The 144,179-nt window shown below is 38.6% G+C and overlaps 3 protein-coding genes across 3 annotated transcripts; 2 read left to right on the forward strand and 1 right to left on the reverse strand.

Moving 5' to 3' along the window:
- Positions 1 to 5,340: 5,340 nt before the first annotated feature.
- LOC140244479 (monocarboxylate transporter 3-like) lies at positions 5,341 to 17,579 on the reverse strand. The gene is made up of 4 exons (XM_072324112.1): positions 17,360 to 17,579; positions 9,437 to 9,577; positions 6,289 to 7,152; positions 5,341 to 5,462 (listed from the first exon to the last, which is right to left on the reverse strand). The coding sequence occupies exons 1-4, from the start codon at positions 17,577 to 17,579 to the stop codon at positions 5,341 to 5,343; spliced, it is 1,347 nt and encodes a 448-aa protein (XP_072180213.1).
- Positions 17,580 to 31,656: 14,077 nt separating this feature from the next.
- Positions 31,657 to 107,971, forward strand: LOC140244693 (serine/threonine-protein kinase PAK 1-like). The gene is made up of 14 exons (XM_072324309.1): positions 31,657 to 31,715; positions 83,213 to 83,428; positions 85,346 to 85,434; positions 91,578 to 91,749; positions 94,927 to 94,979; positions 96,179 to 96,280; positions 96,705 to 96,870; positions 98,139 to 98,251; positions 99,756 to 99,893; positions 100,429 to 100,521; positions 101,262 to 101,361; positions 103,622 to 103,818; positions 106,071 to 106,208; positions 107,225 to 107,971. The coding sequence occupies exons 2-14, from the start codon at positions 83,224 to 83,226 to the stop codon at positions 107,303 to 107,305; spliced, it is 1,647 nt and encodes a 548-aa protein (XP_072180410.1). The 5' UTR covers positions 31,657 to 31,715; positions 83,213 to 83,223; the 3' UTR covers positions 107,306 to 107,971.
- Positions 107,972 to 138,270: 30,299 nt separating this feature from the next.
- Positions 138,271 to 142,704, forward strand: LOC140244480 (2-Hydroxyacid oxidase 1-like). The gene is made up of 5 exons (XM_072324113.1): positions 138,271 to 138,433; positions 139,593 to 139,684; positions 140,502 to 140,663; positions 141,751 to 141,820; positions 142,628 to 142,704. Exons 1-5 carry the CDS (start codon positions 138,271 to 138,273, stop codon positions 142,696 to 142,698), a joined length of 558 nt encoding a protein of 185 aa, XP_072180214.1. The 3' UTR covers positions 142,699 to 142,704.
- The last annotated feature ends 1,475 nt before the right edge of the window (positions 142,705 to 144,179 follow it).

Below are 144,179 nucleotides of genomic sequence, written 5' to 3' on the forward strand. Positions count from 1 at the left end.
CAAACCATTAGCGTACAATAAAATATGAGCTTACAAACTCTTCCAGCAGAAACTTGAATTCATAATCCCGCAATAATGATAAAAACACAAATATAGATGCCTATAATTCAAGAGTCTACAATGGATAGCATACAGTACATACAGTCATGCCCATTAAACTCCAACGATAAAAAAAAAAAAACTTGTATGCCCATACCACACATTCAAGCACTCCCGCACAAAAGTGCCACGCAAGATAAGCTCAGGTAATGCAGTGCATGTGACAAAAATAAAGTAATTATAATACATATTTATATACAGGGGGCGTTAAACATATCTGTACAGGGCCCTGTTTTATGAAGAGTTAAAATTGATTATATAGTTGATTTCAACTGTAAGTCTATGGCAGCCTGTGTGGTAAGGAAATCTAAAATCGATTTTATCTTTTGATAAAACGGGGCCCAGATATTATATTCTCGTATATAATGCTTTAAAAGCTGATCGTGACTATAATTTCTTTAAAAGACTTGGTAGTGAGTTCCGTACCTTCCACCTGTAAAGCAGCTTTGGAAACACTCTGCATTCGGTTTAGGTGGTACCACATTAAAAGAATCAGCACATATCAGCCCTGTCAAAAATCATCTCAATATTATTGCACATTCGGGTTTGGGCAAGTCCGTGGAGGTATTTATGCACGAGCGTTGACAAAAATGATAATTCCTTCTGTTTTCAGATGCTTGTAAGGTCGAAACCTTGAAAATCTTATTCCAATTTACAACTTCGTAAGCAAAATCTTATGTAATAATTCGTACAGCCCTCTTTTGTAACCGATAAAGAATGTCTCTATTTTTCAAATATGAGCAAAAAAAAAAAAAAAAGAGAAAGAAAACAACCAAAAAAAAAAAAATAGTACCGCAATGTGACGAACATAATATGTAGTAAAGACACAGGTAAATTATTAACATAAATACAAACAAATGTTGTAGCATTATGGTTACCTATCTTCTAAATGCTCAACAGCACAAGTTGTCTTTAAGTGTGGTCTCATTTTTCCATTACATTCACTTTCAAGCCGAACTTGCGTAGAGGTGTGTACCCAGCAAACACATAACATTTTCAGAACGTTTCCTGAACGTTTTTGTTTTTTTGAGGTGCCGTACGTCTTCGTATAAAAATGGACGTTTTAAGAACGTACATATCCATAACGTCAAAGTTTGAACTTACAATTTACCGCAAAGAACAGGTTTTGTTTTTGTTTTTGTTTTTTGAAAACGTTTTAAGAACGTCAATGGACGTTACAAAACGTTCGTGTCATGTCTGCTGCCTCTTCGTCATTTATAAACGTGCACAAAACGTTTTTATTACGTCTGCTATGTCGACTTCGTCTGTAATGGACGTTTAAAAACGTTTTTATTTGGTTCGCTACGTCTTCGTCATTGATTTCTTTATCATGAATATTCGTGCATATGTAGTAAACCTCGCTTAAGTCGACATCGTATAAGTCGACAACTCGCTTAAGTCGACACGATAAAAAAGTTCCGATTTTTGCCTTTCTTATTCCTTGAAAATTTCTTCGTCTTAGTCGACATTTATGAGTCGACAGCTTGCGTAAGTCGACCTGATTTTTGAGTGCCAACTGAGCTAAAATACGTGTTAATTCCCTCGTCTAAGTCGACATAATTTTTTCGCTCAAAATCTTATCGCCATTCTCTGAAAAAGAATTGTTTTCCCGCTCCGATTCGCAGCATTTCACTCGGTAATTCGCTACTGACGGCGCGGTAGCATTCACGCTATGCGTCCATTGTCTTGCACGCAAGAATAGAAAGGGCACACACTCATTCACACTGGAATATTACATGTAGTACCCAAAGCAGTTCACTTTCCCCCTTTCTCCTTCTCGTTATTCTCAAAACGCACAAATTTTGTACACCTATAGGTCCTCATAGTAGAGAATCATTATCAGAACATGAAATAGGTGTTTCCGTTTATCCGAATATTCTAACGTTAATTATTCCGAGGCCCGTTTTTAGAAAATTAATTAAAATGCAACTATACATGTAATTAAGTGCAACTAAAAATCAAATGCAGGTGTGTCGAATCACGAGCAACTTTGTACATAAACGCAAGTGCGTTGCTGAAAAGGCTTGCGTTTGATTATGAAACTAGAAAATATTGTACGAACCTGAAACTCAATTGCGTTTAAAGACAACTCTAAAAATCAAATGAAGTCCATCAAATCACGCGCAACGCTGTATTCAAACGCAAGAGCGTTGCACAGAAGACTTGCAATTTTTGTACGAAACTATAAGAAACTACGTTTAAACGCACTAAACATCTACGGAAGTGCGTAATTGTTGAAAAGACTTGCATCATTTTTTATTTCGTACGCAAAATTAAAAATCAAACGCAACCCCGAAAATCAACTGCAAGTCCATCAAATCACACGGAACGCTGAAAAGACTTGCGTTTGATAATCATACGAAACTAGAAAATTGTAGGGAACTTTTTTAAAAACTCAATTGCGTTTAAACGCAACTCTGAAAATCAAATGCAAGTCCATCGAATCACACGCAACGCTGTATTTAAACGCAAGAGCGTTGCAGAGAAGACTTGCGGTTTTTTGTACGAAACTAATAAGAAACTGCGTTTAAACGCATCTCTAAACATCTACGGAAGTGCGTTATTGTTGAAAGACTTGTATTATTTCTCATTTCGTACGCAAAATTAAAAATCAAACGCAACCCCGAAAATCAAATGCAAGCCCATCAAATCACACGGAACGCTGAAAAAACTTGCGTTTGATAATCATCGGAAACTAGAAAATTGTAAAAAACTTAAACTCAATTGCGTTTAACGCAATTCTAAAAATCAAATGCAAGTCCATCAAATCACAAGCAACGCTGTATTAAAACGCAAGAGCGTTGCAGAAAAGACTTGCGGTTTTTGTAGGAAACTAGAAACTGCGTTTAAACGCATAAAAATCTATATGGAAGTGTGTTATTGATGAAAAGACTTGCATTATTTTTCATTTCGTAACGGAACTTTTGCCGTAACCGAACTTAGTCTGCACTAGCAGGGGAAAGACATCGCAACATTTACACGTTCAAACTACCGAAACGCATGCTGTTTCACGAAATGTCAATGAAAAAGAATAGTAGCAAATTATTGTTACAGTTCGCTATGCCGAGGGTTTAGATCGCAGTCCAAAGTTTAATTAGTCCGACGATGGAAAGAGATTTGTTTTTACGAAGGTTAGTAATCCGAAAGATGTTGTTTTCGCATCAACAAACTTTTCTTCTTCTTTTCATTTCAAACTGGCCCGCGCCGTACAGAGCGGTAATGTTGCGAATCAGAGCGCGAGAACAATTCATTTCAGAGTATGGCAATAGAAATTTAAGCAAAACAAATATGGCGACTTAGGGAAGGAAAATCACACATCCTATTTCGACTCAGTCGGCACTGAAAAATCATCTCGACAGAATCATACGAATTCACACGCATATCTTCGCAGCAACGCACTTAGATTTAAATCGCAAAGTTGCATGCAATTTGGGGAATATGCGTTTGATTTTTTAAATCAAATCTAAAACGTACAGTGTCTAGAAATGGACCCAGGTTTCCGATCCCGCTCTCTAAAAATCTCTCTAGAGATTTGGGAATTGTGCGTTGTCGTTACTAATCCACGCGAGATGTATGCATGAACTAAAACATAATTGTTGCTAATGTCAGTAAGTATGTTTTGGCAGCAGGAGTAAGATTTGGGTAGCGATCCGCATCGCGATCTTACTCTGTATAGGGGAAATTAGTTTTCATTTCTAAGTCGACAAAATGTCGACTTACGCGTAAGTCGACTTTCGCGTAAGTCGACGTGTTTTTCTCAGTCCCGATTATGTCGACTTACGCGAGGTTGTATTTATGATATTCAAATAATAAAATCTAAAATTAAAAAAAAAACTAGATAAAAGGCATTGAAATCTGAAGCATATGTGCTGGGTTCAAACTTTCTGTGTTAAGAATAAATTTACCTCAGTTATTGTTCAGTTATTCAAAATTTCAAGTTGTGCTATGAAGAGGTATTTTTCATATTATGTTAATAGGCCTATTATGTGATTTAATATAAAAAACCATGCCTTCATGTATTACAACATTTTTGCCGGTATATATGAGAATGTTACACAAATTCATATGTACTGGGTATAGGTGGTAGGACTTTAGGAACAGGTTAGGATACGATAATATAGGATTAGGATCAGGGTACATATATCCCAGATTGTGCCTGTATGATATTTCATAATCATAATTTTTTAATGCCCCATAAAAGATAGACGTTCTTAAAAGGTTTTCTGGACATTTTACCCGGATATGAAAGGATCTCTAAATGTTCTGGAAAGGGTCACAAGACTTTTTAGACGTTGTTTTTTTTTTTTGAAAGTTCTAGACGGTTTTGAGAGGTTTTCTGGACGTCAGCAGAACGTAAACAGAACATTTTGAATATTCTTAAAAGGTTTTCTGACGTCTTTAACGTCCAAAAAGTTTTCTGCAGGTCCTTAAAAAGTCTGAAAAATTTTGTATTTGTCTTTTAGACGTTTAAAAAACGATTTTATAACGTCCATTTGAAACGTTTTAAATACGTCGAAAACCTTCCACAAAAAGACGTTCTGAAAACGTTTTGACAAAACGTCCAAATAACGAACTTAGATCGTTTCAAGAACGTTCACAAAACGTCCAAATAACGAACTTAGATCGTTTCAAGAACGTTCACAAAACGTCCAAATGTTATCTGGGTAGTGTTGCGTCGACTACACCAAGCTTGCGTTACTAACCCTACGCAATTACGCCGGCCTACGTAACAATTTAGGCCTACGGGTCAAAGTGGGTACGTGGGTTACAAAAAAAAAAAAAACAAACAAACAAACAAACAAACAAATATACAAACAAACAAAACTCTTTTTCACCGTTTACTAGTTGTTGTTGCTTTTTTCCCGGGTATATTCGGAGTAGAACATGGACGCAGTTTATATGCAAGTCTACGCGACACTACGCTATTGTACGTCATTCATGCCTACGACATAACACGCAACACTTTTCACGCCAATGCTTACGCATTAGTATGCTACACTGCGCCAGTCCAACGAAAAATCCTTTCAGGCTCGATCCCAGGATATTTCATAGACACCTTAATCTTTTCTAATTCTTGCGATTGCGTGCTTCTGTCAAAGTTTGTTTGTTTGTTTGTTTGTTTGTTTTTTAATGAGTATGGGCCAGGCCTACGCGGTACGTGACTAACGCAACTATAAGCAGGTCACAGTGTGAAAGTTGTGATCGGCTCATTCTACATTTAAGGTGGGACAGCTCAATCTACTACTGTGACAGACGTCGGTGGATGATGTAGGTCGCCAAGAAGTTGATGAAAGCGAAGACGAGGATGAAACCGAGTGAGAAGAAGACTATCGAAAATGAGTTCGTGACGTCATACAGGCGACCTGAAAGGAACAATTGATTTTAGGGAAGAAAGGTCAATATGAATTAACTTTAATTTCAAATTCAAATTTCAAATTTCAAATCTATTTCACATGCTAAAGAGAAAACATCACGTTCACAATAAAACAGAAGAGAAAAATATACAAACAAACACAGCACGTGAGGGATCAGTAAAGGCCGTATGAAGCCTATCGAGGCCGATTCCCTTACAAACAATAAATAGTACGCAATTTCCATCAAATATACATCAAGAAACAAAAACAACAGAGAAACATCACAGCAATAAAAAAGAAAAGAAATAAAAGTGGCAAAATTATTACAATAATTACTCTATATAGGCCCTACTCTTAAACTACTATTAAAATGGTCTCTCTTGTCTTTTGATGCAACTGCACTGGATATGTATTACCTGTTAAGTTTACCCACTTTGTGCAAAGGTTTGGATTTTTTAAAACTATTGTGTTTAATACAGATAAGCCTCACTCTGGTCACAGTAAAGTAGAATTGACCTCCACTGAAGCAGCACATTAGTAAATGATGTAAGGCTTTTCACTTTTTGTTTCTAGGTTTTAGTGCTATCGTGATGAAAATCGTGTGGATCACGTGACAATTTGATCTCATCTTGGTCTCAGATTGGAATGACATGCAACATATTTTCTGATCTGCACCCTTTTTTCAGAGGATGATTTCTTATTGATTTTTTAGTTGTTGTTGCTGTTACTTGATGACAGGGTGATTTTTCCTCCGTCTGTTCATATCATCTTTCTCATTGTCTGAAGATGGCTCATAAATACTACTTTTTACTGTAATCAATTCAATTAACAATACCTGATGACGTGTCGCCTGCAATAGCTCCAGCTCCTATAAGGAAAGAAGACACAGCTAGAGCTGTGGGAATGTTTGCTTCATTGCGAACTGTCATGTTCATCGTCGTTATGACGGAGGCGTCGAGGATAAATATCACGAGGCCTTGAATGAAGGCAAGCAGCGCTTGGAACGCGTACGCGTCCGTCAGGGAGTTGGCAAAGAATGACATGGCGCCTAGAACGCAACAGCTCATGAAGAGGATGAAATTACAGTCGAAGCGGAGAAGAATAAGGAAGGCGAGTCTACCGAAGGTTCCTCCAAAGCCGGCGATACTTGACAGAAATACGGCGTTTGAGATGTCGATACCTAACTCCGTGGCATGGGGGACGAGAAGAAGCATCCAGGCATACAAAACGTAGCAGCAGAGAAATAAGGCTGGTGATACGAAGATGAAGAGGGGCTCAGCGTTACTTACTGCCAACTCAAGTCTCGTCAAGAGTGATGAGTGCTTAGTTCTTCCATTTGATGATTGGGTATCAGAAACATCGGACGAGCTAGAATCGACCGTTTCTTCCTCAGAGTGGGAATGCCACTCTAGGTTATTCGAGTCTTCTGAGGGAGAAGGCTCTCCAGTTATGGAGTTGTAGTCCATGGGAGGTCTGAGCGTAGCCGCGCATACTATGGCATTCAGGTAGATGGCGCCGAGGATCGTGAAAGCACCGCCGTATCCATACGCCTCCATACTCCTTTCTATAATCACCGGCACACACACGGCGCCGAGTGTGGTTCCGTACTGACTCACCGCGTTGTAGAAGACGAACGTCTCTGGGCAGTGTTCTTGGAGCGCCACGAAAGCAGGGTAACACGTTAGCGCCAGTCCCAAACCTTTCAAAAATTATAATGTAGAATTATAAATACAGAATGTACCTTTGAAACAACATCATAAATACGAAAAAAAAATGTTATGCTTCCATTTCTCAATATTTCATATAGACTAGTTACTCATGAGCGTTTCTTTTGGTAAATTATTGGTCGGTTGTTTCTTTTGTTTGTTTGGTGTGTTTTTTTTTTTTTTTTTTTTTTGGTTAAAAAATAATCTTTACATTTCGTCAGAAGAGAGAAATATGATCATGTTTCTTTTCGATTTATTTGGGCTGACTAACATCAAAGTCAAGCGCTTCCTCTTTAGTTTTCGTATTATTTTCTACAATTTGCACTGTGAGCATATGTTAGGACTGCATGGCTTTGTACTTTTGCTTTATTAGAAAGTAAAATGATCAGTAACATCATCGTGAGTAATTCCATTTTACTGTCTGAATGCTTTTAGAGTTTAAGTACACACACACACACATACACACGCACATGCACGCACATAAAGGCTTGAGTTTGTTTTGGTCTGTATGTGGGCAAGTTCTATACTTTAAAATCCTCTCTGGTAAATATTCCGGTAACGATTCGCGTTACCGCCAAAATACAAAGCACCAATGCAGAGCCTGTCACAGGTGGATGAATTGTGGGATAGATCGGTAGCTTTCGATTCCCTAGCTCGCATCTTCATCCACGCAATGTAATACAATCAGTGCAAGCATTTCTTTCATTTTTTTTTATTGTTCCATATTCCACATTTCAACAAATACATAAAACATAAACATCACAATACAAAAGGCCGGATGAATTGTCAATTACAGCTTATAAGACAATGAAACATGTGAAATATGAGGAATCTACATAGAAGCATTGCTTGTAGGGTGTAGATTCCCAGATGCGGATGTGAGATTATTTCTTACTTGGTATATGTAATTAAAGGAATGACAATTTGTGAATTGGAGAAATATAAACGCCAAAAAGTAAAAAGAAAAAGAAAAAACAAAGAGAACAATGTCCGCGTCACAAGACTTCTTGAGAGTTGCGTGATCACCCGAGCGAGGTACAAGTCAGATGCAGTGTACAATAGCAGAGATACCAAATGTGTACAAAGGAAGTTCAGGAGATAATACAGAAATCACGAGCGAGGCACATGTTACATAATCGATAATGTCAGTAATGTGAAGTATGAACAGAGAATGTCGAGGAGGATTGAAGAATAGCTATAGATATGAATTCAGAAAAAAACTAGTTTAAGTTTATGCTTAAATGAATAAAAAAACTGAGATTGGATTCATTACTCTGCTCTTTTCGTGGATTTGAATGTGTCATAAAAGGAGTTCAACGGTTTCTATATTTGACTTTTTTTTTTCGTCAAACGAGGATTGCAAACAATGATTTGATTTTCAAAAATACTTCTGCAGTGGCGGATCCAGTTTGTTAAGACAAACGATATAAAAAGGGAGTGCGTGCGCCCCCTATAATTTTGTAAAGGCGACCCTCTTTTACGGAATTCCTGGATCCGCCCCTGCCCTGGATGACAAAGATTAATATCAATGGTTTGATTGGTTGACAAGCTCTCGGAGTAGGCCCTGCACGTACACGCGCCGTGCTTCTTCCCAGACTCATTCCGGTCACAATTAAAGGAAACCAAAACCCAAAGAGAAATGTGGATTGAGTGAAAGCAGCAACACTGAGTAGAAGACATTAATGAAAGTTAGAGGAAAATCGGACAACCGATGCAAAAGTTATGCATTTTAAAGTTTTGGTATTGGAACCACTGGATAAGGAGACTACTTGAGTTTATGACATCATTGTATGGACAACACCAAAACTTTAAAAATTTATAACTTTTGCATCGATTGTTCGATTTTCCTCAAACTTCCACTGATGTTTTAGAACTACTAATGTTGCTGCTTTCACTCAATCCACATTTCTCTTTGGGTTTTTGTTTCTTTTAAACGAAATCTGTTGGCGCATCGGTCTGGCGAGCGAGATATACATGTACATGTAATAAAGCCCAGCCCGGTTCCAGGGCTATTGAGTATTGACTATTTAGTATTGGCACCCCGAATTATGGTTGGACTTAGACGAAGCAGTATTATTCATTTCCCTCTTCATTTGCCCTATAGTATAATTATGACCATAGGTAGGGGTACCTATGTATAATTGACAATGATTTTCACTATTGTAAATATAAATCTTATTCATCTTCTCATTATTATTCCATCATTATTCTCTTCATTATCATCATCATCATTATCATCGCCACCACGATCATGCATACCATCTTTTTGATACTTACCCGTGACAGTCAACAGTGCAGCAAGAAGGTATACTTCGTCAACCAGCGGAACTAACAGCAGCGATACACCGCACAGAAGCCCGCCAAGCACCGCCAGGACTCTCCTTTGTATCACGCGTAACAGAACCATGACTGCAGGTGCTGGAGAACATAACATTAATAAACAAGATTACCTGAGATGTCAGTGTAGATCCGTCTGCATAATTCGGGGGAAATGTTCGTTTGTGTGTGTGTGTGTGTGTGTGTGTGTGTGTGTGTGTGTGTGTGTGTGTGTGTGTGTGTGCAAACCCAACGCCGTCAGCTTGCAAGTGTTGTGATGCAAAACAAAAGTCTTGACACACAGGACTGGATTGAAAAAGGTCTAAACTGCATGTAAATCTATATTTTCATAATCATGGCCATGGAGTATTAATACAGCGTATTAAAAATCCATCCTGTCTCTCTCATCCCAAAATTGGCGAATCCCCCTCAAAACACACATTTAGCATCTCATCAAATTATCTTATTAACATTTTATATAAATAGGTCTAAAAAACCAACAATGACAATAACATAATTTCAACAATTAACTCCCTAAAACATATGATTACCATTATGTTGTGCCAAATTATAAAGCAGTGGGTGGTGGTGATAGTGAAAGACCAAGGATTACTAGTATTAATGATGATAAGGCAGTTGTATTCATAATTATGAGTATTGATATTGTGATCAGGTGCTGGAAGCTGAAGACGTAATTTAAAATCAGTAATTGCACTGCAAGTACAAGTTGAAGTACAAATGTAGTTGATGATGACAATGATCATGAGTTTTTAATGATTAATTTGCTATGGTTAATCTGATACCTGACATAGTACTAGGGCCCATTGGTAATTACAAGATTCAAATATTGGCAGTCAATAGTCTACCGTACATTTAATAATATATTGAGTGTAATGTTCAACCCTTCCCCCTAGCGTTTAGCCTTTTTTCACCCTAACAAAATCCAACGGCTAATCATTGCTATTCGTTTCTCCATTGTATTATTTAGGATTCCATGAAACGTGCTACAAGAGATTTATAGATAGCAAACGCCTGAATCTCGCTAGGAAACGAAAGCTGAAGAAGGAGCCTGGTCCGTCAGCAGGAGCATCTGTTTCCTCCCCTAAGGCGCTCACATCAAGATCAAGATTTTCTTCTGGAAGCTCTTCAGGTTCTGCTGTGTTGCCTGTAAAATGCATCATTTGCAACAGAGTCAACCTGCTCATTACTTGCCAAGGGAAATAGGTCAATATGATAAATATTGAAGCATGAAAACATTGTCATGTTACTATAAGTTGTCCATGATAAAATGGAGCAATATATATATATATATATATATATATATATATATATATATATATATATACACCACTGAAACATTCACACACATAATACACAAAGAACGTTAGTGCAAAGTTCAGAAACAACAGAATGTACTGTACTCTGACCAATGCTTTGGTCAATGTGATTAATATTCAAGAATTGACATCTTACCAAAGTTGCGCATGATAAAATGTCTTTGTAATACAGATTGTTTCCTGTATTTTGAATGTCAATGCTTATGCAACATGTTTTGACTCCCTGCCTCAGTATGTGATTGTTCGCTCTGGATAGCAAACATTTCTGCCCACTATTATGATTTGATTAGGGTTAAATTATTCTAAGAACAAAGATGTTTTCCTAAATGTGTTTTTATGCCTCCGCAACGAAGTGGCCGGAGGCATTATGTTTTCGGGTCGTCCGTCCGTACGTCCGTACGTCCGTCCGTACGTCCGTCCGTCCCGTTTTGTTTTTGTCGATATCTCAAGAACCGTGTGGTGGTTTTACATCAAACTTGGTATGAGGGTATATCCTTGGGGGATAATACTTTGTGTGGATTTTAGGGTCACAGGGTCAAAGGTCAAAGGTCACAGGTTATTTTGTGAAAAAAACATTGAAATTTCATGTTTTTCTCCATATCTCGCAAATGGTTCAAGGTATCTCCATGGAACTTAGTATATATGCTTGTACCGATGGGCAGTGATTATCTAGGGAAGTTGGGGGTCATGGGTCAAAGGTCAGGGGGTCAAAGGTCAAGGTCAACTCCTCAAAATATCACTACTTTCCTTAGAATGCAATATGCCTGAAGGTTTTTTTTTTTTAACTTGATGTATGGAATGTATTACCCAATATATATTTTTGGGGAAGTTTCTTGCCAAAAGGTCAAAGGTCAAAAGGTAAAAGGTCAAGTGAAAGTGCTAAATTGCACTTTTTCCTCCATATCTCGAAAGTAACTCAAGGTATCATCATGAAACTTACATATTTATGCATGTTCAACCTAACAGTGATTCTCTTTGGAACTGTGAGGTCAAAGGTCAAAGGCCAGGTTTAGATAATGCTATTTTCCCATTTGATACTGAAATTATACTTTTTCTCAATACCTTGAAAATTACTCAATGCATAAACTTATAAAAGGGTCAAAAGTCAAGTAAAAATCATCAGTTTCCAAAATACCCGCACTCTGACATTTTAATCATTCATCCAATTGAACCTAGTTCTAGGAAGTGAACATTCAGCACATTTGTGTCAAACCTGTCATTTTAATATTTTGCCAATTGTGTGAAACTGTCATCACACATTGTCAAGACATTGTACTATAGACCTATTAGGAGAACCATGCATTATGGCGGAGGCATATTAGTAGCCGTAGCGATATATCTAGTTTTTTTCATAAAACTGAATGACTACAATTAAAATTTGTTTCTCCCACTCTGGAAAAAAAAAAACTATTATTGATACTGAAACAGAATGTTCATGTAGAAAGGTCAGTACAATGTAGGTGTGAGTACAAAATCAGTTCGCTAAAACTAGTACATGTACCAGCCAAATGAAAATTGTGCATAAGTTGAGTCACGTTTGTACAGATCCTCTGATATTGGAAGTTAATTACAATGTTATCATAATTTCTAATGACAAACCTGTTTTATTCTCTCCAAGATTTTCAGGTACACATTGCCTCCAATACAGAATCCAACAGTTTTCATTCATGAATGGGTAAACTATAATTTTGCCTTTATTTTATATATTGGCATTTTTCAAAACTTTTACACCCTTTCAAGGATATTTGGATCATGGAATGTTCCAGGAAATTTATTAAAACCAGAAAATTTGACTGATTATCATTTTGAGCTATCTTACATGAGAGGAGGTAGTGTCCCACCATCTTGTAACCTAATGATAGCAATGAAAACTTCAGGAAATTTGATGAAGATTAAATTTTCTAAAGTATTGTATAATATTTCATGAACAACGTGATTGCTATGTGATCTAAATATATTAAAGCTTCTTAAGAAGAAGAAGAAGAAGAAAAGAAAAACATGTTTACTGATAAACAATATGATCTGTTTAATAGTAATGTCTCATGTGTGTAAATGAGTTTGTATGTGTGCGTGTGAGTGTATATAAATTATGTCAGTGTTTGGTATGCACCTGTGTATGTGTAATGCACTGATCAATACATGTATTATATCATTGTATGTGTTCATGTTTATGATAATCTTTTTTATGATGCTGATGTGATAAATGGACAAGGCATGTAGAATAATATTTTAATACACTTGGGTATATTGAATCTTCATAACTATGTGTGTGCGTATGTGTGTGTGCATGTGAGGTTTTGTGTGTGTGTACAATAAGATTCTCCCACATGCACGCGGACACACACACAAACAAACACACTGAATTTTTTTCTTCTTTTTTTGCCTTGAATGATTAGTCATTTGATTAGTAACATGTCTTTGAACTGAATATAAGGCATTTGCCTTGACCTCTGACGGTCAGTCAGTGCTCTCTCTCATGGTCTCGAACCACTTTGCTCTTGTCCTCCTTTGCATAGCCAGCATCAGGAAAAGCTGAAACATGAGATATAATGCAACTATTAAACCAAAACTTCACCTTTTTTCTAGGTATATGGCTAAAAGCAGTGCTTTACAAATGTGTATAATTTCAGCTTAGAAACACTAGGATGGGAACTTAATAACTGCGGCTAGCAGCCCCATACGCATAACTGCGGCCAGCAGCCCCATACGCATAGCGTCATGGGGCTGTGAACTATAGCATACAGGATCATGACGGAGTAATATCGCGGACAAATATCAACTTAAAATCGGAAAAAATTATTCAATTTGAAGACTTATTAATTAATTTGAAGTATTGATAACAGAGTTCGTGCAAGGTTTGCTTCTGCAAATAGTTCCTTTCTGTTCAAATTGATGACTAAATGTGACTCGGTCGAGAGGAAAGTGGGAGAGCTACACTGAATTCACGGCCAGCGCATGCGCACACAGACATCTTATCCAGTCAATGGATTCGAAATTTGTGCGCAGTGATGAGTGCGCATGCGCTGACCGTCAATTCATCGTAGCTCTCCCAGATTCCTCTCGACCTAGTCATATTAAGTCATCAATTCGAACAGAAAATGACTATTTGTAGAGCCAAACCTTGCACGAACCCTGTTGTCAATACTTCAACCTTACTTGTAAGTCTTCAAATTGAAGAATTTTCTTTCGATTTAAGGTTGACATTTGTCCGTGATACTACCCTGTCATGATCCTAAATGATACAATCCGCAGCCCCATTACGATATGTGTATTGGGCTGCCGGTCGCAGTTTATATGGATTTTCGCAAAAACTACAGGATATTTCGAGGAGAACTTTTTACAGTATATTTAGGATGTACAAAACATCACATATCCGCATTCAGAAAGTAGTGCCAGTGTTGCTGGAACGAAACCCATTTTCTAAGCCTCTTTTTAGCTTCACCCCATGGCCTACTGTGGAACTGTTTTGTACAGCAACAGAAAACTGACGACTATTTGAATAATTACAGCCAGTTGGAACTTCATCTGTTAAACCTCCTGGGTTATGCATACAATGTGATTGGTCAATACCAGACAAGCAATCAGGTATTCTACTTTAGTTTTATCGTAGACCCTTTTCATCATGGACTCAACTTAAATTGAAAAATACTTTCGATGAATGATTATAAGATATGAAAGAAAATTAAGTTTCCTGATATCAAAAAATATATTTTCATAATGCCAGCACGATGATATGTAATGTTGCATTTAGTGTCGAGCAACACCATAGGAGGTCTTTGTTTGCTATGAGACTAGTTGGGGGCGCAATATTGGGCCGGATGCATAAACGCTAGCAATTGCTTGTGCTAGCCTTTTACTCGAATCCGTATGCATAAAAACAAGCAATTGCTTGGGAGCAGAAGCTTTTGCTAGCAAGCACAAGCAATTGCTTGCTGTCCGCCAGCAATTGCTTGGAGACCAAGCATTTGCTTAAAAACGTATGCATGAAACAAGACTTTTGCTAGTACTTGCTAGCAATTGCTCACGATTTTCCAAGCTCTGTAAAATGAGCTTGAGCTTTTGCTTAACTGGGATGTTCCCTTTTAAGTATTATTTTCATACATTAATGAAAGAAAGACCACACTTGTACAGGAGTGGTATAAATCTACAAGAAATTTCTCCTAAGTAGTGTAAGATTTTTTTTTTTTTTAATTTCAACAACGGGAATGTCCTGTGGTTAGCACGCAAAATGTGATGAAAAACAGATAGGATGTCTGACTTCGGTGGAGAGCAAGGAGACGTCTCTCCTCGTGCGATCTGGCAGATCTGGGCTACTGTAAGCAGTGATGGGAATCAGCATGTAATACTCAGTACGTGTGTATGATTAGATGTGTGTGTGCGTCCGTGTGTGCATTTATGAATGTCATTTCATAGCTCTTCTGCTACGTCAGGAAATGTTTCCGCACACACACGCCCTTTCAAATACATGTACATGCTTCCACACTCGCCTTTGTTCTTAAGTTCGCACAGGCGTGACGTCCCTTTTGTTGAAAACGCAAGCAATTGACAACCAAAAGGTATAAGCACAAGCAAAAGGTTATGCATATGGATTTATCTTCCTGGACTTCTCCAAGGCCTTCGATACAATTAATCATGAAATATGACTTTATAAACTGTTTCATTATGGAATACGCGGGAAGGCCTTGGAGTGCATGGTTCAGGAGTTACCTACAAAAGCGAAAACAATATGTTTCTCTGAACGAGTACAGCTCGAGTTTAGAATTCATTAAATGTGGCGTCCCACAGGGTAGTTTATTAGGACCTTTACTTTTTATCATTTATATTAATGACTTTTGCAGATCATCTGACATACTCTCATTTATACTTTTTGCTGACGATTCAAATATTTTCTTTTCTCACTAAAATCCAGTGGATAAGAGCTAATAAATTATCTCTTTATCTTCAGAAAACTAAGTAGATCTTTATGCTTTTTAGTAATTCTTTAGAACATTTAGGCACAGGAATTGCTTTTGATGACACTTTGTTAGAACTAGCTTCTCATATAAAATTCCTTCGTATCACAGTGGATGATAAACTCTCGTGGAGGCCGCATAATACAAACATTAGTACAATAATTTCACGCAATATTGGTGTTATTGATAGACTCAAGTTTCATATTCCATTGTCCTCTCTGTTGACGCTGTATTTTTCTCTAATTTTACCTTATCTTAATTACGGACTCCAGCGTGGGGTAGTGCCCATCAAAACTTATTAGATAAATTACTTTTATTGCAAAAAAAGGTTATTCGTATTATTTGTGGCGTCCCGCCACGTTCCCATACAGAGCCATTATTTACTATTTACTAAACATAAGATTTTGAAAATTAAAGATTTGTATTTTTTTTCAACTTGGTCAGTTTATGTTTAATTACAATGTAAATGCACTTCCCAGTATTTTCAATTCAATGTTCCCACGGAACCAGTCTTTTCATGATTATCCCACTGGACAATCTAATGAGTTTCATGTACCCCTCCTGAGAACTTTATTGGCTCAGAATACATTTATGTACACCGGTCCTAGATTTTGGAACTCACTGAGCTGTGAAATAAAAAATTCCCCATGTTTGTATTCTTTTAAGCGCAAGTTGAAATCCTTTTTATCAAATCCTCCCTGATATGTTTTCTTTTTCCCTTAGCTATAGGTTTCGTTAACCCAGGGTTCATCATCCACCCACCAATCATTCAATCACTGAATTCATTATTACGTAAAGAAGTAGCCATCACAATCCTTGCTCAGCAGCATGCACCACCAGGTCTATGAAGCACATTCTCTACCATCCCCTGTTCCATTTCCTTAGTTAAGCGTGTGGGCATTCTCTCATTCTCTCTTTTTCTTTCTTTCCTTCCATACTTTTCATTTATTTTGGCACGTTATGTCATGTTGTTGTGCTCCATCTGTTTTGTCCCGTCCTGTCGTTTATCATATTTGTCACAAGTGTTTGTAAATAAGTAATTCATAAGTTTTATGAGTGGTTCACAATCTACAAGCTTTGCTTTTTAGTGGACCTCTCTATTCTTTCTTCCTTTTTTTTTCAACTGAAGCATGACTTTGTATTAATATCTCTCTTTTTTGCCAGTATGCGCTCTTATGTTTATTGATACCATTTATTAATTGCAAAGGCAAATGTTCTTTGTTTATGATGTCAAACCTGATTTATCTTGTGTTATGTTTTTTTTGAAAAAAGAAGAAGAAGAAGAATGAAAATAAATGATTTGAAATTGAAATTGAAAATTGAAACAATTGCTTGAGCTAGACCTTTTGCTATACGAGCTTGTGCTTTTGCTTGAAGCAATTGCTTCGCAGCTTGTTTTATGCATTCGGCCCATTGCACCGTCAATGACAGTGGCAAGATCGAACCCCAAATGTACCTTATAAGAAGCAAAGTTCCACCATTTTCGCAAATCGTGTAGTTTGCACCCATTTCCTCGACTCCGAACCCTTCTAGCTCCCTTATTGAACCTTCTTTTCTCAGTGTGTATATTATGGAGCTCTTGAATCTGAACTCACCAAGAAGAAACATTAGGGAAGATGGCAAACTGCAAATGAATCCCATCGTTCGATGATCACTGTTAAAGCGAGCCACCATCTCCGGCAGGAGAACCCCGAAGGATTTTGCAAGACCAGCGTCAAGGAAGAGCAGTGTGAATTTGCTGAGAATGACGACGTATCTCCAACGATGTCTACTATCTCTCCCGAAGCGGTTCGCTCCTGCGTTGTTGGTGGCCATTCTTGTTTCTCCTCTTTTAGTTATGACACTCCCCCGGCCACCCCGTACAATCAAGGAGGCGACCTCTCTGGTACAGTGGTGTTCGTTTCGCCAACGTCAAGCGAGCTTCGTGACGACTTGACAGAAAGATCTGTCTGTATCTGGTCATCGGGGATATGTTTCGCGGCGACTGCGTCTGGCTTCGCGGCATCCCCTTCTACACAGAGTAGAGCCGATAAAGGTAATAAAATATAAGACTCCTCCGGACAGACGGATTTTTCTTTCTACTTAACGACTAGCATTGCACCGGGAGACGACAAGGCCTATGTTTGGGCTTTGAGTAGTATAGAACACAGACTGTCACGGTCTGTGTTATAAGGTATTGTGTTCTATACTATTCAAAGCCCAAACATATGTCTTAAGTGCTTTCTGTATCACTTTTGGCAATCAAAGAGCTGCGTATCTCGCCCTCGTTGTCAGCCTTGGGCAAACCAATTCATGCGCAGCTCATGCTCACACTCGTTAGAAAAGATTATGCCCGGTCTATACAGTGTTCTTTGTTAAAAACCTTGCAATTATGATGATACTATATAGTAGACTGCAGACAGAACCCCCCCCCCCCCCTCCCCGCCTTCTCAAAGTGTGGTCCAAAGAAAATCCCTGGCGTCTGTGAATGAAGGACCATCAATGCCATCCCTCATGCCTAAGCAAAATACTATAGTAGACTGCAGACAGAACCCCCCCCCCCCCGCCTTCTCAAAATGTGGTCCAAAGAAAATCCCTGGCGTCTGTGAATGAAGGACCATCAATGTAATGCCATCCCTCATGCCTAAGCAAAATACTATAGTAGACTGCAGACAGAACCCCCCCCCCCCCCCCCCCCGCCTTCTCAAAATGTGGTCCAAAGAAAATCCCTGGCGTCTGTGAATGAAGGACCATCAATGCCATCCCTCATGCCTAAGCAAAGGGGAGCACGTCACGAGTTCGACACCTACGAGTCATGCAGCCCACGAGTCATGCAGCCCATGAGTCATACAGTGCACGAGTTATTCAGCCCACAATAATACAGCCCATGTGTTTTCAACAATTTTAAAAAGCAGACTCTCAAGAGACTGACACATTAAACTCCGTGTTGTAGTGTCAGTCTTGTGGGCCGTTTTTGCGTAGCGTCAAACTCTTGGGCTGTTTGACTCATGGACCTTCTTTAATGTCGAACTCGTGGGCCGTATGACTCGTGAGAGTCAGTCTAGTGGGACGACCCCAAGCAAAGCGCCTTAACGACTTTTATCCAAAATATACATTGTGTCATTTATATTCAGCGCTATTCAGCATAGTACACCTATCAGTGCCTATGTATAGCATGACCGGCTGATCTTCATGATTACCAAATATGAACGAAACCAAAATATGGACCTGAAAGTACGTTGCATACTCATACTCTTACTCCCAAAGGTTTCAAAGGTTTAAATCAACAAGGATGTAAGAACGATAATACTTCCAGATTTTCTCTATAAATAATTATGCATGATTGAAACCATTAACAGAACATGAAACTATGAATAATTTCTGTCCGTATAGTACGGCAGCTATATAAAACAATGATCATACATTTTTTGTTAGTTACAGAAACATAACTTTCAGTCACTGACAGTAGACCTACTAGCCAATGACCAGAACTGAATTGAATTGAATTTATTTGTACAGCATTAACCATCAAAGAATGACAATGATAAACAGTCATGACAGAGCACGGAGTAAAGACGAATATGCAGAATACATTATGATAAGCTGAAGGGAAGCAGCCAACGAGCTATTAAAAGTTTCCTTGAAATATATGGCCGACCCAGGTAAGCAATGATATGAAATAATGCATTAGCTATAATCATTTTCATATCTTTTAAACAAAGAGATGAACAAATTTACAGATAAAAGAACAGAACACACACCCAAACAAATCTACAGCAATGTTACACGAGCACTATTATATTTACATTTCAGAGACATTACAAAAAACAAAGTGAATTATAATCATTAGATGAAATAATGCCAGTCAAGCATGTCGACAAGTTTTGAACACAGTTGAATAATAATTTGGTATAAAGTTTTCCTTAAGGTGTTGTTGAGTGAGCGTTTGAATACATTGAAAGAGGTAGCTTTACGAATATCGTCTGGCATTGAATTCCATATAAGCGGGCCTTGATAAAACACGGATTTCTGAAATAATAATGTTCTAAACTTTGGGCATGTGAAAATTCTCAGCGTTTCTGGTACGGTATAGGGATAAATATGGCAATTTAAAGTGAAATAATGCAGCAGAGAATTGGGTAAAAATTGTCTGTGCCATAAAAGCATGAGATTACCTGATAAATACTTATATCTATCATACAGCGTTAAAATCTTTTGAGTATAAAAAATTTCATGAAGTGTGAGTTAAGTGAGTTGAATGGTTGATTACTATCATTGCACGCTTTTAGTATATTTAAAAAAAGTCTGTCTAAATATAATATTTGCGACACATCCCAAAACAGAAAGACCATAGCATTATTTCGAAAAGGGCGCAGTAATTCAGTTCAATTCAATTTGATTAAATTAAATTCAATTCGATACATTTATTTCATTCTCATTTTTCTTCCAACAAAAACATATATCACAACGTAAATCAGGAATTCTGTCATATTCAAGCATGTATGGTATGAAAAATAAACGATATTCAACAAACTAATAAAGATGAATTATGTATACATACCGGAAAATACAAAGTTATGTTTAGAGCAGAAGAAGAGAACTGAGAGGTCCACTAAAAAGCAATGCTTGTAGATTGTGGACCACTCAAGAACTTCTTCAAAATACAATTGTATTGTATATCATTTAAAGAACAACTGTGGGTAGAGATTCAATTTGAAGAAGTATCCCAGTATTTTTTTTTTTTATTTTTATTGCATTTGATATTCATGTGATCTTTCCAAATCAATCTATTACCAATTGTGATCCCTAAGTATTTCAGACACCTCATGTTTAATCAGATCCTGCTAATTATAATCTATAGTTACATCATTACATAAACATTTCTGTTGGTGAATATCATAAAAAATATTAATGTGCTTTACTTATATTTACTGATAATAACCATTCAAAAATTACATTAAGTTCGTTATTAACCCCTGTTATCATTTGTAATGTTTGGGGATCATTATGAAACATAAAAATGGAAAAAAAAATTACGACCATCTATCTATGAAATCTATGAAAGTCTTACACTCGATCTTCGACATACACTCGGACTCAAAATTTTAAAGTTAGTGAAGAATGGGGAATATTGCATTACCATTGTGCATTACACATGGAAAATATATGAAGAGTTTGTTCGCAAAAAAACAAAAAGTCCATTTTTGAAGATTTTGAAGTACGGTCTCTGTCATAAAGTACAAAATAATACCTTTTAAATGATTAGTCCATGGGCCAAGACCCGAAAAATTGGTTGTTGGTACCATCTGAGGTGGCACAACCTTTTTGGTGTCAGTTTGTTTGTCTGGCATAGACATGCTTATCAAGCTATGATAGCATTTCCAAATGAGTAGCTTAGTCATAATAAATGAATTTTTAACCAATTTGGTCTCGTTTTTATATCCCTATACTTCTGAATCGAAACTAAACCGCTATACAAAGAAGAGCACTGCCTTCTGTATGTCCACAGGTGTTCTGTTGTAAACGCGGTGCGCTTAGTCTTTATTTCAAGGCAGCGAAGGGAATATCCAAAGGGTTATGATGTCCACAGCTGTCACGCGGTGCGCTTAGTCTTTATCTAGACCAATGTACCGTTATCATATCTAAAGTTCCTCTTAAAAGGGATTATCTATACTGTTTTTATACTACCCTATCTACAAATACATCAGTTTTAAACAAAAATCACTCTGTTCATTTACAATATCATTCATTATAATGTATCGTAGTGTATCGGTACATTGTTTTTGCATTATCTTATATTGTTGGAGGGAAATAAAGCGACATTGGCGTGGTATCAGCGTTTTCACCGTAGCGTTTTCGCCGGAAAATGATAAATAATTGAAAGATACGGTAACATTCACGAGGAATTGCTTTTGTTGTTGTTGTTGTTTTTAGATAAAAGGATATACACTGTATCATACGCTTTGGATATTCCCTTCGCCGTCTAGAATAAAGACTAAGCGCTGTGGACATCATAATCTTTGGATATTCCCTTCGCTGCCTTGAATAAAGACTAAGCGCACCGCGTTTACAACAGAACACCTGTGAACATACCATAGAGCTGCATTTTACAGCTCTATGGAACATACAGAAGACAGTGATCTTCTTTGTATAGCGGTTAGTTTCGATTCAGAAGTATAGGGATATAACAACGAGACCAAATTGGTTAAAAATTCATTTACTATGACTAAGCTACTCATTTGGAAATGCTATCATAGCTTGATAAGCATATTTATGCCCGACAAACAAAATGACACCAAAAAGGTTTTGCCACCTCAGATGGTACCAATATCTGGCCTGGCCCATGGACTAGATATATTGGTCACTACATAGGTACATTTTTGAAGTTATGGTCAAAAGAAGCAAATATTTTCTTACCATTCTCTTTATTTTTCTTGACCTTTAATCGCAAATATCTTCATTTGGCAAATATGGACTTATCGCTTTTTGCGAACGGAGAAGTCAAGTGAACCAACGCCATTAACGCTAAAGAAAGGAGTTCGAGCCGTCATAATGGGTGCTCTTCGTTATTTCGAAGGTTCGTTATTCCGAAGGTTCGTTATTCCGAAGGTTCGTTAATCCGAAACACACAAATTCCCTATACCTAGATGTTCGTTAATCCGAAAATGAAAAAGGGCTCGTTAATCCGAACATCAATTGTGGCCTTATTCCGAAGGTTCGTTATTCCGAATGTTCGTTAATCTGAAAATGAAGTAGGGTTCGCTATTCCGAAGGCTCGTTTATCTGAAAATGAAAAAGGGTTTGTTATTCCGAAGGGTCGTTAACCCGAAAATTCAATTCAATTCAATTTATTTTCATACTTCTCAATGAAGGAATGTACATCAAATATAATAAAAACATAGTGAATCATAATATCTGGCTTGGATGTACAGTAGATTAATAGCATGTAAAACATATAGCGGTCAATCATCGTACGTTTGGTTCTATGTACAACGCTAAAGAAATATGATGGAACCTACGCTTAACAAGCGAGCTTGTTAAGCGTAGGTCCCAAATTCTGAACAGAGTGTAAAGATGAGGAGCACGGATGCATTGTAGGACCAAAATAAAGAGAAACAAAAATAAAAGGCAAAAATACCTGGGGCACTAACAGAATCTTCTCAATACATTAATAGTGATAATACAGACAACCACATTCTGCAGATGTATATGATTTAACAATGTTGACAATAGTGTAATAATAAGATTTGAATAATGGTGAAAAGAGAGCAACTCGACATGCGAGTCCTCGGAGGAGAGACGGGAAACCTAAAGAGTGAACATACAAGTACTAACATTCAAAGAAGAATTGGAATTAGAATTAGAATTACCAGCCAGTATAGCACTGAGGGGAATACAACAAGCCAGCTGTTCACGCGTTCCGAAGTCTTAGGGTACGAAAAGGGGTACTGGTGTGAAGGAATTTAAGAGCGCAAACATAGAGGCTTAACTGATTTGAATGACAACAACCAACACAGCAGGAAAAGGCACATAAACAAGAAAGAAGGAAATTTCAATGGACTTACGCAATGTAATTATTCAATAAATTCTGTCTTAATTTGTATTTGAAGGTCGACAAAGACAAACAACCTGCGACTTCTATGGGGAGATCGTTCCAGTATTTCGGCCCTGTATACATAATTTATTTTTTTTTCGCAAAAATGGTTCGGGTACGTGGTAGGTGATAATCGTCACGTTGGCGGGTTACTCCATGGGCCAGGCCAGATATTTCATTTCATTTCATTTCATTTTTTATTTCATTTCCGGCCAAACCATATAATATGACATTGCATATACACAAAGTCAGTACAAAGTAACTTTTACATGTCCAAATGAAATTTAAATACACGTCATTTGTTTACATGAAACAAAAAACATATTTTGGTAGAAGAAGTACAACGACAAAATGTGACTGAATCATAACAAAGAAAAGGTCGGAAATGGAGGGGACTGCTAAAAAGCCAAGCTTGTAGAATGCAGTCCCCTCGGAGTCGCTTTATAATAGTAATACACGAGACATTTTAACATAATCCACGGGAACCAGAACACAAAACGAGTACGCACTCAAACGCACACACATATAACACAGTAACAAAGCAGCTCTCTTAAGCCCCCGTTCCACTATCACGATTTGGACCCCGATCTGTCCCGATCTAGCAGATCGGGAGACAGCGGCAAAAGCGTACGGGGATCGGAAGCATCGTAGCAGCAGCGTGTGGAGGTCGGGGTTTGAGCGGGCATTTTTTCAGATCGGGAAGAAATTTTGAACCGGTTCAAAATTTCTTCCCGATCTCCCCGATCAAATCGACATATTTCTAATCGTACGGCAAGCGGGGAGAGCGTAGTGACAGCGTAAACGCAGCGGGGAGAGCGTAGTGACGGCGTAAACGCAGCGGGATGAGCGTAACAAGGTCTTTCTGAGCGTAGTAACATCGGCACAAGAACGGGAAGTGATTTTAGCTGTAATTTTCGAAGAAGAAGAAGAGATGAAGAGATGAAGAAAAAGAAGAGAAGAAAGTAGCGAAGCAGCTACCCAAAAGGCAAAGAAAGAGAGACTGCACGTGATGATGAAAGAGGAGGAAGAGGACATAGCAGAATTTTGAAGAATATGAAATCATCTACAACTGGAGGAAGACGGACTATAAAAGCAACGACATCAAGAAAAAGCCTTGGAAAATCAGCACGTCTTTGTTTATACAATGCATTGCTGCAAAAGAACCGTGAGTTGAGGAGCCTCTTCGAGGTCCACAGTATATTTCTTCGGTTCTGCATGCCAATAAGTTGACTGACTGCAGACCGACAGTCGAATCGGGGTACATCGGGGCACATCGGGCACTTTTCAGCTCTCTGATCGGGGTAACAGCGTGATAAGATCGTATAGATCGTTCAGAGCGTAGATCCTTCCCCGACCTGAGAAAATTGTCAAATCGTAGCGAGAACGGCATAGTGGAACGGGGGCTTTACATACACGTGGAAAGGATAAAAAGGAGATAGAAAGGGACAGGAAGACAGAGGGAAGGGCAAAGGAGAAGAGTATTGGGGGTCGATGCAGGACACAGGAAGTTGTTTTCATATGAATGATATAACATAGTGGTTATGAAATAAAGTAAACAAAATAAAGGCGTTAGCAGCAAGAGAAATCAGTTAGGAGCTTTCAGAATGCAAATCCCCAGTAATATAAGAATTAATAAGCATTTTCTTTAATTTTAAAGTAAAAGTGTTGAAACTTAGAGATTCTTTTATACTGCTGTCAAGGGAATTCCAGAGTTTAGGTCCAGCGAAGGAGAATATAGACTTTGCAAAAATTGTCCTAAACAGTGGTAAATGGAATTCATTGGTTTGTCTAGTGGGGTATGAATGTACAGTTTTATTTTGGATAAACATAGAGTCAAACACCAAAGGAAGGGAGTGATTTATCAATTTGTACATAAACTGACCTAAATTCAAACAATATAAATCCTTAATTTTTAAAATATTATTTTGATGAAACAAGTCATTAGTATGACATCTCCACGATTCTCTACAAATGATACGAAGAGCTTTTTTCTGCAGTAATAATATTCTTTCTAAATATGAGGAGTAAGTGTTGCCCCAGGCGAGAATGCCATAGTTCAGATAGGGTAAGATCAAAGATGAATATAACATTAACAAAACATTTTTCGGAAAATAGAATTTAACTTTATTGATAACACCCACATTTCTAGAAATTGTGCGGCAGATTGAATCGATATGCAAATTCCAGGTGAGCTTATCATCAAGAGTCAAACCTAAAAATCTAATTGAGGAAACTTCTTCTATGGCTATATTGTCTAAATAAATATTCTGAGATAACTTTTCTAAAGAATTACTGAAAAGCATACATTTAGTTTTTTGAAGATTAATTGACAATTTGTTATTGGTACCACCTGAGGTGGCAAAACCTTTTTGGTGTCATTTTGTTTGTCGGGCATATGCTTATCAAGCTATGATAGCATTTCCAAATGAGTAGCTTAGTCATAATAAATGAATTTTTAACCAATTGGTCTCGTTGTTATATCCCTATACTTCTGAATCGAAACTAACCGCTATACAAAGAAGAGCACACTCTTCTGTATGTCTACAGGTGTTCTGTTGTAAACGCGGTGCGCTTAGTCTTTATTCAAGGCAGCGAAAGGAATATCCAAAGGTTATGATGTCCACAGCGCTTAGTCTTTATTCAAGACGGCGAAGGGAATATCCAAAGCTTACGATGCAGTGTATATCCTTTTATCTAAAAACAACAACAACAAAAAAAGCAATTCCTCGTGAATTTTATCGTATTTTTCAATTATTGATCATTTTCCGGCGAAAACGCTACGGGGAAAACGCTAACACCACGCCAATGTCGCTTTATTTCCATCCAACAATAAAAGATAATGCAAAAACAATGTACCGGTACACTACAATACATTATAATGAATAATATAGTATATATCCGGGGTATTTTTTGTTTAAAACTGATGTATTTGTTGAGAGGGTAGTATAAAAACAGTATAGATAATCCCTTTTATGAGGAACTTTAGATATGATAACGATACATTGGTCTAGGTAAAGACTACACTGCAAAAAGTCCGGTGTTAAATAATGAACACCGAGCTGGTGTTAAATTTTCGGTGCTCATTTATGGTGTTAAATTAACACCTCCGGGTGTCATTTCCAAATATAAAACTGTTTTTTGAAGAGTTTCTTAGTAACTGCACTTCTTGTTGATTTTTAATTTAAACAAGACGATCAAGAATTTTACATTAAAATACTAGATTTTTGAAAAAATTTGAAAATAAATTTACACCACAGTAACAACAGCTGGTGTGGTCTCTAATTGAAGCTGGACGGGTGTTAAACCATTGATATTAACACCAACAAATATCAAATCAACACCATGTGGTGTTATTTTTGAATTAAAACCAATACAGTGTCAAATTAACATCACGAAGTGTCAGGTGAACACTTTTCAACACCATCACAGTGCATTTTTTACACCTGTGGGTGTGGTCCTCTATTGAAGTTTGATCGGTGTTAGATTTAACACCCATGGTGTTAAATCTAACACCGATGTTTTTACAGTGTAAGCTCACCTCGTGACAGCTGTGGACATCATAACCCTTTGGATAATCCCTTCGCTGCCTTGAATAAAGACTAAGCGCACCGCATTTACAACAGAACACCTGTGGACATACGGAAGACAGTGCGTCTTCTTTGTATAGCGGTTAGTTTCGATTCAGAAGTATAGGGATATAAAAACGAGACCAAATTGGTTAAAAATTCATTTATTGTGACTAAGCTACTCATTTGGAAATGCTATCATAGCTTGATAAGCATGTCTATGCCCGACAAACAAAATGACACCAAAAAGGTTTTACCACCTCAGGTGGTACCAACAACCCATTTTTCGGGTCTTGGCCCATGGACTAGGTGGGATAGTTATGAATAGAGTAATCTCTTTTAAACATATGCAAAAAAAAAAAAATATATATATATATATATATCAGGAAGATCATTTTAGGATAATTTATACATGAATATCCCTAAATTGTAATAAAACAAATCTGACAATTTCAAAATTTTGCTCTTATGGAAAAATTCATCTGTATGAGATAAATACCCAGTCTTATTAATTATTGTAATAGCGCGCTTTTGTAAGAGAAAGAGCGAGTCAAGCAAATACTGGGACGTGTTACCCCATGCCAGTATTCCGTAGTTGAGGTAAGGGGAAAACATAGTCGAGTATATAAATTTGCAATATATTGGTAGGGAAGTAATCTTTCAGTTTGTTTAGAATTCCTGCATTCCTAGATAAAACCTTGGTTAAAAAGTTGATGTGAGACTTCCAAGATAAATCGCTATCAATATACAGTCCTAAAAACGTTATACTATCAACCTTCGTTAAATTAATGCCATTAATTTGGACATGACCAGGAATAAATTGCAAAGAGTTACTGAACAGCATATAATATGTTTTATCAATGTTTAGTGATAACTTGGTGGCATGAATCCAGGACTGAACAAGTTTAACATATGAATAAGCGTATTAGATTGAAATAGGGTTCGCTATTCCGAAGGTTCGTTTAACCGAAATGATATAGGGTTCGTAATGAACCTTCGGAATAAGGAGCTTTGTTTCATTTTCGGATTAACGAACCTTCGGAATAACGAACCTTATTTCATTTTCGGATTAATGAACCTTCGGAATAACGAACCTCATCACATTTTCGGATTAACGCACCTTCGGAATAACGAATCTTCGGAATAACGAACCTCCGGACTTAAGAACCTTCGGAATAACGAGCTGTAACCGTCATAATATTATGCCGTCACACTTATGGCAACGCCATTACCATAATCATATACTGAAAACAAATATCTTATATAGATATGAGTATATGAGTATAAGAACGACCCAAGTCCAATTTTTGGCCAAATTCAGTTTGACATGGGAAATTGTAGCTTATGCATGGACTCATCTTGTGTATAAATGATAAATCATAATCACCCCCGGAAGTGCCTGAAATAAATGAGTTAAATCTTATATGAATGTAAGAATGAAGGACTTGGGTCATTCTTACATTCATATTATAGCGCCCTCTCTCGTCCTTCTCTCATCTCTATAGCAGAATATCATGTATATGAATCAAAGAACGACCCAAGTCCATATGAATCAAAGAACGACCCAAGTCCATCACACAAAATGGCCTCTCCACAATTAATGTTAATGTTAATTGTCATTATAATATAATATATGTTCTAATTTGTATAATACAATGATGCCTTCCCATCACAGTTCAATAGAATATTATTAGACAAACAAAAAAGATATGAAGTTTTTTTTAGTTTACTCGAAATGGTCTTCCATGGACTTGGGTCGTTCTTATATTCATATACTCATATGGCAATTCCCTACAAAATAATGTTAAATCCATCCTGATAGGGGATGATTGAGTGTGGAATGAAGGTAGACAGGAAAGTACACAATACAATTCGAATTAAAAGATTAAATTAAACTTTGAAATGGAAATGAAACAATATAATCCAGTATATTACAGGGGGAAAAGGACCGATGAAAATGCGTTTATATGTGAATTGAATTTGAACGTTCAAAGTCCGAAGTTGTGTTCCTCTAAATGAAATTGAAATTCGTACTTCGGACAAAATTTAATATACATTTTGCAGATGAAACAAAAACCCAGCATTAGTGCTTAAAATAGTTCTCAAATGTGAGTTAGGGATAGAAACCACTGTAAAAACTTGAATCGGTAAAATCGATGTTAAAAATTATAAGTATTGTTATAGAAAATTTTAACAATAGTTATAATAAGAATGTTTTAAGACTAAACCGTCTACAGTTACGGTTTATTGAGAAAAATACGAATATATCTTCATATTCTAGGCTTTATCGCGGAAATTTCATATTATAGGATATTTTGTGGTACAACAAACCTACACATATGCATTAAATGGCATATCTTTAAAAAAAAAGAAATTAAATCACTGTTCCCAAAGGTAGACAGTACCTCTCACGTCTATCCAGCAGCCATGAAATTGAATGGCAACTTTGAGTCGTTAAATTGAATGAACTTCCCTCTGAAATAGAATCTAAAAGGATGAAACGACTTTGAATGTTCACATGAACCGTGGTATCAGATAAGTGACCCAAATTGCATGAATACAAACGCCTTTTTATTGATTCGAATGTGAATCTGATGAAATTGAGAGGGAAAACCTAAAATGATATCAAGGAAGTATATAGAACCGAGCTGGAGATGACAGAAATAAAACATGACTAAATAGATAAGTGAAATGAATGAATGATAAGAAAAATCAGTTGAATTGAATAGCAGAAAAAGAAAAATCAGTTGAATTGAATAGCAGAAAAAGTGAAATAAAAACAGGCAGAAAGCGGTAAATTCTCATTATCAAGTAACGTAGGTCGGAACGGGAAAAAAACAAACAAACAAACCCCCAAAATAAAACAAAACAAAACACACACACACAAATATGCCCAAATCGAAGCGTTTGACTCAGTTGGTAGAATGTGCACACGAAATCTGAAGAGGGCGTCCTATAAAGAACTGAAACAGTGCCGTATATTATACGGCACTGGACTGAAACAGTGCCGTGACTGAAAGACAGTACTCTGGTACTGGAAAGTACCGCAGAGTCGCTACACACGTTTTGTGTAATCCAGGGGTTGACATCCATTCTTAATGTTGTTGTCTTGAGAGCCAAAAATTAGTTGTATCAGTAAAGAGATGGAAATTTCCTGAATAATCATCTTATCAATTAAAGAGAGTCCTTAGAGCAACGCAGCGGAGTAAGTCTTTCCTATCACTAAAGTGCATCTGGCTGTGAATTTCAGGTTGTCATTAGAATTTGAAAATCTCCTCAAATAATATAGAAAAATAATCTTGCATTTCTGACTTTAGGTGGGAAAGTTGTTAAAGTTGTCCTCTTGTCTCTTTCTGTTTCTTCTTTCAAAATAATTTCCTCTTTTCCTCTTTTTCCTTTACTGTGTTTTGTTTTTCTCTCTCTATCTTTCTCTTTACAAGAGAGGTTGCTTGTGTTTGTTTGTCCGTCTGTTTGTTTGTTTGTTTATATGTATAGGTCTGTATGTGTTGTACACCTGTTATATCATGTCTAGCTAATTGCTTTTTGATGTTATTTAGTCTTTTTGTCCACGAGGAGACTGCAAAATACAAGCTTAGCTTTTTAGCATGTCTCCTCCATTTCCTGCAACTTTAGTTTCAGTTCAATTTTCATTGTTTACTTTGCTTTTGTGATGCGTAGTATTGTCAACTTCACGTATTTTTCTTTGTTACTACATTGCATTGATGTTGTGTTATTTTGTGTATGAAAATGTTGTTGGAAATGAAATAAATGAAATGAAATGAAATGAAATGAAATGAAAGAAATGTACCTTTTTGACCATGTTTACATTGGCTTTATCATATCCGAAGTTCATTTATTTAGTTTTCTTTTTATGTACAAAAAAAAAAATACTGTTTTAGGGGACTGAAATATTTCTCGTTTATTTTTCACTATAGGCCTAGTGAAATATAAAGGAGAAAATAATATTTGATCATGGGACGTCCACCGGGTAGAATGATTGCTCCAGTGCGATCTACCTGTCACACAAATGTTGTTGTTGTTGGTTTTTTTTTCATCTGGCTACATTCATCATGATTCGCCTACGAAATTGATGGACTATTGATGACTTTTTGGAACGATTCTTGTCGAAAAAGAAATAAAAAGTAGGAATTGAAATAAATTGAGTTGAATTGGACTGAGGGCAGTGCACAAATGTCCGAAATTGAATTTTTATGCCGGTCTATATAAAGATAGGTCTAAGATGTATCTTTTTGACAATAAGTATCTTTCGCATTACAAATCACAATCAGTTTGTTATCAACCCGCTTGGTAGTCTTGTTTGAAAATTCAAATAGGACATAACCCCTCCCACCCTCACCCCCACCCTCCCCCCCGCAAAAAAAAAAAAAAAAAAAAAAAAAAAAGGACAAACTGCTGGGCCCCGTCTTATAAAGCCTTCAAATCAATCACAAGTCCCCAAATCAATCGCAACTTGCATTGCAGCACACACAAAACTTGTGATTGATTTCTATCACAAGTCTTTATAAGACAGGCCCCAGAACTCCCAAGTTCATCTCGCTGCTCATTACCTGTGCTGTATATAAAATAATGTGCTGTTGTGGTCATTGTCAAACGTCAGTGTATCCGAGGCACGGCACTTTAATAGCAGAAATCCACGTGGGCACGGATAACGATGTGGCGAAGTAAGTAGGTTATTTACCGCCATCTACGTTCACATTGCTGAAACTTACTTCTCAGATCAGGGCAACTTCCGGAAACTGAACTTCCTTCTTGTCAGAGTTGGAAAGTTTTTAGTTGGATTTTCACCTGAAGGTAAGTGTGAGTTGATATTTTAAGTAGCTGCCATGTTGTTTTACGTGTGATGATGTCGAAGAATGCTGCAGAATGAAGTGTGTGACGGATTTTTTTTCGTAAAGCGAAAGCATGTCGTGCAAATGGTCCGAGTGTCTTGATACTTCTGTATCTCGTGTGTGTGGTATGCGTGATATGAAGCTGACTTTCTCGCAACACGGAAGTAACCAGGCCCCGTAAATTTGGCCACAGAGAAGTTACTAGACTCGATGTTCGATGTGGTGCTGCAGCTGCAATACTACACACTGACATCGACAACTCGCCCAACAAAGCGGCGATTAAAAACGAACGGCCACCCACCCACCGTTCTGGCTTTACGTTCCGTGCCCTTTGACTCGCTGTCTGAAGCTACGTCGTACACGCCTCCTGCTGGCTGTATCATAAGAGTTTATGTTTTTGTTAGAAAAAAAAAAATGCTCTCTTATCTTACGCCGTACCCGGGTTATCTTCCTCTGCTACAGTGCTACATGTCAACAATGTCATAGAGCTCTGTAACACTAACAGAAATGTAGCGGTATTAATACGATTAATAAGACTGGAACAAACAAAAATTGGTACTGTAACAATACAGAACAATTCATTACAATTCATTACAAAGAACCAGCAACTCTAGTCTCTACAGCCTGACTGGACGCTGTGCATGACACAAGTTGTGTACAGCGGCAGGGCTGTGTATAGTTACACTATTATTATAGTAACAGCAACTCGTGTGTTGCAATGTACTGTAAAAGTGGACATTTTCACGGTGTTGAAATTTTCGCGCATTTGGCACAATTAGAGGCTAGTGCGAAAATAAAAGCATGCAAATATTTTTGCATGCCATAGAGTCTATGATGTTCCAGTATAGTTTTGATATCATGAATGTTTGCACACCATCTTAATTGTGTGACATATTCACATTGTCCATCCGCACTCATGAATATAGAACACGAAGTTCCAAGAATTTTGGTGTTGTCATTCCAAAACAGAGTGAAAACAGAATGTGGTAAACGTGCCCTTTCAGTTGATGGTGCTTTACTGTGGAATAGCCTGCCACCCCCAGTGCAATATACCCAGTGTATAAGAACGCTTTTAGTTCACAGTATTTGAAATGGTGTTCTGGGTAATAAGTTTTATCATTTTTTTTCCTGGATGCTGATTTATTTTGTAGTGAAGGGCATTAAAAGAAGCAGATTGTATGTTGTTGAATATTGTATAATGATTAATGTTGTTTATAATGTATTACAACTTGAATTTTGAAGTATAGAATAGAATAATGTACGTGTATAAGTGAATTAGGAGTTTAGTATCAATAATTACGGATTTTGGATAGAAAAAATTGTAATGGTTGTGTGTTTTTTTTTTTTCAGGCACGTATATTTTGATACATGTATATGATATATTCATACTATGGGGGGTTCCATTTTTTATAAACTCAGTAAGTTGGATTTTATTTTTTTTTTCATCCTGGTTGCATGTGATACGGTTATTTTTAGTCTCATTCCTCATTTTCTCATTTTCATTTGTTGTGACATCTTGCATATAGGTGTGTACAGGGCCCCCTGGAAAACAGTTACTTGATTACTCACGGGGCCACCCTGTGTAAATAAACCGAAATAATAATAGTTGGCGTCCTGATTCCACAGAATTAAAACCATGTGAAATTCATCTTACCCAGCCAAGTGCAAAAAATAACTCGCACAAAAACATCCACTTTTGTTACAGTAATTAAGTAATTTAAGCTACATTGTACTTGGAGCTCACACCATACCTTGTAGTATAGATACATACCTATCTTTATGCAGAGTCTCTGTAGCTGTCTCACCTCCACCCTTTTGAGTGACAGTGTGCAAAATCTGATGGTAGTTCAGTGGAAGCACAATGTATGGTGGTATTTCAGATATGTACAGTTGTACTGAACGCAGACTTCATCAGCGAAACCGGAACAGACAACTTGATGGTGATATCAAGCATTGCAGTATAACTACAACATGGCCAAAGTCACAAAATCTATGAGTATGACTATGACTTGAGTCTTGTGATTGACAACAAATTCTGCTGAATGTTCATACAACAAAATTGTCAGCATGAATATTCATTCAGTAATACCCAGTCTACAATGTATTACCCAGTATTACCACTTAGCCATTGTCCTGTAAACTTGCATCATGTATATGATACATAGTATCTCATACAATTGTATTTTAACAATGAAGACAGAATAAACTGACCAGAAAGAATACAATTTACATATTTAGTGGAAAAATGAGCAAAGAAAATGGGATTCCATCAGGAATCTCGGGTTCGAAACTACTGCGTACCGGAACTACGATAAATTTAGTATGAAGGTTTTTATTGTACAAGAGTTTTGAGTTTTGTTTTGTTTTGTTTTGTTTTGTTTTGTTTTGTTTTGTTTTGTTTTTGTTTGTTTGTTTGTTTGTTTGTTGTTGTTTTTTTTTGGGGGGGGTGGATATTTTGTTCTTCATCTTTTTCCCCCACTGAAAATCTCTCTTTACTGTCAACACAATGTGTAGCTCTACGGGTTTGTAGGTTCTGGTGCAGTTCTGTTTGTGAGTAGATAGAGGATGATATTATTCAATAATAATTATGATAGACATAACAGACTCAGATGCCACTCACAGGAACAAGAATGAATTTTAATTTGATTTGATTGATTTGCCTTTTTTTTCTTTTTGCTTGATGGTGCTGCTCAGGAAGCGCTGAATGTATTTGAGCAAACAATCATGTGACCGATGAAGTTAGCGTGTTCCTAAGAATACTCTGCAGTTGTCTAGAGCAATGGGAGTTACAGCAAAATCAGTTGTCACGTATTCTCCAAGAAATGAAGGGAAGAGAAACCCGTGCTGGGCCACTGACCAGGCAGCAGCTGCAGAATCTACTCAGCCACTGCAGATGCATCGATTGCTGGATGAGGTGATACCGATACTCACGATAGGCAGTATTCGATATAGGTGTATGCAGATGGAGGCGAATGAAGGAAACGTACGCACACCGATGGTCTACGCGCGGCTAGTATTTTCAGATCTGGCTACTATCGCAGTGCGCACCAGTGCATGCTGATTTGAAATCAGTATTTCACAGTTTTGGGCATCTTTTGTGATGGGATAGAATTTTCTCTATAGTTCTTAGGACATGCTCTCACACCTCTCAAATTTATATTTTAGGGGAGAGATTCCCTTTAAGTCTCTGGATACTCAATTCCAATTGGCTGATACCTGACTTACATGTATGTTTGATTTTCTGACTTAATGCTTGATTGCAACTTTTTATGCAACAGGACCCAAGTTCACTTTCTTGCATGTTTTTAGACGGTACTTTGCTATATTTACTTCATTTTCTGATTCATGATTATTGCTCAATATTCGAAGAGTCAGCCTTGAAAAAAAAAAAACCTTGAAAAAAAAAACCTTTGGAAAAAAAAAAATGCTGTCAAAGTACATAAAAAGACATGAAAGGTGAACAAGACCTACAAAATTATCACCAGGAAAGGCTCTGTAAAATACATGCACTGTCATAAATATTAGTTTTGATTTGTTGTGTAGCTTGGGTGATGCTGACATTATACAGTGTACTAAACCAGGGGCTGATCCAGGAATTACATGAGGGAAAAAAAAAAAAAAAGGCGCCTTTACAAAATTAAAGGGGGGGGGGGGGCGCAAGAGCCCCCGGCCCTTTTTTTCTTTCTTTTGTTTTAAAAAAAGATAAAGAGGGGGGCGTGTGCCCCGTGCGCCCCCTCTGGATCCGCCACTGTATAAAGTAGAGTGTGGTCAGCTGCATCATTGCTGCGTTTCATTAGTGAAGTCTTCCGGATGCTCAATGATTCATTTTGAAATTTGTGTGAATTGTCACCACGGAGGATCAATATTGAGTCATTACACTCAGGTTTGTAGTGATTTTGTCACAGGCCTTAAAGGGGAATTCCATTTCAGTTGAAAGTTTGTCTGAAAAGGAGTAAAATTTTCCATCAAAAAACAATGAAGATTGGATCAAAATTGGATGAAAAATAAGGAGGTTATGCCATTTTGAAGTTTTGCAAGGAATTCAGGAAACAATTATGCAACTAACCTACATGTACGTGCACACACACTGTTCATCAAATGTGATTTAACTCAAACACTTGTAAAAATCACTGCTCCCAATGGTAAACTGTACCTTTAATAGCAAGCCCTGGAGTGCAGTGCTATCACAGACACGTGACCAACACTTGAGGTCATCTTCGGATGGGAAGGTCAAGAGTGAGTGTCCAGCCTTGAGAAAGTGATTGGTCATAAAGCTGTTCTCCCCCACCCCTCCCACCTTCCATAGTTTCCTCCTTTTGTTGTTTTAAGGTCTAGACCCTGAGTGCACCCACACAGTATTTTCTATCCATTTTTCTTCCATCCATTTGTTTTGCTATGACTACAACCATGGAGAGGTTGACTGATTCGTACCATGGTATTCAATACAGTGTTCATATTTGTGTGTCGTGTGTCGTGTGTGTGCATTTGTGTTCTTATGGTACTCATGTAGATGATAGAAATTGACACACAAATGCACAAGGCTTGTACAATCGTACGTATGTTGTATACACGTGGTATAAATAACAGGTGGCCCACTGTGTAAATCAGATCAAGATTTGATTTCAACTAAATATGTATGTACACGTATAACTACAATATCAGATATAAAGCTCATTTTAAACATTAACATATGTTTGTGTTAGAATTCTATTTAAGTCATTGTCTCTCTTTACAATTTTGTGTGAAAATATCAATTTCTGTTTACGCCATATATTCAATGAGTCTAGATTTTTGCTAATCGGGACTTCCCGACGATTTCACGAGTGGTTAATTTCGCGATCGTGGAGTACCGTACTGAACATACAATACGTAGAACATGTAGTATACACTGGTGTAGGCCCTAAACATGTGTACGTGTGCATCACATACATATTGGGATCAGAGTCAATTGTGCATGTCTTTAATTTCCTGAATAGCACCTGACTCGCAAAATTTGTGAAGATTAAAACCTCGTGAAATATTTGGCGTATACAGTACACTGTTACACTGCTACACTGTAGTTTGCTTTTCAATCGAAATTTGTTTTGATAAATAATTTGCCAAGACTTCGCAGTTTCTGATCCAGAGAGAGTCTCCTGAGAGCTGACACAATCAGTTGTACCCTGCTGTGTAGCAAGAATTTTTCATAAAACTTCGGAAGGGAACCAAGAGGATATCATTAGCCCTGCCACACAATGGAGAATTGAGGCAGAAGTGTACTTTCCTGCAAGGCGAGACACAACATAGTATAACGCTGTACACATACATTGCGTCCTGCTGAGAAGTGAATTCATACAGAATGTGGAGGTTTATTACTACTGAAGGTCAGGAAGTCAAGTGCATTTACACTTGTATACATTGTGAGCTCACTACAGTATACCTTCTCTCTTCATTGTGCCATATGAAGAGAAAAACCATGACACTGTACTTCAAAGTAGAAGTAAAGGGACCTCTGTGTGTATTGGAGCATTTTTTTTTTAAATTGTATGTCTTGAAGAAGTATTGAATATTTGGATATGCAGAAAAGCAATTTAGAAAAATCCTTCACAACATTTTTTAGACTGATAATAGTTCTAACTGAGTATATATTGCTATTGGTTGATTTACGTTATACAATGTACATATTTATTTAACAGTATATTGTATATTTCATGAATAACTGTCTACTCTGTAGGCTGACACGTACAACTGTACTACAATTTGTACAGGATATCAAACCAGGGAGGTGAGAGGAAAAGGAGTGGGCACTGGATTAGTGTCTTTTGAACCATCCTCGGAGCCGCACTCCCCAAGAGACCACTCCACTAACTAGATTACTGCCGCTTGGCCGCACAGTGCACATGCGCAATCCTTGTCAACAGGCTGGTGGGTCTCACCCCTCCCTGGCCAGAACCTAGATTACTCCACGTGGTACTGGTGGGTGGTGTATACTGGTGCATTACCCATTGCTGTGCCTGCAAACAACACTGGTGCATTGTGATGTGCAGTGAACTGGTTGCATGGTCACATTTTGAATTTTGCAGCTAGTATTTAAAGTACATGTATTATAACTTATATGCATTTACATGTCCATGTACTATAAGATTTCTTGGGAACAATGTACTTTGCATGTTATATGGTGAAATAACTTTTACATGAAATGGAAACAAATTATGATTAGCAGCACCAATAATAATATACTGATTGTAAGAATATGAAGGAAACATGAACAGCTGAGTAGTGGAACACAGGCCCTATAATGATGTCTGATGATGATAATAATTTTAATACCAAGCTAGCACAGAAAATACCAACCACAACAGCAACAACCATCATAAAGATACCCATTCAGCTTTCAAATAAGAATAAAACAAAAACAGAGAGACAGACAAAAAAAGCGCCATGGTGAATATCTTATCAGGCATACAGTGATACAGGACATGTGAGATAGTTCAGCTCTCACTGAACTCTCACATGTTTTCACCATACACCAGGCAAGGAGGCAAGTTATTTCACCAAGATTAGGTCCTATAGTAGTCTCCATCATGACCACTCTGTTGTAGATTCGAGCCCTCCTGCCTCAATATATCCCCAGCATACAACAAACAAACATTCAAATAGTGTTTTCACCCCCTGGAGAACTAAAATTGCTCACAAAAATATGTTAGTGGGACCAGAAAAAACATGTCTTGGCGGATGTACGCAAGTTTCCCAAAAAATATGACAAGAGAACCAACACGAGCGAACAATGAAGTGATACATCAGACTAAAGAAAAACCCCAACATCTGCTGATCTACAGGTGAATTTCGTCAGCGCTAGTCAGGATTTACACTTGACATTGAGTCGTAATTTGATTAAGACAAGAACAAAACAATGGCTATTGTTAAACAGTTACATTGTCAAAACTCAACTTCTTCTTGGCCGATTTTCAAAATTTTTGTATCTATCGAGAGCTGAATTCTTAGACTAGCAGGTCCCAAGAGTATATGCTGTGTGAGCCTGCATAAAGAATGTAAAACCCTCATACAAGTCCTTGTGAACACACACAAGTCAACTGGCCTGTCCATACTCCTAACGATAGAGGGCCAAATCACCGCGGCCCCGAGGATCGAACATCAAAGAGCAGTGATAACGATCAGACTGACCTCGTTACGTAAGAGGTCGTTTACTTGTTCGTTGGGGCACTGATCCCTTGTAATCCTGTGTTGAGTGATAGGGAAAACCCTGAGGGCAGAGTGCCCACTCCTTTTTGTCTCACCTCCCTGATCAAACAAAGAGCCCCATGCCATTAGTTCTAAGTCTCAGTTATTACTGTCCGTAAAAGCCATCAGATAGTGTACATCATGTACATAATGATGTGTGTTCAAATGACCTAGATCTTGGGTACACCCACTCACATGTGCCATGTTTTACATGTATGGAGGAATTCAATATCAATCAGTTTTAAAGTTCATTTAGTGCCCTTTTGCAACCCTGAAAATTTGATTCCGTACATGAGCTGAAAATTTCTCTTATAAATAGGTACAATGTAAGTAATTGAAATTCAGACTGGGTCTCTCCTCAGAATGATAAAATCAAAAACTTCCTTTTGGTGGATGGGGAAACAATACTATAGATTTCCAGTGAATTTGTTAGGACCCCCAAAGTAATCCAATTCTTATTCTAGTCATATTTAATACAGAAGTGGAGCATATTCTGGAGTGACATGGGGTTTGTTTTTCTTTCTTTTTTTTTAAGCTCTGTGGTGTATTTAACTGTAAGATTTCATAATATGATGTTGAGAGACATTATATTGTTTAACCATGAAAAATTTTGTGATAATTGAAAAAGGGATTAACAACCTTTAAAAGCCAAGTTGCTATCCAGTAAATCACAGATGTTGTCAACATTATGAAACTGTGAAGGCAGCAGTTTCGTACAGGGCACCAAGTGTAGAGCAGTTTGGAAGGTAATTTACAATGTCCATTATACAATTAGGTGGGCAGATTTTAGTTTAGAGCTTTTGCTTTCGTTGCACAACGCTTCTTTGTAGCACCTACAGCGTGTACACATGCACTTGTACAATGTAGGCTCTTTCATTTTGATATTCTAAAGCGTGCCCATTCGGATGCACACGTAATATGTGCTGTATGGCATACTGGTACATGTTTGTAGTTCAATCAGTTTAACCTGTTATACATCAATGGTCATGGCTCTGAAAGAAAATGAGCCTGTCTATAGTCGAAGAGATTTTGGCAGAAAAGTTTGAATTTTGGAAATCTTTCACATTTGTTTGGGTCTTGAAGTAAGACAAGGCAGAAAGTGAAAAAAAGAAGAAAAAATAATGAATTCATATAGGTCGGTACGCAAAACATTTGAAAAAGTCAAACAATTGAAAAAAGTTCTTGGGCCTACCACAGTCTCAAATTCAAAATGGGCATGCTTCAGATATGTGACCCGCTACAACAAAATGATCCTAAAGTCGGGCGAGGTCGATTACTTGAAAATTGCATGATATCATCCCCTAATCTTTCTGCTTTAAATTGATATATAACACATTTTATAAAAATAATCGGCTGCGGAGATATCGATGTTTAAAAGAGAGCATGTCGAGACGTCTGGAAAATCGCTGTTTCGAGAAAAGCGCCCTAAAAGTCTTCCTTTCGACGCAATCGCGATCAAGGGACACGCAAGTCAGTTTTCACCTCTGGACAATACAAGGTAAACCCTAGCAACCCCCGAAGAGTTCATGCAAGCACATCAGCATCGGCAGTCTCCTCACCAACCAATCAGTGACCAGGATGTGAGAAGCGGCTGAGCATAGCGCACCCCGCCCGCACGCACCAGTCGACTGGGCAGTGTGCGAGTTTCACGCTTCGGTTAGCAGCAAGCAGCAAACTGACCAATGAGATCACTCTGGTCGTTGTTAGGGGCAGAACCTATCTGTGGCGCTCAATCCAAATTTTCGAACAAGTTTCTGTTTCGTTGAAATGCCAAAAATCATGGCTCGGAAAAACGCTATTTCTTTATCTTTCCTTTGATCATTTTGCTTCAAAATTTCGACAGATGATAGAAGACATGTTAGACTCCAATAATACATCAAAATCAGAAAATTGTAAGTTTTGACCAATTTCAATGCTCTGACTTCAAACTCGATTTTCACGGCTTCGACCGTGCGCGACTTTAGGACCTTTTTGTTGTAGCGGGTCACATATCCTTATCTGCACGCAGTGATGGTTGAACACCTTTGCATTCATGGATGATGAATGAATGGATTATAAACAGGTGAATGAATAAATGAATGAATGACTAACATGAATGAATGAATGACAGATCAAGAATAAATGAAGAAGGAATGAGAAATAAATGAATGATGAAAGAATGAAAAACTAATGCATGATATGAAAAATGAATGAATAAACTAGAGAAGCACTCTGAGAGCGCAGACCTCTGCCAAGCATGCAGCTCATTTCCACCACTGATCTTGTTCTTCCATACAGACATCAGTGATACTTATAGCATATTGTGTGCTGAGAGTCACTCGATTTCCCAAACCTAGAAGCCTTTGTTACGTCATAAACCCTCAGCTGCACGGCGCGCCTCGCCCTAGCATAAACTAGAGCACGCACTTTAGTGAGCGCATGCAAACCTCAATACGCGCAGCCTGAACTCCCAAGTTCATTGACCCTACATTGTACCTGCCAAAATGTCAAAAATCCTTCATAAATTTCCCAAAAATTGTCAGATCACTACCAAAATTTAATCATCTCTTACTTGAATCATTCTAAACCTTTCCTACAAGTTTCATCCAAATCCGTTAACTACTTTTTGAGTTATTTTGCACTCGGACAAACTACATGTAACAAACGAACGTACAAACCAACAGTAACGAAAACATAACCTTCTCCCTTGGCGGAGGTAATGAATGGAATGAATGTGAATTAGATGATGGTTGCAGCACATTGTCAATACATGTGTATTGCTTCTAAGACCAAAAAAAGTCTGAGAATTATGAAAACAACAGACTACTTTAAACCCAGAATAAAACATGACAATTACCAAGGACTCAAACATTTTTATTGTCAACATCAGAAATGGGCATCCTGTTTACTTTTTGTCATGTGACTTTGGCAATTGCCTGCACAATTTCATTTTTTTACAATTCATTTGTTTTTTATATGACAAAAAGATTTTGTGTACTTTCTGATACTTTTTGTATCAGAAATTATTTCATAGAAATTGTTGAAAACACAATAGATATTACATGTGGTCATTTTTATGGCATACATGATACAGATATAATTATGTGTTTACAATATTGCAATAATGGCATACATGATACAGATATAATTCTGTGTTTACAATATTGCAATCACAAATTACGCTGAGCGTGTACAGTATGTATTTTAACTATTGGTGTTTAATAAAATCATCACATTTATTACCACATTTTGATTTTTAGCTATTTCACAAACTTTTAACCATTTGTCAATGTCATTTCAGTGATATTCCCCCCACTGTGACACAACTTCCTGAGGGATTTTACATTGCATAGATGTGTGCTTGATATCGAGTAAAACATATTGTTCTTACAATTTGAATGACCTTCATCTGTTTATTTGCATGCTCCATTGTGAATTTCCCTTCTTAGATAAAAGTTTAGAATTTAGCAGTAAAGCAAAACACAACCAGTTGGTATAGATCTGAGTCAAATTATGCAAATAGTCCAAATATTTTGACAGAGTAAATACCACTAAACTATCTGTAGTTGAACCAATACACTCACTAAACACACAAGTAATGTTTCGGTTGAGAAACTATGATGTCACTAGCGTGCAAACATCAAACTTTTAGCTTTACTAAGAAACGAATGGCTAACAAAACTGATTTCTTAATACAGACATACAGAACTTTGTGTTATGATGTTCAATACAGAGATCGTATACAGTGCAATGGGTTCTTTTGCACAATCTTTTGTAGGCATGTGCGGCTATAAAGGTTTGGTGTATGGGTATACTGTATTCTGTATTTGAGCCTAAAGGGGAATTTCCTCAAATACCTGTAGGTAGATTCACTGAATGCAGAAATATGAATGATATAAATATGAATGAATATAGAATGAATCTGTAGAGCTTGGAAAAAAATGGACAATCCCTTGTTAAAGGTTAGGAATTTCTATTAGTTCTACTATGTGCAGCTGTCACTGGATATGAAGACTACAACAATTTGTAATACCACAGCAGGGCAAGATTAAAAAGAAAATATAAAGAGAATTCAACATACAAATTGTATTTTACTAGTAATTATTGTAGTACAATAAAGAGCACCTGACTTTACCTCTTTCAGAAGGCAATGGAAATATCATTACCCTTAACGTACATTGTTTTCTATCAGTAGAAAATGCAAAGGAATGTGCAATTTTCATTCAAAAAAAATATCTTTTATGGGAATTCTCTTTTTTATTGTTTAATTGTTGCCCTACAGTGTGCTATGAGGTCACAAATTATTGCTGTCTTTTTCTCTAATGCTGAAGGCACATGGATTTCACCAAAACTTTTGCACTTTTGTACACATTGACAGTTTTCTGAAACTCCACTACTGTACTGCTATTTCTGCTTTCACTGAATTCATGCATATATTGTACATACATGTACAATTTTTTAGATAAATGGCCCTTTAATTGACATTTTTCTTTTCTTTGTAAACTGGAAAAAAGAAAAAAACCTCTGTATACTGAAACTGATGCAGACTACCCTGTGTCATACCCTGGTTTACCCCATAGTAGACCTTTCCTCGCAACAAATACACGAAACTCAATGAACAGCATTGCCTACTGTGTAGAATAGATCATGTCATGCAGGGGTGATGAACTTCACTGTTCATCTTTTGACTATAGAGGGAGCTACAGGGCCTATCTTCAGGAAAGAACTCAGTTTTGCATGAGCTGTAATTCAGTGGAAGTGATGCTGTATGTTACATGTTGGTAGGAAGTTGATTACCCAAGCTCTGTTTGTTACTTTGTCACTTTTTCACATGTCATTAGCAGTTTGTGAATTGTAAATAGCCCATTAATTGTCAAGTATTGTAATTTGTATGTTTTTGTAAACTGAATGAATTTCAGCCTCGGGGCTGCTACTTTCAGTCAATGAATCATGTCACGTCAATTCAATTCAGTTAAAAAAAAAGTATACCTCCTTTATCAATGTAGAAAGCAGAGCCTATCTTAGCATTTGAAATAATTCTATCAGTAGTTGCAGAGGTATACACGTGTAGATTTTAATTGGGGAAGAATGGTTTGCGCTAACACCATACATACAACACAGTAATGTACCCGTACATTGTACGTGTACACATGTACATTGTACACATGTACAAGTGTATGTAGTCATGGGAGAGAGTGTGAATCGGGTAGGAAGAGTTTGGAATTCCCTCTTCTCTTCCTTGCACTTGACCTTGTCTCCTATTCTCTCATCTCCAGTAGTGCAACTTTAGAGGTCATGTTTACCTTTGCGAACAGTGATTTAAAAATTTTTCAAGATATGACATTTAATGCATTCATGTGTAGGTCTGTTGTACCACAAAACATCCTTTTATATAACTTTTCACAATGAAGCCTAAAATATAAGGGGATATCAGTATTTTTCTCAGTAAACCGTAGCTGTAGGCGGTTTAGTCTGGAAACTTGTTCACATTTTATTTAACAATTATGCCTTTAATTTCCAGCATACCGCTGCCCTTCAGCTGTCACTATTTGCCTTCATTTTAATACACTCTCACTCCCTAAGTGACCATGCATCACAAAACCAACAAAAAGTCACACTATAACCCAATTTTACATGAGGACTCAACATCTCTAAATGAAATCAGTCGACCTACTCAATTTTTAGGTTTTGATATATTTTCTGAGAGAGCAGTTCTTCTACATAATTTCTAAGCTTGCGATCATAAAACGAATGGGAAATTGTAACTTTTCCTGTTTTTCTGGAACACCTTTTTTAATAGTGTAATTTATTAAACCTTAAAGGAACTGTACAGTACTGGTTGAGATGGGGATTCATGTTTTGAACATTCCTAAGTGAGATATTAATGAAAAGCCTCTTATGAAATATGAAAGAGCATGTACATGTAATTTTAAGAAGGATTCAATGTTTATTTGAAGAAAATTGGTTTTCAAATGGCTGAGATATCCAAAAAAGTGCTAATAATAAAAGGCGACATGCCACAACTTTATTAGGATCTCTTTGTATCACGTTGTTTTTGGATATCTCAGCCATTTCAAAACCGATTTTCATCGAATAAACTTTTGATACCCCTTAGAACTGCATGCTCTTTGACATCTCATAGAATGGTTTCTGAATACAATTGTATCTCGCAAAACATTAAAAGCTAAATCCTCACCTCAACCAAAACTGTACACACCCTTTAAAAGTAATTTCCCATTTCTTAAGAACCCTTCACACACTCTTCACTTTCAACTCTAATAACTTTTGTAAGGATGATGCCACTACATATAAATTTGGTCGTTGTCATGAATAGAATGTGTTCAATGAGTTAGGAAACTTTCAGCTATTAGCTGATAGTCCCTCATTGTGGTTGATACAGAGTTGCACATCATTTTTTTTTCCATTCATTGCACAGAGCGCAGCTTGGTGAGATTTGAATAGGCCCTGAACTTCAAAACCTCTGGCCTTTCTGAGTAAATGTCTTTTCCATTGTGTGTACAGATTTAAGTAGTTTGGGAAAGTCCACTTGTGTTGAGTTATACATCATTTTAAAGCTTAGAGTGTGTTCTTTCAGAATCAGCCCTTTTAAAACTATTTTTTGAAAATCCATGTCTGGCGGCTTTTTGTTGGTTTTGTGCTGCAGGATCACAATGGGTGCACTATTTCCTTTAGCTCTTTTTCTTTCTAAGGTCTCCTTTCACCAAACAACACTCCTTGCAATCTGAACTGTTAAACCGTAAATCCCTCTTCCTCATTTTATCACCATGCAAACCTTCAAGCAACACACATAAATACACTAGGGTTGTCCACAAGGGGTTTTAAGAGCATGTCACTGCAACATGCTCAAATTCTTGTGCGAACATCCTCAAAAGCGTGCAACATGCCGTGCAACATCCTCGAAAATTGGCGACATGCGCAAAATAAAACTGTAATCAGACATGTGAAAAAGATATGTGCAAAACTTGAGAAACATCAAACTACTCAGAAAATCTGTGCGCGATGCATAAGACAGAACATTGAACGTACAATGTAAGCAGCACTTACAGTAAAACAGAAAATAAGTCACGAAATATTTCGCACTACATGCGCATAATGTGCAGTCTGCTCACACACAATTTCTGCAATATTCTCACATATTCAAAGCTTGCAGCATGCTCAGATTTTAAGTTGTGGACAACTCTGGGTAAATGACCATATCTCGCTTATCTGACCATATCACTTATCCAGATGGGCGTCGGTCCCAACATGGCCAGTCAGATAACTGAGGATAGACTGTTCGCTATCTGGCCAGAGAATGATTAAACTTGACACTCGGGACCGTCTGTGCAAAAATCCATTTTATCCCCTTTGAGCTCTGTAGCACAAGGTCTACACAATTTACTCTTGTGTATCTGACTTAAGTTTGTACAATGCCAATGGGCATCCAATAATGTGGTAACTGTCAAAGGAATAATGCATATTAATACAAATATACCTGGTCAAAGAGGTTCTGTAACAAATATGTGTCTGAGGTGACTTTAATAGCACTATTTTCTGAGGGGCACAGCCCCGAAGAAAATACATATGATAGTGCTGTTGAAGTCACCAAAGGCACATTGTGTAACCGGTGCCTAGGACAATGGCCTGGTTGTCTTATATCCCTCACAATTTTTTTCAAGACTAACAGCAAGTTATATGGGATTTAATCACTGTTTAGTTGACCAATCACTAAATTAAACAAGTAAATTTCTTCTACACAAAAAATCACACACGCCAAGTGTATGCATGCTCTTGCTGTGCACAATAACCCTTCATTTGTACATGAAAACCTAAGTCTTCTCTCGAATTGAAGACACTGCAATATTCATTCATTTGTACAGCAAATCTCTCTTGAATCAAAGATGCTGTGATACCCATTTATTTGTATGTGAATCTCTCATGAAGTGAAGATGCTGCGATACTCATTCATTTGTTTATGAAATCGCTCATGAAGTAAAAATGCCACAATATCACCAGCATGATATATTTTTTTTAACTGTTTCCCTAGGGAAATAGACTCCGACGGGGACAAGGACTTGCATGGTGGAAGTATATTTTGTCCCTTTCACTGCCCTTAACCAATCAGAGGGCAAGAAATAATTTATGAGGGAATATGATCCCTAATATTTGTCTCTTCCATATTACAAAAATATACCGAAAATGGACATAACGTTTCCTGTTGTGTGCAGAGGTTGTTAACTGTACTATTTGTGTGTAGCATTTTTGACTCACCTTCCCCCCCCCCCCCCCCCCCCCGAGGGAAAAAAAAAAGAATAAAGCAAATTGTTGGTTTTCACTATTGCTGCCAATGTTTGTAGTGTATGACGCACATTGAGTGATATGCTTCTGGTAGAACAGTCAACATTGGGTACAATACGGCTCTGAAAATAGGTGGTAGTTTGGGGGATATCAGTCGCACGCTCCACTGCATTTGTATAGATCTAGGGGTTTCCCCAACTGTACTGCCCCAAGAGGGAGACATGTGGTTAATCAGGCATGCACTCTATACATTACAGTGCATGCAGCGGTGTGCATACATGTTTGATCATCGGCTTGAGGTGAAGTTTCGTTGTCGGCGGATCGTCTATAAAGTTTGTCAAGGAAGCAGAGGTGGTTTTATTAAAATACGCCTTTGCCGTCACCGCCAGCAGAGACCGTGCTGGAACAATAAGTTCATTTTTGAAGAGGAATTAAATGGCATTAGGGCTCCTCCTGTTTACAAATACATCTAAGGTAAGTCTAGCTCTTATCAACCTGTGCTACATGCAGGTTAACTGTTGCAGACACCGTCGTTGCTGCGTAAGACCTGTTTTCTTGTACCATGACCTTTATGAGGCCCAGGAATTTTCCCTATTTGCCATAGAAGAGCCGGGGTTGGTATCGTGTAGCCACTTCGTGGCTTCCTGCCATCAGAATTGCGTTGATTTTGTGTGCTTGTCTACAGGCTTCTTGAGTTAAAGTCCATAAACACTTCACTGTCAGCAATCTGAGGTCCTTGTCTTCTAAGAATTGCAGTCTACTGAACCATGATACCGCTATGACACTTGCTTGCATTTTAATGCAGTAGTGACTGTAGGGCCTCTATCTCACGAAGTTCCATTCTATAAACTACCTGTAGCTTCCATTTTTTCTAAACTAGTGACTGATTCAAATCAAAGCCATGCTTTCCTGGTTGGGCTTTGTACTGTAACTCCATGTGCAATAAATTGCAGTATGCATGCTACATGTCCACAGAATATACTCTGTATCCACAGATTGTTTGACCAGTTGCTTAAATGTAGAGCTTTGTAGAGTGCAGTTCTACACTATGTTCAAGCTGGCTTTAAAAGATTAAGATTATTAAAACAAGCTCAAAAGGAGGGGTTTCATCAAAATTTGACCTGCAGATTTCTAAATTTTGGAATTTCATGTTTTTACGGCATGTTAGTATTGGGCACAATCGGTATACAACTTAGTTGACATGTCATTGCTTCATAGTGTAAATCTGCATAGATCTGTAGACACAAATATTCAATATTTTTTGCATTAAAAAAAAAAAGAACTTTAATGATGGAAGAAAGAGGATAGATAGTAGGGCCTGCTTTATATTATATGCCATATGCAGGGCTCCACACTAACTTTTATTTTTGATGGCCCAAAGGCAAACATCCGACCTTTTTTAGTGGCCCAATCAGGCCACCAAATTCTTCATTTCTGAAATTTTGGTGGCCCGACGTGCGTTTTTGGTGGCCCCGGGCCACCGTTACTGTCGAGCCCTGGCATATATTTCACAGTGTTTTAACGTTCTTGGATTTTAAGAGTGGATTGATATTCACAGACTTGGAAACTTGCAAAAATAATATCTTCTTCAAGGTGGGAAATGGCTAAGTTCTCTTATCTTGAAAAGGAATACAGTTTGGTTCTTTCTATTTCTGTCAATTATATGGTTCTTGATCACAAATTCAAGCTCTCTCAAAATTATCTTCATACAGTGTAAGTCGTAATTTGTGAAATGTTATACTCAAATATCTACATGGCATATTCATTGTACAGTAGTTTGCTGAATAGTTGCACAATAATGTGATTGTTTTTGTAGGTGACATTAGTATGCATCATCTTTAAAGGTCCAGTTTACCTTTGGGAGCAGTGATTTCAAAAATGTTCAAGATATCACATTTGGTGCATATGTGTAGGTCTGTTGTATCATAAAACATCCTACCATATGAAATATTTGCAATAAAACCTAAAATATAAGGAGATATCAGGGTTTTTCTCAGTAAACCGTAACTGTATACGGTTTAGTCTGGAAACATTTTTATTATAACTATTGTTCACATTTTGTGTATTTAACAACACTTAACATCCATTATATGGATTCAAATTTTGACAGTGGTTGTTTCTATCCCTAACTCACATTTTAGAACTATTTTAAAGCACTAATGCTTTCATCTGCAAATGGTAAATTATGCCTTTAATATACTTTAAAGGGACTGTGCAGTACTGGTTGAGGTGGGGATCATGTTTTGAACATTCTTAAGTGAGATAATGAGAAACCACTTGTGAAATATGAAAGAGCATGTAATTTTAAGAAGGATTCAACATTTATTTGATGAAAATCGGTTTTCAAATGGCTGAGATATCCAAAAAAGTGATAATGATAAAAGGCGACAGGCCATGCCTTTTATTTAAATAGGATCTCTTTGTTTCACCTTGTTTTTGGATATCTCAGCCATTTCAAAACCGATTTTCATCAAATAATCTTTTGATACCCCTTAGAATTGCATGCTCTTTGACATCTCACAGAGTGGTTTCTGAATATCTCGCAAAACATTAAAAGCTAAATCCTCACTTCAACCAGAACTGTACACACCCTTTAATGTTTGACCCATACTCATGCTTGATGAGGCAGAGTATACAGCTGTAGCTTGACCTTCATTTGCTTCCACAGATGACTAGGTTCGTTCATATAAAGGCTAATCATCAATGATAGCTAATCAGTGGTGATAAGAACTTACCCTTTTAAACTGCGACGAGCATCCACACAACATTTATCTTTGAGATTTAACTTTCAGCGAGAGTCCCACTCGATGATTAAACCAGAGAAACCGGAATTATACATTCAGGGTTAGTGCAATATGCATGTGTAGTAGTGTATTACATGCACACATACTGTATTTACAGTCTAGAGGTTGACCTGGAAGCTAAGGGAAATGGGGTTCACAGAGAGGTCATGCTAACTTTTGAGTTTTATAGTTGATTATCTTGTCCGCATGATGTAAAACTACAAGCCTGCTGTAGAACTCAGAGACTATTGTGTGGGAGTTACAATGGTTGGGAGAAATTCTGTAATCTCCTTTACTTTGCACAAATTTTTACTCTTAAACATGGAAGTTATTTATCATTGGGAGCAGTGATTTAAACAATGTTAGAGCTATCGCTTAGGTCAGTTGTATCACACAACATTCTACCTTATAAAGATTTTGCAATAAAGTCTAAAAGGAGATATTAATATTTTTCTTAATAAACTGTAACTCTAGACAGATTATTCTAGAAAGAGTTTTATTTTGATTATTCACTACTTGATATTGATTATACTAATTAACATATTTACATTGGTTGTTTCTATCCCTAGCTCACATTTTAGAATTATTATGAAGTGCTAAAGCTGGATTTTCGTTTCATTTGCAAATGGTAAATAATGCTTTTAAAGTATTTGACAATAATGTAAATTTAAAGATCTGGTAAATTAAAGGAAAAAAGTGAATTGAAGACATTGTGTTTTGCCACAGTTGAGCCAACAAAGTTATTCTTCTTCTTCTTCTTCTTCTTCTTCTTCTTCTTCTTCTTCTTCTTCTCCTTCTCCTCCTCCTCCTCCTCCTCCTTTCTTCTTCTTCTTCATCTTTTTTTTTGTTTTGTTACTGTAGGTGGGGGGGGGGGGGAGGGATTTTTCTGTGTAGACTTGTTCAAGATACCCAGTACATTACTTTTGTAACTGCTCATCTGCTGTGGGCTGACATTTATAGTCAATTAAAATGACTGTAAGACAGTGAAGATGAATTACCACATTCTATATTTGTAGATAATACAGATGTCTAGATGCTTATGAACAGGCATTCTATGCTTGTATGATATAAAGATGATTTATTCACATAGACTAGGCTTTCACTTTCCCCTGTCATTTCTTAAAGGTCCTGTTAACCTTTGGGAATAGTGATTTTAAAATTTTTCAAGATATGACATTTAATGCATATTTGTACAATGTAGATCTGTTGTACCACAAAACATCCTATCTTATAAAATGTTCGTGATAAAGCCTAAAATATAAGGAGATATTTGTATTTTTCTTAATAAACCATAACTGTAGATGGTTTAGTCTGTAATTTTTTTTTATTATAACTATTGATCACATTTTGTATATTTAACAATGCCAATACTTAACATTACCGATTCATATTTTTACAGTGGTTGTTCCTATCCCTGACTCACATTTTAGAACTATTTTAAAGAACTAATGCTGGGTATTTGTTTTATATGCAAATGGTAAATTATGCCATTAACATCATATGATCACCCAAACTTTAATTATCATGGGCCCTGTTGCATCAAAATAATGCAATCAATGTTTAGGGCAGATAATCAGATATAAGTCAGGTATTTCCAATCAGAATTGAGTATTCAGAAACTTAGGTTTGATTTTTTGACTTACGTTTGAATGCATTTTTTGTTTTTGTTTTTTTGCAGCAAGACCCTGGGTTATATTGCATAAAAATATACAATCAAACATAAGTCATGAACTCAAACATAGGGCCATAGTCAGGAATCAACCAATCAGAATTGAGCATTCAGAGGCTTGTTTGAAATTGTGGGACAGCACTTTCGTACCAATATTCTGTCATGATAAAAGTACAGTTCTGTTTTTGTGTCCAGATCTGTGTCAACATTTGTATTGCATGTGTGTGCGAGTATGAATTAGTTTTGGGAAAATTACGTGGGGCTGACGTTTGGGCTATAGTTGGGAGTGGGCTGGTCCGCTAGAACTAAAAATGCTTGTGAATTGGGGCGCTATCACGTCCGAAAATCTAATGTGTTGATTGCCGCTAGGAAGCAGTAGTGCACTGACCTGCCGCGATAGCGAGTAGTGACGTCTTTCCCTTGCATGCATGTATTTCCTGCGTAACGGGGGGTAAAAAAAGAATGCAACTCTGGCTTCAGCTACTCAGGCAATTATGTACGTGAACAGTTGGGGCAGTCCGTCAGGATTTGGGGGGGGGGGTGAGTTAAGTGTGATGACATCAAATTGGGCTTCACTGCTTCTTACAATATTTTTAACTGTGACATTCTATAGATAGAATATGTACAATATATAATGATGCATTCAAATTTCCATTAGAATTCTGACACCCCTGCAAAAGAAAGAAAGAAAAATATCAAAAATTAGCTATACCTGTATGTGTTGAGAAATTTGTCAACTTTCATTTCAAAGAACCAATTGCTATGCTGAAAAGCAAATGGATGACAGAATGGTGACTTTAGATGTCTACACTTCATCATGTTCACATTAGCACCATTGATGTGGAATATTTTATACTATACATTCAAATGAATTGAATATTCGCTTCTTTTGTTTGTTTGTTGTTGTTTTCATATGAATTCATCAGTTCCTCTCTGCTATTGCTAATATCTGCGATAATCTTTCTGTATTGAAGGAGGCAGATTACCTTCAAGAGAGTATTAGAATGTCACTAACTTTGTTCAATATTATGACTTTTCCTACTGTGAGGGAACAAGTGAATAGTCCTTTTTAGGACATTATTACTATAGTGAAAACTGATTTAAAGGGATGGTACAGTATTGGTGGAGGCAAGGATTAGGCTTTTAACTTTTTGTGAGATACCAAGAAACCACTTATGAAATAGAAAGCATACCATTCTAACACAAATTCAAAGTTTATTTGATGAAAGTCGGTTTTGGAATGGCTAAGACATCAAAAAACAAAGGAGTCCGGGCATTAATCTCTACTCAGGGCTGCACACTAACCCATTTTTTTCTACTGGTCTCACCTGTCTGTCGGACCAGAAGGTACCCAGTTTTTCCATTTTTTACTGGTCTATTCCTGAAAAAGTTACTGGTCCGACAGTGATTTTTACTGGTCAGGGACCGTTGGACCAGTGCCAGTGTGCAGCGTTGCTCCACTGCCCCTTGCCTATGGAACTCCCTCCCATCTTTTCAGTGTGAAAATGACGTCCTGCATGGAGCACTTCAAAGCATTGGTCAAAACTCACAATGTTTGCCAGACATTCAAATTACTAACTCTCTTCAAGAGGAGTCTGCACCTTTGTTTTTATTTTCTTTTTGATAAGGTACTATAAAAACAGAGGTATATGTCACCAAACAAATGCTTTGAATCATCATTGTCATCATCACAGGTTTTAAACATCTTTTTTTTTTTCTGTGGGGATTTGCTTGTGGTTGCAATAGACAGGTGGTTGCTAAAGGCGTTTTGACTGTGTCTTTAAAAAATAGAAATAAAATATTATAGCATTGTAAATTGCAATAATTGCAGGTATTGTAGCAATCAGTGGGGTAATTAAATACAGTGAGTTTTATTTTCTGGCCATGTATGATACTGTTCAGACAATGAAGTGAAAGTGCTGGGTCAGCTTTGATGTTGCTAGGGAACACAGAGGGCGCTGTTCACTCTATCTGTGTATGTGAATATCTTCCTCTTGAACATGGCATTCATACATTATGCATGTGTGTGTGTGTATTAGGTTTTCATTGTGTAAAACTCATGAGGGTATGCTGTCATGTAGATCATATGTTTGTTTTAGGATTATTAACCTATTATTGTACCTGTACAATTGTATGCAGTATGTGTCACTGAAAGTTCAGGCTATCAGCTCACCTGGAAATTTGTTAGTGATAGTACAGGGCAGATATCTGAAGGTGATTTTTTTTTTCTTTCATTCAAACAGGCTCTGTAGCATTGAAACAAGGAAGTTTATAGAGTACACAGAGAGTTGTATAGATTTATAATGGGTACATTGTACAGTATACAGCTCACAGACATGCTCATCTTTGCCAAACTGTGTATGATAGGACTCAATAGGAGGTGCTTCTTCCTCTTTTAGTGTGCAATTTTGCACAGCGTTTTGGACAATCAAGATTTTTGTGTCTGTCTCTCCCTCTTTCTCTGTCTGCCCCTCCCTCCCCCTCCCCCACCTCCCCTCCCCGCCTCTCTCTCTCTCTCTCTCTCTGTGACCCCCCCCCCCTCCTTCTTCTCTTTCTTTGTTCTTGTCTTTGCCTATCAATTGATCAAGTTGTTGGTTTTTTTTTTTTTTAACCTGTTGAGGATGAGTCCCGTGTATACTCGGGCAGGTGTCTATGGGAAATGTGTGTTGTAGCAAAATCAGCCCATCCTCAATGGGTTAATCTCTTTCTCTTCCTTCTCTCTCTCTCTTCTGCTTTAACCCCCTGCATGCCATAGAATATTATTTGCCCATAGGTTTGTGTGTGAGAGTTGTGCACATTGGACTCATTGACATAGAAATGATTAAAGGCATAATTTACCATTTGCAGATGAAACAAAAACCCAGCATTAGTGCTTCAAAATAGTTCTAAAATGTGAGTTAGGGATGGAAATGACCAATGTTAAAATTTGAATCAGTATAATCAATGATAAGTATTGTTAAATATACAAAATGTGAACAATAGTTATAATGAAAATGTTTACAGACTAAACCGTCTATAGTTGTGGTTTAATGAGGAAAATAGTGATATCTTCTTATATTTTAGGCTTTATTGCAAAAAATGTATATGATAGGATGTTTTGTGATACCACAGACCTACAAATGTGCATCAAAAGTGATATCTTGAATATTTTTAAATCACTGCTCCCAAAGGTAACTAGGACCTTTAATTTCTTCTTCCTTCTTTCCCTCCTTTTCTTCCTTTTATTCTCCCATTCTCCTTTCAATATGTACACATCTATAGCCTCTCTCTCACCCCCCTCTCTCTCTCTCTCTGTCCATCCATTCCCCCTCCCCACCCCCCACCCCCCATCCTTTCTCTTGTGCTCCGATGCGTGTGCAACCTGCCTGATGACATCATGCCGCTTCCCCGGTTTGTCTTCCATGCGCCCTTGGAGACGGAGAATGACTCATCCAAGAGAACTCATCTCCCCTTGCTTCCCCCACCACCACCCCCCCCCCCCCCCCTTTCCACCTCACCCCCATAGTCTTGTTTTCAGGCTGATTGAGATATTAATGTCTTCCTGTCAGTCGTTTATTCAGTGTCCACGATACAGGGAAAGTTTATGTACATTGTTCACTGCTGGTGTCGTCATCAGTACCGGGGTGAGCCATTGTTGTATGAATACAGGTTTTACTCCACCTGCTGCATAATGCAGTATAGACAGAGTAGGGCTACACTTGATCTTAATTGCATCCATACCCCTGAAATTTGTCCAGCAGTTGTAAGGTGATGGGGCCAGGGTGCAAAGTTTATGCTCTTGCCACAGATTAGAAGAGCTTGATTAGGTTGAATTTGACCCGTACACAGTATTGATGCCAAGAAAAACCTTGGAACAACAACATGAAGATGTATCCATTGCAATCAGTGTGAGATTACATCAGGAAAATTTGACCGACCAACAGATACTCCTGTCACACAGCGTGTCAAATATTCTTGTCCAATTTTCGAAACAAAACTCTGAAAGTGGAAACCTTTGATTTTTCATTTACATGTAGCATTTATTTCATGTTTGTGTTTTGTAATTGTCTTTGGGTGCAGTAGGGAAATTTGTGCAAATCCCTGAACTGTGTAATTTATATCAAAAGGATATTTTGAGACAAAATGTTAAAATTTCTTTTCTGCTTGGGTGATTACTGTATTACTGACATTTTGTAAAGATGGAGTTTAGAATAGACATCACAACCACATGTTCTTTGAACATTTTTTTTTTCTTATGCCATGGAAACTGCAGGGAGGAAAAATCTTAGAATGTGAAACTCCATTTAGGAATATCTTTAGAAGTAAGTGTGGAATTAGGCAGTAATAATTTTATTATTTCACTCAGGAATCGTATGCTTGTAAGTAAGGTGTGATATTTCATGAGAAAATTTTCTTGCATCTTTCTGAAACTGCTCAAGGGTTTACATATGAGATGTGCCCTTTAACCCTATCCATACATCCTTCTTGCACCACATTCCTTGATGCAGTGTCGTTGCACGTTTTGCGTCGAGGGGGCTGCAAACCGGCCTGCCCGCCTGCTTCTGTCGGGCAACTGCAACTCACTATGGGGCAAGTAGTCTGAAGGGGCGCTTGCCCACTCAGGGCACTGTTAACGCCAGAATTTTTGTGTGTATGAAACTTCACAATTTTGCAAGGAGCCAAGATTCACGAAAGTATTTAAAAATGCATTTAAAACTATTTGTTTACACAATGCATTGAATGCCAGTGGCAGTATGCGAAAGTTTCATGCCACGAAAAAAAGGTCGTCAGCTCCAATTTGCAAAGTTTAATGCCGCGAATGTATCTATTTTTACAGTGATGGACCCATTCTGGCAAACAGGAGAAATATCTTCTGTAATTACATGCATGTAGAACAGTCCAGGGTCAAGAAACATGCGAAGTACAGGATTCATTTTCATCTAGATACTTCCTCTATAGATAATTTTTGTTCTCGTGATGGCTTGTTCTCTGCAGCTTGTCTTATAATGAGCTCGACAGTTGATTAGCAACCCTTGTACCCGGCATTTGCTGTTTGATGTCAAATGCCAGAGACAAAATAATATCTGCAATAGATAGACAATTGCCAGATTGTTTGGATGTCAATATTAGGATGGACCGAAAGGTTTGAATATATTCATACAAATTTGTATAGACTGGACTGTTCACTTCTGCAGAAACGATATGCAATATTATCGTCAAACATTAAATTGGTTATTTGGCACTTTGTTTGTTTTTATTTTTGTTGTAATCTTGTTTTAATCTTGCTTTAAAGGGATTGCACAGTACTGGTTGAGGTGGGGATTCATGCTTTGAACATTCCTAAGTGAGATAATGAGAAACCTCTTATGAAATATGAAAGGGCATGTAATTCTAAGAAGGATTCAACATTTATTTGATAAAAATTGGTTTTCACATGGCTGAGATATCAAAAAAAGTGGTAATAATAAAAGGTTACAGGCCACTCCTTGCACGATCTCTTTGTTTCACTTTGTTTTTGGATATCTCGGCCATTTCCAAACTGATTTTCATCAAATAAACTTTTGATACCCCTTGGAATTGCATACTCTTTGACATCTCATAGACTTGTTTCTGAATATCTCGCAAAACATAAAAGCCAAATCCTCACCTCAACCAGAACTATATACACACCCTTTAAGTGAATTTCTTGAAAATATGCATCCGTCAACCTTATGCAAACAAAAAAAGTATTCTAATTCAATCAAAGATGGTAAATTTGGTGAACCGTTATTAACTGTACAGATCTACTAATACTTTGCTCTTCAAGAAGAAGAAAAAAAAAAAGTATAGTAGACCTAAAGGATGCAACAATTGAATCAGTCTCGCATTTCCATGAAGTGTGAATGATAGTGAGGCATCAATTAACCTGTAGCTGCAGACAACGTCCTCAAATGAAGTGGTTTGGTTGTGTTGCTTGTTGCTTGTTGCCGTGTGGGGTGGACAAGCAAAAGTATTGCTGCAGCTAGTCATCAATAGATTGTGAAGCGGGCTAGTCGAGAGGCCACTTTCCGGATCCAGTTTTAGCCACACGAAAGTTATGCAGCAACATTTGCCAGCGCTGAAGCAATACACTGACACTGTGCATGTGACAATCGACATACAATGTACATTCAATCAGCTGAGAAGGATTCTAGATTTTTGGGCTATTTGAACGCAGAATGCTAGCATAAACTGCAAGGCTCACTTTCCTGATTGATTTAGTTAAATTCAACAATCAATATTCCAGATGTTGTAAGGGGGAGGGAATGATACCGTTAAAGGCGAAATGCAAATTATGTGAGCCAACTGCCTTTTTAGCAACATGAAACTTTTGCAGATTGTCACTGGCATTCAATGCATTGTGTAGACAAACACACAATTGTGAATCTTGTCTCCTTGCAAAATTTGCAAAAGTTTCATGCATGTGAAAATTTCTGGTTTTACAGTAGGGCCTAGTTACTTTAGTCTTAACTCTTAATGTGCCAGGCCCAAAACCCCTAACGTGCCAGAGGTTTTTACTTAACGCCAGAACATTTCGAAACTGGACTGACGATGAAAATTAAAACCGCCATATCTCTGAAGCTATTGACTGTTTTGAATTGAGTTCTACACAACATATATCAAGAAATGTTTGTTCTTTCGTGTCATATAGTCAGTTTGCAATGATATTTATCTGAACCTGAAATATTGCAGAAATAATTGGCATATAAAAAAAAATATTATAAATTTTTGTGTAGTATGGAAAAAAAGAGTCAGTCTTGTTTTTTCTTGAATAGAACGCTCCCTTGACTCTGTGAGAAAGTTCTAGAGCAACATCTCCTCTTTCAAATGATAACAAAATTGCCTTCTACAATTGTATGATTCCAAAGATACTAGCAGTTTATTTTGTCTTAGCAATTTCTCTTTCTGCCTCCGTAATTCATTCCCAAATCTGAGTCCTTTAGTCCCAGATCCTTTATTTGAAACTAAAATAGTTGTCCCGGGCCCTGGACGAGTGTCTTTTGTCCACTTGAGAAGGAAGAACCTACTAATCCTTCTTTTGTCTTTAGAAGCGGATCGCAGGTGGATGGAGTGGGGTACTCTATTGAAATCGGCAGGCCTTTGTCTGCGCGCAATTCCTATGCTAGCATGGGGACGATTAGTGATGTTCACCAAAACAAAAGGATGAAAGACTTGACCGATGAACGAAAGCTGGCCCTCTTTGGGGGACAAAATCAAAACAGCTTCCCGCAGGACAGCATCCAAGCGGAACAATGCAAGTGGAACCGCATAGACAATACACGCAGATTCAATAGCATACACACGCGTGGTTTACCAATGACACTTTTGACCCATACACATCTCGCAGAGGGTGCGCTCGCTGTGGATTTTCCCCGACACGAAAAAAATATATCTAGCTGAAAAATCATGTATTTACTCAAAATTTTCCAATGTAAGCATGCTCATATTTTTAGTGGAAACGATGGCTATGCTTATCAGCTACCAGTACATATCATTGGCAATTTCTTGGTGTAACACATTACGGTACCACAAGAACTTAAATGTGACCCGCGACAACGGTTTCAGGCAAAAGTCGCAAGAGCAAATTCCCTCCTAGGCGGGGTACAAAGATTTTGACCATTATTTTTGTCGATTTAGGTTTTTTGCAGAAATCAAATCTTTGATATGTTTTCTATATCTACACTAAATTTCATTGCATAAGACTAAGTTTTTCCTATCGAAAATGGAATTTTAAGCACCCTATGTTGGATAGCACTCGTCAGTTTCGAGCTTCTTTCGAACGCCGCGCCAATATTCCCAGCGTTGCTACGGCGCAGGGTCTCGCACGCGATTGGCTGGTGCGTCGCACACATTTACATAATTCGGCTTTAGGAGACACCAGTTGCAGCGTTTGGGGAATGCTTTGTCCACGCGTGCACGATTACATGCTCCATTGTTCTTGGTATAGTGGTTTATATACGCTTGCTCTGTATAGTGCGTGCTCTTCGTTTGGCTTTCTATCCAAACTATTCTACCGCAATGTTCGACAACGGAAGTGAAACAAAAATCATGTAGCATAACATAATCGTGTGAAAAGAAAACTACAGTGTAAATATTCTCAAATTTGTCTACCTGTACATGTAGTATAAATTATGACAGCAGACTGACTCAATGGAAGGTAGATGAGAGGAAAGGAGCGGTCACATGTGACCAATTATATTCAAATACTACACGTCAAGTTCGCACCAAACTTACGAGTCATGTTTGTTTGTTTGTTTTAATTCAATTATATAGCACCACCGAGCAAAGCAACATTATTATATATGCATGTCTTGTAAAAGCAAAACAAACAGGAAGCGCGACCCTTGTCAGCACTAGCAATTTTCTGCCTTCAAAAGGGTCGCCAATGATAAAGACAAATCAACCACAATGAAAACGCGATTTGTAAATGTGTGGATTCGCCACCGCTCCTGTTACATTACATTACATGGTGTGTGGATGCCATTGCGTAATGCGTGCACCATACACATGTACACGTACACCATACGTGTAATTATCGTATTCGCCATCTTGAAAGACGTACTGGTAAACAAACCCGAGCGAAACGCATTGTTTTTCGGCTCCATACGCTGAGCTCCGATGAAGGTGCCCGGGAATTTTGACTCTCTCAGTGAGCCAATCAGAAGGCGATGTGGTTGCTAGAGGCGGAGCTTAACATCAATTGGCACCATCGTACGGATGGGTGATTCTCCCCTCGCATCGCCGCTCGGACATTGTCTTTGAGAAAGAGGTGAATCTTCAAAGCCTGTTTTCTCGCAATTTTGTCAGGCTAACAACTTAAAAAGTGTATTTTATTTCTCTTTCTATGCCCACTTATGGTGCCGAAGAATACAAGTGTTTTATATCAATGCAAAGCTTAGAAAATGGGCAATGTGATTCAGTGAAAAAATGAATTTTTAAAATTCGCGACTTTTGCCTGAAACCGTTGTCGCCGGTCACAAATGATCAATGCTTTTCTAGCTCTTCTTAGTCGCCGATCGGCGACCATGGCACGTTAGGACTATGGTCACCGTTCAGCGACCATGGCATGTTAAGAGTTAAAAAAAAAATTTTATTCATGACACACTCAATCCTGAAATCATGAAGTGAAATGATCAAAATTATGGGTCTCATACAGTACCTTCAAAATCCAATATACAAAATGCTAAAAGTTACATTGTACAAATGTACATTAAACTGCACATCACTTGAATATGAGACTATTCTGAAGCAAATAATTTTCACACAACAATAGATATATAATGTACTCTTAAATGAATCCCTCAAGGATTGGAACAATCATCCCCTAGCATTCCCACTGATTCCCACTGATCAGTTACTAGCCATCCCCTTTAAAGATGGAGTTAGGATGAAGAATGCTTGTAAAGAATCCTCAAATTGTGTTTTTGCAAAACTGTGATATTAGACTAGTTCACACTAATTTGCAAAAGAGATGCAATATTAAGATTATATTCACACTGTTAAGTTGAAAAAAAAATGCAATATTAAAGCAGCATTAGTCTCCTATCAACCTGCATACTGTTTTTTAATCAATTTCCTTGCTTGATATACAAAAAAAGGCTAAATTTTTACAACATACATGTATTGTTGTAATCTTGAAGTGACTCTAATACAATTCAATAATGATTGTTATTAGGGAGGAGCTTGTACACTAGTTGCTAAATTATTGATTTTATCGCAAACTGATAGGAGAGTCAGTCTTCTTGTTAGATTTTATTCTGTCAAGTATTATTCAAAACTGTATAGTTTTGGTTGAGACCAAACCTCAGGATTCTAACATTTTTTGTAAAATAATGAAAAACCTCTTTTTGATATGAAATATGAAAGAACATGCAATTCTAAGAGGAACTCAATGTTTATTTGATGAAAATTGGATTTGAAATGGCTGAGATATATCCAAAAAAGAGCAATCTTAATAAGAGGTGGGACCCACCTTTTATTAAGATTGCTTTGTTTTACTTTGTTTTTGGATGTCTTGGCCATTCCAAAACCAATTTTCATCAAATAAACTTTGAATTCCTCTTAGAATAATATGCTCTGTACTATTTTATGAGTGATTTCTTGATATCTAGCCAAAAGTTAAAAACCCAATCCTCATCTCCACCATAACCATCCCTTTAACTATACTTCAACCAACTTGAATCTGGTCTTTGAGTGCTTAATCTTCTGTATGTCAGTTGATGAGTCTGGTCATAATGATATGTTCCTGTTGCAAAATATCGCGGGATATCTTATTTGATGTGGGGGGGGGGGGGACAGGTATCTTAGTCTGCAGTTTAATCCTTTTCTGTCTGGTCAAGTCATATGTTACAAGCATTGATATAAAGCTGCGTGTTGTGAGGTAATAAATCGCCAACCCAAAGAAAGAGCCAAACGACAGCAAACGTTGGGAGTGCGGCTATTTACGGTGAGTGTGTGTACCCGTAGCTAGGGCAGCGCAAAGGGTGCAGGGCGAGTATAGTAGTCATAGCGGAGTGTTAATTAGGAACTTCCGAACGTCATGGCCCCACTACAGGCCATTGGCAGAGCGGTTCCTTCTCGGGATACTGCCGGCCTGAAATTTAGAAAGCCTTTTGTGTGAAAGGTGGACCTCTCCCTGTAGAATAAAATTCACACACAATTGATGTTTAAATTACAGAGTCATATGAAATCACATTTTACTTTGTATGTTATCAATTTTTGAAATATCTTTTTCTGTGTTGCAACCATGTTTGAATGAGAATAGTTTGATCATTGTTCATTGTGAAAATAATAAAGAATGCTATGCAAAGTGTAAATTATGAGTAATGTCAAATGACAGGCATTCATAGGAATGAATATAAAAAAAAATCCAAGTTTATTGCAATAATATCCAAAAGTATATCCAACAGACCAAACAATTACAGCCTTAGAAACAGAAAAGTTATGCAGTATTTTATAAATTCTAGAGGTTCAAGAGCAATTCATTTCATATTCATCCTTGTGATCAGCACTTTGTGTAGACAATAGGTAGTTGTCATCAATTTCACACTAGTGTGATGGCTTTATATAGCAAATGAGCTACATGTAGCTTTGTGTGTAATTAATATCTGAGCACAGTTGGGTAATTTGAGGCACTGTTTGCTAAAATAAGAAGACAGAAAGCTTTGTAACATACTGTATGTGTAGATGATGTTGATACGTAATGAACATATTAAAAAAGATAGATCGAAAGTATGATGTGTCGTATCTAAAGTAATGTTATCAACAAATTATCTAATCATTCATTATGAAAACAAAACAAAGTATTAAAAGCAAATAGAGTCATACATTATTGCAAGCGGTTTAATAACCTTAGACCTCCAGCTCACAAGATATAATTGTAAGACCAACAGGGTTGAGAAAGTGATACTAGAAAACTGATTATGGCAAGAACAATATTTACCTGCCCAATAATCATCCTCGTTTGCACACTAAAGATGCGGGACGAGATTGCAAAATGGGCGTTATTTCAGAAAAGTGATTACATCACATACCGTAGCTTGGTGAACTCAAATACCATCTTACATCAGCCTTGAAAGTGAAAACATTCGTGGGTTTGTATGAGGGTGTGTTTGTATGAGGGTGTGTTTGTCTGAGGGTGTGTTTGTCACCGACTTTTCTCTGCATTGACATGAGCTCACACCAAAGCTATCATTCATGTCCACGTCATACAAGCATTTCGTGTACTTTTGATTTCTCAATACACACCTGCCACTTTCAGACCAAGAATACCTACATGCGGTTCTAATGCCAATGATAGTATAAAATGTAACCCTTATTTTTCTCCCATCATAAAGGGGTTTTCCAGACTGGATTTCCCGTTTTAATGTGGTGTTGTAGACTGTTACCTCAAATAATTTGGGAGATAACTTTCGTAGATTCATTCTCACTGTGCTTCTTTTCTGGAGAAAAGAATCTGAGAGAATTACAATTATGTACAAGCTACCATATCGCCCCAAAAACCATTATGCTAGTCAAGCAAACTGCTTTTGAATATTGATTTCGGTCTCATCCAACCGTACCTTAAGATACAGTGAAATATATACTTGTACTATACACAGAATTATATCTTATTTTTAAGTAATTTGTATTAAAGTGCTCTTATATTTTATGCAGTAAGCTTTTGATGAGGTAGACTCCCGAGACACAACAGAAAGGCTGCTTTGTCATTTGAAAATAAGGATGATTTGCAGCATGTTGTCTATGGGTGGAAATGAGCTGCTTGGTGGAGGTCTGCGCTTTCCGAGTGCTTTTCTAGTTTTAGCCATCATCTTCGTTGTAATATTACTGCTGATATTGCCAATTCAGTTCAAATTTTTGCTGTATGTACAATGTATTGATCTGTGCATATCATCTTGATCTTTGTAGCATGCCATGTACTCATTTATGTTGAGAATTCACATTTTGATATAATTCAGTGGGAAAAAAGAAGCTTTGCACTGACATAACTGCAATTCTCCATTGTTATTTACAACTGTAAGACATTATTTTGATACCAAAAGCGGATTAGACAAAATTCCAGCTTTAGCACTTCAAAATAGTTCTAAAATATGAGTTAGGGATAGAAACAACCAATATGAAAATGTTTACAATTAGTGTGATTAAAATATTGTTAAAAATACAAAATGTGAACAAAAGTTATAATAAAATTGTTTCTAGAATAAGCCATCTACAGTTATAGTTCATGTATAATTGAGAAAAATAGTGACATCTCCATATATTTTAGGCTTTATTGCAAAATTTTCATATGGTAGGTGATTTGTGATACAACTGACCTACGCAATGCCTCAAATGTGATATTAAACTCGAATATTTTTTTTTTAATCACTTCTCCCAATGGTTAACAATTAACTATTGTGTCTGCAAGAGCAGAGAGAGTTCTGTCGGACTATAAAAGGGTCTTTGGGAGTGACACCCTGTCCTTGTCCGAAGGGGGACGTCGAGCCCTGATGAGTCGTACATCCCATTAGACTGGAGGAAAGGGGGAGGGGGGCAGCGGAAATCAAAGGAAATCGGCTTTCGGGGGCAGAACAATGCTTGAACGGGCTCCAAGGGAAGTGGATTTAATTAGTTCACAGGTCTGGTGGATCGGATGACTGTAATACATTGTATGCAGACTGATATGTGTGTGCTGAGTATAGGAGAGCTGTGAAACATGCATTGCAAGTACATACATTCAGAGTAAAACAGAAAACAAAGGGCCATTTTTTTTTTACTTTTTTTAAAAGCATACATATATATACAATGTATATCTGTTATATTATACACACCCTTACACACACACACGTAGAGATATATTCTATCAGGTCTATATATTGTGTAATCTGTCTGCGACACACACGCTTTCGAAATACCAGTACTTGAACTATAGAAGTGAGGGTGTAAATTATACTGAGTAGACAGATATACATGTATGGATAGATATATGTTCTTCTCTATCTTTCTCACTTTCACTCCCTTTATCCCTCTCTCCCGCTCTCTCTCCCTCTCTCCCGCTCTCTCTCCCTCTCTCCCGCTCTCTCTCCCTCTCTCCCGCTCTCTCTTCCTCTCTTCCGCTCTCTCTCCCTCTGTATGCTTCTGGGACAGGATTTGATATAAAGCAGGATTTATCTGTGTTGCGTGTCGATCTGGTACCAAATGCGGTCAAAAAATGATCAGAGCAAAACTAACAACTTGGTGAAATATAAAGCGTGTCTTCTGTTATGCAGGAAAGAGGAAGAACGTCAGAGAAGAGAGGAGTGTGTGTGTGTGTGTGTGTTGCTACATGATTCCCAGTGATTAGTCCAGCCAGATAAGTGGACTCATAGTGGTTGTGTGTGTTTGTGTGTGGTGTGTGTGTGTGTACACACGTTATCTCTCTATCCGGGTTTGTGTGTGTGCATTGGTATGTGCCAACAGATCACTCTCACTTGCACATGACAGTGTGCATGCATGCATGTGTGTGTGTGTGTGTGTGTGTTTCATTTTGAACTTGAATCATCATTTGATGGAGAGGAGCATTCAAAGCTGTGCCTGGAATGAAAACTCGTGGCACCCAGGAGCATTACATGACACGGTCGCAAAAACGGGGGTAGTGCTGCTATTTTCAGTGCTATTAGCGCAGAAAAAAACACCTGGGCCCCGTGTCGAGCTAACTTTTGGTGGATCCCCATCTACCGAGGATGCTACTTGTTGGATATCCTTTAGCAGTTAGTTTCCCTCACTCTGATCTTCTCTTTCCCGCGTTGTACTTTTTACTCCACTTTCCTGCTCAGATGCCTAGCTTACCCGTTGGGGAGAGGTTCCTCTAATAGTATGCAGAACATTGAACAGGCTCATTTTAAATTCAATCGGTCTGTCCGCAGGGGTTCCGATTATTAACCATCTTATCTGTGTGCACTCTGTGTCTAGTCGTCCCCACGCAAACACTGCCGCGCTTCACCTGCGTTCTCTCCGCCGCGGTCAAGGTGGCGTAAAATCGAATTTGCAGACTCCCGCCTGCCTCCCAGCTCTCAACTCAGACACGGCAGCCAGAGTAGTACTGTACGTATGCGTGTTTGCCACAGGCAGTGGATGGCTGATTCCCGTGGGGATTCCAAACGACGATTGATACTGTCCATAATTATGAATCTGTGAGCAACATTGCTCGTTTGGATATCCATGTCTTCGTGAGAAAAATTCATCGCCGCCGTTGGCTAGCGGATGTGCCAGAATCTGTCATGTTTACACACCTTACATGTTGAGGAGACTGTTTCACATTGTATCACTTTGATAAGAATCAACCCCGAGTAGAAACAGCTGAGGTGATCGCCGTCTGGAAAATCGGGACAAACGCTTGAATATTGAATGCATTTTCGACGCCACGAGTCACAGTTTTTTTCCCCCTCCACACTCACGGCGAGAGGGGAAGGGAAACGAAACTGCTAATGGGGGAATTATTCACCAGCAGAGCTCCAGTAGAGTTGGAATATATTTCCATCTGATTAAGGCACTGTGTCCTGTTTTGCCCTTCTGTTCTTCTTAGTGGACTAGCAAACCTCTTCAGCCTGCTCAGTTTTGTTTTTTTTGGGGGAAGAGGCTTTTATTGCAAGCATTTCTGCAGCTGATCCCAGCAGCGCTGGCTCTCTCTTATAGGAAGATATTTAGTGGAGTCTATCATATCCTTGGCGGAGAGAGAATATTGTCTCGCCGTACCTTCCTCTGGACGTAGCCTTGTGCCAGAGGAGTATGGATCATCGTTTGAGTATCGAGAAAGCGCTGAGGAAGCTTTTCACGCAAACGCCCTCAAGTCCAAACGGTAAGCCTTTCCCCTACCCACCGATAGATGCTACCCTTAGCCATCCCAACGAATGATCAATGTAGCGCTGGTTTTCGACTGTCTTACTTCTTGTGTACATGTTGTAAGCACGGCTTGAGCCCTGCTTCGGACCATATTGTATGTTACAGCATGATTCATCATTTAAATTACTACTCATGCCCTGCATGAGTTATTTCATTCCGGTGTGCTGAACATGGAAATTCAGTGGCTCTTTTTTCCCCACCTTGTATCATTTTAATGCTACCTATTTGTTTTTGCCTCATTTTTTTTTCTTCTTGTGTGCCCAATGTGACTCACTAGACGTAATACGCACTGCACTTGCGTGATGAATCAATCTGGTGCATTCAGTGAAGTTATCTGCATTCATTAGTCTGTATGCTATTAAGGAAGTAATGGGTAACTGTAGGCAGTGCACAGCACACAGTTTTTGAGGAAATGCTGTTTGCTGATCATCGATACAAAAACCATTTGAAGGGAAACTCAATGCCAAATCAGAAATGCTAAACTCTCCAAACACTATTGAACTCATGAGAAATACTTAGCTTTTTGGCAAGCCCCCAAGCTCTGGATTTTGTAGCATAGTATGCATACAGTGTACACTACTGAGAAATGTACATCATGACGGGAGAGTGTAATTTGATGCATGATGTCATAGAATGAAACAGAACAAAGCATAACAAAAACACCAGATAAAATCTTAGTGCTATCTTAGATTCTTGACCTTGTCATCAAATAAGAAAGATCATTTTTAGGTCTTCTGTTAAAATTTATAAAGCTTAGAGGACTTAAAAAAGTATAATGGGATGTGATGGAGGGAATAATTCTGTGTTGCTGTTAGAAAGTCATTTGATAACACTTCTCCTTTTATCTGATACTTTCCAATATCCACATACAATTTGTGTTTTGATAAATCATATAATGACATTACCATCTGTTACAAGTTTGACAGTGCTGTTCCACTTAATTGTAATACTTGTGCTTAACAGGATAAATAAGATGGGCCCTCCTCTCCCCCCCCCCCCTTCCGAAGATTTCAATATGAAAACATCACTTAATGGTTTTATTTATTCAAACAACACCAAACTACTTTCATTTTCTCAAATAATTATGAGAGAAAGATTGGTTAAAAAAAAAAATACCCATTAAGATTTAGATGTAGCCGAGATATTAACACTAGAGGACATCTTGGATTAGCGCTTCTAGTCGTACAAGAAAGTTTAATGGTGGGTGGTTTCACATTCTGTTGCCATGGAAACCTTCAAAGAATGTAAACTAAGAGAAGTACGTAATGTATATTATTAGCCTTTCACAATGTGCGCACTGAGGAACACGCTTGGCATACCCTGGGTATACAGTATGAGTGCCTGAAAGTTGACCTGGTAAAACAAAGTCCGTTGTAGGATTCACACTAATGCGAATAAGGTGGATTTAAGTCTCGAGATTTGCATGGTGATTCAGACCTTAAAGGACAAGTTCACCTGAATTTATACATGTATTGTGAGAATGCAGCAATATTATCGGACACAATAGTGAAAGTTTAAGGAAAATCAGAAATCCGTTCAAAGTTATGATTTTTTTTTTAGTTTCTGCCCAGTCACTGCTGGATGAAAAGACTACTACAGTGTATGATATAAGGAAAATAAAAAGAGAATTTCACAAAACTTTACTTTTTTAATAAAGGGCGCATTTCTTTGACTTGTTACTGACGTATGTTAAGAGTAATATTATTCCCCATGCCTTCTGAAAGAGAGAAGTCAAGTGTTCTTTTGTTATGTGAGAAAAGTGAAAATATGTTGAATTTTCTTTGTACTTTCTTTATATCGTTGTACACATGTGACATCACAAGCTACAGTAGTCTTCTCATCCAGCTGTGACTGAGCAGAAACTTCAAAAAAATCATAACTTTTGAACGGATTGTCTGATTTTCCTTAAACTCTCATGATTTGTTCTTTATAATATTGCTGCATTCACTCAACCTACATGTCTGTGAAGGTGAACTTGTCCTTTTGCCAGTGTGAACATAAAAATCTCACTTAACAGTGCGATCAGCATGGCAATTCGAATCCCAAAAAATCATGTGATTATTTCACAACTACTGCATTAATTTGAGAAATAGTGCAATAATTTGCACCACGTTGACAATGTTAATGCTGGAACAAATCATCTCAAGATTTTTTTTCACAGCATCATTCAAAACACAAATAAAAACAGCATATAAACACACTTTGAGGGCAGGGGTCGCCATTTCTGTAAATTTTGGGAGTGCGCAGTTTGGTTGACCAACAATTAGCAGGATATTTCTGTCCATCTGAATGGGTGCAAAAGTCTCGGTATTAAGATCGTGATTGATATCACACTATTTCGTCTATGTGAATGATGCAAATAGTATTCAACCTGCCAAGATATACACTACAAGTAAATTTGCTTGCCTTCCTCATACTGTAAAAGTGGAAATTTTCGCGGTGTTGAAATTTTCGTGCATTTCGCACAACCAGAAACTAGTGCACAAATATAAGCACGCGAATATTTTGCGTGCCTTATGCTCCAGTAGTTGATGTCTTGATTCCGCGGAATTAAAAGCACGCGAAAGTCTTCTTACATGGCCAAGCGCGAAAAATTAGTCACACGAAAATATCCACTTTTACAGTACTGCAAGGCTGTCGTTAGCATCCCCCCCCCCCCAAGGCTTGGCCTTTTTACAGCTTTGTATGCCACCAAAAAGAGGGTAAAAAATAGTGCCTCTTCTGTGGTTCAGACTGTACTTTACACTGATAGACATGAGAAGAGAGCTAGCTTCCTGCATCAGTTTTTGTGAGTGGATATATAAAGCAGATGTGTGCAGAATTAGAACCGACCAGTTTGTGCTAATTATACATTATGAGCCATTGATAGGTATATTTATACCAAAAATCACTCACAACCATGCAGGTATATGGGCTTGGCTGAAAGGTTAGAGTTCATAATAAAGAGTGTGTTGGTACATTGCCTGGTCTTCGAATGAGTTCTTTTGCTTTTTTAATGGGGGAGAGGGGTCATTGTTACTTTTTTCAGGGTTTTTGAGAGGTTTTTTTCCTGTGGACTACAGTAGTGTATGTTGAAAAATTGAATGATCAAATGCTTAGCAATACTGACTGAGTCACATTTTACCATACTCTGAAGTTGAAACCAGCTACAACATTTACATTGTACCTACAACTGTTTAGTAGATTTCTTCTTGTTTCCTCTTTATTTGTTTTAGTTATTTACTTTTTAATTGAGTCCTCTGGATCTGTGAGTGAGCCAAATTCCACATGCTAGTACTTAAATTGCATATTGCCATAGTGTTGCACAATACTAGAATACATTTACAGGCACAGGCTTTCCAAGGCTTGTAATATATAATGTTCTTCATATCATCAATGGCATAATGGCCAAATCCTGTTGTTTATTATGTGATATGGCGGCAGGAATATTGAATGTGCCCTGAGTATCGTGCGATTAATGAGAAGCTGTAGGGGCAAAGAGAAATGGGGAGATTATTCAATGTGAGTCAGCGAGGAGAATGTGCGCTGTTATCACATGATGCGTTGATTCATTGCGGTGATGCGTCTCGCCGATACGGGGGTGCGCTGGGGGTCTTGTCATGAGACGAGAACTGAGAGAGACACTCGAGGAGTTTTGGTTTTGAAAACACGGCCTGGATTGACGTGTGCAACGACCACATTTATGGCACAAATGCATCAAATGTCTTTTTTACACATTGGCCAGTCTATCGGAGGAAAAGTCTGGGAATGGATCTTTTTCTGTTATTTAGAAAGTGATCAATGAAGGTTGATGGGTTCCTTTTCTTCAAAATCAAAGCTTGTAAGCCCGTCAAGATTTGAAATATTAAAAAGCATACATGCTGGGCAGAAGTATGATATGTTGATATATTCCTTTCATTTTTTTTTTCCTTTTACCAGTAGAATTATCCCTCTCACTCCTTTTTATGAACACAATAGTTTATGCCTTCTCTCTTGGCATTGCTATTTTCAATCTTGCTGTTTCTGTTTTCTTTCTGTGTGTGCTTGTTTGAAGCCAGTTCTTCAGATAACAAGCTGATATTCCTGTGTCCCTGATGAAAGTACAGTGAACTTGTGATGAGGCATAATAGTCAAAGGTCTTCAGTGCCTTGAATAGTATGATGAACAACAGAAATGTATCACATTCAGTCATTTTCTTCTTCTTCTTCTTCTTTGAGCTCCTTACTGTTTCCTGCACTATTATTTTAAATGTCATACTGTAATTGGACATAAGAGAAGATGACTAATTTCTGAGGTACAGGAAATTTAAGATGAGTGTGTATCAAGCAAAAGGACCTGTTTTGCAGTATTTATCCCATTCAGGATGGGCTGATATTGCTTTAACACACATTTGCCATAGACAAATGCCCAAGTATACTTGGGACTAGTCTTTAATGAGTTTTAAAATACCATTTTCACTCTAGTCTTTACTTGGCTGTTTGCAATTTTTTACCATGTTATGAAGAGGCAGTTGCCCATGAATCTAATTTTCTAATCTCCCTCTCTCTATTTCTCTCTGCTTTTTATTCTGTTCTTTAATTGATATCACCTTGTGCTTTCTCTGTATATCTCTACCTGGTTTTCTGATCCATCTACCCATTTATCCATCCATACCTATCAATCTTTCATCTTTACCTGTCTGTGTGTTTATCTGCAGTATCTATCTATCATTCTATCTATCTAACTATCTATCTATCTATCTATCTATCTATCTATCTATCTATCTATCTATATCTATCTATATGTCTATCTATCTGTCTATCTATCTGTCTATGTACTGTATACGCCATATATTTCGCGAGTCTAAATTTTTACGAATCGGGAATTCCCGACAATTTCGCGAATGGTTAAATTCGCGATTGTGGAGTCCTGTACTGAATGGAGAAGTGTACACGTGTACGTCACATTCACGTCGAGATCAGAGTCAGTATTTTCGTGTGTCTGTAATTTCGCGAATAGCACCTGACTCGCGAAATTCGCGAAGATAAAAACCTCGCGAAATATTCGGCGTATACAGTACCTTTCTGTCTGTCTGTCTGTCTATCTATATCTATATCCATCTGTCTAGCTATCATTCTGCCTATCTATGTATCTGTCCATCTATCTATCTGCCTACCTATAGTCGTCTATATCCATGTATCTTATCTACAATGTATCTTTTCTATCTATTTATATCTATATTCATCTCTCTATCTGTCTATCTACCAACCTACCTATTTACCTATCTATCTAATCTTTCTATCTACCTATCAAACTATATATCTACCTATCTATATATCTAATATCTATCTATCTATTCATCTAGATCTATGTTGCTACCTAGAGATATTTATATATTTTAGTATCATTATATGTCCTCCCTTTTCCCTATATGCTCTGAGATTGATTTCCCTTTTCACCCATCATTCTATATCTTCAACTTGAGATACTCATGGACACAAATAGATAATCCTTCAATGTGCTCTGCCATGACATCTGGAATAGGCTTTTTAGAGTGCAGGATATTGTGGCTGGCTGCAGTGTAAGACAAAATTGGCTCAGAGATAGAGAAAATGAGATAATTGCTGCTATGCAGTCATAGAGAAACATACATATGACACTTTCTTTTGAACAGCATGTATTTTGTGTATATTGTACAACTTCCTTTTCACCCTTTTCACCTTCTAGTATGCATTGAACGCTATCTCGGCTTCCCACGTGGGGTTGAGTGGGAAGTGGGTAGGTGCATTTTCCTATTGAGCAGGATATGGAGCAAAGCATGATATTTCTCGTCCAGGATAGGGCGGTGATTAGTAATGTTAGACGGACTGACGTGTTGTCCTTATGTGTACATGTAATATTGGTACCAGCTAGAATAAGTGTTACCTTTGGTACCGGTATATGAGAGATTTATGCAGTACACATCATTGCTTGATACTAGGACAGTAATGTGATTCAGAACAAAACCCAGTCAGGGCTGAAGATTGCAACATATCATACATTAAAGCTTTTTGGAATCAATTTCTCTTTCTCTTCCAAAAGTGAGACTGTATCAGCTGTGCATATGAATGTTCATAAGCAAGTTTAAAGGGACAGTACAGTATTGGTGGAGATAAAAATTGGGCTTTTAAATTTTTGCAAGATACCAAGAAAACACTTATGATATAGTACAGAGCATACCATTTTAAGAGGAATTCAAAGTTTATTTGATGAAAATCGGGTTTGGAATGACTGAAACATCCAAAAACAAAGTAAAACAAAGCGATCGTAATAAAGTGTGGGTCCCACACTTTATTAGAATTACTCTTTTTTGGATATCTCAGCCATTTCAAAACCAATTTTCATCAAATAAACATTGAATTCCTCATCTTACATGCTCTTTCATATTTCATAAGAGGTTTCTCATTATCTCACCAAAAAAATGTTAGAAATCTGAAATTAGGTCTCAACCAAAACTATAGATCCCTTTAACAGACCAGGAGAATAGACACAACACCATTTATAGCAGCATCCTTTCTAGCAAAGGAGAATTAAAAAAAAAAATCCCACAGGAGAAATCTTTACTATAACTTTACCACCTGTATGGGCAAAATTTGATTTCTTTTCATCAAATTAGAATACAGACATACAGAATATACTAGTTGATACTTCCTACACTCATAGTGCCAATTGTATAACCAGCTTTAGGGAGACATATTAGGTTCATAATTTATTAAGGAGATAAGCGGCCTTTGGGGGCAATTTATGTCTTCTTAACATCTCAACTATATTTAAAAATATCCTTCAATCTCATGCTTTACTGCTGACATTGCCTATTTACACTATGTCTTCCTGAAGCTGGATCCAGTGTTCTACATAAATAGATATATTTATATTGTTTTGTCTTTGTTCAGGGTTGAAAGTGTCTGTCCAGAATAGGAGGTGATGAAGATTGTAATTTTAAAGAGTCTTGTTTAGTGACTGCAGCACCAAGTAATGAGGGATCAGAGACCTGGGCCCCGTTTCATAAAAAGTTGATATGATAGCAACTCTTGCTGGGATGGCAGTTGTCATAGTAATGACAAGAATCCAGCTTCCTGATTGGCTGTTGCTATTGGAAGTTGCCATTCCAGCTAGAGTTGTTATCCTAACATCTCGTATGAAATGGGGCCCAAATGGTCCTTTGGAGAATTTTCTGTCTTTTCAAGGAATGGAGAATGACCCTGTTTTATATATTGGTCCTGTTGTAATTGAAACTAAAAACATCAACTGGTCTGAGATCTGCAAACACACACACATAGACAGACTGTATACAACAGATATGCACACACACATAGACACAATGTGTATGCAAACACAGAGGCAAAGGCAGGCAGACACATACATGCACTCACACAGGCAGAGATACATAGGGTGTACACAGAATTATAGAGGATTTTTATGGCATAACTGATTTGCAATTGCATGTGTAAAGTGTGTTTCTAAACTACATCTGTAGATGATGACAGATTGTTCAGATTTGGAAGTGAGTCTCCTAGCCAGCATTAAAGGACAAATCTTAACCACTTAATGTATAAGTCTGAAAAGAAATTTAAAAGTATGATGAGAACAATGGTGAAAATTTAATCAAGATTGGATAAAAATTATGGAAGTTATGAAATTGTCAAGATTTGGTAATTTTCACAGAACATTTTTTTTAGCAGTCACAATGAAAATAATTAACTGAAATTTCAATTTTTTTTTTCAAATGCAATGATAAAGCATACGCCCTAGTCTGAATTGCTGGGTAAATTATATGACTGATCATTATTTTGACAGTGTTCAGGCAGGAACAGCGTTGTGCCTTTAATATCCTTTATATACCAGTAAAATGGAATTTTTGTCAGCTTTTAGTACATGAGCATTGGAAAGCTGTGAGGGGATGACATCATCAACTTCCTCATTTGCATATTCACATCAATTACAGCTCAAGAACCGTTTGATGGAAATTAGTGATTTTTTTTTTCTTTTATTTCATAACTTTTCTAATTTTTTAATCTCATTTTGACCAAACTTTCACTGTTGTGCAGCTAAAGTTTTACCCTTTCTCTTCAGACTAACTTTTGACTGATCCCCAATTATTGCCCTTTAACTCTAAATCATACACCAGTATAGTTCCACTGACCTTCCAATCAGACACTCCAACTCTCAACGATAAAAACTACAATACAATCTATTAAAACAGATACATCAGTCCATCTACACAGGCTTAACTATAAGCTAATCATGAAGGAATATAAAATTGAAACCAGCCTGACTTAAATAACAAGCAGGCACCCAGAATCAAGCCAAACTCAGTGAGATAACTGCATAACAGCTATGATGAGACGTTCATGATTTTTTTTTTCAAATTTTTAAAGAAATGTGATTTAAGTTTGCTTTTAGATTTACACACTTAACAACAACGCTTGTATGAAATGTTTTTCAAGCATAATTATTTGTATTAGAGCTCCTTATCAGCTGGAAACCTCTAAGTGACAGAGAAAATATTGACCACTCTCTTTGGAGCGAACTTTTAGGGTTAATAAGCCACTTGGATTAAAAAAAAAAAGTGAGACTACCTCATTAATTATGCAATTAGGCTGATTTCAAAGTGTTTCTTTTCTTTTTCTTTTTTCTTTTTTTTTGCAAAGTGCCATTAGACTGATCATAAAGAATCTAAGAAATCAAAGGGGAGGTCCATATTAAAAAGAAAAAACAATCCCCCCCCCCAAAAAAAAAAAAAAAAAAAAAATGAATGTACATGTAGATCTTGTCCCTGCCAATTTTTTTTTTTTTTTTTTACAGATGGAATTGATACACATGTCTCATCGGACAAGGGTTACATGGGTAATTCCATGAAGTTGGGGCAGTGTCCATGTAGCATCGTGATATTTAGAAAATACATTTCAGCATATTATAACTCAATATTAATTATGCTCTACATTTATTGTTTGTAGGCTTTACATTTGCATCGAGGCCACACATTTTCCTGGACATTTTGTGCCATTCAGACTCAATTTTGATGAAGTTATTAAACAATATGTAACAGTGTACTGTAGCATCGTGACGTGTCTATATAGCATCGTGATATTTTAAAATTTGGTCCTATGAAACAAATTATGGCAATTAGCTTGACCAAAATTTGATGCAATATGCATATTTACAAGATATGAATGAGATAGCTAAATATCTCAAATTTCCTGTATACAGTTTTAATTTTAAAAGAAAATTACAAAATGTATCACGATGCTATGCGGTGTCCTTTTTTGTGACATTTGGTGGACACCACGTAGCATAGTGACACATTGTGTAATTTTCTTGTAAAAGTAAAACTGTGGAAAGGAAAGTTAAGATATTTAGCTATTTGACTTATCTAGTAATTATGCATATTATATCAAATTTTGATCAAGCTAATTGCATTAATTTGTCTTTGAGGACCAGATTTTAACTATCACGATGCTACATGGACACGTCATGATGCTACAGGACACCGTTACGTATCGTTTTAATAACTTCATCAAAATTGAGTCTGAATGGCACAAAATTTCCAGGAAAATGTATGGTCTCAATACAAATGTAAAGCCTACATAAACAATATATGTATAGCATACTTAGTATTGAGTTATGCTAAAATGTCACACTTTGTGTCCCAACTTCACGGAATTACCCACATGGAGAGTTGTAGTTCAGTGTAGAGTCATTTAATAGAGTTTAAATAAACCCTTTGTGTGCTCTGAGTGCTGATTGGCTCAGAAAACCCCGTAGAGTAATACAAACTGTCCAAGGTCCCTGGCACAGAAGGGCTTAACTGCCTTCTGTCAGCCGTTCTACAAACTAATGTAGAATTTGTAAATAGCAGTGGGAATTCCCAGAGCTTAGCCGTGATGTGGACAAGGGAGGGGGGAGTGTTTGTATAAAATATACTCTCTGTTGTACGTTTTCATTCATGAGAGTTTAATAGTGACAAGTAAAGTTAAAAGAGGAGTACAGGCGATTTCCAGAATTTCACATGTTGTACATAAGTCGACAGCTCCATGTTTAAATTTATGGAATTAATTGTGGTCCTTGTGCAGAGAAATCAAATCCATTTAAATGCATGTTGTTAATTTTGCAGAGGGTCCATTGATCCTTTTGCACTTTTTGTGTGATTTTACTTTATTCATTACATCCAAATTGATCATGATGTGTCATTAATTGCCATGGCTGTAAACTCCATGTGCAGGCTGAGACAGAGTTTTGATGAAATGAATAACTATCTTAAACTTTTAATCATAGAAACACATTTTACAAAACTTTATGAATATGATCTGTAATTGTGTTTGCTGTGTGTGTGTGTTTATGCAGGGAGGTGTAAGAAAAGGAGAGACAACTCGTTCGTAATTTAATGCAAACACGTTTGGTTTCAAAGCATTACAATGGGATGTCTAGCATTCCACTATACGCTTTGAAGTCATGCTCTGCACTGCTCTAGTTGCAAGGCGAAGGTCGGAGACGAAGAACGCATTTCACCTTTCGTTGAATTACAAGCTTTATTCCCCTGTAAAATTTTTAATGAAATGCTCGAATGGATTAAGAGTAGTTTAGGAAAGAATTCAATATTATAAACATGTATTTCTAGTTTCTTCGTAATGTGCAAATCGAAATGAAATGAAAATTAGGCCCTCTTAAAAACCTAATATTTTTCTATAATGCGCACATTTCCGCATGTTAGTTTTCCATCCTTTAATCTGGGATATTTTGATCTTTCAAATAAAGTACTCCGCTAAAGCGTGCACCAGCGCGCTTTTAAACTATTTGCTGTTAAAATTGCCAGTTTTACACTGCATTTTGATTCGCTGCTCCAATTCAAGGTAGACAAATTCATTGTTGCCATCAGATTGAAAGAGAGAGCGAATTGCAGTAGGGGCAAGTATTTCTAGATGTGAGAGCGCTAGTCCAGATTATTGATGCTCTCTTTTGTCAAAGCACCTGATTTCCACCTGTAGTTACATTACAAGTGCGTAACTTCTCGGCCGTGCCGCGCATCCTTCAAAGGAGAGCAGGAGTTGTCTCTCCTTTTCTTACACCTCCCTGGTTTATGCATGACATGTATACGTGTATTTGTCTTACTGAGTACGCGGTATTATAGTTCTAGGACAATCGCCCTTGGACAATTACCCCAGATCCTTCCCCTGACCCTAACCCAAGTTCTAACCCTAACCCTAATCTTTACCCTAATCTTGACTCTAACCCTATTACTAACCAGTATTTTATTTTATTTTTTTTATTTTTTTTTTTTTTGGGGGGGGGGATAATTGTCCTGATACAATGTTTTATGCATTCTTGCAGTATTATTAGTGATTTAAGTCTTGATTTCCCAATATGATAATTTCATAGTTTGACGTTGCTGTTGTGTGTATACACTGTACATTCTTTGTGTGCATACAATGTACTAGTCTGCTCATTACAAAGTGATGTACAATTTACAACACTACAGTATGATACACCCAACTGTGTCTGCACTGTGCTGCATCATGTTTGCACTTATTTGTCCACATGTACAGGAGAATATGGTCACATGGCCAAGAATGATGATCTAAAAAACGCCACTAAGGATATGTATACAGTGTAGCCATTTTGTTTCTTCAGGTGATACCACATTCTGTATGTTATGTGGGTGTGTATGGGTTTTATCTTCAGTTATTTGTTTTGAACTTGTGTCTGGATCGTGGGGAATACCCTACTTCATGTATACTAACAGATCAACTTACAGTTATTACCTGGTACAAACATAGGTCCTACAATACCCCATTCACACCCTGCATTAGACTACATTGTAGTTGAGTTCCTGTAGATACTGACCTGCTTGGGTGATAGTGTATGATAATAGTTAGGCATATATTTTTAGATTTTGTAAAACAGCCTGTGAAGTGTTTGTGGTTGTTTTTTTTTTTTCTCTGTATAACCAGGATCCAGTGTTACCTTTTATAGAAAGAAATGATTGAGGAGAGCTGGAGGAAAAACGAAAGCAGGAAGTTTAAATAAAAAAATGCCAGAAAAAGCGTTCCCAACCTTCCCTTTCCACCCTCATGTACAAGGTGTGCAAGTAAAGGACTTTGGACTGCTTTACATTGTAGTTCATTTTAATAGAGTGTACATATACCCTGAGCATTATGCTTGCTATATTTATAAAATATACCTGACACACACCCTCTGCGAAATTTTAGAATTTTTGTCACTCCAATTTTTATTTATTGGGGTTTGAATGTCAGTTTTAAAGAGTAGGCCAATACAATAAACAAAATGCAAAAATAAACAAAAACGACTTGAAAAAGACAAATATTCAATCATCTCATTCTTTCAATCTAACGATCGTGCTATCGCTAATTTTTTTTTTCAAATACATCATGAACCATAGTTTGATTATTTAATGCTGTTGACAAAGAATCTTTATATTATTCAAAAAATATGCGCGTATCGCTAGAAGGCACACACATTAGTATCGCTGCTTATGGAGCAGAAGTGGCAGTTGTTTTAGAGATATTATCATAGAGATACAGGAGTATGATCTGATTTAAATATCAAAATGATTATATACTCTCAGGAGCTACAAATTGTATCACAGGTGAATTATGTCTGGGTTTTTTTTGTGTGTGTATAATACTGTAAAAGTGGATATTTTCGCGCAACTTATTTTTCGCGCTTGACCGGGTAAGAAGAGTTTCGCATGTTTTTAATTCCGTGGAATCAAGACATCAACTACTGGGACATATGGCATGCAAATATTTATGCGTGTTTTTATTTTCGCGCTAGCTTGTGGTTGCGCGAAATGCGCGAAAATTTCAACACCGCGAAAATTTCCACAATTACAGTAGTACAATGTAGCTGTAAATATCCCCTATTTCTTGCTAACTACAACCTTAGTTGTACCCTGTACCTGTCTTCTTGATATTCCCCCCCCCCCCCCCCATAAAATCTTGTAGACAGTTTACAATGAAGAAGCCCTCTTTGTTTTTGGTACTAGATACCATGTATGTACATAAGGCTTACACATTCCTGCAGTATGAAATGCAATGACTGCATTTCATCTGCCACATTTACTTTATGTACCACTTGTCACAACTTTATGCCTTTCACACCCGTGGAATGAATTTCTTATTTCTTTTCTTTTGCTGTAAAACAAAATTGCTGTGTGAACATGGCATGTATATTTTACATCATGAAAAGAACTGATACATTTACATTTTTTTCATTGTATTACTGTAGATCTTGATTGTAAATTTGACCACTTGCAAAGTCAAAAGTTGCATTTAAGATTATGCATGGGAAATAGGCCTATATCCCTAGAGTGCAATTCTACAGCCTTCACAATCCATGCTGTAAAACAAGGAATGTTCACATACATTTTAATTTCGCGAGAGCCAAGATTCGCGAAATCAAAATGCATACGAAAGTTGTCTATGTGCATTGAATGTTGGAGGCAACTCACGAATATTTCATGCCGCGAAAAAGCCCGTCGGCTCCAATTCGCGAAAATTTCATGCAGCGAAAATATTGTGTTTTACAGTAGTTGTTTTTCAAACGTACTCTGGTAGACAGCAAATGAAGATTAATTCAATTATACCACCTTTATCTTCCAATGCTTCCCAGTCTTGGAGTTGATTGTATTTCTTTTTCCCTATCTTTGTCAAAGTGCCAACCAGGCCCCTTGCCTGTTTGCAACATTGTGTAACATAATACTGTTTAAGCTGTGATTTTCGCGAGGGTTTAATTTTTTTGCGAATTTTGCAAATCACTATTGGACCACAAATTTAACAACACGCGAAAATGTCGCCATGTCATTGAGTAATAGTGCACTTATGATACTATTGGTGACAGCTTGCGAAAACAGCATCTCGAGAAAAATGTCCATGATCTCCTCATGAGTGAAAATATCTATCTGTACGTGAATATAACAGCTTAAATGCATACAGATGTTTAGTCATATATCTGATTCACAGATTGTCATCATTTGATGTCAATGTTGGGAAATTTGTCAGTCAGTTACAGTAAAAACAACTTACACAAGAATTTCATTAATTTGCATTTAGTCGTCTTTACTGTTTTTTTTTGGTTTTTTTTTGTGTGTGTTGGTGCTTTCCTCAATCTTTCTTTCTTTTCTCTCTTGAGAATCCATACATGTAGTTTTCTCCCTTACTCTGCCCCCCCCCCCCTTACCCTAGATTGCTCTCCATACAGCTTCTAGTTCTTTTTTTCCTGCTTTCATTCATCAGCGATGTGTGCATACCCAGTCATAATGACTGTGCATCGCCGCTGATTAGTCTGGGCCGTGATCACACAGGCAGTGAGAAATACAGGAGGGGGGGGGGGGGGAGGGGAGGGGGAGAAAAGTATTAAGCAACATAGGAAGAGGAGGAAGCTTTGATAGACATATGGGTCATTTCAGATACACACCGGTGCCTGCCCGCCAGGCTTCAGAGAAGATATACCTCAGTATGCATTTTGTGTTGTACACTGCCCTCGTGTGGGCGATATTGTGTCTGCCTTCCCATTCTAAACACCAGCTAGTGATGCCAGGGCAGTGTGTGGCAGTGGTTGTCTATACTGTAGTACATCATTAAAGTGTTCTCCCTCTGCGTTTGCTGCAGAGATTTCCACGCACCATGCTCGCACTCGATATCATTTCTGGCGCAACGAAATGTTGTCGTATTTGATCACTTCCGGCCCAAAAGTGTGCGTGTGTCATGTCGGTGTGTGTACATGTAATTCCCAAAGATTATGACTCATTGTGTTATTTCTGATCAGTATGTTACACCACTGAGCATTACATATTCTTCAGGATTCGCTTAGGAATGATTTTTTGTTTTCCTGTTTTTCCTCCTGCGTTGACAATACTGGATCGCCCAGGCAGCAGTGCTTGCCTCGCGTTTGAATGACAAATCTGACGGGTGCATGCCTGCAGTGTGTAAATTTGTTTCAAATGGACCGCCAGTGGATAGTACATGCTTGTCAGCTATAACTTAATTGTATGCTTTCCTTTCTGAAAGTACTGTCATAACACTTCGTCTTGCCGGTTTACATTTTATCTCCTCCAGTGTTGTATACCTGTTACCTAATGGCCTCCTAAGCCTGTGGAAAAACAAGCAAGAGAATTCGCAATTTGCTCCTTCAACTGTTCCATAGATGCAATATTGCACTGAATGATGTGATATTGAATATGGATACTGTTACTGTACATGTATATGGACAGTGAGGTATACTGCAAGCCAGGAATTACACACGCTGTCCTTATATGGAAGTTAAACCAGGAAGTACCGCATTTGAAAGTACTTTGTTGATATAGGAAGGAGGCCGTGTGTATACCCTAGAACGCATTGACCGGCTATCACCGCAAAACAAAACAAACTCGTCTTCGGAGCAGGATCCTAGCCAGTCAGGGCAGAGCTTGACGCTTGCGACGTTTGAAGTGGAAAGGAATGAGCGTCTAATTACTTGTATAGTCTATGTGCTACTATAGATAGAATTTTTCAGTGTACGTAACTCCGTAGTGCCAGCAGTTGCCAAAGCGGTTCTCTCTGCGGTCCAAATTCTAGGTGCGAGTGTGTGTGTGAATGACCTTTGACCTTGCTGTCCATCATGTATCACCACCATCATCATCATCACCATCATGGTAAGTGAATAATGGTGGGCCATTGAAGGGTGTGAACTTCTGGCATCGCTATGGTGATCACGCTGAAAAGTGCGGTGTGCCATCGTATCGCTTGGGACCTGGAGTCTCTTGCGTCGCAACGAGTCACACATCGCTGAAGATGTGTGGGGGAAGTTATTGCTGGTGTGTAGATTATATATGATGTGTGCATGTCTGTGTGTAAGTCTGTATGTGCGTGTGTGTGTGTACAGTTAAGTAGGAGTATGCAATAAAGTCACATGAATGATGATACCTTTAATCGATACTCTGTTGGAGTAATTGTATTCCATTGAAGGAATACCTCTCACAAGTGAATTTGCACATTCAAAGAGAAACCCATCTACACACTGTACAACACAAACAGCACTGGAACAACTATGACAAACATATAAAAGCAAAAGAAAAAAACAGCAAGAACAAATCAAAACACCTCAACCACTTAAATGAAGATTAATTCTCATTTATTATTCTTCCTATTCTCGTCACAGGTCCACCGAAGATGAGCTCTTGGTCCGACTCCCAGAGTAACACAGAAAGTCCCCCCGCACCACCAGTACGATTTTCCAGCAGCAAAGACCGTGAGAACCGCTACGATAGTATGAACCCCGCCTCAAAACCCCTCCCGAACACGCCCCCGGAGGAGCAGAAGAAGGGAACGAAGTGGATGAAGAACATCCTCACGGGCAAGAAGAATGACGAGAAAGGTACGTCGATCTGCGAAATGTTCCCTTCTTGAAAATAAAAGGCAGCTTTAGATTTGTGATGCTATACTGTAAGAACATCGGTGTTAGATTTAACACCATGGGTGTTAAATCTAACTCCAATCAACCGTAAATAGAAGACCAGATGGTGTTGAAAAGTGTTCACCTGGCACTTCATGGTGTTAATTTGACACTGCAGCTGGTGATATTTTTGACACTGCGCTGGTGTTTATTCAACAATGACACCACAAGGTGTTGATTTGATATCGCTGGTGTTAATGCCAATGGTATAACACCCGCCAAGCTTCAATAATAGACCACATCAAGTGGTGTTTCTGTGGTGTTAATGTGTTCACACCTTCTTTTCAAATTTCAAGGACTTTTATTAGGAAAATTCTTGATTGTCTTGTTGAAGTTCAAAATCAATGAGAAGAACAGTAACTTAGAAACTATTCAACAAACAATTTTATATTTTGAAGTGACACCCAGAGGTGTTAATAATCTAACACCACAAATGAGCACCAGAAATTTAACACCAGCTCGGTGTTTCATATTTAACACCAGACTTTTTGCAGTGTAGTGGGATGATGCAGCACCTCCTCCCAGGTTGCGTTCTTGTCTGTTCTCTTCTCTCCCCGTGTCGTGTTGCATAGATTTCGCAAAGATGCAGCCTATGCATGAATAGAATAGCAAGTGAAATAGTTTTGATTTTGACGTCACATTTTGGCAAGTCAGGCTGTTGCATCATACAGTAAGCAGATGGTATAATGGAACGCCAGAACAGAATATGCAGTCTACATGTACGTGACCAAAGCGGCATTGGTGACAAATCTTTGAATGCCCTAAAATGAAGACATGAATAAAACAAAACCAGAAACTACTTAGCTGACATGCAGATTGATTAGGATCAGCTGTTTCATGCATACGTAGAACAACGTGTTTTGCCTAAAAGGTGTGTCGTAGGAGTTTAATAGCATCATAAGTTTAGCATCGCAGATTTGAAGCTGCCTAGTATTTGTCATGTCAGTTGTATATGATGCAAATTCATTGGAATCTCCTATTTCATTTTGGTTTAGTTTCAGTACTGACTTGTGTAACAAATGATCAATGTAAAAAACATTTTGCAGGTTGGCTCACTATGAAAACATACATGTACAGCTGTACTACAGATAATTTTGTGCATGTGCACACAGGTAAATTGCAAGCAGGAGCAACAGCTAGTTGTGATAGAACCAAGAGTTTAGGGCTACTATGGATGCTTTGGGTGAAATTGGTGATTCTGTGATGTCACATTTTTTTTGTGGGTTTTTCATGGTATTAAAGATATTTTGTGCATGTGTATTATGATGAGTTACAAACTAAACTTGGCTGAGCAAGTAGGATTATTGTGTGCTTGGTAGACATGTATGGCAGATTTATCCAATATCGTGTTGAGTTTCATATAGAATTTGCCATTGTGACATACATCCACTTTTTTCATTCTCTGTCTTCTTCAGTTTTTTCTGAATACAGAATACTGCAGAAAAAACATTAACTGTGAACATCATAATTCTTATGACGATAGGTTGGTGAGTGTAGATGTATCTCACATACAAATAATACATAGTATATCCCCAGTGACAAGACCGCGTAACTACAAAAAGTCAAATGTTCAGGAGATCCAAAAAACATGGCGGCCAAAGCACTATAGGGAATTGGACAGCCTTTCCTTTGACATGTTTTGGTGGCTTCATTTTTGGAGTATTAAAGGACAGTTGGGATTCAGCTAGGACATCACTTAACCCATTATTTGACCATTAATCTAAAAAAGTCATTTTCACCAAAATTTCAGATACAAGGTCTTGTTATACATACATATTAATGAATTTACATCATTTCCATTCCTCGCTTCACCACCCCTCCCCATTTTTCCCACATTAGGACAGAGGACGCGACCAGAAATTTCTCTACCTACCAAGTTTGAGCACACGGTCCACGTCGGTTTCGACAATGTCACAGGAGAATTCACGGTAAGAGGAAATTCCCAGTGCAGCATTTCATTTTGATCATGAGTTGATAACTTTTGCCAGTCTGTTGAACTGTTTATGGCACTTCTAGCAATTGATATGACCCTTGCAGAGTGCTATAAACCCACTAGCCGACTTATCCAGGGAAAGGTAAAGTTACCTCGGGACAAGTAGGAGCAGTATTTTTGCAATGCTGTGAATAAGGATAATGATAGGTACTACAACACTACTGCTACTGATGCTGCAACATCTACTACAGCGAATCATAATAATGAGAATAATGAATAATGATGATGATGTTAGAAGTGATGTTGATAATAATAAGAATGAGAATGATAATAGTAATTATGATAATAATGATAATGATAATCATGGTATTGATAATTACAGAACAACCACTCTTCTATAGAGGCATCAAACATGTACACTTAGCAAGGTTTCTGAAAATACTTTAAAAAAAAAAGAGAAAATGGCAGTGATGCATATTACTGGGGTTAGGGTTTTATTGCCCTTCATATCTAGCTGTTTCTTTGAGGGGTCTAGGGCAATTACCCCCTGGGCAATCCCCCCGGACCTTTCCCCTGGCCCTAATCCTAATCCTGAACCTAATCCTAACCCTAAAAAACTCCTAACCCTAAACCTAACCCTAACCCTAATCCTATCTTTAACCTTACTACTAACCAGTATTTAGCTGGAGGGTAATTACCCTCTGGGGGTAATTGCCCGGATACGCCTTTGAGGTATATTTTTATGCTAGGAGAATGATAAGGAGATACAAAGTAGATAAAGAAAGCGGACAAAATACATTTTTAGTAGAACAAGAATGAAAGAAAAGAATACGCTTGTTTCTGATAGAACTTTGATGTATTTCCTATAGATTGTGCAAATTAGAAATGTATTAATGTGCAAATATGTACTTTAGAAATATCACCTTCATGGGTGTGGCTCAAGTTCAAAATGAATATTGCCTCTTTATCTTTTTGAAAACTGTAGTTTGAGAATATGAGAGGGAAAAGAACTTTCTGACTCTTGCTGATAAGTCTAAAAAATGAGTGCTTCAGCACTAAAAGTGAATGCCTGAAAAGGAAATCTCAATAATTTTGTTCCTCCCTTGCTGACAACCAACTTGCCCAATGATAACACTATGCCTAGGTGATCAGAGATGCGTTCCCTATCATCATGAGGGTGATTTACTGGTTGCCATAGCTACCTGTGAGGTGATTAGAGTTTCTCCCCCGCAACGTAGTGACGTCTCTGGGAGGGGAAGCTAACGTGGGAGTGAGGCCTAAATTTAGAAGATTGATGAAGACTTGTGGTTAAAATGTTGTGCTGGGACTTGGCAACAATTACCAACACTGAGATAAACTTAAAAATTCATGCCCACCTAATAACCTACTTTTTCTGTGCTTTGGCGTGAATTTTATAGGTGATGATTAAAAAACAGACCTACCCCACATTTTTCTGTTTAGTTTAATATTATTTCATAACGTGAAAGGGCTTTTGTCATTGGAAAGTGTGAAAACTGATCAGTCATCTTTCTCAGTTATGATGAAATTTCTGCTAATATATTGTAAGTGCCATGTTCTTTATTCTTAAAAGAATTAAGGTTAAAGTTTGATATGTCCTTCAGCACAAAGCAACATGTTATAACTGATTAACAAATTGCCCTACATCGATGTAAATAAGCACTGAATTGATCAGTGTTTTAGTAGTAGCCATGATAAAAAAGAAATAATAATGAGCGTACGCACTCGAGCAGGATTCGATCCTACGACCTCCTGATCACCGGACAGGCGTCAGTCCATCCCCACTATTAAATACCACCGAGCACAAGTTTTGGTTCTAATCCTTATAGCATGCAGCGGGTACTGCGTAATTATTCAAATTCATGAAATTCTGCCATCAAGGTGTTTTTATTACAACTGATTGACAAATTGCCCTGTGCTGCATACACTTTGATATGCACAATGAATACCAATATGTTTTCTACCGTATGGTTAGTGAAGGCAATTAGTTGAGATTATATTTCTTAGAGCAGTAGGAATTCAGAAGCTGGAGGTACGTAGTGTCACAGTCCAAGCCAAACCTTGTATAGCACCCTTTCAGTGAACTGGGATTTCTTGTGGTAGACGTACCTATACATGTCATTCTTGCTTTGGACTTCAAGCTTGTGAAACCAAAACTCCTCGTGAACTGGCCGAACCCTGCCCGCTTTTGCTTTACGTAGCAGTTTTATGAATGGCAGCCCCATCGCGTTATGAGTGTACGTTTGTCATCGACCATATTTGTCGGTAAAACCACCAGGCCGAGGCGGAAATAGAGCCACTTAAAACGAGAGAGGTTGCCTTATAAGGAACTTGATATGCCTATATGGTCCTTTTTTTTTCTCACTTTGCTCTTGTTTCAGTCAAATAGCCTGGGGTCAAGGCAGAAGAAATTGACCATTGTTTTATTTAGGATGTTTAACTACCCCAGCTTAAAGCGCAATTACCCACCATGTTATAGTTGACCATATCTTGGAGTAAAAATCAAACAGAGGTAATAGTAGAGGTTTTATCACATTAAAAGCTAGAAGAAGAAAAATATGGAATTTTCTCTTTCATATATGAATATTATTAAAATTTTGTTGCTAGCTGTTTGGTCCGTACACTGGCTGTACGCTTTGTACGAAATGAATGAGGTGATCTTTATGATACACACGCAACATATCATTGTGGAGGTCACATGGGGACACACTTTCAGTGTTTTACTTGTGCACTTCTGGTAACACAGAGTTACTGTGCTGCATGCACTCTGTACTAAGGTGCATAAATCACAGCTAATGTTTCTCCTTTTATCATGACTAAAACTTTATTTCCTCATAATAGACATATACTTTCGGAGCGAAAGCATTCCTTTTCCCAACATGTAACAACTGGTGAAGAAATCTTCAAAATTATGATCAATGGTACTTTGGAAATAGATTAGAGGTAGTGTTTGAAGCTTTATCATGTACATAATGTACAACCAATTAGAGTTCGCACTCAGCACCAGCACAGCACTGTCAACACATTACTATGGAACTTACAGTAGTGCTGCTGCTGTTTGAATTTTTACATTTTTATGTGATAGGGAGAATTCTAAATTCCATGTTTTGATCCTAATATTAAAACAGAACCTTTACATTTAATAACCTCATATGCAGATTATCATTACCTCGCAAGTCTCACATTACTCTGTAGGTCCTACATATACGTTATTTAAGTCTTCACACAATTTTCTTCACATTACACATTCATACACTCCTATTCTACACACCAGTATACATGCACAAACATACACATGTATGCTGCATATGATATTTTTTGCCTTTAAAAGTTAATATTTTATGATACAGAGGATATAATAGTTATGAATCTAATAAAAAATCCAACAAAATGTTACATTTGAAATGGCAAAGTCCACAAAACCTTAAACTCACACTCTAGTGGTATAGAATAATTTACAAGATGATCATTTTTCATAGAACTTTCGTTGATGATATCAAAGACAGAAATAAAACATAATACATGTATGATAAGCTTACCAGCAAAAATCTTGCTTTTTGAAGCAGTTCATATTTTATTACTTTGATTTGGCTGTATAGTCTGCCACAAGTGTAGAACAATCAAAAATTGTTTGTGAGATTTGTTTGAGTGTGTTAGTGCCAGAAGAACGTAAGATACAAATATGAAAGTTCTCTACAGCTGTACATCAAAAACATTCAAGGGGCACAAAACTGGCAACATACTCAAACAGCAGACAAGAACATAATGTCAGTTCAGTACGTAATCCTGGAGAGCATTAATGCCATTCTTGCTCTCACTTGGCAGAAAGCAATATAATGGGCATATTGTTGTTGGTGGTTTTTTTTTTTTTTGTGGGTAATTGAAATTACTCTCACAATACACTAATGCAGGGCTGATTTCCATTCCGTTGATATACAGCTTTATTGAAATGTGAGGGATGCAAACTCCACACAAACGATTCAAGTTGTGTCTAATGGATGCAGTGGGCAAAAATGCACGGGGGAATCGCCGTTTTGTCAGTGTCTGCCAAATGTAATTTTGCTTGCCAACCAGAAAGAGGGTAGCCCTGCTATAGAGAAGCCTATACAAACTGCCTTTTGTACAGTAGGGAGGGATGCATCTATTTCATTGTGTAAGATTTTGTGTGTGTGTCTGTGTGTGAGAGTGAGGGAGAGAGTGAGAGAGAAGAAAGTGTGTGTGTGTGTGTGTGTGTGTGTGTGTGTGTGTGTGTGCAGACTGTAAGTCTTGTTGAACATTTGACGTGAGTCACTACACAGTACTGTGTGTATCCAACCTAGCAGTGAGGGTGACTCATCCTAGGCCATTATGTACATGAATGCACTTGCAGAGAGAGGGGGAAGGGGGATGTTGGGTGGTTGTTGTTGTGGGGGGGGGGGGGGGGTTAGAGGAGGGGAATCATCCCCAGAACAAGGGGAAATGTTCCATCTTGAACAAGCGACAGTCATTCCTGCACATCCGCAATCAATCAAGCAAATCTTTTCCCCTCCCCCCTTCATCCTTCAGGCCCTAGACACAATGCCCTACTGTACTGTGCCATTGAAATTTATGTGTGCCTTCTGTGCAGCATAACATCATGTACATCTCTCATGCAGCCTATACTCCTTCCACTCAACGTAGCACATTTTCTGTAATGTGACTTCCTGATTCTGTACGTGGACTCCTGCTAATCTCTTGGGGGTCCATTTCTTGGCAAAGCCACAATACCCACATCTGCATACATAGTTGACTTTTGCCAGAATTAATTTGGGCATTTTACATTATGCATATGTACCATCGTTAGGTTGAACCACCATACAATATGCTGTGTATTTATTGTAGGATAAAAATTCATGGCATTTAAAGTAGAGAACATGGTATTCTAGAAGATAATTCTTTTAAATCTATGCAGTGTAACTCATATGTGTTAGCCTCATCAGTATAGTTTATCAACAACAACCTTCAATACCTTGTTGGTACTGTAGGTAAGATTTGCAGCACATACACATATAGGCCTACACCTCTTCATGAATTCAAGATATCACTCATATTTTAATTTGCCATGTTCCATTGTATGTACCCAAGAATAAAAACTTCAAAAGTAAATTAATGTGATATACATGAAATATAATAATCACAGGCACACTGCTACAGTATGAATGTCAATATTTGTAACAAATCTAGATGATTTTATGCCATTGAACAGAAATGTTATGAATTTCTGATTGTAGAGAATTAATAGTGGAAATGTGAAGTTGAAGTAACAACTGTTAGAAAAATTTATGCATTGCAAGATAATGTCAACATAAAAGTCAAAATAAAAACCCTCACACACCTTGTACCTACCTACAAGAATCTGTGACACGAAATACGAGTGTATGTAGTGTCTGCCTTGTGGGAAAAACAAAGATGCATGTTTTATGGACAATACTAAGTGTACCCCTGAAACATAATACTGTTTTAACTAATGCTGCAACTTCCACGAAATACACATAGATTGAAGCCACACCCTGATTGCTTGGCCGTGATTTTGTTCAGTAATTGTTGTGATGGCAGATTGCAGTAAGATTCCAGATGTAATTTGGTTAATTCATCAATCCAAGACACTGTTAAAACAATGTTTACAGCATCGGAAGTCTGAGCTGCTTAATTGGTTAGTACTACATAATAGTGTCTGAGGCGTCAAGTAGACATAAAGTTAAAAAACAAAGCAAAACAAAACAAAAAATCTGTAAAAATCATTGTTCAGTGCTTCAAAAAAGAGAAATCGTTGGATGATGGGATGCACCACACTCCCACCACACCTCATCTTTTGTGTGGGAAGATGTTTGAAGAAACCTTCTCAGAACTATTTGTTAAGAGCACTGGGACATTGTTCCTGGATATCTTGAAAGTGACAATTACTTTTTAGAAACTCCACTTTGATATTCTCAAGTGCATTTCCATCCATTTGACCTTCATCATACAGAACAGTCAGCAAGTCGTGAAATCTATTCCTCTCATCTCTTCCCCAGTGTATGTACAAAGTGTAGTTATCAAGATATTAGCTCAGCCATCTCATTCCATGTTTGACTTCATCTTTCCTACCCCTCTTCAAAACAGGGCATGCCCGAGCACTGGGCCAAGCTGCTCTCCACCTCACAGATCTCCAAGATGGAGCAGCAGAACAACCCGCAGGCCGTTCTCGACGCCCTCAAGTTCTACGACGACTCGCAAATGACGCAGTCCGGCAACGACAAATTCATGACGCAGCACAAGGTTATGTTAAGTTCGGGTGAGTGTCGTCGCACTTGCGGGTGGTTGTCGAGGTTGGAGAGGGTACATTTGCGGTTGGTGCAAGTTCAACCTTACGCCTGAGCCAGTCTGACCTCTATCAAGCCTATATGTGACCACCCAGCTCAAAACCCACAAAAAATATGCCAAATAAATTTCCTCATTTCTACATGATTAACTAAAGAGTAAGCTCTATTAAAGCTTAGAAATTATTTGAATAACTTGCTAAAATTGGACCATCCTAACTCATTCAAAAAGTGATCAAAATCAGAAAGAGTTAGAAGGTACAGAGTCATTGAAAACAGAGGAAAGTATGATTTGAAGATTACTCATGCATGCTGTGCAGAAGTATCAATGAGAAAGTTATGGTCCGGGGGGAAAAAAAGGACAAAGAGCGATAGTATCTTGATTTCCGCTTTGTTTTAAGCTCCAAACTTTTTGGCATTTGGCAGAGAAAAGATCACTCTCTCATGTTTAACAAACTTTACAAATTTGAGTTGGTGTACTGGTGTACAGTGGACTCATGTTATAATGAAATCTTCGGTACCAGCAGTTTTCTTTTGTTATAGTGAAGTTTCGTTATAACCGAACATATACAATAAAAGACCTTAAGGGGATAATGTTGCGGCATGAAGTTTTACTTCTATTGTTATCAGAATTTCATTATAATTGTGTTCATTATAGCAGGAGTACACTGTATTTAAGAATGGGGTATTGACAAGTTTTGTCTCAGATATATTCATAATGATGAATACAACTTTATGATTTTGAGTACTACAGTTATTACGCTGCCTCAAAAAGTGTTGCCACTTTTAACAGATTTCCCATATCAGAGCTAATAAAGCATGAATGGAATTGCAAAACATTAGAGTATCTCCAAAAATTCTCCTTTATCGCTCATTTACACATAGTCACAAAAACCCAACTAATAGAATGTGTCCCCAGTCTGAGGGCGGGAACTATAAACACAAATTTTTTCACGTCTTGGTATGTTGAGTGCCATCGCGTACAAACTACAGACTACTAGTTTATTTTGTTAGAACTATACAAACAAGGAATCTCCTATCAGTTAGTTTTAATGAATTATGACAACAAAGAAAAACAATGTTTGGGCTTATCTCCCTTCCTTGCCCCGGATTGCCCCGTAATCTTTTCAAAGGCTTGGAATGACATAATCGTGTCTCAAGGGCATATTTTTGAGAAACTCAGTGGCATAATTGTAGTACTGCATAGTTAGCCTTACTTTGACTCTATTTACTTGTCAAATTCAGCTGGAATATTTTTTCTGCAGAAATTAGCATCTTACCATTATTGAATTCGAACCTCTTAATTTCTTCTTGTATCCTGTATTGGATAAAAATTAGTCAGAAATGTTTGAATTCATTTTGCATGCAAAAGTCAGGAGGACATTTACAGAAGTATGATGATATGATAGAGAAAAGCAGGAACTTCAATCAAGTAACATATTGTAATGATTAAACAATTTTTTTTTTTTTAATCTGCAGCTGAAACAAACACTTTTATCTCAATGACAGAGTGCAATAATGAAGGGCATTTTCATTACTGTACAATTTGTACCTCATGAAACCAGGAACAATGAATAGTATGAGTTATGGTAAAATAATGCAGCACCAAAAACACAAAAGTCTTTCTGGTACTCGATGTTTTTGGTTTATTCTTGTACTCTATACTTGACCCATTCTAAGACTAGTCCTGAGTATACTCCGGCAGGTGTCTATGAGAAACTTGTTTTTATTGCAAACTCAGCTTGTCCTCAACTGAGCATACCCTATTTTACATGTAGCATTGACGGGTTATGTCTTGGTTAATTCTGGCCATTTAACACATTTACAAAAACCCTAGAGGGTCTGAATTGAATTGAATTGAATTGAGGCTGTAGATTAGCATGTTGAGGTTTTATCGTTCTTGGTGCACCATGCAGATGCCTACCTGAAAGTCTACTTAATCTGAAAATATCATGACAGTACACTTGTAGAGAGAATCAAATAGCTTGAAATCTTGCTAGGGATCACAGCTCAAACATGAGAATCATATCTCATCACTCTTCTGATGCTTCACATCTCTCCTTGACCAAGTTTAGTGAGAATTGCTTGTTTAGGATTTCACAGAGTAGCGCATCAGGTACATATCTTGATCTCCCCGATATGCTGTTTCATTAATAGTTTTTGCACTCTTTAAAGTTGAGTGAAAGAGAGAAGAGACAAAGATATTTATGCTGCAAAATATTCCAAATATATACCAAATATTCAACCAGTTTATTTGTGGTACATGTAGGTACCCGCTGTACTGGTTTTAAAACTTGAGATTAATGCACATGGTTCTAGCCCCTGATATTTTCCAGCTCTCAAAATGTTATGATGTCCTCCCCCTTTGAGTTGTACATGCTGTATCTAACCTAGAATGAAAACACTATGTGCCAAGCTGGAATCGACTTGCAGGAAACAATCTGCCGCCATGACGACAGAAAATGGCCAGGATTTTATCATTTCCCAGCCAAATGTGTAATTTGCAAGCTTCGGAAATGTCGTCCGATAAGAGACAGGCATTGCAAGACAATGGTTTTACAGACAGTCTCCAATTAAATCTGTCATCAGGCCATGTAGGATTCTGTTCAGATTTTGGTTTAAAATTCATTTAGCAGTCAAGCTTTCTGGCGACACAATCTTGTGTGGCTTCCTCTGTTTCCCTTACTCTTCTGTTCATAGCCAACCCTTTGCCCCCAAGCGTTTGCTATCGAAAATTTTTCGTACATGATACGTCAAGATTTGGACCGTATGTGTGGGAGCGACTTCATTTGTTCAAATGCCACATGTGTCATGCACATTTAGGTGATTTCAGTGGTGGGAGAGACTGAGTTTACTCTCTCTTGCCTACATGCTACATGAGATAGTCCACTTTTAGATTCTGTGTGCTGCGTAAAATACATACCCAAGTCAGTTGGCTGGCCAGTTTGATAAGTTTAAATATCTTCTCTGAGTTTTGTCCTAATTGGTGACATTCAGTGCTTTCTTTTATTTTCATATGTTTACTAATTTGTTCTATATTAAACCCATTTGTTTGAGTGTGCTGTCGATAAGATTTTCCTTTTGCGAATTTTTCTGATATGTGCAATTAATGTACATTTTTCCCCACTTTCTGCAAATGTTACTTTCTGCAGGTAATAAAGTTCCGTTTGAAGACTCGTTTGAAAACCAAGCAGTCATCACACCGGTAAGACAAAATGCTATAACTGTAAATATTTCAAATGTGTAATATAATTGTATTGTTAAAAGGACTGGCCTCAACTAGCCGGCTTGCTATTGCTGGTTCTCTTTTTACCAAGTGTAATGTTCTTCAACCTAAGTTTACTATTTAAAGTTTGTTTATCCATGTTATTGGAGGGTTAATGAATTTCATTAAATTTCATTTCATATTTCTATTTATCTGTCGACTCTCAAGGGAATTTTGCTGGAGATATTGTCATGTTGTAATTATAGCAAGGATGTGTATAATTTGAGATTTTCATTGCAAAACATTAGGCTCAATATCAAATATGAATTGGGCTACAATTGATTGGGAAGAATCTTTTCCGATCTTTTGAAGAAATGACTTACCAGTGATATGTGATTAATAGTGAAAAAGAAAGTGGTACACTGTACATCTTTGTCTCTCCTCCCTCATCCTCTTCGTCTTTCAACCATGTCATCCACATTCGTAATAACAATTTAGAAGCCATTTTTTTTTTTCTTTTCTTAAATGGAAATTCCAAACCCATTATCAAAGTAAGTCTGAAACGAGAGAACAATTTCAACAAGTGTGATGGTGAAAATTTGATCAAAATCAGATCAAAACTAAGGAAGTTAGGAAATTGTAAAGATTCTGTAATTTTTGCAAAATAGTTTACAAACAGTTGATACGATTTATATGCAAATTTGTGAGCTGCTAATGTCATCACCTTTCAATTTTTCATTGATTGTCAAAAAAGAAAAAGAAAAGATAAAAGGAAGAAAATTCAAATCTTCTGCTATAAAAGTGTAAAACATAGTCTTATACCTGATTGAATAACTTCAAAATAATGAGCAATTGATGTATCAGGATTTGATCCTAGGATGTCATTGCATTCAAACAAAATAAATCAAAATTTCAAGATTTTATTCAATAATTATATTGCAAGTTATGAGGCGATGATGTCATCAACTCATAATTGCAAACTCATAATTGCAAATTCATGAACTCTTCAAGAATTACCACTTCTCTAATTTTCATCCGATTTTGATCAAATTTTCTCTAGTGCTTGAAAAGTTTTAGTCTTCCTTTTCAGACTAACTTTTGTCAAGTTCAGAATTACCTTTTTAACAACAACAACAACAAATATTTGATGATGAATACACTGATGCTATATTGGCTGATTTAATACATTGTTTCCATAGAAACCAGCTGCAGTACCTAAACCAGATGACGATTATGACGATGAAGATGACGATGCCCCACCTCCCGCAATAGCACCCCGCCCCGCCCATTCACAATCAAGGGTGAGCTTTGGTTTCTATGTCTACCGTGAGATGCGTATCACATTTTCAAGTTATATGTAAGAGTAAAAGAGCAATTATAGAAATCAAAAATAGGTAATAACCAAAGCAGTTGGAGTTCACTTTGACTAAACCCTCCAATTATCACATCAATATCTGTAGTGGTTTAACCCATTTCATACTGAATTCTGAAATGCTCATAGACTTTATAGTACACAGGCCACCAGGTTCCCATATGGAACGGGTTAAATTAACATACAGGTGCTTGGTATTCTCTCTCTCAAATATTGGTCTTCTGATAACATTTAGGTACTTTAAGATACTAGTGAGAGAAAACTACTCTGAATGGTATAACTAGCTACAGCTACACTGTAGTATTCCTCAATTCATGAGCCAATGATTTGTTTCTTTCACTTGGTTGTAACAGTATTACTCAAGAATAGAAGCCGCACCCCAGGAACCGCCCCCTCCAAGCCCGACCCCGCCCCAGACCAACACTACCAACGCCACCAATGCCAACACACAGGCAGCAGAAAGGAGGGACAAGAAGAACAAGAAGAAGATGTCGGATGAAGAGATTCTTGAGAGATTGCGTGAGTTACACTTCTCTGTCAGTCTGTCTGTCTGTTTGTCTGTCTTGGGGTTTTTTTTTCTCTCTCTCCCTCTTGCTTTCTCTTTTCTTTTATGCCCACAATGGCAAGTCAACAGGAAATATGAGAGACTATACTTTGGCATAATATTCTTACGGAAAGTTCTAGAAGGTTTAGTTGTGGGCATATGGGTTGTGTGTGTAATGCTGGGGAACTGAGAGCTGCAGATTTAGTTCTTATGGAAAGTTCTAGAAGTTTTAGTTGCAGGCATATAGATTGTGTGTGTAATGCTAGGTAACTGAGAGCTGCAGATTTTGAGATGTTAGAAGTGCAGTGATCTGTCCATGTTTGAAATATGGTAGAGGACAAGTTCACCTTCATACTGGTACATGTATGTGAATTGAGAGAATGCAGCAATATTGATAGAATGCATAAAAGTTGGAGGAAAATCAGACAATCCATTCAAAAGTTATGAATTTTGAAGTTGCAGTGCTGCCGTCACTGGATGAGAAGACTACTACATCATGTGATGTCACATGTGTAGAATGACATAAAGAAAATTCAACATATTTTCACTTTGTATATCACATGATTAAAGAGCACTTGACTTGCATCTTTCAGAAGGCAGGGGGGAATAATATTACCCTTAACATTCGTCAGTGACATGTCAAGGGAATGTGTGAAGATTTTGTAAAATTCTCTTTAGATTTTCCTTACAAAGTGTTATTGTTCTGTGCATGTGACATCTTTAATAGTCTTCTCATCCAGCAGTGACTGCACAGAAACGTTAGAAATTCATATCTTCTGAAGAGATTGTCCTATTTTCCTCAAACTGTCACTTAAGTGTACTTCTAATATTGCAGCATTCAGGCAATGTATGTATATGAAGGTGAACTTGTCCTTTTAAAGCTTGTGTGATGGGTTTGGGGGGAACCCCACAGGATAAACTGTTCAAGAAGTCGTATGCGGATTCATGTATTGCTAACTGTGTATTGTCGTTTTGTATCATAAAATTTGTATTGTGTATGCCAGCGGAGAGGGCAAATTTCTCTATTTTAATCAAACACTGCATACTCTTGAATCTTGAAAATATATTTAGCCATTATTTCAGAGACAGAAAAAGAGAGGGACAGAGAGAGAGAAAGATTAAAATATGCTTAATTTGTGTGAGTCTACCTTGATATTTGCTGAGACACAATGTAAGATAATATGCTTCTATTAAATATGCTTCTATGTTTTGTTTTGTTTTTGTATCTTGCTGTTTGATGTAGGTTCCATTGTGAGTGTAGGTGACCCCAAGAAGAAGTACAGCAAGTTTGAGAAGATTGGACAGGGAGCGTCAGGCGTTGTGTACACAGCGATTGAGGTTGCAACAGGACAAGAGGTATGGACACGACTATTTGACCATCACTTTTTTTTTTTCTTTATGATAGCTTTCCCCACCCCCAGGAGGTTAACCATATACTTGTTCCAGATTCTTACAGATACCCCCTTTAAGAATGGAAATTGGTTAGGATTTTGACCCCTTATCTCGGGCTTTTGGAAGGGAAGTTGATGATATTATTACCTTGTTTACTCAATATCTCCCTTTTCCTTTACATCTTATGTGTCCCACTTTTACCTTTCTTATCTTGGTTAGGATTTTGACCCCTTATCATGGGCTTTTTGGATGGGAAGCCAGCAAAGTTACAGTGTACCTCCCATCATAGGTTTCTAGAAGGAAAATTAGCAAAGTAGCGTGATGTATGGCAGTGCATTGAGGTAAAATATCCTGCGAAAAGAAGGCCAGCTTTGCAACTAAACATGCACAGTAAAGCACATCTGGAAGACTTGGGGCAAACACGAAGAAGCCCCACTATCCCGGAGTTTTTCAGGGATTTGAAACTAACCCTTTCTGTATCCTATTTCAGGATTGTTTGGGAACGATTTGAAAAGTACCCCTTATCATAGATATTTCAGGGCAATGTAGAGAGACCCATATTTCAGCAATTTTTGGGATTTATTTACCGCATTGAGCCACTATGAAAGGATACCCCTTTTCGCTAGAAAATCAGAAGTTGGGGGTGGGTGGTAGTTTTCTGACTGACTTTACAGGGCTTTTTATTTATGATTTGTATTTTTTTTTTCTATTTGGTTTATCTTTTCAAGTGTTCTACCGGTCTTTCATCTAAGGTTGAATGCTGTGATTGGTACACAAGTGATAGAGTGATGATATTTGCCTTGCTTACTCAGTATCTTCGCTCTTTTCTTTTTTTATGTGTCCCACTTCTTATCTCATTCTCCTGTCATGCTCTCCTTCTCCCTATGTATGTATTTGTTTTTGTGTGTATGTTTGTTTGTGTGATTGTCTTTTGCCTCTGTGTGTGTTCATCTGTTTCTCTATCCTGTCTATCCTTCCTGGGTTTTTTTTTTCCATTTGTCTGTCTGTCTGTTTTTTGTCTTGTTTTGTTCCTCTGATTGTCTGTCTGCCTGTTTTGACTTATTTCTATCTGTCTTCCTGCCTAAACTTTATGTCTAATTGTCTGCCTCTGTATCTGTTTGTCTGTCTTATTTATCTGTCTTTTGTTTGATGTCTGTCTATCTGTCTGTCTGTACTGTTTGTTTGGTTTTTTGTGTGTGTTTCCGTATCTCTGTCCCGTTATCCATCCATCTGTCTGTCTGTCTGTCTCTCCTGTGTATTGTCTGTCTATTTTTGTGTCTACTTGTCTGCCTTTCTGTCCTGTCAATCTTTTTTTTTTTTTTTTTTGTCCTTTCATCTGTCTGTCTTTCTTGTCTGGCCTGTTTGTTTGAATATCTATCTGTCTGTCTGCTGTGATGTCTGTTTATTGATCTGTCTGTCTCTCTGTCTGTCTATCCGTCTGTCTGTCCATCTGTCTGTCCGTCTGTAGGTGGCCATCAAGCAAATGAACCTGCAACAGCAGCCGAAGAAGGAGCTGATTATCAATGAAATCCTCGTCATGCGTGAGAACAAACATCTCAACATCGTCAACTACCTGGACAGCTATCTCGTCCAAGACGAACTCTGGGTAAAAATTTCTCGACATTTTTTCTAATGCCCCATTTTTCAAGTCCTGGCAACTCTCTTAGGGTTAAAGCGATTATGGGCGACATTATTTTGAAAGCTTGATCTAGTTCCCATTTCCTTTCACCTTTGGTAAGTGAGTCACAATGGTATGCACTGTATCGTTTACAGTGTAGCTGGTCTTAATAAGAGGATGTATAGAAGTGGCGAGTTGACTGCCAACAGCTCTAAAGGTTTAGGCCTCTTTCAGATCAGATAGTTCTTGAAGGTTGTATATGCCTCCATAACAAATTCCTGTGGAACATCAATGAAGTACGAATGAAAATTTAGCAAGCATGTACCTTTCCTCAGTCTACAGGCTTTTTTGCTGATGAATCATCGCAAGATTAAGTCTGAATAGTTCTTTCATTGCATCGATTGCCTAATCATTTTTTTTTTTTCCTCTCTCTCTCTCTATCTGTAGTGTGAATGCTCATTAAGTTTTCCTTTTTTTTTCTGGAATTGTATCATTAACAAGTTTTGATTGAATCTCTGTGCAGGTGGTTATGGAATTCTTAGCAGGAGGCTCACTAACTGACGTAGTCACGGAAACATGCATGGATGAAGGCCAAATAGCCAGTGTGTGTAGAGAGGTGAGTCTGCCTTGTTACTTCTCCCCCCCCCCCCCCCCCCCCAATATATCTCTTCTGACTTCTCTGGCAAGGATGTAGCTCCTTCCGACATTGTCATAATTATGGATCTTCTGTGCTAGGTGAATGGCATGCAGCTGTTTGTAAATATGATTGCTAGGGCACGATCAATCACCACACAGCATTCTACCTACCACTACTGAACAGGAGGACTCTTCAGAAATAAAACGTAGGGCACACTGGCTTTTTTTTATCTGACACTTTTGATCTCAAAACAAAATACTCCAAAACAACTCATCAGCATCAGCCAGACAGGCTTCTTTGTAAACCTTTTTGATGTATTGCAAGCAAAAAATTCCCGATAGTAGAAGATGAATTTGAGCCCTTCTGATAACTATGTTTTGTCTTTTTAATGCTGTCCCAAAGAGAGATTGTAGTTTACTTTATATGCGGAATATTTCCCAAGGTTTTTATTTTCATGAATATCTTGAATCAGGTGCTATTCATGAATTCAAACACACACGAAAATAGTGACTCTGATCCCGATATGAATGTGACGTGCATGTAGGCATAATTTCTCTGTTCAGTACTGTACTCCACCACAATCGTGAATTTAACCACTTGTTAAATCGTCAGGAACTCCCGATTCATGAAAATTTACACTCGCTATTAAAATATATGGCGTATGCAGTAATGGTCTTCTCAAGATAACGCTTTTGTTCTCGAATTCATTTTACTCACAGTGTCTTCAAGCCCTACAGTTCCTTCATCAAAGACATGTCATCCATCGAGACATCAAGAGTGACAACATCCTCCTTGGGATGGAAGGCAACGTTAAACTGAGTAAGTCGCTGCCAGCATCGGTGTTGCCAGGCAACCAATGAACTAAAAAACCAAACCAAACCAAACAAAATCCTCCCTAGAATGAGTCACTACCAGCGTCAGTGTTGTCAGGCAACCTGTCATCCTCAAACACAGAACAAAACAAAATAAAACAAGAGTAAAAGCAAAACATCCTCCCTGGAATGGAGGGCAATGTTAAACTCAGTGAGTCACTACCAGCATCAGTGTTGCCAGGCAACCTGTCATCCTTATAAACAAAATGAAATAAACTACCTTACGAAACACTCGCAATAAATAGTAAAAATGATATAACAATTACATCTGAATAAGAAAAGGCTCGAATGGAAGAGTTCTTTTTTTACTCTACCTTACGAAACACTCACAATGAATAGTAAAAATGATAATTGAAGATACAGCCCCAAACCAAAGAAATGATTGTGTATATCGTCAGCTCAGAACCAGAAGGGCTTTATTGCAGCTTTGGAGGGTATTGAGTTACTGGTATCATATTGTAGAGCTTGATTTTCTCTACTATGGTGTCAATTCTAAACTATGTTAATTTTCATTAACCCTATTCCCATCAGGGGGGCCATTTTGCCATTTTGGCGCCCCCCCCTCGACGTTTCACGTGATTATTCCGCAACGCGCGATGCTCTCGCCGCGACATTTTATGACTTTTTTCTTTCAAGTATCGCGCAACTTTTGAGACCAAATTTGTCGCTCTTGGCATACCGTTTTGAAGCCACGCCCCTTTGAAAAAAAATTGTCGACCAAAAAATTGCTCAAAAACATGATTTTGTGTACAAATCCAATGTAAATTGTGTTTTTGCAATTAATTCATATAGAAATATGTATTTTTACTTTCAATGGCTGATAATGATTTATTTTAGCCCGATTATGCTTTAAAAAGTTTCTGCGACAAATTTTGATGAAAAAAAAAACAACAAAAAGTAAAAAAACAGAGAAATACATAAGAAATTCAATAAACAATGAAATACATAAGAAATAATTGTGAAGCTGAATTTTTGCTTCAATATTATTGTTGGGGATATTGAAAAGAATATGTTCACCAAAAATTAGGTGTCTTGGAGCTTTATTTTTTGATTTATAGGCAAAAAAAAAAAATATTTTTGCATAAATTAACATAAATTAATTAATATAAAATACATAAATTTAAATTTGAAGAATCTAACTATACAGTCTTGTAGATTACATTGTCCTCTACCTTAGTGCAAATTTTCACGAGGATCGCGCTATCCACGACCGAGATCTTAAAGGGACTGTACAGTACTGGTTGAGGTGGGGATTCATGTTTTGAACATTCCTAAGTGAGATAATGAAAAGCCTCATATGAAATATAAAAGAACATGTAATTTTAAGAAGGATTCAACGTTTATTTGATGAAAATTGGTTTTCAAATGGCCGAGATATCCAAAAAAGTGCTAATAATAAAAGGCGCCATGCCACAACTTTATTATCATCTCTTTGTTTCACATTGTTTTTGGATATCTCAGCTATTTCAAAACCGATTTTCATCGAATAAACTTTTGATACCCCTTAGAACGGCATGCTCTTTGACATCTCATAGAGTGGTTTCTGAATATCTTGCAAAACGTTAAAAGCTAAATCCTCACCTCGACCAGAACTGTACACACCCTTTAAGGGGGGGTTTCAAGTCCCTCAAAAAACCCGGTGGGATTAAGGTTAACATGTTACAAATCTAAACCACAAGGGCACTATTTTACACACTATTTTGCAACGATGCTTGTAAATCTACCCATACCCATTTTTGATTAAGTAAACTTTTTATGTCATGAAAATTGATTGCTTCTGTTTTATTCATACTCAAATCTTCGAATGTGATAGTGCCCTTCTTGTTCTCAGCTGACAATATGGCATTGAGAGTATAAGAAAGAATCAGAGATCTGGGAGCTATCATCAAGCCAATCAATGAATCCAAAGTTGGGACTGATTCAGATCAGATCTAGCTGGGAGGGAGATGTAGACCTTCAAGATGTGTAATGTATTTTAAAACGTGGCAAAAGTGGTTGCAAGATATTGTTCCCAAATGGCTTTAGTATAGTGAAACAGTTCCTAACTTGTGAGGACTGTTTGATATAAACTTGTTCCTTTAATAGATTAATTGAATTAAACTTACATAGAATTGATTTTAGAGTTTAAGTGAAACAGACCCCAGGAGACTAACCCCTGCATTCTTTCATTCTTCTCACATCCCCCCCCCCCCCCATCTAACTTGCAGCTGACTTCGGCTTCTGCGCCCAGATCACCCCGGAGCAGAGCAAGCGAACCACCATGGTGGGCACACCCTACTGGATGGCTCCGGAAGTCGTGACCCGGAAGCAGTACGGCCCTAAGGTGGACATCTGGTCACTGGGGATCATGGCGATAGAGATGATCGAGGGAGAGCCACCATACCTGAACGAGAATCCCCTCAGGGTAGGTGATGGTCATAGCCGAAGAGCTTCCAAAAAGATTCGCGTGTGTTCATTTGAAGAGTTTTAGTACAAAAATCAATTAATGCCATTTTCAAGATTCACCTTTGGTCATTATCTGTGAAAAATTATTTAAAAAATGAAATCTTTCAATCATATTGCGCTCATTACAGAAACGAAAAATATTTTGGAGGTACTATGAGAATTGTCACTTATGTTTTGATTTTTTCATGATTTTCAGCAGATTAAATCACATATACATGCACCTCAAATTGATAAAAATGGACACATTTGTTTCTGCATTTAAACTCTTCCTTTGTTCCCACTCGAGTTACGTGCCATATCTTCCACAAAGTGGCAAGACCTCATATTTCAAAAATCATGAATTTTTAAGAGAGCAACAAAATATTTTCATTTTCGCAACATGTGCTGAAAATAACGTCAGCAGTGACGTCAAATAATGTAGGAACATTGTTTTGGATTACATTTACAATGCTCTGTTTTAAAACTAAAATCAGTATTTTTGATATTCAAAACTTATGAGGATTTTTCATATATGCCAGTCTAGATACCAGGTCTTGTCACCCCAGGAATGATATGTTATTGTGTCTCTGTTTTCTGATCTTCCTCTCCACACAAATTTGATACTGTAAAAGTGGAAATTTTCACGCCAGTGAATTTGTGTACTTTAGCTGGGTGAGACGAATTTTGCACGTATTTAATTTCAAGGGCAGTTGCGACAACTTAGCAAGCAATTTAAGGGTTTTTTGCTGCACATACAGCAGCAAATTCACTCATGCTATAGGATGTGAAGAAAGCCACAAAAAAAATATATATCAGTTATATCCTTACAATATATACATGTATGTACCTATGTCGAGATCAAAGTTACAAAACGATGTTCACATAACAACTAACAAATTCACACGCCTTTAATATTTTTGCACTCGTTTCATGTTGCACAACTGCACAAAAATTTCCACCTTTATTGTAGATGATTATGTATCACAGGAATCTGCCAAACAGTTTGTCTAATTTTTTATAATCAGTGATAAAAGGCTACAGTTATGCAGATACCAAAATTTATATACTATTATTGGCAAAAGCCAGGTGCTTGATTTCAATAGAAACCAAAGCTGAGTTGAGATTACCCCGAATTCATTGCCATGTTTGTAAAATCATGAATGAAACAAAGGCAACCAATCCGGGCACATTTGCTAGAACCTGGGCATAACGAAAAGACAGTAATTAATGTTGTGTTTCAAACATCAATCAATATAGCATACTTTGATCTCTGCAAAGTATCTGTTTTGGTCATGTGATATTATCTTGCCTGTGTAACACTGCCACGTATTGATGTGTGGAATGGACAGAAACTGACGATGTGCTTAATCGGGAATTCGTTTCAGAGAATTCTATTCTTCTGCCATTGTAGATATGTGTGAACATGATATAATTTACTCTGAAATAAAGTGCAAAAAAAAGAGAAAAACTAAAAAAAAAAAAAAAGCTGTGGAAGTAGATTGGTAATATAACTGCTGGCCATTCCTTATGTGATGTGTAGCATTCAGACATCTTGAGAATTATCCTTTATCCTTTTGAAGAGACAAAAATAAATGTTGACATCATTGACATCGTTTGTAAAAAATCTTCCATCAGCTAGGGCTGATCTTGTAGTTTTGAATATGTAAAGGCAATTTTGAAGGTCAAACATGTGCCTCCACCTCAAGCTCAAATCATATCTGTAAGTGGTATATCGACCAGATTAGCATGTATTCTGCAAATGTTCCGTGGACTCCACATTCAGAAATTGTAGTTGATATGTATTCATATTTTGTCTTTTCTTTATATGCATGAATAAGATTATTTCTATGAGATTCTTGAATGCTCTCCGATTCTACCAATAATCATGGAGTACCAAAGTGATGCGTATCAGGGCAATTACCCCTCAAGAGCAATTAGAGTAAAGATTAGGTTTCGGGTTAGGGCCAGGGGAAGGGTCTGGGGTAATTGCCCAGAGGCTATTTGCCCTAGACCCGCTTGATGATGTCACATGTCAGTCTTATTTCATAGCTTGGGTTTGAACCAGGTGTGGGTAAAGACACTCAGTCCAGATGAGGTTGTTTAGAACCAGTTTCCATGGTGATGAATGGCTATGACATCACACTTTGTTATGCTATTGATAAAAATATTATACAGTGGTCCATTGTGACACAATTAACCATGTGATTTGTCATCACCTTATCCCCCCGCTAGGCTCTGTACCTGATCGCCACCAACGGCACGCCAGAGATCCACAACCCGGAGAGGTTGTCAGCAGTCTTCCGAGATTTCCTCTCCCAGTGCCTTGAGACGGACGTGGACAAGCGGGCAGATGGTCAGACGCTGCTCAAGGTAAACTTGGAGGGGAAGAGAGAGAGATAGAGCAAATGGAGTAGATAGATTGATGGAATGATAGATGAATGAGTGGATAGATGGAAAGATAGATGGGTACGTGGATGGATAGAAGGATTGATAGACAGCTAATGGATGGATAGATGGATGGATAAGGAGATGGATAAGTAGATAGATGGATGGATAGATAAATAAATAGATGGATGGATAAGGAGATGGATGAGTGGATAGATGGATGGATAGATAAATAAATGGATGGATGGATGGATGGATAGCTAGATAGATGAGGGATGGATTGATAAATGAATAGGCAGACAGATTGATGGATAGGTAGATGGAGTGATTGTTGAATGGATGGATTGATAGATAGTTTGAATGTTTTGTTTGTGCTTCATGGTCAGGCTGTTTAACCAAGAATTGCTTTTATTCTTAGATATCTGAAGCCCTGTTTTAGCAGACCTTACTACGGCAATGTCACAACAATGTCCGGAGAACAAAATTAATCGCCTCGGACAATAAAACAACAGGAGATTACAAAAGCAAAATGCAAAAGTTACTGCGACAATGTCCGAGCAACATTTTATGGGGAATGTTTTATCAGGCAGGGTAAAAAAATATTACCTGGCTGCTACGCGGACATTGTCATCATTCTGGTAAATCTAGTTTGGAAGACTCTGTTAAAACACAGGTTTGAGACATGATTTTATGTTGATTTTAATGATGCTCATTTCCAAGATTCCCTGACAAAATTATTTTCATTGCTGAGGTTTTTTCCATTCACTGTAAGATACAAATTGGTGCTCTGAAATAATTAGTTGAGATATGTTTGGTTAGATATGATGTGTCTTGTCTTCTCATAAGGAAAACGATCACTATCATTAGAGCAAATTCTGTTGAAGCAATGAAGGTAAAATGTCATTGTTTTCTCTGCACTGGTCGAATGCAGAGCAGAATTCCTAGTGAGATCTGTTGTATGTGACCTTTTCATTTCTTCTTTTCTTGTTTGCTATTCACAGCACCCATTCCTGAGCATGGCGAAACCACTCAGCTCTCTGAGGCCCCTCATTGCTGCCGCGAAGGACGTCCAGAAACGTTAAAGGGACCAGCGCCCTCATTGATGCGGCAAGACAGAGAGCTGATATTCTGTGATTCAAAACATTATTCCTGTACCCATGTTGCAAGGGGAACAAAAAATTGCCCCCCTCCCATCTTATCTCCTTTTAAATGACCCCTTCGTGGAAAGGGGGGAGGGGCAAGTTTTATCAGGAGATTAGTTTTTTTAGCTCTAACTTTTGCAAGACAGAACTCAAAGAAAACTAGGATGTTAGCCAGCGTTTTAGCTCTGCCTAGTCTTCATCACATGAATCATAGAGGAAATGGAGTAGAATTTAAAACAACAGTTTTGAAACTGCAATGTAGAAATTGAACTCAATCTATGCCTTTGTTGTGCCTGTGCATTTCAATGTGTTTGAATATCAGTTATGATGGATTTTAGGTGTACATTTCTGTTTTGTTTTATTATTGTTTTTTGAGATGATCAGCTTATTTGATTCTCGTAAGAAAATAAAAGTTGAAGAAGTTTTGTCCTTTAAGCCAGAGTTTGATATGTATTATATCCCTTTAACATGTGCAGTTTGTCCTGTCCAGTAAATATGTTATCATTTGCCCACTTTCTGTATTATAAGTTTGTATCAAGATTCATCTTTGAGCTTTTTTTACCTTGCCTTTTTTTTTTTCTGTCAATTGTGTCAGTCGTGTTCAAGATGTTCTGTAGGCCTATAGTCATGTACCTGGTACTTGGGCTGGGGTTGTGCACGTCAGAGAGTCTATTTTGGAACATACGTACCTTTGCATGTCACTCATGTACTTTGTATGTCAGACGGATTGTGGATACTTAAATAGACAAGCATCGCTGCATTGGTTGTTAGAAACGAATAGATGAGAAGCAGCAAAGTTCACCATCCAAAATTAGACCTTCAGACTTCATATCCCCGGTCTTTTTCTCTTGCTTTATGTCTCGCTTTCCGTCTCGCACGAGCTGCAAATGCCAAACGCAGACGTGAGCCCCTTCCTGTCAGTGGGATGTAGATCTCGCTGTCCGTTCCCGTAGCAACGGTACAGCAGATTGTATGAAACTGTTTCTTCGTTTCCGTGGCAAGGTTTCTATGGGCCTGGTGTAGGCGATTTTGGCAGTGTCGTTGGCAATGTGTGCTAGTGTAAGGTGCATATCTGCTCTGCTACCAACTCTGATCAACATCCAGGGCTCGAATTATTTTGGACTGTGAATTTCAGGACCAAGTCTAAAGTCCTTAATGTCCTTAATGTGAAGTTTTCTTCCAGACCAGATTAGTCCTGGGCATTTGAAACTTGTTGAGATATTTTATTTGAAACAGTAGTGATGTTTTTCTGTCTGCTCAACAAATTGTATGAATGAGTTCAGAATACTCATGTGTTGTTTCTGTGTCCATATCAGTCATTGCATCTTTATGCAACAGTCTTTTTTTTTCTTGTGGGGGTGGTTTTGGGGTTCTTTTCTTTTTTAAAGGGTTAAGACCACTACGTATACCTTGCTAAATATCCTTCATATACCTCAAGCTATCCCAGACCTGAATCAAGGACTTGCTTGAACCTTGCACCAAAAACAAGGGAAAAATGGGTTGTAAAAATAATCCTTGAATAATAATGTTATATTACGTTACTTTCTTCCCTTCGTCCAGTTTCACTATATTTGCCACGTGTGTTTCACGATGTGTTCATTTTCCCGCCGTGCCTTATTATTCGCCCAAAGCTTTCCTAGTTAATACTTGACTGTAGAGGGAGCCCCATACTGAGCTCTACGAAGGCTCATGTTATTGTACATGTACCATACTTTTGTTGTCATTTAATATATGCATAGCTTTTTACCATCCATGATTTGTTGCACGTTGCAATCAACTTGTTTTATATATATATGCTGCGTTCCTGTTTTTCACCTGTGTGACTTGGAAGAATATTTTGCATCCATCCCCTGTACCCGCCACACCTCAGAGTAAGCAACATCAGTGTTTGAAATTGGTGTTCAACTTTTGATCTTAGTATAGACTATTTGCCTCCGGAATTTTCAGCTCTCAATCCTACAGCCTCCATTAATCAGCAGAATGACCCGACTTCACCTTGATCGTGTGACGGTCGATAAGCGGGTCATAGACTTTCAGAAGTTTGTAATTCCCCTCATCTTTGTTTAGGTGGAGTTGCTAGTGATGTGGACCTCACTGTCAGATACTTCTTTTTTTAAGGGGAAAACGTTTAGAGAGAGTTTAAAAATCATCTAAAGGTGAATGAGGGCATCCTCAGGCCTTCAAACTCTTCTGAGCATGGAAAAAGAAAAGTTTTATTGTGTGTAAGGCAGCAAGAGGTAATTACACATTTTTGAGCAAAGCCCTTTCACAGAAAATGTTATCAAATACAAAGAAGTTAAATACATCTTGGCAGTCAACAATCTTACAGGATCCTGCATCTTGGAGCTTGAATTTGATTTTCATGTTTGATATCAAATGTATTTTTTTCCTGTATGCAACCGGTTTTGAAAGTCATGTATGGTTCTGCACTACCGTCCCTTGTCCGTTTGCCCATCTCACTGTATTCATAAATCTATGCGCGGATGACAAGCGGTGGTTACGTGTAGCCTGGTGTCCAGGCTGAATGTGTGAAATAATATTTTGTGTGTAATGGCTACCATGACTCAAGCTGAATGCTGGCTGGAGGAGACTAACTCAGCAGGGGTTCAACCCTTGTCTCAAGATGTTACTGTAAACGTGGATATTTTCATGTGACTAATTTTTCACGCTTGGCCGGTTAAGAAGAGTTTCGCGTGTTTTTAATTCCGCGGAATCAAGACATCCCATGCAGGAACATATGGCAAGCCAAAATATTCGCGTGCTTTTATTTTCGCGCTAGTTTCTGGTTGCGTGAAATGCGCGAAAATTTCAACACCGAGAAGATTTCCACTTTTACAGTATATGGTCTGAATGAGGAAAAGTGAATGATTGTATTGGCAGAGTTAATCTCATTGTAAAGGATTTTGCTGGTATTTTTTTTTTTTTACTTGAGGGATGCCTCTTTTTGATGATTTTTTTTTTACTTTTCTTTTTTAATGCGCAAAACCTCAATCGCATGGAAGAATACCATTTTACCTTGTATGGTTGTACATCTCCCCAAGTGTTGCCTTTTGTCTGAGAAGTATTTCAGGTAATATAACTCCTCTCTATCTTTTAAGCTTATTGAAAGAAAAAAGGGGATAATGGCCATGGCGTTTTATTTTTGCATCCAACTGAGGTTCTTCATTCACTTGGAGATTTTCTTTTGAAGTTCTGTCAAGTTTTAGAATGTGGCAAAGACTGAAGTGAAATCTGATATCATTGGCACATGATGAAGTGTCTAAACTCTCTTGTGAAGTGCATTGTGGGTACCGGCTATTATAGTTTATACACACTGGCTAACGGACATATGCAAGCCACATTGTGAAGTGGCAAAATGCCCTTACTTACTGAAGAAATCACAGATTATTTTCTGTTCATACAAATTTATGAGCATGTGTAAATGACAACGAAAATGAACAACCGGGCCAAAAGCTCAAAAGCGTGTGTAATGACGTGTTTTTGAGCTGAACTCAGAATCGTGCTATATATGTTTTATATCGTTCAGTCCTGAGCAAATTCATCACTTTATATTAAATTTAGATTGTAACCACATTGTGAACAACAATCTGCAAGACTGTCTGAGGGGAAGAAAAAGAAAATAATAAGCGACTCGCAAAATTGGTTGAGTTACTTCGCCATAGCTCGTCCCACGAGCTTCTGCCGAACTTCATTGGCAGCAGACGATGCAGGCAATTACATCGTACAATATTCATGTGAAGTCTTAATCTGCTAGATTCTCTATGTATGTATTAATTCTATTCTTTATTAATTAGCATGTGTATACTTACGGAGATGTAGAAGGTGAGTTGATGTATAAAGTGAACAAAAAATAGCTATGAAAAAAAAAATAACTTGAACACTGGTAAAGTTATGTACCAGGACACATTTATATGAAACAGATGGTGAAGGCTAGATAGTGTATACTTTATTTATATACACTGATTTTACTTCATATATTGATTAATTGTGTTGCAAGGTTTCACAAATCATTATCAGCAAAGTGTGAGAGAAAGAGAGAGAGAGTGAGAGAGAGAGAGATAGGAAGAGAGAAAAAGGATGTAATATTGAAGGAAGTTTGTAAGATTTAGAGTGAGAGAGAGAGACAGAGAGAGATTTCAAAAACTGGTATTGGAAACCTTATGAGAATATTCCCAATTATGATGCTGAATAAAGTTCATATGGGGACTTTGCATACTGGAAATGTTCATATTTGACAAATATGTTGAAGAGTCAGAAGCCACTTTATAAAACAAAAGACTGATGATCATAGATTCCTGAGGTGTATTGTAATATCAATGATGTATGGAACTATTTTTCATATTGGGTATATTATATGAATGTTAAGTGTATATTATGCCATAGGAGATCGTATTGTGTAACTATGAATACAGCCATTGTGAAATGTAAACAACGAAAAAGCATCAAGGTTTTTGATGCATTCATATGAACTTGGAGAAAAAAAAAATGAAAAAAGGAGAGAAAAATTGACCATGACATTGCTTTGTGTATGAATCTAACTATTTTTTGTATTCATCCGACCTGAGTTGTTATCAAGTTGGGTATATTTGCAATTCCGTCAGTTACTTTCAAATAGGTGCGTATTGACTTCGGTCACCAAAGTTTCATATCATGCAAGCAGTGTGATATATATGGATATGAACATGTACCTATGCTTTGGACAAAGAGGTAAAGTTAAAAGTAACTGCTCTTTAGCTAATTGACCCAAAACAAAACAAAACAAACTCTGTCCAACTGTCCCATGATGCTTTATATGGACAGTATTTGTCTCTGATTTTGAATATATTGAATTCACCATTTATTTCTGTTTCTTTTTAAACAGAATACCAGATGACATTTGCACTGTAAAGACAAAAAAATAAAAGGAAATGCAATCTGTACTTAGAGAGCTCATGAAACTTAGGTCATTCGTCGTTTGTATCACCAGCAAATAGCATTACGAGATTAAAACCGAGTTACTTGAATAAAGAATGGTCTTCCCTCAACCTTTTGGAATGGTCTCGTGTCTTTTCCGATGATAGTTCCCCACTTGGAGTGTGCATTTTGCCTTCATGTCCCGTTGGTGTTGATTGATGGTTGTGATAGCACGCATTCGCGCCACAGGAGAACTATTAGGGAGCTTTAGATATGCGGAGCGGACGTTTGAGACGACGACTGCGCTGGTCATTCTCCACTCTCCGTACGTCGTGTTGAAAAGTAGCTTTAGATATTAACTCTTTATGTGCCATGGTGGAAACCCCCTGTGCGCCACGTTATTTTGAGACAGGAAGGTAGTCATGCTTTGAGAAAGAATTCTGTTTTTCCAATTTATATAACTTCTACAAATTTCTGTTAAGATGGGCGTAATAGTAGGCAAAATTATAGAGGAATGCCAAGCTTTGTCTCGATATAAATTGTATGACGAATTTATGTTAAATTTTTCTTTTGAATGACCAGTTGTTACATTACCGTAAAGGCATGACTTTTGCACATAAAACCTTGACAAAAACTTAAAATGTACGAGCAAATCTAGTTGGGAACACTGCTTGATAGTCAATCACCACATAGAATGCAAGCTGTATATGTGAGGAAGTCAGAGGAACAAAAGCACGAGAAACGCTTTCATTGTGCCGCCGGATTAGCAGTGATTAGCGATTTATCGATCGGTTTTGGTGGCTTTGTTTGTTGAGCAGAATATGCGAAGTTGGCACGCCGTCGACTGAGTCGGCCGTGCGAACGTGGCACATAAAGAGTTAAACGCGAGAGCGCAACCTATAAAAAGTACAATGGCGCCCCCATATGATCAGTTCTTTGCTCTCTGCGTCGTGTATAGAGTGGGCGCAAAGACGACATAGCGACATTGAATACAACAGATCGATTTTGATAAGCGATTTTGCGTGTGCGCACAACGTTTCCTCTGAACGTCCCCGTCACGAAAATCTAAAGCTCCCTGTTTAACAATCAAACATAGAAAGAGACAGTCATTTTTTAAAAGCTTCATGTGTTGTCAAAATAGAGTGACCGTGTTCACAAATGACACAAAGTTGATGATCTCATTACTACCGTATCCCGGCAATTACCCCCAGGTAGATACTGGTTAGTGGTGTAAAGTTAGAGTAAAGATTAGGGTTAGGCTTAGGCTTAAGGTTAGAGGTTGGGTTAGGGTTAGGATTAGGTTCAGGGGGTAATTGCCCTAGACCCCTCTACTGCGTGTTTCCTATAACCCTCCATACAAATCTTCACTGTAACTCGCTTTGAAATAAAGTAGTGAGAATACATATCCTTTGCCTAAAATTATTGAACAAGTTCAAGTACAAGTTGTTTTTTCATACGCACAAAATGTAAATAAAAGAAAGGATATTATGTTCACATAAGTAACCCCAAAGGCACAGTAGGCCTACGTCGTACTGTTGATGGGGATTATGAAAGAAGAGAAATACTTGAGTGATGAATAATATTGGGGTTTGGAGATGGGGGGGGGGGGGCGTTCCAACGAAGAAGCAAATCTTGTTGGTTGTCGGTCCCACCAGTTACATGTTACATATATGTAAAGGGATGGGTACAGTTTCGGTTGAGATGGGTCTTCCAGTTTCCAAAGGGATTTTGTTGTGTGTGTGTAAGATGTTTATATATAATATATGAAGAGTTTGTTTGCAAAAACCGATAAGTCCATATTTGCCAAATGGAGATATTTGCGATTAAAGGTCAAGAAAAATAAAGAGAATAATAAGAACATTTTTGCTTCTTTTGACCATAACTTCAAAAATATACCTTTATATGTAGTGACCAATATATCATTTAAAAGGTATTATTTTGTACTTTATCACAGAGATCGTACTTCAAAATCTTCAAAAATGGACTTATCGGTTTTTGCAAACAAACCCTTCATATATATATATATATATATATATATATATATATATATATATATTGAGATAATGAGAAACCTCCTATGAAATATGAAAGAGCATATAATTCGGAGAAATACATGTATTCAAAGTTTATTTGATGTGGATTGGTTTTAAAATGGCTGAGATATCCAAAACAAAGCAATCCTGATAAAAGGTGGGACCCACCTTTATTAGGATCTTTTTGTTTTATTCTGTTTTTGGATGTCTCGACCATTTCAAAACGGATTTTCATCAGAGAAACTTAGAACTCCTTTTAGAACTGTATGCTCTTTAACAATTCATAAAGTGGTTTGTAGGTGTCTCGCGAAGAGTTAAAAACTGAATCCTTACCTCAACCAATACCATACCATATCTTCAAGTAAACGGAATACAAATATTTCTTTTTATTCCCCATTATGTTTAGAGGAGAGATAGAGAGATGATAATCATTTTATATACACATCTTTGCAACAACAACAAAAATAATAGTAATGAAACAATAGATATCATTGCCCCATCTTTTTGCATATTATTTATGCTTTATATAGTAATGACGAATATTGATGCGGAATTTAACTCCTTGAACTTCGTTTCTGATCATTTACACTCGTGTTATTTTAATATGTTTTATCGATTACAGTCAACATGAGCCTGAGAGTGATACACGTGTATTTCGTTTTCGCTGAAGACAGTCTGGGTTTATGTCTAGTGACCATCCAGCGAATGCCTGCGCAATGTCTTGGATATAAGTACATGGTACCTTCATCTGAGGTTGATATTTGATGATTATGAGATTTGATTCGTTCCATGCTAAGAACGGAACAACTCTTCCTTTTTCTGTCTCGTTCTTCTTTCTTGATTTTTACCCAAAGGTTTTCTTGAGTTAACTCATTGCGTCATTCAGGAAATTTCGTCACAGAAATTATGCGTAAACCGAGCATCTAAAATAGTCTTCTTCCTGCATGACATAACGATTACATATTAAAACAAATACTGTCAAACCTATCTTAGCGACCGGACTTGGCGACCACCTATCCATAGCGGTCACCTGCCCTATACGACCACTAAACACAATTCTCACCAAAAGAAAGGTCATGTTAAAGAACCGCGGTTTTATAATGGCAACTTGTCTGTAACGGTCACTTTTTTCGTCTCCCTCGGGTGGCTGCTGTATACAGGTTTGACTGTAGTTAGTTAAAAGGGAATTAGTTCGTATCATGATTGGTTGAATGTTGGAAAGATCTTTTGTGTTAAGAAATATTGAAGGCAAATATGCAAAAGAAATCACCGATTTCCTAGGCGCTTATCCTCGTTTGCGTATTTAAGGACAAAAATAAGCATGCTGCACCTCTTTCCCAGCCAGACAAGAACAATCAGTGCAAAAATATAAAACATTTCAGTCAAGCCTGTCTATAGCGGTCACCCAAGGGAGAAGAAAAAAAAATAACCGTTATAGACAGGGGACTGCTGTGACGGGTTCATTATATGTTTTGTTTTGGTTTTTTTTTTTCACACAGAGGGAATGGACTTTATAGTTTTCGAATACCACTTCTATTTGACAGGTGGCCACTATAGACAGGTCAGTGGCGTATCCAGGCAGGGGCTCACCTAGCCTTTAAACAAGGCGACTCGCTCTGCGTGCCCCCGTATAGCGCGTTTACCCCACAAACCTGTTGGCCGGCGAGCGGAGCGAGCCGCCTTTATCCACTCGTTCAGGGATGTGTACGCAGAAAATACACACGGCACCAAGGCAAGCCTCGTTAATATTGAGTAGTGTGCCGTGTGTGCCGTAGTGTGCCGTGTGTATTTTTTGCGTCAAATTTGTACGCAAATTTGTCAAAGAATATAAAGCAACAACAACGACAAAAGTACACATCCCTGAACGAGTGGATAAAGGCGGCTCGCTCCGCTCGCCGGCCAACAGGTTTGTGGGGTAAACGCGCTATACGGGGGCACGCAGAGCGAGTCGCCTTGTTTAAAGGCTAGGGCTCACCGGGAGCGCGCCGGTGAGCCCTTTTATCAAAACAAAAGAAATAAAAAGAACAAATGGGGGCGCCCCCCTACTTTTATAAAGGCGCCCCTCTTTACGGAATCCCTGGGTCCGTCCCTGCAGGTGGTCGCTAGAGCAGGTTTGACTAATTGTATATGTCTTGTATGACGTTACATAATTGTGGTCTCCAATTACCATCTTCAACACGTTTTACAAAATTTTGTCCATGTATCTCTTTTGTAGATGGTGGTCTTGTGACGAATGGTCTTATATAATACCAATAATTATGAGACCTATAAAGGATTGGCCTGGTAGTGAAATACAAGCCCGAAACAACAATTAACAAGCACAGAAGAACCCAACAACAGTCTTACATTATTGAATATTCAGAATAATACATGTAATATGGCCTGTTGGGTACACTGAAAATACTTTTCTTTCACATTCTAGTGTAAGTCATCAGCACTTTACCCTACACTGCCCTACCCCCGATCTATTTCTGAATAAACTTCTCTTCTTTCTTTCATTCCTTCTTCTCTCTCTCTCTCTCTCTCTCTCTCTCTCTCCTTTTTGAAGGGGGGGGGGGGGGGGCGCTGTGGCATATCATTAGTGAAGCTGTAGAGTCAGTCGGCCTCGTCCCCAGTTCCGCGCCACTATTCATTCTCAGTTGATAGAAAATAATCCATAGAATATGAAAATAGACTGAATTCAACACTCACCCTTCTACCTCTCGCATTGTATACTGTCGTGACTCTTTCAACTCCAAAAAATAACGACTGGTGAACGACTGCACAGCGTTTGAATATTGTGCTTTGAGCTGGGGATTCGCCGCTTTAAATCTCATTTTACGTGCGTAGTATACGTATACGCTTCAGTTCCCAGTGAAGAAGCTATGTTCGTCGGCGAAGAACACATCCAATAGACTGTCTGTAGACTCAGCCAGGTGCTACAAGTAGCATTCTTCCTTCTAACCAGTGCATCTTCAGGCCCATTTCGACACGGACATGGCCCCCCGCAGAGACGAAGAGGAGATGGCGACGAAGAAGAAGAAGTCGTGTCTAGAAGACTACGAGAAAGCCGCCGCAGCGTCGATCCCCGCAGTCATGTGGGACTACTTTCGGGGAGGAGCGCACGAGGAGAGAACCCTACGAGAATGCCGTGAAGTGTTCAAGAGGTAGGGCCTACACGGTCTCGTTTTTACGGTCAAAACAGATTTTAACTTTTTGTGAGCTAACATGAAACCACTTATGAATTAGTAAAGAGCATACTATTCGACAGGGGGGGGGGGGGCATTTCATGAAGGAACTTGTCGGATAAAATGTCCGACAAGTCAATTATATCCGACAAGTTCAGAGAAATCAGCCAATCAGACTAAAGAATTTCTCAAAACTTGTCGGATATAACTGACTTGTCAGATATTTTATCAGACAAGTTCCTCCATGAAATGCCCCCAGGTGAATTCAAAGTATTTATTTGATAATCAGTTTTGGAATGGTTGAGACATCTAAAAACAAAGTAAAAAAAGCGAGGATAATGAAAGGTGGGTCCTGCCTTTTATTAGGATCACTCTGTTTTGGATATCTCAGCCATTTTAAGACCAAATTTCATCTGATAAACATTGAATTCCTCTCGGAATTACATGCTCTTTCACATTTCATAAGAGGTTTCTCATTGATACTAAAAACTTTCATCGGCTGGGGATGATGAATAATTAAATGACTGAGCTTCAACCAACCTTAAAATTGTAGAGGGGCAAGCTTTCGTCCTCTCCTGAGGACTTTCTCAAGCCTTATGCAGTGTTGTCTTGCTGGCGCTGTTGCCTGTCTTTATTAATCACTGGACCATATATTGGTGAAAGGGTATAGCCCGAGTCTCTGTTGAGAGCTGGATTGACCCTTCTGATCCAAAGTGCTTCCTTCTTTTTAACCAGTTGCTTTCAAAGTCAATGATACGTGCCTCATCCTATTCAATGTTGTGTCCTGTGTTGTAAGAGTGCTCAGCTATCGCCGAGTGTGATGGATTGTTTAGTCTCACTTTGAAAGCAACTGGTTAAAAAGAAAAATAAAGGAAGCACTTTGGATCAGAAGGGTCAATCCAGCTCTCAACAGAGACTCGGGCTATACCCTTTCACCAATATAATATTATGGTCCAGTGATTAATAAAGACAGGCAACAGCGCCAGCAAGACAACACTGCATAAGGCTTGAGAAAGTCCTCAGGAGAGGACGAAAGCTTGCCCCTCTACAATTTTAAGATAGGTTTCTCATTATCTCACCAAAAATGTTAAAAACCTGTAGTTTGGTCTCAACCACAATATACGATCCTTTTAAGTTTCCAACAATGTTTTGAACAACGATGGCTATACGCACCACTTTCAAAGCAGTAACTATTAGTAAGAAAGACTATATTAATAGTAAGGAGGATAATGATTATGGTAGGGTGCATCATCATGCGTCCGACTTTAGGCGGGAAGATAAGGCAAAAAGCTCTGCATTCATTAACTGCCAGAAACACGTCTGTTCTGGGGTTTTCCGATGATAAACTTCTAATTTACAGAGGTTTACCATGGCAACCGTAGTTTTAAACTAGGAATACATATAAAGAGAGAGAGAGAGAGAGAGAGAGAGAAAGGTGTGTTTTCAGTTGTTAAGCCCCTGGGCCGTCGCATCTTAGTCGTGTGTAGGTGAGAGAAAGGATGAGACGATAGACGTAGCTTGAATCCTCACAGTTTGATTTTTATTCTCAAGCTTTTGTATACAATATCTATATCTTGTTCTGTATCCATCATCATTATTTTGTCCGACTTCTTTGATCCTCAGTCTTGATAAAGGGCAGGGCCCGAAAGCTTGAGAATAAAAATCAAACTGTGAGGATTCAACCTATATAATATTATAAGTAAGGGATATATATATATATACACTCAGCAAAAAAAGTAAGTTCCCCCTAACATTTTTGGATGTATCTCAAAAAGTATTTTACGGATTTTCATAATTGAAACGGGAATGGATAGGGAATTTCATTACTCATAACATGAATGGCATATCATTCTATGTCAAAAAGCATGGGAAAAAAAGTTGCACTTCAGGCTATATGAAGCATATTGTATAAATTTCCTATGTAAGTTAGCAAATGACCTTTTTAAATTGTGCAATTCTCAGGAATTTCTTCACGTACAATGTGCTTCCCTATTAAACAGATGTTATGCATACTTTTTAAACAATAGCCTTTTCAATATGAAAATGTTGGTAGAAGCCACGTGATTTGTAATTCCAATCTGGGTTGATGACATTAATGTGCCTATGGCCAATTTGCATCATGCGCTTAAGTTGTAGATCAGTTTGATGAGGGAAATGGCATCGAACGTATGGAGTGGCCTGCAAGATAGCCTGACTGTAATCCAGAAGAGAATCTTTGGGATGTCATTAAGCGGAAAGCGAGCAAGAAGGTGAAAGATGACATTTTACTGCAAGAATTTAAGCGCATCTTGCAGAGAGCATGGGCCAACATTGAGCAGTGCCAAGTAAACTTTAGTTAACAGTACGAGGAAGAGATGCCGGCTGGTCATTGAAGCGGATGGTGGACATATCAACTATCAAATACTTCACTGTATGCTCATGAAAAGAAAGAGAAAGAGAAATATGCAATCAACCATGCTTAAATGTTCAGAATCATGAGTGATTGTTTGATTATTTGTGTAAAAGTCATTGCAAATCACTAAAGTGCAACTTTTTTTTTTCCATGCATTTTGACATAAAATGCATATTTTCACACCAATAATGATATCTGGTGGCAATGATTTGCCACTCATGTTATGAGTAATAAAATTCCTCATATATTTCCGTTTGAATTATGAAAATCGGTAAAACACTTTTTGAGATATATCCAAAAATGCTAGGGGGAACTTACTTTTTTCGTTGAGTGTATATATATATATATATATGTATACATATCTAGCCCACCCCAACCTCCGCTCTCGGGGGAGGGGCTCGACACTAGGTCGACAGGTTAATCCGAGTAGACTGGAGTTTATTTTTCGAAGGGTCTGTTAGCTAGTAGTCTACTCGTCCTGGGGCTAGAGGACACACCACTCGTTCAACAATTAATGAATTAAAGCAATCAAAAATATGACACAATTCCAGTCAAATTTACAAAGAAAAACAAGTGCGTTTGGGGTAAAAAAGATCGCACGTTTATTTACCGGCCTTGCCTAAGGGCCTGACTTCCCGGCGATAAAGTTACAAATAACCGTTTGGTATAACAATTATCTCGTGCAGTCGGCTTAACAAATTATACTCATCATAAAATTATGATTATCACTATACATGAACCCTAAGCTTATATAAATAGAGGTAGCTCTCGGTGTTACCCGTATATCAATACTGCTCTGCCTGAGCCAACCTACGCAACGCTACCCCCAACGGGGTGGTGCCGACTGTTTAAAATAACTTACTCTACGGAAGGAAGGGGGGGGGGTGGTATTAATTGGGAGGATGAAATTAGTAGGGTGTGGCCACTTATCGCTTCTTTCGGGTGAGCTGGTTCTGGTTGTCGCCGGACGACTCCCGTCTCTGGCACGCTGGATCCCCCGTCGATGCACTGGCGGACTGGGGTGGCAGGGCGACTTCTGCTCTCCTCTCCTCTGGTCTCGCCCACTGGTCACGGGATGACCATCTCGGGGTTCAACCGACAGTCGAAAATGCCGGGAGGCTTAGGTGTCAGTGTGCGCGAGGCTCCGCCCGATTCCCGCTGCTGTGGGAGGGGTCCACTCAATGTTACGGGCGTCGCACTGCCTCGCGATTCAGATGAAAATTCTCAGTTCGCACTCTCCCGGAGTTTAATAGTTAAAGGGACTGGATGAACGGTGGAAGGGGGGAGGGAGCCTTTCGGTGGTACACTTATGACAATGGGCTAAAATACGAGAGCACCTCTCTCTGCCTTTTTCTTCCTCTCGGGTTGGTACAAAATTTGCAAAGTTCGGAAACTGGCAGACAAAATAGCAAAGTTCTGGACCGGTTGGAACTGGGTGTGATGATGTGCCCTAGGCTGGCGGAAAACCAACTTCCCCCCTTAAATGGTGACTGGAATCGCTCTCTTTCGCCCCTTCTCTTCTCCCTCTGTCTCTGTGTGTCGGTCTGTGTCTGTTCCTAACCCTACTAAGCTGTATTTATATCCTAACCATCTATGTATTTCTTAATTCCCTATCTTCTTATTTCCTATTGGTTCTGAGGCATCAGGTGGTCTTTTTACCAACCTGTGATTGGTTCCCAAACCCCCCTGGTCCTATTAAACTTCCGGTAAACGGTCCGACTCCCTGCCGGTTTGCTTCAACTCCCCTTCTGCCTTATACTACTGACATCGGCCCTTTAATCTTGTTCCCCAAATGGAACAGTTTCACATGTCCTGTCAAATAAACCCTTACTTTCGCACCTTCCGCCCCCAAATTATCCCTTAATGCACATATCATAAATACCAACCCTGACCTTGTATGGACCTATCTTCCTGATTTCTCTTTCTCCCCTTTGTTATCAAAATATGCTATACTATTTCCTTTCACTCTATTTCCCTTACTCTGGACATCATCTGAATTTCTTCTTTCTGTTCTTTGTCCCTTATTATACATATTGTCCAAATTTTCTTTCCTTTTCTTTATTCCTTATTATAAATATTATCCAAATTTTCTTTCCTGACCTCAGCCATTCTTAAAAACCACATTATGAAAAACAAAAAAAAATATAACTCAACAACTAAAACTTCACACAATTGACTTGTAGGAGGGGGGTGGGCAATGGCCTTGAACCGACCTCCTTCTCAGTGTCAGCCTATTTCTTCACAGGGCTACATCTTCCCCCTGGCCCAAAAATGTTGTCCCCAACATTGGGAAATAAACAATATATAATTAATACATTCAATTTTCACTACGGGCGTGGGTGACTGATAATGTACTGCCACCATCTCCTATCCTTGTTCCGGTTCAAACTTAATATTCCGCATCACACTGTCCCTTTAACGCTGGCCCATTTCGGAACCCAGTATACAAAACAACTATTATCCCTCCAAGCGAACAATTAAGCAAAATAGAATAACTGACGGCCTTTGCCGATATCAAATGCGAATGTGTGTGTGTGTGGCGACGCTATATTCCTAACAGCGTAACCATTACGAAACTCAAAGCAATTCCGATAAACAATTCGATAAAGCAAAACACAAATATGCAACTACAAGATTACGAATACAATGCCTACGGGTAGATACACTGGCTTTATGTACACGAAACATTAAACACGCTGGGCCGGGAGCTCACGAGGGTCCGGCACTCCACAACTAGGGCAAGGTTACTGGCACGTGCCCTAAATGTGTCTCTTGGGGGCCATATTATATCGGCCACCATGAGGAAAAACATAAACTCGCTAAGGATATGGCATAATATACTGGCATATAACAAGGGTATACAAATTTCCAACGCTCGGCCAGTCAACACACTGTTACAGGCTCTTCTCTACTGTCTCCATGTTCCATCGCTAACATGAGCTGACAACCACGAATTTACACATGAGGTATTCTTTCCTGAATCATGTTGTGGGCTCATCATGGACTCTTAAACGAGACGATTTACTTCTACATACATCCTCACCATCTGCACACATAACGCTTACATTATTATGAACCATAATCATGGTCGAACGACCAGGAGGCTCGCTAGGGCGCTCCCTACGTCCCTTCGCTTCTATCGGGGATAACAACTGATCCCGCAGCGGCTTGTGACTAGTTACGAATTAAATCCTGTTCATTAACTTCACAACTTTATGTCAATTTCACTCAACGTACTCAGTACTCTACCTTAATCCTCATACGCTGCATACTTTTGGGCGATGACACGTAATACCAATACAAAACATAAATAACGAACAGGGCCACTCGCACAGGGCAGCCCATCGTGTCATGCTGATTCCAGTTCACTCGGAATCTCGACCAAAGTTACAGCACCTTTCATTTACTGAATAAAACAATTTATCTACAACAATAAAAAAAATGAACTCTTAACAAAACATAAAAATTGGCGTCCTTCACTCACTGCCAACAATCACAACAAACTTTCATGGAAATAACAAAATCAAAAAAAAAATCCTACACCTAACTTGGAGACCGGTTTGACGTCATTTATTTACAGCTTGCGGGGACGCATGCCTCTCCTGCCTCGCTCTACCCCTCTCGTCTGCGTAGCCAAAAATGTCAAATAATTCCCCAACAGCTCGACCAACGCTCCGCCTGCATTTTTCGCTAAATACAAAAACTATGAGCGCGGTGACAAGGAGCCCTTCTTGGGAGCAGAAAAACAAAATCAATTCTACGCAGAGCAGCAACGCAAGGACTTTTACGACATCGCCACCGGAATTCACAATCGGCGTTACAATCATATTCATATGGTGTGCCCACCTGTCCGGAGGACGCGGGTGTCTTCGTGATCGCCGAACAGGCGGATCATCCTCGCAATGCGAGGTCCCTTCTCTATCCTCTTTTTGCACAGGTGCAACACCTGCATCACCATAATCATCAAATTCTAGGGCTTCGTGAACAATTTCGTTACTACATTCCATGTCAGCTCCTACTCTCTCACCTGTAGGTTGGGCGGCTGGCTCGCGATCGGGAGGTGGCTCATAGCCGCCATCTTTGAGCCACTCAATCATCTCGTCTTCGGATTCGCTATCATATTTATCACTGTCTTCACCTTTACTCGCTTGGGGCGCATCCCTACCCGGTTTACCTACAATGGGCCTAACCCGTTCATTATCAACCCCCCTGCGGTCCACAGGCAAGAAATTGCACGGCAGTAATAAATTGCGGTGTAAAACCCGCTCTCGGCCAGATCCTATTTCTGGACGAACCCTAAACACAGGGATATCACTGTTTGGTCGTGCCATTACGATATATGGGGTACTCTCCCACTTGTCGGCCAGCTTGTTTTTATTCTTTAACCCCACATTTCTGACAAGGACACGGTCGCCAACCTCTAGCTTGTTTTCTTTAATCCTTTTGTCGTACGCTGTCTTGTTTTTGGCACGCGCCGTCTCGCTTCGATCGGACGCTAGGCGGTATGCGTAATTTAGTCTATCCCGCAGACCCGCCACATACCCACGGGGGTCGGTCGTTCTATCATTCCTTGTTGGAAGGCCCAAATACAAGTCAACTGGGAGGCGGGGGTGTCTACCGTACATCAAATAAAAAGGGGAAAAGCCTGTCACGTCGTGCTTAGTGCAATTATACGCGTGAACCAAGGGCGCCACATGCAACTTCCAATCTGCCTTCTTATCGTTTGGCAGGGTCCCTAACATACCTAACAAAGTTCGATTCATGCGCTCGCATGCTCCGTTACCCTGGGGGTGGTAGGGCGTGGTCCGAGATCGCTTTGTTCCCACTAACTTACACAATTGCTGGATAACCTCGGACTCAAAATTTCTACCTTGATCGGAATGTAATCGTTCAGGAAACCCATAATGAACGAGGAAATGATCAAACAATGCCTTGGCCGTAGTGTTGGCCGTTTGGTTCCTAGTAGGGACGGCGACTGCATATCGTGTGAAGTGGTCGGTAATGACCAGGATGCTATTGTATCCCCCCTTAGACTCTTCTAATGACAAATAGTCCATACATACCAACTCTAATGGCCTACTCGTTTCTACGTTAACAAGGGGGGCAGTATTCCGGGCATTAGGGACTCCTTTCCGTCGTAGACATCGTCCACATGTACTTACATAATGCTTAACGTCTTTCCCAAGGAGCGGCCAATGAAACCTCTCTCTAACCAAATCAGTGGTCCTCTCTATACCCAAATGTCCGACGTTATCGTGAAGCGATGTTAGCACTATTTGCCGATATGACCTGGGTAGGACAAGCTGCATAATCTCCTTATCCTGCTCTATTCTTCGCCTGTATAGTACTCTCTCCCTTAGAACTAATTTATCCCAGTCTTTTAACAGTGCCTGTACCTCTCCTGATTCTTTCCTTCTTACACTTAGTGGTGGGCGTTCGTCCCCATCTAAATAGCTGATTACCCTACTAATGGTCGGATCTCTTCGCTGCTCCTTGGCCCAATCAGGTGGCGGATTCGGGAAACTGTGCATTTCGCCACTGCCCGTATCCTCAGTATCACAGGCGGGGTCGTTGACCCCTGTGACACCACTCATTGCATGTACACGCGGCACGCTTTCGGAGCCCATTCCACTGACATATTCAGCGACGGCTTTTAACGATTCCGCGGGGATTTGGGGTGCTTCTTCCTCAACCAGGCCAGATGTCGCCTGTTCCGGACGTCGGGACAGGGCATCGGCATCTACATTCAATTTACCTGAGCGATACGTCAACGTTAAATCATAATTAGCCAAGGCTGCTAGCCAGCGGTGGCCCGCGGCGTCAAGCTTTGCGGTGGTTAACACATAAGTCAGGGGGTTATTGTCAGTGTATACATGCACCTTATTACCGTACAAGTAATCATGGAATTTTTCTGTTACCGCCCACTTTAAGGCGAGGAATTCTAGCTTGTGGGCCGGACAATTCTTCTCACTTCGATTCACTGACCTACTAGCGTATGCAATGACGCGCTCCCTACCATCGCCGTCCACCTGGTAGAGGGCAGCGCCTAACCCATGAGTGCTGGCATCTGTGTGCAATATAAAGGGCTTGGAGAAATCAGCATATTGCAAGATGGGGGCCTGTGTCAACCTTTCCTTCAACTCTTTAAAGGCATTGTCGCGCCTGGCGCTCCATTCCCACGGGGGCGCGGGGTTGGGGCGTGGTGTCTTGGTCTTGGTATTACGCTTCCTTGATCCTCCGAGCAACTCGTTCAGGGGGCTCGCAATTTTCGAAAAATTGGGAATGAATTTACGGTAATAACTCACTAGGCCGAGAAACGTACGCAATTCTTTTACATTGGTGGGAGTAGGCCACTGTCGCACACTGGCTGTCTTGTCTGGGTCAGTTTCGATTCCATTCTCTGAGAGGACGTGCCCTAAATATTTCACCCTAGTCTGTAACAGTTTACACTTGGAGGCTTTTAACTTGAACCCATTTCGGGTTAATCTATCGACTACGGCACCTAGGCGTGTAATGTGCTCGTCTACTGTTCTACTGAAGATGATTATGTCGTCCAAATAGACGACACAGCAGGTGTGGTTTAAATCTCCTAGGCATTTTTCCATGGCTCTTTGAAACGTACTAGGGGCATTACACAACCCGAATGGCATGCGGTTGCACTCCCATAGACCAAAAGGTGGGGGCAGAACAAATGCAGTTTTTGGCTTGTCCTTTTCATCAATTTCCAGTTGCCAGTATCCCGATTTCAGATCTAGTGAACTAAACCATCTGGCACCCTGGAGCATTTGCAAGGTCTCGTCTATGCGGGGCAATGCGTACGAGTCTCGGACAGTGCGCTGGTTTAACTTCCGAAAGTCTATGCAAAAGCGCAAAGAACCATCCTTCTTCCTTACCAAGACGATGGGGCTTGCGTACGGGGAAAATGACTCCCGAATTACACCTGACTCCTGCATCATCCTCAGGTGTTCGCGTACCTCATCGTACATGGCAGGGGGTATCCGGCGGTAGCGCTCGCGGAACGGTTGCTCATCGTTCAAAGGTATCCTATGTGTCACTATGTTGCTATGGCCTAAATCGTGTTCCGACCTACTAAAAGCCTGGGGATACCCATCTAACATCGTCCTTACCCTATCTATGTCTTCTGGGGAAGCGGGGGACCCTGTAAAATCCAACCCCTCTGCACCTTCGCTACTGGCCTCAGCGTCTGGACAATTCCCATCGGGCACATCAGTGGACGGGGGGTTTATACCAGCGCTCATTCGGGTCGCATGCACTTCCCCTTGCACCCTACACAACTGGACCATTCCTAACTTCTGCTTTCGATACAGCCAAATAGGGGTGTCTGTATGATTCTCTACCAATACAGGGATGCGATTACAATTCTGCCTCTCCCTATCAATTAGCACTGTACACGGGTTAATAACGAGGCCACTGGGGAGATTGGCTTGGGGCTCTAATGCCACCTCATAACTCACATTAGCTTGCGGGAGGCAAACTTCAGCGTCTACTATCACAGCCTGGTTAGGGGGTACGGGTGTGGCCCGCTTGGAAGCGTTTCTTGCCACTCCTATGCTGCCTTCAGAATTTTTCACTATGGGGGTCTGCATGCATGCATACACTAACTGCCAAGTCGGGGTCACGTAATCACCGGAGACAAAATCCCGTCCAAATTCTTCCGTGCCTAAGTCAATGCTGGCCTGTATTACATTGGTACCTACACACAGGGGCACTTTCTTATTATAGGGGGTGTCAGGGACTATTAGAATGGGGGCATCGATGGTTGTGTTTCGCGGCAAGGAACCAGGTAGGGACACGGCTACCTCAATATACCCTATGTATGGCACCGCTTGCCCATTTGCGCCCTCTATTGTTAACAGCTCACCTATGTCATGCAGGGAATAATTCGAAAGGTGCCTTTCATAAAATGACTTGCTTAATGAGGTTACCTGAGCTCCTGTGTCCACTAGACATTTACATCTGTGTCCCCCTAAGAGAGCAACTCCCTCATTTGAGAAACCAATCATTCGTCCTAATAACTGAGATGAGGAGCCTCGCCCGCTTACTTGTTCACTACATACACGGCCTACCGCCCGCCCCTTGGCGGAGGCCTGACTCCGTTTAATGGACCCATGGTTCCGTAGCGGGGAGGAGGGGGTGAGAATATTTGTGGTCCATACCTAGGCGAGTTTCGTTCCGGGGGTGGGGGAACTACAGGGCGTGGGGGTTGTGGATTTAATCTGGGAGCTTGCCTACCGCAATCCCTCGCAAAGTGGCCCGGCTGGCCACAATTATAGCATCGCCTCTCTTGTGGGGGTGGGGTACTACTCCGGGGAGGCCGCCTTCCCATTTCCATGGCCTGGACCCGATCCCTAAGAGCCTTAATTTCGTCCACTATATCGGGTTTACTCTTCTCAGCCTGGCTGGCGTGGATGCCTACCCGTGTTCGCACCCCAGAACTATGGGTGTGGAATTTCTTGAAGTCCTCCTGCTCCTGTTCGACGAGTCTGGCGACGCGCACCAGCTCATCGAAGGAGGTGACCATATCGTATTTGTGGCGTATGGCCGTTTTGATCGCTTCCCTACCTAATCCTTTCCAGAATACGACCCGGAGTGTCTCATCTTTGGCTTGGGGGGCTATCCCCCCTCGCCCCTCAGCTCTGTCTATGGCTAGTTGCAATCTTGCACTAAAGGCGGAAATCGTTTCGTCTGGGCCTTGCTTTGCAGCGTAGAGTTGTTGGAGAAGGACGGCCCCGGATTCCACTGTCCCGTAGAACCCTTCGAGTTTATCGAGTATTTGTCCCACAGTGGCATCTATGCCAAGGTGCAGAACTAACTGACTGGCTTCCCCCCGAAGCGACCGTCTAACTAGCCGGGCAAGCGCCTCAGAACTACACGAACTATCCCGCTGGAGGCATTCTACTTCATACTTCCATAGCTCAAAATCAACTTCCCCCCCTTTCAGTTTCGGGTCCCCACTAAACTGGGAGAGGCGAACCGAGTTCTGCAGGACCACCTGGGGAGTGGCGGCGGCCCCCGGCTCGTCCTCCTGCTCCTTTACACTTAACTTGAGAAGTCTCTTGGGAGCCTCCTCGAGGGTTAGGACCCGAGAGCCCAACTTAGGGTCCTCTAAAGAAAGAGCCTTGGCGACACGGGAAGGCGAATCGAAAACACAATACGCTGTCCCTGTGGGTTCATTAGTGATTGAGTCTAGTCCCAGCTGGACCTGCTCTACGCCCCCAATACTCTTAAAAAAAGTTGTCAAGTCCTTTTCGGTTATCTCAGGGGCGAGATTCTTCACTAGGATTACGCAATCGGCGCGGGCCGCCATGATTTGTCGCTCCGTCGAAAAAAATGTCCTAACAAATACACGTAATTCCCATTAATACAAAATCTTAATGCTATGTAAAACAACAAAAATGGTTGACGACCTAATCAAAATGAATGCTCAAAACCCGTAAATCGAAATGCAAATAATTAAAACGATCAATAACAGCAATAACAATACTACCCCAACGGCGATGACTAGCCAGTGCTCCGTACAAAATTCTACTAAATCCTCTCTGTCCATCAATTAATGTTATTTGCGCGAAATTTAGGACACACTATTCTTCGTGCAAAATCACAATTCGCAACTGACCCAAATACGTTTTATATGAATAATCTTCCCTGAGACCCTAACTTATCCCTATTATGACCGCCCGAATCCAATAGCGTCCTAAGTCTACACGACAGAATGTTCGCGCCCGCGGCCAGGGATAGCGGGGCGGTCGTTCCGCCGGTCGAACTGCTGGTTGGGGGGAGGGAGACCGGGGGAATGGATGGGGAGGACCGGGGAATGGCTGGGCGAACTGGGTGGGTTGTCAGGGAGGGCTGGAGAGTTATTCCAGGGATCTACCTGATGCGCCACAGCAGCCCGGGGTTCGTTACCGAAACCTAGGACACTGGGCCTTAGCGTCAGGCCTGGAAATCGCAGAAGCAGAGGGTGAGTATAAGCGCGCTGATTTTGGTGAGCTGCACAGTGCACCGGACGGTGCTGCCGTATCAAATTTGGTAGCACCACCCAGCTAAACTGCTGCTCAAATTCGTCTAAAGTCTGGTTTTTATGGTACCACCGCGTCTCCGTTAGTCCCAGGCTGCTGTAAAGGAATGACGCCAACCGGTTGTACTCCTTTTTTTCGGCCTGAAAAATATGGCGCAAAAACGCGCCTTCGGTGGGCTGGTAGCCCCCACTCGACCCCGCTATTAATCCTACGATCACTAGTTCGTCTACGAGTATACAACTACACAGCTCCACGAAATCCTCAATATGCAATATGAGAAAATCTGGCTTCTGCAATAACCCGTCAACCAAGGTGGAAAATATTCCCAGGGGCTCTTGGATATGCCAAGGTACCCCAAACTGGTACTTAAGGGGGAGGGGCTTGCCAAATACTTCCAAAAATTCTGCCTGCCCCGCGAAGAACCCGGAATGTCTTCGGAGGAGAGCCCACAATTGTTCGTCTAGAATCAATTCCAAATATTTTACACCTCCCCCTCGGTTACTCATTGAAACTATCGTGTATTTGCCCAAAACAATGTTAACAACAACAACAACAAATTATGAATGTAACTTACACCGTAACAATGTACACTACAATATTGTTATTATAAAAAAAATGAATACTGTTGGCACACACACACACTGCGTCCAAAAAAAAAAACATATGCCGACTGCCTGAGACAATTATACAATTAGGCCTTCGTCATTGAAAAATATTTTGTATTTAATTAAAAGAAGAGCATCGTGCTGATAACGCGAAAGGTCTGGAGTTCCGTTCTAGCCCACCCCAACCTCCGCTCTCGGGGGAGGGGCTCGACACTAGGTCGACAGGTTAATCCGAGTAGACTGGAGTTTATTTTTCGAAGGGTCTGTTAGCTAGTAGTCTACTCGTCCTGGGGCTAGAGGACACACCACTCGTTCAACAATTAATGAATTAAAGCAATCAAAAATATGACACAATTCCAGTCAAATTTACAAAGAAAAACAAGTGCGTTTGGGGTAAAAAAGATCGCACGTTTATTTACCGGCCTTGCCTAAGGGCCTGACTTCCCGGCGATAAAGTTACAAATAACCGTTTGGTATAACAATTATCTCGTGCAGTCGGCTTAACAAATTATACTCATCATAAAATTATGATTATCACTATACATGAACCCTAAGCTTATATAAATAGAGGTAGCTCTCGGTGTTACCCGTATATCAATACTGCTCTGCCTGAGCCAACCTACGCAACGCTACCCCCAACGGGGTGGTGCCGACTGTTTAAAATAACTTACTCTACGGAAGGAAGGGGGGGGGTGGTATTAATTGGGAGGATGAAATTAGTAGGGTGTGGCCACTTATCGCTTCTTTCGGGTGAGCTGGTTCTGGTTGTCGCCGGACGACTCCCGTCTCTGGCACGCTGGATCCCCCGTCGATGCACTGGCGGACTGGGGTGGCAGGGCGACTTCTGCTCTCCTCTCCTCTGGTCTCGCCCACTGGTCACGGGATGACCATCTCGGGGTTCAACCGACAGTCGAAAATGCCGGGAGGCTTAGGTGTCAGTGTGCGCGAGGCTCCGCCCGATTCCCGCTGCTGTGGGAGGGGTCCACTCAATGTTACGGGCGTCGCACTGCCTCGCGATTCAGATGAAAATTCTCAGTTCGCACTCTCCCGGAGTTTAATAGTTAAAGGGACTGGATGAACGGTGGAAGGGGGGAGGGAGCCTTTCGGTGGTACACTTATGACAATGGGCTAAAATACGAGAGCACCTCTCTCTGCCTTTTTCTTCCTCTCGGGTTGGTACAAAATTTGCAAAGTTCGGAAACTGGCAGACAAAATAGCAAAGTTCTGGACCGGTTGGAACTGGGTGTGATGATGTGCCCTAGGCTGGCGGAAAACCAACTTCCCCCCTTAAATGGTGACTGGAATCGCTCTCTTTCGCCCCTTCTCTTCTCCCTCTGTCTCTGTGTGTCGGTCTGTGTCTGTTCCTAACCCTACTAAGCTGTATTTATATCCTAACCATCTATGTATTTCTTAATTCCCTATCTTCTTATTTCCTATTGGTTCTGAGGCATCAGGTGGTCTTTTTACCAACCTGTGATTGGTTCCCAAACCCCCCTGGTCCTATTAAACTTCCGGTAAACGGTCCGACTCCCTGCCGGTTTGCTTCAACTCCCCTTCTGCCTTATACTACTGACATCGGCCCTTTAATCTTGTTCCCCAAATGGAACAGTTTCACATGTCCTGTCAAATAAACCCTTACTTTCGCACCTTCCGCCCCCAAATTATCCCTTAATGCACATATCATAAATACCAACCCTGACCTTGTATGGACCTATCTTCCTGATTTCTCTTTCTCCCCTTTGTTATCAAAATATGCTATACTATTTCCTTTCACTCTATTTCCCTTACTCTGGACATCATCTGAATTTCTTCTTTCTGTTCTTTGTCCCTTATTATACATATTGTCCAAATTTTCTTTCCTTTTCTTTATTCCTTATTATAAATATTATCCAAATTTTCTTTCCTGACCTCAGCCATTCTTAAAAACCACATTATGAAAAACAAAAAAAAATATAACTCAACAACTAAAACTTCACACAATTGACTTGTAGGAGGGGGGTGGGCAATGGCCTTGAACCGACCTCCTTCTCAGTGTCAGCCTATTTCTTCACAGGGCTACACATATATATATATATATATATATATATATATATATATATATATAATATGTTGGGGAAAAGATGACGAAGTAGCGTGGTAATGCATTTCAGTCCAACAGTGCTATTTATTCAGACCAAATTTTCGACGAATACATTCGTCTTCCTCAGCGTCGACAAGTATCATTATATGTTGTCATATATATAGCTTCCTGTTTCGACGAGCGAGAACACATTTCACTCAACCTTTACCGCTCGAATACAAAAACATGATATAAACCGGAAATAGGTCGTCAAGATATAGTATTGAAATATAATTTTACACCTAACCTAGAGTGTAGACTTACATAAGAATGTAATGCTGAAGGCTTAAAAAGTGTATGATGCAAAATATGTCTACTACATGATTTTGTTTTTTAACATGCACGAGAACATTTAGAATACAGCCAAAATGGCATCAATATCTTTTTGTCAATGTTGTTGTCGTCAATGACGACGTCATAGATATCGTTTCAAACCACGAGTGATGCGAGATGCAGGGGCGGATCCAGGGAGGACCGCAACCGGCGCACGCCCCCTCTTTATTTTTTGTTGAAACAAAAGAAATAAAAAGAAAAAAATGGGGGGAGGGGTGCGTGCGCCCCCCATTTAATTTTGTAAACGCGCCCCCTCTTTACGGAATTCCTGGATCCGCCCCTGAGATGTCTCCAAGCTGGACCCATCGACTACAATACTCGGTCTTCGAGTACCGTTCCCCTTCGGCTTCTCCCCGGTGGCTTTTCACAAGGCGGCCCATCCAATGGGCGAAATAGCAACGGCAAGGGGTAATGAATATATGACTTTATGACGATATTATGTTCAATTTGTGTTTGTTTGGCAAATGTATACTGAAAGGGAAAACTTTATTTCAGACTATTTCTTGACTTTGAATGTTGTATCCCTGTTGGAAAGAACACAGTGTCCAGTAACATGTATAATTTGAAACACAGTGTGAAACACAATGTGAATGAAACACAGTGTGAAATCTCACACACAGTTAAATTCGACACAGTTAAATTCGTACGTCTTTAACAGTGTGAACAGTGTGAATCCCAGTTCACAGTGAATCACAGTGTGAAACAGTCATCAAAGCACAGTGTGAAACAGACCATTACTATGTGAGTACCCTGGAAAAATCACACCACAGTGTGAAATAATCTTCACGCTGTGAAAATTCGAGCGTTTTCACATAGTCGTCTATATGTGAACACATTGTGGGACACTGCGTTCTCTCCAGCAGGGGTTGTGCAGGAGTAAACCACTCTTGTCGCGTTGACACTTAAAACTAGATTTGCTGAATATAGAGATAAAAACAGAGAAAGTTTCAGTGAATAGGTGAAATGGGATAAGAAAAAATAATTGCATTTATATATTTCACATATCAGTCACATCGACGCAATCGCGATAAACGTTGTTGACTGCACAATCGATAATAGGCCTGGAGCTTTAGATTTGCGGCGCGGTCGTATAAGACGACGCTTTAGCTGGACGTTCTCCTCCTCCCTGCGTCGTGTTAAAAAGTAACTTTAGATTACGCCGAGACGCATGAAGTAGCTCTATACGTCATCATTGTACGTCGTGAATTGAGCAGACGTAAAAATAGCTCAGAACGCGTGGTGAAAACTCAGGCGACGCAAGCTATAAATAATAGATCGACTTTGAGACGCGATTCTGCGCATGCTCAGAATAGGTTTTTTCCCCTCTGACCGTCCCCGTCGCGAAAATCTAAAGCTCCCTAATAGCGACGATGATAACAACGATGACGTCTCCAAAGAGATGGTATACTTTTGGTTGACGTTGGGATTCACGTTTAAACCCTTTTTTTTTTTTTTTGGCGAGATAATTAGAAACCACTTCTATGAAATACTAAAGTGCATACCAAAAATGGCTCCAAGAAAAGATGGCATACACCATTTATTAGAGTCACTTTGTTTTGCTCTGTATTGGAACATAGTCTGCCATTTCAAAAACCGATCTTCATCGAATAAGCTTTTAATTCCTCCTCGAATTGTATGCACTTTACTCTTCTACATAAGTGGTTTCTGAATATCTCGCAACATGTTAAAACCTGAATCCCTATCTCGACCAAAACTATACCATCCCTGCAATAATGATAATAGTAATATCATATCCAAGTATCAGACTTTCCCTCCAGGGCAAAAGTTTAATCATACTCCATGCCTCCAGTACTTTCGATGTTTTACAATTTCACGTTATCTATTCGAAGCGTATACGGCTTTGTAATTGTTTATAATAGTTACTATTAGTTTGTTTCATATTTTTTAAAACTGTATAATATTTGAACCACCAACGGGGACACTCTGTAAATCTTGGAAGAGGAAGGGGGTGGGAGGGGGAGGCCCCTGGTGTATGCGGGCCTGATGTTACGTCAGTGTTCGTTTTTGAGAGCTTGTTATTTGGCTTGGTAATGCAGTTTTGAATGCACGTTACTGTGATTTGGTCACGACATTCGGAAGATTTGATTTGCCTTTCCATCATGCAGTCGCAGAACATCATGGAATCGTGATGGCGATCAGCAACTGTGCGTCGATTCGTGTGTCGGAAATAGCCGAGGCCGCTCCGAATGCGAGGTTATGGATGCAGATATACATCTTCAGTAACCGAGCACTTACTGAGAAAATGGTTCGAGCTGCAGAGGTAGCAGGCTGCCGAGGTGCGTGTTCTCTTCTTGGAATCTTCTTTTTCTTCTTCTTCCTCCTCCTCCTCCACTTCTACTTCTTCTCCTTCTTCTTCTTCTTCTGCTCAATCTTCTTCTTCTTTTCTCTTCTCTCCTTAAGTAAGAAGAATATTGTGTGTGTGTGTACAACTGTGCACGTGTTAAGGAAACGAATTTACATCGGTATTTTTCCCCTATAGAACCCGCGGTTACAAGCTTTGCTTTTGCGGTTTCTTCATATTTCACATGTTATAGAGAATTGTCTTTTACATTCGAATGTATGCTGACACAATTTCTAGTCATAACACACTTTATATTATCATATTTTGAATCTCGCTTGTTTCTTTGTTTGCTTGCTTTTGGGTTTTTTTTTTTTGTTAAGTAGTATTGGATAGATGTCAAGTGAAATCTGAAAATAAACGTGCTAGAACTGTTCACTGTGTATCGAGCGTAAAGACCTGTGCAGTTTCATTAATTCAACATCAATTCAATTCAATTCAATTCAATTCAATTCAATTCAATTCAATTCAATTCAATTCAATTCAATTCAATTCAATTCAATTCAGTTCAATTCAATTCAATTCAGTTCAGTCCAATTCAATTCAATTCAACTAAAAAAGTATGTTCGTATGAGCTAGAGAACACAACATGATTCATATCGAGTAAAATTTGCCAATCTTTTCGCATCTCACGAACGGAATGTCAGGTTGAGAGACAAAGACATGTAAAAATTTCAAACTTGTAAAGCTTGAGACCCTGTGTACGGGTTGAATACTTTTTGAATATGCTGCTAAAACGTACTAAAGTTTTGACAATTTCCTGCTTATTTTGTGAGTGTAGGCCTACACATTGAGTCGCTTGTATGATATCTTCTTGTGACCTTAACAGCAATCGTCGTAACTGTGGACAGACCAGTGCCAGGAAAGAGGCGAAGTGATAAGCGAAATGATCTCCTTTCGTGGGTGAAAGAAAATAGAAACACGGCTCGTCATTTCGCCTAGTGAGTACCTAAGAATGATGATAATCTCTGTGTGCTTTGTTTAAGACTAAAAACCAACCCTCTAAAAGGCCATACTAAAACGAACACAAACTAGACAAATTGTTCATAACAAAACAGAAAGATAGGATAAAAAAAAAAAAAAACTTGCAAAAGTCCCTCGCATTTCAAAATCGTCCTAACATTCCTAATGGAAAGAATACAGTGTCCCACAGTGCGGACCTAGGGTACGTTCGAGCGCTCTCCTATATAAAGCGAATTGTACCGTACCGTACCCGCGCCAGAGGAGCGCTCGAACGCTCCTAAAGTGTACCGTAATTACTGTACAGAGCCAAAAGTGGACCACTTCCCGATGTGCTCCAAAAGCGTACCAAAAGTTCGCTGTAAAGCATGCGCGTATCATGCGCATACGTCAAAATGCAAAGACATCGTTCTCTTTGTTCGGGACAGCTGTACGTAGTTCAAGCGCAGGTGGATGACATTCTTTCAAAGATCTCTTTGCATTCTTTCTACAAAAATGCGTGACCTTTTTAAAAATAACTCTTGAGGTACGCTTTCTCAACAGAGCGCTCAAACGCTCCAAAACTGGCACAGTTCGGTACGGTACGCTTTGGTTCAGTTCGCTTTGGTTCGCTTTAGAGCGCTCGAACGCACCCATTGTGAACACAGTGTAAACAGCCTTTTTTCTACTTTTTTTTCAGAAGATAGAATTACATAATGTATCAGACGATGAATTATTAGAAAACAGTCAGAACAGTAACATTGATAGTAGAGTACAAGTACGACTTTGAACAGTAACATTGATAGTAGAGTACAAGTACGACTTTGAACAGTAACATTGATAGTAGAGTACAAGTACGACTTTAACAATCATTATTGATACTATACTACCACAACAATTACTACTACATATACATAGAATGATTAGTGGAGATATTGCGGCATAGTGGTTAAGACTCATGACTTTATAGTTGGAGGTCCCGAGTTCGAATTCCGTCAATTGCCGACGTTAAAAGACGTACATGGACAGACTTTTGTGTTTACCCACCAAGTCCTTCTCGACCCAGGTGTATAAATGGCTACCTGACAACACTATAGCGTATTAATAATGGCAATGTCCTCTGTGAACTTTGGAACTACTGAAGAAGAACATAATTATTTTTACAATTTTCATAGGCCTTAGTTATTAGTCCCAATAACAACCATGGTGAAAGTCGTTTTTTTTTTCTTCAAGTGAATGGACATTTAGGCTCGTTAATTACCTCCGCCAAGGGAGGAGGTTATGTTTTCGCCACCGTTTGTTTGTTAGTTAGTTAGTTTGTCCGTGTGCAAAATAACTCAAAAAGTAGTTAACGGATTGGGATGAAACTTGCAGGAAAGCTTGGGAATGACACAAGTAACAAACGATTAACTTTTGGAAGTGTTCCGAGAATTTTTGGGGTATTTCTTAAGGATTTTTGTTATTTTGGCAGGTATGGTCAATAAACTTGGGAGTTCAGCTGCGCGTATTTGGGGTTTGCATGCACGCACTAAAGCGCGTGCTCGCTGCTAGGGCGAGGCGCGCCGTGCAGCTGAGGGCTTATGACGTGACAAAGGCTTCTATATTGGGAAATCGGGCGACTTTCAGCACACAATGCTATAAGTACGTATTATATGGAAGAACAAGATCAGTGGTGGAAATGAGCTGCATGCTTGGTGGAGGTCTGCGCTCTCAGAGTGCTTCTCTAGTTATTAATTTGTTCGATAAATTGTGGAACTTACCTCCGGATTTCCTGTCATTGTCACGTGTAGGTACTTACTGATTTAAGTGATTCGAACAAATTTTGTATGATAGCCTGACAGTGTCATCGGATAGAGTGCAAACTTTTACACTCTATATCTTGGAGTATGCTCTGACCTGAAGCATAAAAATGATACATACATAGACTGTTAACACCTGTATGCCTATTTGAAAGTGATCATTCATGCTAGTGGGGTATATTTTGATTACAGTGTATCTACATGCATGTCTTTCAGCTTAGCCAACATGGCGTATGTGGATGAAGACCTGCAGAAAGCCTTATCTTCGGGAGACGAATTCCTCTGGGCATACAGCCTCAGTCAGCTAAACAGTTCGGTCACGTGGTCCAGCATCAGATGGCTTAAGAGCATCACCGACCTTCCCGTCGTGGTCAAGGGTATATTAAGCGGTGAATGTCCAAGCAAGATGATAAGATTTATTTGGTTACAGTTGCATTGTTCTGAAGGTTCCTTAATCCGAAGTGAAATAAGGTTCTTTAGTCTGAATGAGAAAAAAAAAAATTATTATTCACGAAAGTTCGTTAATCCGAAAACGAAATAAGGTTCGTTAAGCATACGCACTTGTCTTTTTCTTTTTCGGATCACCGACCTCATTTCATTTTCGGACTATCGAACCTTCGCAAAACGAACCTCATTTCATTTTCAGATTAATAACCTTCTGAATCACGAACGTTCGAAATAGCGCCACAATATTCGAATAAACGAACCATATTTAATTTTCGAATTAACGAACCTTATTTCATTGTCGCATTACCAAAACTTCGGGCTAATAATCATAAACACGTATGATTATGAGAGGAGATGTGGCCAAGTATAGGTGACATCATATTGGTCGTGAGGTCCCTGGTTTTAAAGTCCCCTGGCTGCACAGGTTGTGCTCCGAGACAAGGCCTTTGTTCTCATTGCCTTCGAAATTTTTTCGGAGGAATCTTCAATCTTTCAGTGACGTAATTGCAAGTTGACGGACGAAACCTTGGCTAGATGTTTCTCTCTGAACTCAGTCAGTAGGCGTACGTAGTAGAGCATTATGAGAACAAGAACAAAAATATTTTGAGAACAATTATGAGAACAAAAGGATTATACAAATGAAAAAGACACGAAAATTCTTATAATTATGAATATTAATCTTTTGATACAGGGCCGGCGGAGCGTTAAAAAAAAGAAGAAAAAGTCTTCAGCCCAAAACCATAACCTTACCGCGCTTACACACTTCAAGATCTCTATCTATTTATTTTTAGTGCCACTTACGTACTTGCGGGTTAAAAAAAAAGTGGGGGGGGGGGGGGTAAAGTGATGACACCTTATGTATTCTTTGTATGGTGCACAAAAGTGGGGGGGGGGGGGGGGGACGAGCCCCCCTGCCTCCCCCCCCCCCCTCCCCTCCGCCGGCCATGTGATATCACTGTAATCATCACTAGATAGCCAAGCCTATGTATAGTTCACTTCTCCTAAACCTGTAGAAACTCGATGATCAAAGATCAATTATCATAATTATCACGTGACGCCATGTGTTGGCTCTAAAATCACGTGACTGTATTAAACCAACAGGTGACATGGCAAGAGAGGCGGTAGCAGCAGGCGCAGATGCCATCCTCGTGTCAGCCCACGGAGCGAGGCAACCCGATGGCGTCATTACCCCGGTGAGCTGCCCCAGTGAAAATGCCTGTTGAATTGTATTGATTAATGATACCCCCATGAACATCACTTCTGTGGTCAAATGGATATCTAAGAAAGTATGTGCCACTTATTTCATAACTTCCTACAAAAAACAAAAAACAAAACTGCCAAATACTGTAATACCATGAAGCTAAACTTTCACTTTAAAGGGACAATGCAATGCTAATGAAGTGCCATATGTTCCATAATAATATTTCTATTACTATATTGTTCATACAGAACACTCCCGTTATAACAAAAAAGGTTATAAACGAAATTCTGGTTATAACGAAGTAGAAATTCAGGCTGCAACATTTCTCCGCTCTTTGTTTGTTTTTTTTTTTTTTTTTTTTTTTTTTTTTTGCCGGTCCCGAGGGCTCCGTTATAACGGGAGTCCATGACTGTATTACTGTGAAACGACCACCCACTACCCCCCCCCAAAAAAAAAAGAATAGAAATAAGTCCTTGAAAACCAAAGGTTCTGCCGGTGACGTCATCAGTCAGTCAGTGCTGAATTACTGATATGATTAAGAAAAGACTTCCTTCTGGACGGAGCATAATTTGCATTTCCATGCAATATCTTTTGCTAAGTATGATATGCCTTCTTCGTTGTTTTTGTTGATTATTATTACTAACACGGAAACGCGCAAGCTATGCATATTATGATTATGTCAATGCGCATGTAGGATTTAGTCATTGGGGCCCCTACCATGCCTACCTTGAAAAGCAAGATAGTTCCCTTAACTTTAAGAACAGGAAATATCTGTCATGTAATAGCGAACTTCATTTACTTGTTTTTAGCTGGATGCCCTACCTGAAGTTGTCGAGGCGGTGCGTGACACGAATACCGAGGTCTACCTCGACGGGGGGATTCGAACCGGGATGGACGCGTTTCGGGCCATCGCCCTCGGAGCCAGGGCGGTCTTCATCGGTCGGCCTCAGCTTTGGGGATTGGCCAGTGGGGTATGTCACGTGACCGGAAATCAAAACAAACAAGGACAACTCGAGAATGAAGGGTCTATATATATATATATATATATGTATGGTTTTTTTTCTGTAAAATGTTTTAATGCAAAATTTTTACAAGTTTGATTTTTTTTTTTATTAAAAAATGTAAAAGTAAGTCCACCATCAGATAGAGCAAAATTTAACCTTTCCAGTAATACCTCACTTGTGTCATAACAAGGAATATCCTAGAAGTTATGATTAAAAATACCCTATATTTTCTTATTATTCTCTTTGTTTTGAGCAGCTTTAGTACTTAACAAGAAGAGAGTTTGCTCAATTTGAGGTAAAACTCTTCATAATATATCATTTTGTTGTTATTATTATTGTCATTATTACTATTATTATTATTATTATTATATCTCATTCAATTGGTAAAGTCACAAGTCATTATTTCCAAAAAGGATGTCTTCATTATGGCAAACACTTCTACTATTGACCACATAATATAATATCGTAACTAAGATGTTTTGCAGCTTGACGCTGAACTTCATCATAAAATGCTGAAGAGTACCTCAAATTGCGTGTGTATAGGTATTCTCGGGAACATCGTTAGTAGATATGTACTTTTCGTAGTCTGATCTTTAAGTCGTAAGTCACTCTGTTTTAATATTCTCATAAAGACAATTACACACTTCGAGAGCAGGCTTTAAGAAACGTCCGATTCTCACTGTATTAATTCATACAATATTCAACAATCAAAAACAGAGCATCTATAAAACTGCAATTTTTCACAATTTCAATTTAGAATGTTTTTTTTTTTACATTCGACCGCATTTTTTTTTTATTGCGCAAACACTTACGTTTAGACACAAATCAAATACAGTTTGTTAAGATAAAGCAATCTGCAACGACTTCACTAAAAATATGGTTGATATTACATTCTGTCCATTGTAACTACGAAAGAAACATTTTCTTCGTATTTTGAAAAGTTTGTACTTATTTTGAACAGCGGCATACGGTGCACATGACTTTTTTCCTCACTGATTCAACATGATTATTCATTATTTGTTCGCTTTTCTTTCCTTTGTGCACATTTATTTAGGGCCAGCAAGGAGTAGAGGAAATCCTTGATATCATTAAAGATGAATTTAGTAGAACCATGGCACTGACTGGTAAGAAAATCCTCGGCTGTATACGTAGACTGCGCTATTACTACATGTTTGTAGTACACACTGTAGTAACTTTTTTGTTTATGTAAACCTCTGTAAATAGGCTGATTTCGTACTGCAAACATAATCTTGATATGAGGTTCTCATATAATTATATAATGTTATCTTGTATGTCTATATGGGTAAATTCCAGAGAGAACCTTCTAATCATTAAGTTGACAATCTTCAACAACTTTTGTTCAGTTTTTAATTTCAACTTAATTTAGATTTAAGTTATTTGTCCTGTTATATCGAATACTTACCATGAATTTCATAAATGCACGCATAAATTCCCCAGGCATTAAGTAGATATGAAAGAAAAAAACAAACAAACAATGAAATTCAATTTCATTTGAAACTTTTACTTTTTAGTGATTTTCTAAAGAGGAAAGCCGACATTTGAAAATAATTATATCCAACGAGTTTGCTGTATAATGGACAAGTCAGACAGACTCTATGTTCAGTTCAATTTAATTTTTATTTGATAAGTTTTTTTTTTTCAATATAAAAATCAAGCCTATGTAATCGTTCTTCGGACATGACTTTTAAAAGACAGTATGCAAGTTATAAGACGTATGAGATTTTGTTTAGTTGGAAATGTGGAGGTCATGAGAACAATCCTCTATAACGTCCTTTCAGACAAGAAGAGAAATAAATAATAATATTTCTCCTCATGTGGCACATGGTCATGCATTCATGTGTTAGTATCTAACGATATTCAAATATCACGTTGATAGAACATATATTACTATTTTTTTTTTTTTCCAACAGGATGTGCCTCCATAAGTGATATACAGTCGTCGCTTTTGGTCTCGGAGTCGCAACTGAAATCCAAACTCTAGGCGGTGGTGGTGGGGGGGGGGGAGGGGTAAATTAACTCCTTTGAATGAAAAATGTATAAATGATGGTATATGATGGCATATAAACACACATTCAATAGTATGAATAAATCTAAATCTTTCAGTCTGTGTCCGCATGTAACATTATTTGGACAGTGATACAAACACAAACGCACGACATTTGTGCTAGATAGAGAAAATAATCATAATTATTACCCCTGTCCCCCTGTTAATGAAGCAGATGCAATTCCGTTGCAGTTTATAAAATACAGACATTAAAGTGCAGATGACCGTATAAAGCAAAACGTCTATAGTTTTTTCTTTTTTTGAGACAGCCACATACAACATGGCAGAAATTAGTTTGGTATATGTAAACACTGTATATATTACAGTATAAATAGATTAATTTGGTTATATGAATAAATACAATGTACATACTCTAAGGCATATAAATATCGTGTATAACTGTTATACTGCCTCTGCAATGATGATAAAATACAGTTAGAAATAGTGAAAGAGGAGTACTTTGTCAAGAGCGGTTGCCCGGTTTATATTTTGTCTGTTTGTTTGTTTGTTTGTCTAACAATGTTTCTTCACCCACCCGGTGACAGTAAATGTGTATAGGTCCAAGATGGGGACCAAGCAGTGCTCAGGTATCATAATCAGAATGATTATGACAAAATTATCTCAAGGAAATAGTGCTTACAACTAAAGATGCTACGTGTGCACGTTATTATAGTCATCATCAGTATCAATACCAATATCTGCACAACGTTCGAATCAATCTCCTCTTTGAATATTCTTACCTATTTGAGAAGCCATTTCTTTCCCCTCCCTTTTCAAGTTGACATGCATGTTTACCGCAATATGAAATTAACGAGTTACAGTTCTATGATCAATGCATAAAAACATTATCATGTAAGGTAAAAATTTAAACTGTCTTGACATATAGAATTGTAGAAGGCACAGTATCAGCGTGAAATGATAGCTGAAAATTCAATGTCATTCTGATAGAGCGAAGTTATAAATGCGAATAAGGAGCATACAACGAGCATACTCTCTTGAAGAATTTAGTCATCTATATATCCAAACGAACCTTAATTTAATGTCTTGCCAATCGTTTGAAATTGTCGTCTTACATTGTCAAGACGTGTAGACCTATTGGAGAATCATGCAATATGGCGGAGGAATACCAGTTGCCATGGTGACGGATTTCTAATTTTACCTATTTTTATCATTCTTAATTTTTAAAATGCATTATGTCACTATGTTAAATATACATGATATACAAGTAAACTGAAATCGCAGAAGATGAAAGTTACAGGATAGCTTTATTTTCAATAGCTCAGATATCTAAATGTATGGAATGCTATTTTATCAGATACGGGTATTCCAATTTCTTATGTAAGCTCGCATTAGGCCTATATAGCAATTTTGAACTTCTAGTGGTACAGTTGTAATATGTTGTGGCCAGTCACTCATTT

The sequence above is a fragment of the Diadema setosum genome, chromosome 21 (genome assembly GCF_964275005.1).
Source record: "Diadema setosum chromosome 21, eeDiaSeto1, whole genome shotgun sequence".
NCBI lineage: Eukaryota > Metazoa > Echinodermata > Echinoidea > Diadematoida > Diadematidae > Diadema > Diadema setosum.

Coding starts and splice junctions, on each gene's coding strand:
- LOC140244693 (XM_072324309.1), top strand. CDS start 83,224: ATGAGCTCTTGGTCCGACTCCCAGAGTAACACAGAAAGTCCCCCCGCA. Junction 94,980..96,178: donor ACCAAGCAGTCATCACACCG/GTAAGACAAAAT, acceptor TTGTTTCCATAG/AAACCAGCTGCAGTACCTAA. Junction 100,522..101,261: donor TAGCCAGTGTGTGTAGAGAG/GTGAGTCTGCCT, acceptor TTTTACTCACAG/TGTCTTCAAGCCCTACAGTT.
- LOC140244480 (XM_072324113.1), top strand. CDS start 138,271: ATGGCGTATGTGGATGAAGACCTGCAGAAAGCCTTATCTTCGGGAGAC. Junction 140,664..141,750: donor TTTGGGGATTGGCCAGTGGG/GTATGTCACGTG, acceptor ACATTTATTTAG/GGCCAGCAAGGAGTAGAGGA. Junction 141,821..142,627: donor TAGAACCATGGCACTGACTG/GTAAGAAAATCC, acceptor TTTTTCCAACAG/GATGTGCCTCCATAAGTGAT.
- LOC140244479 (XM_072324112.1), bottom strand. CDS start 17,579: ATGGCCACCAACAACGCAGGAGCGAACCGCTTCGGGAGAGATAGTAGA. Junction 9,578..17,359: donor TTCCCTAATGTTTCTTCTTG/GTGAGTTCAGAT, acceptor TATGTTCTCCAG/CACCTGCAGTCATGGTTCTG. Junction 7,153..9,436: donor TGCACTGTTGACTGTCACGG/GTAAGTATCAAA, acceptor AATTTTTGAAAG/GTTTGGGACTGGCGCTAACG.